Raw genomic sequence first — 121,341 nt, 5'->3', positions numbered from 1 at the left:
GAATCCATTGGATTTAGGGGCCAGTAAGTTGTTGCTTTGAGCTTGAGCCAAGTTCATGGAATGGTGGAAGCAGAAGCCATATTGTCAAGTGGGTTGGGTCAGTGATGAGCAAGTAAAGATGTGTTTGTAGGCGACTCTCTGAGAAGTCAGACTACGAGGGAGAAAGGGAACATGAGTAGATGAGTGGGGTATAGGGAAAGTCATGTTGGACTGGGAGGCTGAAGCCTGTGTGAGCACTCCTGGGAGGACACAGCTTAGCCCAGACCAACAGGCTGAAGACCATGGAGAGAGTTCTTGGGAAGGGGGAACTGATAGAAGTGGAACGCGGAAGGTTGGCCTGAGAGAGGAAGGCTGCGTTTCTTGGGACAGGAGTGAGGAAAGAGAAGGCAGATGACAGGTGGATTGGGGTGGAGGGAAGTTGTGGGAACTTAATTCGATGACACTGGCAGGGAGTTTATCTGCTAAAAATGGGGAGGGGAGGGTCTGAGGCAGAAGAAACCCAGTCATGTGGGAGAGAGAAGGAGGCAAGCTTGCAAATTAGATGTCAGATAAGAAGCAAACAGTTCTTGCCCTTGACCAGCAATTGTGGGATATAAAATGTTACGAACCTGAACCTTGTTTTCCTGTCCTTAGGACTCAGGTCATGTGAACATAGGATATAGCGGAAGGGTTTACAGCATGCCTTTGCCATAATAAATCCAGTGAATTAATCACCCATTATAATTATACCAGTATTTGTCTTGGAGATAAAAATGCAAGAATGTAAATAAATAAAAACTTAAGGCAAATATTTGACCCCTTAATTGGTTTTCTGCCTTGATTCTTCCTGTGCATTGGTCTTTCAGGCCATTAGGGGTTGAGAAATGAATGATTTGCTCTATCTTGATACCATAACTGTGATCATTTTCATCTGTGACTGTTTTCACAAGAGTCCTCTTCTGTTCAGCTCCAGCATCCTTTGACCCTCAGAAATTAAATCTCGATTGAAAATACTATGAACTTAATGTAAGAGTTTGGTGGGGTTGTTTCCTCGTTATCTTTGGCCTGTTAGAAATATAAGCAACATGACTTTTTTCTAAAACGTGGCATTTGGGGATGCCTGGCCACCTCAGTCTGGGGAACGTTTGATTCTTGATCTCGGGGTCATGCGTTTGAGCTCCACTCTGGGTGGAGAGATGACTTTAAAAATAAAATGCTTAAAAAATAATGCGGAAGGGTCTTGTGAGACACTTTCCTCTAGCAACGGGGATTCAGCCTCAAGCCCTTATTGACCCCGGGCAAATGCAAACACTTACCAAAGGACAGTCTATCCCAGACAGTGAAGGGAAACATGCTTTCCTTTCAAGAAAAGACTTGGAAGCCAAAGTCATAAATATTTGCTTCAGGTTTCCTGCGCAGCTCCTTCCATCGGGGTGTGTCTAAGGAACCCATGCTGTCAGATGTGAGTTAACACATTAATCCCTTTAAAAAAGGGGATTTGCAGGCACTCTCCGTGAATAAAGAGGGTGATGGAGATGGAGTTACAAGTTCTAGACTAATGAGGTAATTTTTTATTTTTGGAAAACTTACTTGGAATGTGTAGTCTTTTGAAATTTTTGGAATCCCCTCAAAGTCCTCTCCCTCAAGCATTTACCACCCCACGTGTAGCTGTATTACTAGAGGCAGCCGAGATGCATGTGTTCAACCCGGGCCCCTCTCCCTAGGCTTGCCCTTGCCAACTTTAGCTTCTGTGCTGAAAAATATTGATGATGGTAAAAATCAATTATCCACAGAACTGCTACTTGAGAAATGAACATTTCTGTTTTTAGAAGTCTTTTCACTTCTATTCCCCCGCTCACCACCTCCCCCCTGCCCCAGGACATTAGTTTTCCTTGGTGAAAAATAATTTTCTGCTGTCATCATTTAATGTGTGTGTGTGTGTGTGTGTGTGTGTGTGTGTATGTGTGTGTGTGAAATATTTCAAACACATAAGAAGAGACAATAAAGATATTTAGAAACATCTGGTATAGCAGTGGGACAAGGTCAGCCCATTCCCTGCAAAGAAAAAAAAAAGTAGAAAACCAAAATGGTCAAAAACAACCATTTGAGGTCCTGGTAATTGACCAGAGGCAGGCAAGAAACTGAAAATTGTTGATTTTTGAAAAACATCTAGAGCTTCAGATAAGAACCACTGGAGTCTGTAGGCCTTCTTGCCTAGGGCTCCCCAAACCTCCCAGTTTTCCTAGCACCAAGCTCATCAGGAAAGCTGTGAAAGCTAATCATGCAAACCAGGAGCTTTGTTGCCCAAGGGGCGGCCTGCTGGTAGTGGGGGTGGACTCTGCACAGACTTTGACTTTGTCCGTTGAAAGTGCTGAGCTTGGAAGCAAACGTGGAGAAAAGTCAGCTCTGCTTGTCCTGAGATCGTAGTTCCGGATAGGGCGAGGGGCCGCCCCGTGGGAAGGTAGCAGGGAGACTAGAACCGAGAAAGCCATGGAAGGACTGGCCTCAGAGCATTTCCCAGTCTGCACCCAGGCCGCGTAAGTCATGCAGGAGCAACCTCTGGGAAGCCAGAGCACAAGATTAAAAAAAAAAAAAAAAAAAAAATGAAAACAGCAGAGACACCAGCAGCTGCATTCTCCCATGGGGGAGACCAGTTTCCTCAGTTTTAATCAAATCAGGTTTAAAAAAAAAAACAAAAAAAAACAACATCGGAATACCGTAGTTGCTCCAGTATAATCCAGGTTGTCCAGATTTCAAGAAGAAAATCGTGAGACAAAGAAGAAAGTGTGACCCAGTTTCAGGAAAAAAGGCATCGGAAGAAACTGTGTGAGCCCAATTGTTGGATTAGTCCACAAAAGCTTCCAAGTCAGGATGGCAAGGACGGAACTTAAAGTATGTTCAAAGTGTACAAGATTTTATTTGTTTGTTTGTTTATTTGACAGAGAGCACAAGCAGGGGGAGCAGCAGGTGGAAGGAGAGGGAGAAGCAGGCTCCCCGCTCAGCAGGAAGCCAATGTGGGGCTCGATCCTAGGACCCCAGGATCATGACCTGAGCCAGAGGCAGAGGCTTAACCCACCGAGCCACCCAGGTGCCCCTTCTTCCTTGTTCTTTATTTTGAAAGCTTTTTCACATTGTACATCTTGAAACTGTAACAAGTAAGGAGTCAATTTTGTTGCTTTTTGGAGGATAACAGAGATGATAAAATAATGCATGATACTTCCCTTCTTAAATTCTCCAAGGTGCATTGTTAAAATTTGCCATTCCAGGGGTGCCTGGATGGCTCAGTCAGTCAAGCGTCTGTCTGCCTTCAGTTTAGGTCATGACCTCAAGGTCCTGGGATCCAGTCCTGCATCGGGCTCCCTGATCACTCGGGAACCCACTTCTTCCTCTCCTGCTCCCCTTGCTCACACTGTCTCCTTCTCCCTCTCTCTCAAATAAGCTTAAGAAAAATTTGCCATCCCATCTGGATGTATAGAAAGACTTGCAAATTCTGTCCTATGTTTGCTGTTAAAGTCCTTTCTTTTGTGCAATATGACATATATAATAGTGTAAATTTTTAATTTTACTTTGGCAAAATTCGAAGTTGACAGATGATATCATTCCCTCTAATTTTTGAGGGTGTTGATTTTATTGGTCTAATTGAGGAATTTGGGAACTGCTAATCTTACGTGGATTTTGAATAGGAAATGAGATAATTGGAACATCATGCCATCATAAAGTCATATTAAGTTTGCCCTAACCTCAATCCATATAAAGTGTCTAAAACAGACACAAAAATGAAATAGAGATGGCAAATAGACAAGTGCCATTAGCTATTTTTTTGAGTGCAGCTCTGGGGCCCCATGACAAAGGGTGTGGCTTGCCTGAAGTCTTTTATAGCAGACATCCCATATTTTACATGTGGTTATATGTTAAAACCACAGCCAGTTAAAATAATCCATAAGAAAAGCCCAGGTGTTTTCACAATTTGCTGAATTTCCTGAGAATTCCAAGCATGTGCAGAAAATTCTAACGTCTTTGAACAAGTACAGTTAGAGACCCATGGTCATCAGGGAAGAAACCCTGAAAATCTGGGTTTCAATTTTTGTTATGCCCCTAATCCTCTGATCCTGGGTAAATGAGTTGCTCTGGGCTTTTGTTTTCACATTTGTAAAATTAAGGGGTTACAGTAAATGATTTAAGAGTTTCAGGACTCGGTCCCCTCCTCCAGGCATGTCCTTTTTAATATCCTCAAGACTGGTGGGGGAACTCTTTGTGCCCTCCCATGGTCAATGCAAACTTACTGGCCCTATTGAGAGAAAGAGTCGGGGGAGAAGTTCCAAACCTTTATTGAAGGTCTACTGTGTGTTGGCACCTTCTAGGTACTTTATGAACAGAATTCTATCTTTATTGCAGCATCATGTGGTTATTTTTGCCCCCATTTTATAACTGAAAACCTGAAGCTCAACAAGGTTAAAGATGTACTTAGGGTCCTATATTTTTCAGGGTTCTCCAGAGAAACAGAACCAATATTTTCTTTTCTTTCTTTATTTTTTTAAAGAATTTATCTATTTGTCAGAGAGAGAGAGCGCGCGTGCAAGCACGGGGAGCAGCGGGCAGAGGGAGAAGCTGACTCTCCAGTGAGTGAGGAGTTGGATGCGGGACTCAATCTCAGGACCCTGGGACCATGACCTGAGCCGCAGGCAGACCCTTAACACACTGAGCAACCCAGGCATCCCAGAACCAATATTTCTAAAGTTCACTCTATGCTCAGCATAAGCATGACTCAGAGGACAGCAACCATGAAGGATGGGATTAAGACATCCAAATACATAAAAATGTAAAAGGTACATGTTTCAAAAATTTTGTGAGATGAAAAGGCAAAAGACAAACTGAGGAAACTCTGTAACATGAATGACAATGCAGAACTATCTTTACTATAGAAATAGAAACAAGGGAAGTAGAGACACAACTGAGGCTCCTTAGGGTTTCCGTCTGAGGCAGCTGCTTGTCCTCGGATGTCCATTCTCTGCGGTCACAGCAAGAGAACTCCAGAGTCTTAGGTAAGTCGGTTCATGATCTCTCAGGACACAGGCTATATCTCCCAGTGTCCCTTGCAGCTGGGTCTACTATCAGCTTCTATCCTACTTCCTGAAACGTGAGTTTGGTGGTGGTGGTGCGCCATTTTGGACCAAGTCGAAGGAAGTCAACACTCTAGAGATTGCCAAGCAGCAAGAGAAATGAAGCCTGAATCTTTGATACCTTAAAGGGATACAGCTGCCAGAGTAGCCCTAGACCACCATCCTACAGAGTGTGATGTGAGAACATGTTGAGGTATCTCTATTAAAAAAAAAATCAACACAAACCACCACCACCAACAGCCGCAAACTAAAAACTACCTCTAGGCTAGAGTCCTTTTGACTTATTTATTAGTTCACAGTGAACTCATTTCCTTGATGTGGTGCGTGATAAGTCAAGAGGGGAAATGGATTTGGGGGAAGGAGACCATAAGAAGTTGAACATGAGCAAGAGAGAAGCTAGGGATGGTGAGAGGACTTTATTCAAGAGTTATCAGCATAACTGACTGCTTATGAGACCTATATCCCATTAACAGCTCTGGAACCAGTGACTATGCTCAGGAGGGTAGTAGGAAAGACTATAGAGTCTGGATCTAACTTTGGGAGACCCTTTGATTAGTGGAGAGAGAGAGAAAATGCAGTCAGGGTCATAGTGGGAAAACCAGGATAACTTGAAACACAAGAGAGGAGAAGATGGGTCATTAATGGTCAAATTTTTCAAAGGGACAGAGGAACAGTTAGGAATGGAGGAAAAGTCATTGCATTTGGCCCTGAGATCACTGGAAAACTCAGGAAGTACCATTTTGAGTGAATGGTGGGGCACGGTCAGAGGTCTGATAGCCAAAGTGGGAGTAGGTGGTGAGGAGGTGGCTGACACATGGGCTCACTGATGAGCTAGAGAGAGAGGAGGAGGGGGAGAGCAGGAGCCACAGAATGTCTGGACAATAGAAGTTCCCCCCTTCCCCAGGTTGGGAAGACCTGCACCATGAGGCCACACAGCCCAGTGCCTTACTTGGGCACTGTCAGTTATTTAAGTTTTCTGACCTTTTGGGGCCAACTTTGGATAATATAAGAAGTGAAAGGCTTTGTTCATGTTACGAAAATAAGAAGAGAAGGTAATGATGGGAGGACCATGGAGTTCTGGAGTGTTTGCGGGGAGCTAGGAACAAACCAGCCATGTAACCAGCAAGTCAGAGAAAGCAAATCTTGATAACTGAAAAGCGTGAGGAAACTGAAGCCAAACAGACTTGGTTTGGGCTGGAATTTGTTTGTTTGGGTTTATTGTCTGCATGGCCCTAATCTCTTTGGGTCTTGTCTTCATCTGCAGAATGGAGGGTTTCCATAGATGCTTCCTATGGTTTCTATGGTGGTCAAAGAAGAGCATTTGGGTGGAGTCTAGCATGATCTAGACATTCAATAACATTGTCTTCCCTGTTTTGCCTTTGCATTCAGAAAGGCATTGTGATGTAATTATTTTTGGACAGTAAAACATTAAACAACTTAACAGTCAAAATGTATCATTAAATGTATAATTTTGTGAATTCCCGCCCCCCATTTGAATATCATCTTAAAAAAAAAAAAAAGAGAGAGAGAGAGAGAGAAAACAGCCCATCTGTGTTCCAACCCATGGCACAGTGAGGACTTGAGCTTTCCTGAGCCAGGAAGGTCCCATTCAGTAGATGATAAACTCTTAGAGGCTCACTACCATGTACATTTTGTGAAGTTGTGTCATAACTTCGATTGTATTTGATTCTGATGATGGCAGGAGGGGCAGATGTTGGGATTCTGATGTAGCAACTAAAAAAGGCAAACACTTAGGGAAGTGATGGTCCCTAAGTAGCCAGCAAGATTCCCCTTAGTAGTTCATGCTCAGCAAACTTCATTCCCTTCTTTTAAAAACAGAATTGCTAGATTGAGAAATGCTATAGATAACATGTGTTTTGATGTGTTTGATGACAAAGCCTCTTACCAAGTCTTCATGGATGGGGACATGTACACTGAGTGGGAAAAGCTGGTGGTGGCACCCCAAGTTAGACAATGAGCAGTTGCCTCAAAATGTTGAAGAAAGTTCTCTTTCTTCAGATCCGAGCCAACCTGGACAGAGTACATCACTCCAGCACGAGTCTTAGTGTTTTATTGATAACTCTGACAAAGTCAAAGAAGTCACGGTCAGCAGATGCCTAGTTATCGAAGCTGGGGGTGACACTTTATATTTTACATAGTAAAGTTCATGTTGGAAAAGATCCTGGACAACGGATGACAGTTTAAGATGGACACATGGAAGACCTCGCTCTCCATGAAGGAGGATCCGCAGTCCCAACACAGGACGAAGGAGAGAGTGTTAGCCTGTATCACGGGTTGTTTTTGTCCATGCCCAATCGGTATGGACCAAGAGGCTGACGCAGCCGCGGAGGAGGAGACTGGGCGGTGGCAGCAGAGTCACGTGACATGGGAGGAGCCCTCGAAAGAACGCGGGCTGCGGCTCCTGGGCAAGAGGACACCAGCACTGCCAGGAGGGGGAGCTGTTTTCCCGAAAAGGAAGCTGGAAGCCATGTAGAAGGGGGAGTAGCCCAGGGCTGCAGAGGGGAAAAGCACATAGGAAAAGAGATTTGGGCTCAACCCAAGACAGAACTTTCTAACAATGGTGACCCGGGCTGTTTAGTGAAGTGATGATTCCCTTTTGTCCGTGGAAGTGGATAATTCGCTGGTTATTAAAGATATTTTGGAGGAGATTGTATAGGGTAAGGATCTGGACGCAGTGACAGTCATGAGGATAACCAACTTTTATTCTATTCTCACAACTCTGAGGGGTAAATATTACCTCCCTTTTGAAGATGAGGAAACCGAGATGTGAAGAGGTTAAGTGATTCCCCCAAGGTCACCCAGCAGGTAGATGGTGAAACCAAGACAAAAACCAAGACTTTTAAGCAACCCTCTCTCCCATCTTCCAACCTTGGAGTTTTAAAATAGAAACAATCTCTGGTCCAAGATGGGTCCCTGGGCAGTTTTGGTTTCAAGATCCTCAGTTTGCTTAATTTGTATAAAACAGACATATTGACTTTCTCTCCCTCCTTTTCCTTCAAGAAAGTTGATACTCTGAGTGAGGTATCTGGACTAAATCATTTTAAAATCTGCTTTACTCCCCAAATAGTGCTATGTAAATAGAATATATGTTTATTTTTATTATTTCTCTTTAAAGAGAGACAGAGATTGGTGGGGGACCGGCAGAGGGAGAGGAAAGAGAGAATCTTAAGCAGACTCCATGCCCAGTGTGAGGCCCGATGTGGGGCTCAATCTCATGACCTTGAGATCATGAGTTGAGCCGAAATCAAGAGTTGGATGTCTAACAGACTGAGCCACTCAGGCGCCACTAATATATGTTTCAATTAAAGTAACCTAATATTTTGAATAGGTAGAATGTGCTAATGGTACAAAATCAAATTATACCAAAAGGTGAGCCTTGAAAAGAAAATTTTTCTTCCACTTCTCTTCCCCAGCTGCCTACCCAAATTCCTTCCCAGGAGACAAACTACACTAACAGTGTCCTATGTATCCTTCAGGAAGTGTCTTTTCTTTACATACACAAGCAAGAAGTTGTGTATATATTTTTTCTCCAATGGTGGCATGCACTAAACGCTTTTACAACTTGCTTTTACACTTATTAATATATCCTATGGAACTATTAAAAATTACCAATATTCTACCATTTTGACTTTGCCAGAAGTCCTTTAATACCAAGCACACAAGGAGATGGTTCAATCCTTTTTTTAAAAAAAAGTTAATAAAGTGTTAACATACATGAGGCTTCATGAATCCTAAGCGGATACTCGTCTGTGTAAGCAGGACCCAAACTACTAATTCGAATGTTATCAGCTTCCAGAAGTGCCCCTCAAAGTCACTACCTCATTCAGAATTCTAGATAAAAGGAGTTGTCTAGTGTGTACTCTAACTCGTCTAGCTTTTTTTGTTGGTTGCACAATAGTCCGGTTTGGAAGTCCCCTCCTTTATTTAACCCTATTGGTGCCCAACTGATGGATGTTAAGGCTGTTTATAAACTTCCTCGGTTGGGATAAGTGAACAACCTTGTAAATATAATGTATTTTAAAAAATGTTTTATCATGGGAGATTTTAGTCCATAGAGTAAATAGAATAGTATAGTAGACGCTCAGTTTTGGTAACTATTAGTATCCTGACGTTTTCGTTGAATGCATTCCTATTTTTATATTTTTAAAAGATTTTATTTTTATTTAATCTCTGCACCCAACACGGGGCTCAGACTCATGACCCTGAGTTTAAGAGTGGCATGCTCTTCTGACTGAGCCAGCCAGGTGCCCCAAATGCACTTTTAGGGTAGGATTTCATTTACTTACTAAAAAGGTGGTATTTGAGAAGGCTTAACTATGTAAGTTAATCAATGAATTGATTGTATCAACGAATAGGCTAACTATGTAGCCTTTGGAGTCTCAGTTGTATCAATGAATAGCTGTGTGACCGTGGGGGAATTAACTAACCTCTCTTAATCCCACTCCAGTGAGCTGGAGTCCTAATCCCCGCAGCACACAGTCCTGGTGAGGAGATAGGACCGCATCAGGGCCTTTCCAGCTGTAGGTAGTTCTTTCTGATGGGCCCAAGGGAAGATGCAGGTGGGGAAGAAGGGGCTTGGTCTACTGCCAATCCCACGTTGGTCTTTTTCTAGAAGGGTGTCTTTGGGAAGACTTCATCTCAGGAGAAGTTTCCAATGCTTAAAAAAACAAACAAACAACAACAACAAAAAAAAAAAAAAAAACAAAGAAAGGAAGAGAAAGAAATAATTTAAACTCCCCTCCTCCCCGCACCAATACAATGAATGTGAAACACTGAACCTTATGCTTTTAGGTTCTTATCCATCATTCTGCTTTCCCCGAGGGTCCTTTTTTTGTCTTTTCAAATCATTTCACTTGTTAAAATCCCCTTCGAGCCAAGGAACACCTTAAAATAAATTATAATTTTTTCAGCTTTATTGAGATATATAAGACGACATTGCATCCGTGTAAGGTGGACAGCGTGTATTGTGCCTGGACACTGTTTAATTAAAGGAGGAACGTGCCCCCGAGAATCAAGGGACAAGGGCGGGGCGGGCGCGTGGGCACGGGAAGGTTTGCATTGCACAAGCCCATGTCTTGCATTAGCCTCAGCCAGATTCCATCCTCCTCCTCTTCCCCACCCCCTCGTGCTCGCCACCCCTTCTTCTAGAAAACCGTGAGTGTCCCGTCGCTTCCCCCAGGCCTCTGCTTCATTGGGTCTGGCTCCCCAGTAAATCCTTAGATTCGGGTCCCTGTCCCGAGTTCGAGTTCTCCGTCTGCCGGAGGATGACCTTCGCGGGCATCCCCGGGCTCCCCAAGGTCTGGGGTGCTGGATCCTCCTCCCCCACCCCCGCCTCGGCCCGGCCTCCCCGCCAGCCCAGGCACCGCGGTCCTCGCTGGGTGGGAAGTAAAGAGTCAACGGGCCCTCCCAGCCCCCCGCCCCCCCCCGCACTTACCCGCCAATCGCCTCCGGTAGAGATGCGGGGAGCGTGAGTGCGGCTGCTCCGACGGGGCGGCGGGCCGGGGCTCTCCTCCCAGCCCAGCACTGGGTCCTGGCAGACGCCCCAAGATTGTTGTGAGGAGTCTAGCCAGTTGGTGAGCTCTGTAATCTGAACCAGCTGTGTCCAGACTGAGGCCCCATTTGCATTGTTTAACATACTTAGAAAATGAAGTGTTCATTTTTAAAATTCCTCCTCCAATTGGTTTAATGCTGAATTACTGAAAAGGGCTAAGCAAAACCAGGTGCTTTCTCTGTGGGCTCTCCAGTGGCTCGGAGGACCCAGGCTCTCCGCTTGTCCTCCCCACGACTGGCTTGTCCCCTTGGAATAAAATACGGGCGAGCCCCAAGGGCCCAGAGGGAGCCGAAGTTCAGGGCCGGCTCCGAGGTCCCGCGCTGCCAGCTCCTTTTCTTTTCCCCTTCGCTGCTGCTGCTCACACATCTTGGACATGCCAGGATTCAAAAGGTAGGTTCCCCCCGCTCAGGACTTTTTCCCTCCAGGGTCTGGAAACCTTACTAAAAACCTGATGGGTGGAAAATGGCTATGGCTGGGATTCAGGCTGTGTCAGGATATTGGAAAAGGCATTAGCTAGTGATGCAATGATATTGTTAATTACAAAAAGCTGCGCCTCTGTAATTTCCATCTTGAAGCCTTCTTTTGGGAGTGGGTATTTTATAATACAGCTTCAGAAGTCTGCATCTGAGAGAAGTCTGCAGAAACCTCAGAGCTTGATGCTCACTCTCTTTACTGAAAGGGCAGCAAATTTGCGTGGCATTTTAGGATATATATATCATATATATGTCATATATATATCTAAAGCTGGGAAACCAATTACTAGTTCACTAGCTATTATTTTGCTGTACTGGCTGACTGTTGGACAAGTGGACGGGCTAGCCGAACATCCCGAAATTGGATTTGCTCTATGTCTGTGTGGGATTCACAAAGGGCATGCGACCCAGAAGTTTCAAGCCAATGAAAAGTGGGGACTGCAGACAGAAATACATGTAAGCAAATGTTTTGCTGTTCTTTAAGGAAATTGCAGTTTCAGTCAAGGAATCCTTAAACCTTGAAGAACTTTATCTAGATTATATCGGCACGGTGTTTGGTGAACTCTTGAAAATGTCGCTGCTTTAGACAGATGAACTGTGGGTGTGTTGGGGGGCTGCGGGCTGATGCTGTACTGGGGACCAGCACTTCTCTGACAGATAGCGCTGAGACTCAGTTGGCCCCTCTGGCTTTGCTTACGCTTTGGGCTGGTGCACAAAATGGGTGGACCCACCTGTTTTTGAAAGTTCTGGGGACCAGTTATGAGCATCCAAGTCTCCCCTAGAATTTCTGTAGTTTCTCTAGTTCCTATATCTTTAGAGCTTTCTGGAGTTCTTCGTGACAAGGTGTAACAGTTCGTGAGACCGTGAGAATAGCAGGGCGTGGGTTCCTTCTTTTTCAGAAAAACCTCTCAGTCGATTGGCCTGAAATTCACTGGGCCCCCAGGACTCAGCTGTGGCTCGTCCAGGAGGCCGGGCTTGAGGCTGGACCTTTCCGAGGAGACCTGTCCCTCCGGCCAAAGGGAACTGGGAGTCGGAGAGTCGGGGGAGAAATGGGGTTAGCATGCCTTTTCCACTAGCTCCTGGAGCCCACTGAAGTCAGGCTGCTCTGTTTCCAACATAAACGAGACAGGGTTTTAAAACCAAGCGAAAGGAAACTTCATGTGAAGAAACAGGAAAACATTGAAATTCATAATATACAGCTTGGAAAATAAATTTGTTATTGTTCTTTCATTCCTTCCAGATATAAATCTGGCCGTCGCAAATATCAAAAAGCCCTGGGATTTGGCTCTGCACTATAAGGTCAGAGCTGTCTCCGGCGTTCTAGAACCTGGCTCACACAGGCACTTAGATGCAGTGAAAATGTGTGGCCTCTCAGGGTCTTTATTCTTTGGATTGGGCACCGGATGAAGGAAGTGGGCTTGTGTCTTCTAGTACAAAGTCAAGGTTCTGTTCTCCCTGGAGGTCAGCTCAAGTCCACGGCCCTCCAGCTACCTGGGGTTGCTAATTCAGATGAGCCTGGTGTTTTGGACTGAGTCAGCTTTGTCATCTACTAAACATTCTTTTTATGAAGGGAGGGATTATAAAGTGGAGGTATATGTTGATATAGCAGTTCTTCAAGTTCACCTCCTTCGGGAAGCCTTCTCTGATCTTCCTGTCCCTGCCTCCAGCCTGGCTATCATGGCGCTCACTGGGTACTTCTCTCAATGCCCTTACCAGTGTGTATTGATGTCGTCAATTCCCTTGGCTCTCCAGCCTGCTCCCCAGGGTGGCAATGGAGTCATGGTTTTGTTGCTCTTCTGTCTAGGGTCCGTGCTTGTAAATAGTAGTTGCTCAGATAAATCACTATTGAGCTGAACAATAATAACACTAAATAGCTCTTCATTTACATAGTCTTTTTTATACCATCATAATAATTTTTTTTAATTTATTTGAGAGAGAGAAGGAGGAGGGGCAGAGGGAGAGAGAGAATCTCAAGCAGACTCCCCACTGAGCATAGAGCCCAACTCCGGGCTTGATCCCACAACCCTGGGATCATGACCCGAGCTGAACCCCAGAGTCAGATGCTTAACCAACTGTGCCACCCAGTTCCCCCTAAACCACTGTAATCATTTAAAAGATTTTTTTTATTAAATCCTTTTTTTTTAAGATTTTATTTCTTTGAGAGAGAATGAGAGAAAAAGCATGAGCAGGTGGAGGGGGAGGAGATGGGCAGAAGGAGAGGGAGAAGCAGACTCCCCACTGAGTAGGGAACCGGATGTGGGACTCGATCCCAGGACCTGAAGATCATGACCTGAGCCTAAGGCAGACACTCAACCGACTGAGCCACACAGGCGCCCCTGAACCATTGTAGTCATTTTTAAGTGTACAGTTCAGTAGCGTTAAGTACATTTCATGGTCTTGTGTGGTCAGTGTCTAGAACTCTTCTCATCTCACAAAACTGAAACTCTGTCCTTGTGAAACACTAACTCCCCATTCCTTCTTCCCCTCCGCCCCCGGCACGCACCATCCTCTTCTTTGTCTCTAGGATTTTATTTTATTTTATTTATTTTTTATTTTATTATTATTTTGTTAAATATTTTATTTATTTATTTATTTGACAGAGAGATCACCAGCAGGCAGAGAGGCAGGCAGAGAGAGCAAGCGGGAAGCAGGCTCCCCGCTGAGCAGAGAGCCCGATGCGGGGCTTGATCCTAGGACCCTGAGATCATGACCTGAGCTGAAGGCAGAGGCTTAACCCACGGAGCCACCCAGGCACCCCAAGTCTCTGGACTTTAACTGTTCTGCATCCCTCATGTAGACGGACTCATACAGTATTTGTCCCTTTGTGACTGGCTTAATTCGCATCACGTCAACGAAGTTCATCCGTGTGGTAGCTTATGCCAGAATTTCCTTCCTTGCCAAGGCTGAATAATACTCCGATCCACATTTGGTTTATCCATTCATCTGCTGAGGGACCCTTGGGTTCTTTCAGCTTTGGGCTATTGTGGGTAAAACTGCTGCTGTAAACGCGGGTATACAAATATCTCTTTACGTCCCTATTTTCCCCTCTTCTGGGGGTTTCCCCAGGAGTGGCGTTGCTGGATTATACGGTAAATCCATTTTTAACGTGCTGGGGCTCTGGCACACGGCCGCCCCATTGCACCCACCCCCCACCAGCCCTGCACGAGGGCTCCGATTCCTCCACATCCTGGCTAACACTAGTTTTCTTGCTTTTTTTATTAAAGCTATCCCGAGAGATGTGAAGTGGTATCTGTACTGTATTTTCCTTTATTTATTCACTTTTAAAATTTTATACTGTATTTTTAAAGCCTTGTGGCAGCCATGATTTTATTAGCTAGAAGCTTGTGGGCGATGAAGGGTGGAAATCACAGGCTCAGGAGAGGTTTGGTGGCTTTTGAATGGAGAGCCAGCTTGACCTACAATTTCTAGACTCCTCCTCCTAAGCTTTCCCTCTGCGTCCATTCTTCCCCAGAGTGCCCAGGTCCCCCAACCCCTCTTTGCCATTGGGGCCTATGTGATGTGTGCTCTGAGGTTAGGAGACTTTCCCAAGACATCTCTCTTCCGTAGAACTCAAACACTGCACGTTGGTACTTTCCTTGCATCTTTTGAGGGTGCTATGGTCTTGTTCACTCTTACTGTTTCAGAATAAGGACACTGAAAACTGCGAGAAGTAAAGACAAAGCAGCTGGTCCGTGCATGGGTCATGCCACAGCAGTTTTGCAGTAGCAAAACCTTTTATTAAAAAAGAAAAAAAAGTCATCTAACACATGATCCCAACACATAAAACTAGTAAGAGAGGCATGGTTTATGTTGGATGGTTGGGGTATCTGGAGTCTGCTTTGACCTCTGGAGCAGGAGCACCCCAGCCCCCCAAATATATACACAAGTTGGAGTCCCCATTGTAAATGCACAGGCAGCCTGCGGTCCCTGTTGGTCCCCAGGTCTGGATTCTGGAAGTAACTAGGGCATTTATCTCTCAACCTGTTTCTCTCTGCAGGATACTTACTGTTACCATTCTGGCTCTCTGTCTTCCGAGTCCTGGGAATGCACAGGTAGGATTTTAATGTTGTGTCTGATCTAGAAGCGTGTTAAAAATCAGAGTGAGAGGGTCCAGCCACGCATTTTAGAACCCCAGAATTTACAGTTCACCAAAGCTGAGCTCCGCCCCTAGATGAAGGTGGGCTCAGAGAGGTGGACCCTCGCCCCAGAGGCGGGGCTGGGACTCCAGGATTATGATTCCCAATCCAAGACTTTGAATGGGGGAGCTGCTGTCATTTGCGTCCTCCCAGGCTCGATTTATGGTAAATGTTAAAAAGTCAGAGGCGCTCTAGGGCTTCTGGGCAGTAGTGCCCTGCCTGCTTGTGGCCCACGTGGGTCTGCGTGTCTCTGCAGACATGCAGCCCTGGTGGGAGGAGGCGGGTCCGCCCTGGACTGACCTCCTAGGCAGGGGTGTGGACAGGGGGTGGGGAAGTCAGGCTCCAGCGGGGGTCTGGGAGAGGCCCGCAGTGCCCAGACTTTATGAAGCCAGTTTGTGTCAGCCTTTGAGAATGTGGGCACGTCCCTCCTGCAAACTCAGAGCGGCCTCTCTCTTTCTGGCTCACAAATGAGAGAGGCCCCACCTCAGGGCAGGGCTGAGGGACCACAGGCTGATGGGGGAAGACTTTTTCTCTTCCTATTAAGAATTTCAAAATAGATTCAGGCTCTTAGGGATAGAAAGGAGCCTAGGAGGAGTAACAGAGACTTGGAGCTTGGGGGACCTTGGAGTCCTCTGACCCAGCCTCACGGCGACAGATGGTGACATCCAGGCACAGAGAGGACAGGGGTCCTGGTCCTGTGGTTACTATGTGTTAGGCACTCATATCCAGTCCTTGCAGCCACCCAGAAGTAAGCGTTGTCGCCCCTATTTTACAGGTGAGCATGTGGAGGCTGAGGAAGCTGTGAGCAGTGGCTACAGTTGAGGCATTGAAGTGAGGCTGGTGGGATGGAACCCTCGCTGGTACTTAGCTGGTGAGCCAGGCCTGGACTCCAGTCTCCTGGTTTCCCGAGCTTTATGGCACAGCCTCCTGGCTCATTTGTTCCCTTTCTTTTGCCCCAAGGCCCTAAGATTCCTGACTCCCACTCCCACAAATGCAGGCTGAATCCGTCGTCTCTCAAAACCAGCCCACAGTGCAGGAATCCAAACCTTGGAAGGCACAGGGAAGGCCAAGGATGAGGTTCCCATAGTTAGAAACATTCCTTCTCTGCTTGTTCCTATAAAATGTCCATCTCCAGGGTCTTCCCTAGAGGCCTGCGGACTTTTGGCCCCCATGACGTTTTTCTAAGGCCTAAAGTTGTAAACTCAAATTGCACATGAAGACCACAACCCTAGGGGACTACTGAGACCTGTCTATTTCTAGAAGCATCTTTATGTAATTGTCTTGGTGAGACTGCAAAAGGGGGATTTCCCCTATTCTACTTTTCTTACAAAATGGGCTGCATCGCTGTGTAGTTTCAGGTGAGATGGTTAGGTTACGGAATGTCACGGGGGGTCCCAAGGAGGGGAGGTCAAATAGCACCCAGGGCAAGAGAGTGATTGCCCTTAAAAGCAGTCCCATCCTCTCCCATAAAGAAATGAACTTGGGATGTGCCTCATTATCATGTGGGTCAGATGTGATTACTCCTGCGTCTCATAACTGGGGCAGGAAACAGCCCCCAAATCTGCTGGTATGGGGGTTTTAAAGTGTAACGCTAAGTGTTAAATGATTATAAGAAAATACTAAAAAGAAGGGGGGCAAATAGGCCTTATAATTCAGGTTTGGTGTTATGGATGCTTTTTTTGCTTTTCTTTACTGCATTTCTTGAACTTTCTGTGATGTCCTTGTAATACTTTTATAGTTAAAAAAAAAATGGTAAGGACCATGACCTTACCTCTTTCTCCTCTCTCCTTCCCGGCAGCAACAATGCACTAACGGCTTCGATCTGGACCGCTCGTCAGGACAGTGCTTAGGTACGAGGGACACCGAGGATCCCGCACTGGGTGGGGGCATTCGATGACAGACCGATGGTGGGCCCGTGTCTTTCCCTGCTGCTCCTTGATATTATCAAACCTGTACTGGCCTGGATTATGGAAGAAAACAGTGCCTGTCAATAACATCAATATCGCCCGTTTATCAATCACCTGTTTTGTGGCCCACCCCAGGAGGGGACAAAAATGAGCGTGGATTGACCTGTGTCCCCAAGGGGCTCTCTATCTGTATTGGTTTCTGATGGCTGCTGTAACAGACTGCCACAGACTTAGCGGTTTAAACAACAAAAATCTATCTTACAGCTCAGTTCAGAAGTTATCCATAGATTTATCTGTAATTATTTATAGGTCTGAAATTTTAGAAGGATTTCCCACCCCGACTTCAAGGGGTCAGCAAAGCTTTTGTTTCTTTCTAGAAGCTCTAGCAGAGAATCCATGTCCTGGCTCATAGGTATTGTTGACAGAATTCACTTTCTTTCTTTTTTAGAAAAATTGGGATATGATTGACACATCATGTCATGTGAGTTTCAGGGGTACGACTTGTTGATTTGATAACACATATATATTCCAGGATGATCCCCACCGGAACCTTTGCTAACACTGCCATCACATCACATAGTCACATTTCTTTCCTTATGGCAAGAACTTTTAAGACCGTCTCTCTTAACAATGTTCGAGTACCCAATACAATATGGTGAACTGTCCTTGCTGGGAGGGCTGTGAACTCCCCAGCACTTAATTCAACTTATAAATGCAAGTTCGTGCCCTTCACCAGCCTCTCCCAGTCCTCAGCCACCATGTCACTCATGATTTTTATGAGTTTGGCTTTTTTGATTCTACATATAAGGGAGATCATACGTGACTTTCCTGTGACTTATCTCGTGCAGCATGACATCCATCCATGGATCGCTAGAGAACGGGGCATCAATCTCAGCATACTTCCCTTTCCCGAGGTGGGAGTTGGTGCGCGTCTCGGTTGAGCTCCCTGGGGTGGGCATGTCTCCCCCACGATCCTGGACACGGACCTGTTTGCTGGCACAGGGCGAGCTGACTTGCCAGTAGGCTTCCACTTTCTTTGCAAGGAACTAGCTCTCAGCCAAACCTTGTCTTCCTTGATGCAAGGGATTCCCTCCCCCGCCCAGCTGTTTTTTGGAGTAGAAGAGGAAATCATCATGAGGCCCATCCCAGGGTTTCCTGGGGGTCATATGGGTACATGGGAGCACCTAGGATGTTTTTAGATGGCACGCTCACAGATAAATGCTCCATTTTAGTATTTATACATTCATTTTTACTGTTACCTTCAACTTACGTTGATTGGTAGTGTCTACTTGGGTTTCACATGTGGGTGAGATGATACAGGTTTTGTGGCTTTGGTGCAGATTGTGATGTGGTCTCTGATGGCTGATGTCTGGGTGATGCTGGTCAGTGTGATTCAGTTACACCAACGTTTGAGGGTCCCCGCAGTGATGAGCCAGGGCAGCCCTCCGTGTCTGGGAGCAGATGCTGCTAAAGAGTGGCTTTGGGATCCTTGGCTGCACTATGTGCCACGCACTGCCTGGCCGGGGAGCCCCTGACCCTCATCCTTTCCTTGGCATTTCCAGATATTGACGAATGCCGGACCATCCCCGAGGCCTGCCGAGGAGACATGATGTGTGTTAACCAAAACGGCGGGTACTTGTGCATCCCCCGAACAAACCCAGTGTACCGGGGACCCTACTCCAACCCCTACTCAAACCCCTACTCGGGTCCATACCCAGCAGCAGCCCCACCGCTCTCAGCTCCAAACTACCCCACGATTTCGAGGCCTCTCATCTGCCGCTTTGGATACCAGATGGATGAAAGCAACCAGTGTGTGGGTGAGTAGCCCAGGGTCTCAGGCTCCTGTGCTCTGGGAAGGTCCTAATCCAGCAACAGTGAAGTCCTAACCAATGAAGCAATGACTTACTTTCTACAGAGTTCCTTCCTGCTGAGTGTCCTGTGTCTCCAGGAACCCCCCACCCAGGAGTAGCTTAGATTGTTGTCACATTCCAGTTCTCATCCAGAAAGCCGATTTGTTTTTTCTTTATTTTCATCTGTCTATCTATCATCTATCTACCTAAAGACTAAGCCTATATTCTCTCTGTTTGATCATAAATGCATCTGGTTTAACTTAGTGAATCCCAGAGAGAAGATCTAGAAAGGACCAGCACTTTCTCTTCAACACTCCTCACCCTTGAATGGAATATATACTTTTGAAATAAAAGAAGTCTTGAAGGCCATGGTCAACTGTTCTGGAAAAAGAGTGGGTTCCTTTGGTGGGTGCCAATGTTCTTTTGGCTAAAATGAGCCTTGCTGATGGGAACTCACAGCGAGAATAGACCTCTGGGAGGAAGGCGACACCACATGGCATGAGTCCCCAAGGGGGTTGGCAAGTGGTTTGACCAGTGCCCTGGTGAGCTTTGGTGTCTGTTGACCAGTGTGGCCTTGGTGGAGGGCTAGTGGGGTTCCTTCCTTGGTTGCTTTGATGGTTGGACCAAAAGCTCTGTGACTGTTTCCAGCTTCGGCAGATGGTCTAGAGTGATGATGGCTCCAGACTTTTTTGACCACACACCTCATATCCAAGATCTTTTTGAGCTTGGAGCCCCATGAGATGCATATTTATAAATTACATACGTATCCTGTTATACTAATATGGTTTGAGGAGTGTAATGCATACATTTAAGACTAGAACATTTTAGAAGATGTGATAAAAATAAATGTGAGTGAAGTTCTGATACATCCCTTCCCCAAAGTCCTGGAGACCACTGGTGTGCTTAGTGAGATTTTTGTTGGTCCGTTTTCAGGGCTCTGAAGTATTAAGCTGTTAGGCTGGGTTGGCTATCTCGTAATATCTTCTGGATGTTCATGCAAATGAGTGTGCATTTCCATCTGGATACATGGAAATAGTATGCAAACCAGTGTCCTTCAAAGCCTCAAGGGGAAACTGGGTGCACCTGGGCCCAAACTTCTCCTTTCTTACTGGTTGCGAAGGACATGGGATGTATGTGTGTGAGAGAGGGGTGGAAGGGGGAAAGATAAATAGAGGCAGAGAGGAGGAGGGGTGGGGAAGGAGGGGAGAGTGGGTTGATGGTCACTCCAAATAGAGATGAGTGGGCAGAGGGAAAGAGTGTGGGGTCCAGCCAAGCCACAGACACAGTTTGGTGGAGAAGGAGGTAGTGCCCTTCCCTATAACGAGCTGCCAGAGCGCTGTAACTGGAAGGGACTTTACCAACTGAACTTCTGCTTCCTCGTCCTCTAGGAAAGGGAGCACGGACTCCAGCAGGTTAGTCATGACAGAGGTAAGATGGTGGGCTACAGGACTGACTACCAGTGTCTACCTTCCTAACTTGGCCACGTGACCTCTCTTGTCGGGTAGTAAAGAAATGATCCCGGAAAGAAATGCAGAGAAGGAGAGGTTGGGGGATGTCTGGGTGGCTCAGTTGGTTCAGGGTCTGCCTTTGGCTCAGGTCATGATCTCAGGGTCCTGGGATAGAGCCCGGTGTTGGGCTCCCTGCTCAGTGGGAAGCCTGCTTTTCTCTCTGCCTCTGCCGCTCCTCCCCACTTGTGCTCTCAATCTCTCTCTCTCTCTCTCACAAATAAATAAATAAATAAATAATCTTTAAAAAAAAAAAAAAAAAAGAGATTGGAGTAGAGCTCCTCTTCCAGGATGTCCTGTAGGGCTGGATGCATCGAGCGCAGGATTGAAAGTGAGGAAAGGGGTGTGATAATCCATCAAGGTGCTCCAGCACCTCAGGGTGCTCTGCCTGATGTCTGGGGCCATCCCACAGACCTCTTTGGGGAACAGCTGGGAACTGCTGCACCGCTCCCCAAAGCAGTCCCCTCCCTCCCACAGACTTCTTTCCAGGAACTCAGGGCCCTTAAGAAGGACGGGGCTGGGAAACCTATTCATCTCCTTGTCCCCGTGACGTCATGCAGTTTCACGGTTCCTAACCTGTCACGCGGGAGACGTGGAGCCTTCATAATGGCCCTTTTGTAAGAAGAATAGAGTCAAGGAACCCTAGCGAGGACTGGCACCGGGCCCAACTATTTCCAAAAAGTTCAGCATTATGCATTCATAAATCCTGAGTTCTTTCTAACTTCCGTTCCCTGCACCCCACTGTTTCCTGACGTACACAGGTCCTTCTGGGCATTGTAAGAGGTGGCGTCACAGGGGAGGGACAAGAGAGGGGACGAGGAAGGGAGTCTGCTTCCACCCACTGTTCCCTCCAGGATACGGGAGGTGGGCTTGAGAACAGACAAAAGGGAAGCCAGGCGCAGAGATGGCCGAAGTGGGGGAAGGCGCCAGGAGAGGGCATTGTTGATAGAGGAGGAGGTGGTGTGCACGGGGTTCTCACCACCTGGAGGAGGAGGATGTAGGTCTGAGCTTGTGGAGGAAGCATGGAACCAGCGCTGTGTGATCCGGAAGAACTGGGAAACATTTCTGAAATTTGGATGTCCTAGGAGGGAGGACAACCTCTTCAAAGGAGTCTTCTTCTCGCCATCAGGATGAAGCTGATAAGCCAAAGTGATGAGAGCAGTGGTCAGGAGAGCAAACGCTTCCCCAGGGCTGGGTGCGGGAGTAGTTACATGCGAATTAAGAGCCCGAGCCATTTGGAGAGGTTAGGAAATCCAGCCAAAGCGAATGGGGATGAACCAGGGTTTGAACCCATTCAGCTCCTGTTGAGGCTCAGATTGGTTAAGGTTTGTTCAAAGCCTCTGAGAGAGTCTGTGTTGGAGCTCTGATTAAACATGAGGACCTTCTCTTGCTTTTTTTTTTTTTTTTGTAATTAAAATTTTTGTCCTGTAAGGAACCTAGACAAAAGCAGAGAACGTAATGAACACTACCTACTTATCACTGAGTTGCTGTAATTATCAGCACAGACCGAGCCTTGCTTGTCCTTTACCCTCCTCCAGTGGACTAATTAAAGCAAATCTCAGGCATCATATAACTTTATCCTTAAATACTCAAGAATGTATCTCTCACAGATACAGATACATTCTCTATCTAGAGATAGAGATTCTTAAAAAAAAATAGCCCCAACACTGTTTGTTATCAAACCTACAAAAATCAACAATAATTCCTATTTATCATTAAATGTCCAGGTGGTGTTCAAATTTCCCTGATCATGTCATAAATGTCTCCCCCCCACCGTTGGTTTGTTAGAATCGGATCCAAATGAGGTCTACAAATTGCATTTTGTTGACAAGTCTTTTAAATTTCTCTTAATGTTTTTTGTTTCTCTTGCCACGTACTTGTGGCAAGAGAACTACGAGGCAGAGCTCTTTGTCCTGTAGAATTCCTTACATTTGGGATTTTGCTGATCACGATTTTGGGTGATTTTTAGCATATTCCTTCATGTCTTCTGTTTTTCTGTACACTGGTAATAGATCTAGAGACCTGATCCAATTCAAATTAAATATTTTGGGCAGACTGCTTCATAGGTAACACCATTATTCTTTTGTCCTCTTTCTGCCCTGCTTTCTTATCATGAACTCTGAGACAATCTGCTTAAAGAAGCAAATGTACCTTTTCACCATGACTTCCTTTTTCTGAGTTTTGGACCCAGTCTCAAAGAAGCAGTTTCCTCCCTTGTGTCCGGATTAGAATGTGGCCTGTCTGCAGGCCAGGCAGGGCCAGGCTCTGTGCACATGTTCCCGGTGCCCCAGAGTTTCCTTCTTGACTTCTCTGTTTTGGGTTCTGCCTTGGAGGTGAGTAGACGCTCCTCCTTCTGGAACAAAATTCCACCTCAGGTTTTACATCTACCGTAGATGTAAATCGGGGTCACCTGGGACACTTACAGAGTGAACGGTGACCTGAGAGTTACAGCTCATGAACCAAGCAAGTTTTGTGTCATCTAGAATACTGGCCTCTTGGCTTGTGGGTGCTCAGCCCTATGGCCACCTTCATAAGGATGGTGACTCATGGCTGGTTAGGATGTGTCCTCCAGATCCTGGACCCCTGGGAGATCGGAGGCCAGCTTCTCTGGCGATGGAGAGCCAGCTGGACATGGTTAGTCGTCAAGGAGGTAAGGGCAGATCCAGGGAAGTCTTACCTACCTAGATGCACCCAAGACACAGACAAAAGATAAAATCAAAGGCATACCAAGGAGTCTGAGCTGGCCAAAAGACCTCGCAGAAGCAGGATGCGGTGGGGTTAATGGTGTGGGTGCTGAAGGCTCAGGAAGAGAGGAGCTGAGCTGAGGGCTGGAGATCCCATGGTTTGAACCCCGACTCAGGAACCTTCCTATCATAGTACGCTGCCTCTGAGAACATCACCTTCGGCCAAGGTCCCTGCATGTGGATGTCCCTTGTTTATGTGTGCTTGTCCCCTTTGGGGCTCAACTTGTCACCTCTCTGGGTGGACAGTCTTAGTTCTGGCTTTGCCAGTCAGCTTGGCTTAGCAGCAAACTTAGGGACTGTACTGGTGACAGATGTTCATGGAATGTTCTGCAGTTGACCAAGCAGTCTTTTACTAGAGCCCAGGGACTGAAGGGGATCTTCTGGTCATTTGTGAAATTATTCTCCTTCCTGGCCCAGGGATTTATATTGATCAAAGCGTTTGAGTAGCGAGGTGGGCATTCATAGGGATCCTTCTAGAAGACGGATGTGCTAGCCTGAGGCTTTGTGTTGAGTTAGTCTTCCTGAAAGCCAGCCAGTTTTTATTCAACTGACAATAAATGTGACCAATGATAACAGAGCACCTGTTGGGGCCAGGCTCTGCTCTGGGCACTGAGGGGGCAGGGTGTCTGGGCATGGCTGTGGGCTCTCTCCAGAAGTTACCGTCAGGAAGGGAGATTGGACACAAAAGAAGCGGCTAAAATACTAGGTGGCCTGTGATAGGTCCCTGAGATGGTGAAGAGAAGGCAGAGATGGGAAGACTGTGCATTCTGGAACGGAGAGGGCTAGAACTTGGACGTCAGACTGGCCTTGATTCCCATCCTGGTTTGGTCACTTCCTGGCTGTGAGCCTTGGATCTCAGTTTCCTCATCTGTAAAATGGTCATGACAAGGTCTGGATCACAGAGAACATGAGGAAATACCTTGTCCAGTGTCTGTCTGTAGAATCACAAGGAAACCGTTCATCAAGAAAGACTCAAGGGTCTGGCGATGACAACCTGTAGAAAGATTCATAGAATCTGAAAATGCACTGCAAGCCTCATTCTTTAGAACCTTTAAAATGACCAAAAACTGAGCTTGGTACACACCCGTCCCACAGATTTTGCAGGATATGGCCCAGTTCCTTCCCTCATGAAATTTCAGTCAGGTTCTGCTTCGAGACTCCAGCAAAGCCTGGGTTTGTTTAAACTGTGAAATGGAACAGTGAGAAGTCTTTCCAACCTGACATTTGTTCCCAGCAGATAAGGCAAGGACAGGAGAACTGGAAACTTCACTGAGTCCTCCACGTGGCGGCTCTTGCGGGCTTTTCTCCCATTTTTTTTTTATAAAGGCTTGGGCTATAACTTGAAACCATGTCCTCAGGGATGAGACTGGAAGGAAAATGCAGGGAACGCAGGCCACTGGGTTCCTTCGGCTGCTGAGGGCATGGGGACCAGGCAGGCCTGGCAAGAAATGGGACCAGGCTTGAGTCAGGGGCTCCGCAGTTGGGTTTGCTTGTCACCCCATCTTGCTTCAAGTCTTTCCTGGTCACTGGTGGGGATAGGGAGTGAGCAGCTTAGGGGTTTACAATAAATAAATAAAAACTTTAGAAAAATGAACATTAAAACTTAATTTTTAAAATGTAATTCTCATATTGTTTGAATCTGTTAGAAGGATGTATTATTTTTGTTTAAAAACAAAACCACCGACCCCCGCCACCACCCCCGCCCCCCGCCAATTTTTTTTAAAGCTTAAAGTGAGGCAGATGGCGTGGGAAAGGGACCAGAGAGGACACTGAGAAGAACGGGACAGATTTGCTATTTATTAGCTGTGGGGCATAAGAAAGTCACTGGGCCTTTCTGTAAAAAGGAGGGACAGGAGGATAGTAAAGATCTTAACGTGGGGTGTGCGGCTAGAATTCAGGGATCTGTTGTCATGTTTTTTCACATTAACGTCTAGTGAAATTTGTCATTGTTGTCCATTATGGAGACAGTAGGCTGTAACGCCATAGTGGTCCCTGTGACAGTATTAACATGAGAAGCACAGCTAGTCATACACCACGTTATAGCTGTAACAGTGACTCTGAAGTGTCTCGAAGTATTTGGCGTATCTTGAAATGCCATTTTCACTACTTGCTACTTCAGAATTGTATAAGATAGTAGGCTGCTGTCCCGTCTTGTTATGTAACGCTCTGATAAAGAAGCATATATGTTTCTACAATGCACATTTATTTTAAAACTATTTTGTTAACTGCCTTTCAATATAATTGGTCTCCCTGTAGATTTAATTCCATGCAATTCAAAGCATTCTTCTGAGAAAGGGTCCATGGGCTTCATCCGCCTGTCGAACAGGTTTGTGGCACACACACCAAAGGCTTAAATTCCCTGGAGGAGATAATCTCTTGGTCTCCTCCAACTCAAGAATGTTCCGCTTTTCTAAGTCTTCCCAGTCCTTAGGAAGACAGTCTGGATTTTCCGTTCGTGTGTTCTCATCCAGATTGCTCTGTGACGTGGTCCTTCTCGACTTCTGGGTTTCAACCAGCACACATGCTCAGTGACATCTGCCAGGACTGAGTCTGTCCTCTGTGTGTGAGGAGGTCCCTCCCTACCCACGGCTGCCGCTGCCTTCCAGAACCAGCCCTGGTCTGTAGAGGTGAGGAGGTGGAGCGAGCTGACCGCCCCCCACACCCAGTGGGCACCCACGAGGAGACCCGCCCAGCCCTCAGTGCCTTTGGAGAGTAGGCACATCCCCAGTGCCTAGTATACCAATTTTCTCAATGACCTACAAATTTTTCTTGGCTCTCACCTTATGTTCCTTGGTCTGGTCCTGTTTCTTTCAATTATGTTCCATTCAGGAATTAGCCAGTTGTGTGTGACAAGCAAGTGGTGTTGCAAGAGGATGGAGGAAGTGTGAACTTTTAGCAGCGGGGCAATTCTGCCCTTGACGGTCGTGGCTAAGGTGGGTGTATGACTGGCTTTCTGAAGAGTGTCTGCAGGAAGGTAGGAGGGCACTGTTACCTGTCAGGCCCAGGGCTGATCAGACCGTGTAGCCGTGTGTGCTTTAAATGAGTGGGAGGAGTGTCCTTTGGTGCTTCCATAAAGGTGTGATGCTTCCAAGTGCGTTGAGATGGAAGAAGGTGATGGTATCTTCTCTTTTGTCATCAAACCTAGTGATAGATTTCTTTGCAAATGTACTTTTGATGGAAGTAGACCGAGTGCACCACTGGCTGCATTGAGAATGGACCCACTCGCGCAGGTTCTGTATCTATGTTGGCAGTTTCCACAGATATTCTCCCAGGCTCTTATCTGCTTGTGCGCCTGGTGTCGGAAGGGCATCTCTCGCTCCTGCCCGCGCCCCAGCATGATGCAAGAGACAGAGTGATTTGGGAGCTCTTTGTGCTCTCAGAGATGGATTAAATGAGATAAAGAAGTAAAAATAGCATAGGAGTGCAAAGTATTAGTTTTATAGAGTGTGTGTGCATGAGTATGAGAAAATGATTAAAGCAGTACAGTAGTAATCACATTAATTTGGTTGACAACAGCCTCATGTAGATATCGTCTGAAAGGCTCAAGTGGTGACATCTGCTGTTTGGGAAAGAAAGGAGATCTTTATTTTCTTGAAGGACCTGGAGGGAGAAGTCATCAGGCCGAAGAGCAGTGGGAGTTAGTAAGCTGGGGGCAGGGAAGAGCAGGGGCTGTAGATTCAGACATTTGGGGTTCACATCCCATCCTTGCGCAGTTGCCGGGCTCAGAGTATTAAAACTTTTGAGGGTCCCGTCTACAAGATGAGACAATAACACGTTTCTTGTGGGGTTGTTTGGAAGCTTAGCGAAGGAATGTGGAGTGTCCCCTAGTCAGGAGTGCAGTCCCCGAACAGTAGTCACTGCTGTCACTCCCTCACCGTCTCCTCTCCCCACAGGAACAGGGCTCTGTTGGCTTCACATCTTACCAGTCCTTACTGGGTCACAACGGGATACACAGACACAGGGCTGCTTATCCTCCCAAGTTTGGGGAGGGAGAGTGGAAGGGGAGGAGACGGAGAGGGACTGCCTTTCAGATTGTGACTGCTGATACTGTCTCCCCCTCTCCACTCTGACCCCACTCAGCCAGACAGGCTGCATTTGATCCTTTCTCTGGGGCCTTTCTCAGCTCTGGGAGCGCCGAGGAAGAGTGACATGGGTACATGTGTTCTCTCTCTTTGGCTGCCAGCTTCTCTGGACACACAGACACAGAGACAGAAAGGCCGACTTCAAACCGCACTGGCTGGCAGGCTGGGACTGGGGCAGGGTTGGTGGGCTCATCAGACCACCTTCCCCAGGAGGCCAGCTGCCCTCCTTCTTGGTGGCAGAAAGCTCACAGCTTCCGGGCAGCCCCCAGTTGTGTGGCAGAGGGCAGACAGGTGTCCATATGCACTCCTGGGGATGGGGTTATCAGGGCTTGGGGCTGTGGGTGCAGTGCCTGGTGAGGGCTGGGAGGTTTCTTGGCTGCAGGCATGGCCCCAGCATGCACTGTTTATCCACAGCATCTGGCAGAGTGGGCTCTTAGCAAATGACTGTCGAATGAATGAATGAATGAATGAACGAGTGGAGGGAAAGGGAGTGTGAGCACTGTTAAACCCGAGCAGTGAGAGAGGAGCCCTCACTCATTTCCTAACTCAACCTCTCATCACTCACTCCAGCACACCCCCCTGAGCCCAAGGCTCCTGTTTGTCTTGGAAGCAGAGGAGCGTGTTTGGGGAAGGGTCTTGAGGCCATCTCCTTGGGGGCTGGCAGGGAGAGGACATTCATAGGATTCCTTCCCTCCAGAGGGCCTCAGACATCAGACTGGATGTCAAGGACTGACCTCCCATTCCCCTCTGGCTCGTCGGAGCTGGGCCAGAGGGGAGATGGGGACAGCCAGTGCTGGGCCCTGCCCCAGGCAGCCAGCATCCATGGACTCCAGGGGACGGTGGGCGGGTCAGGGCTGGGGAAGCAGCGAGCCTCGGGGGACTCGTCAGTGCTGTCTGACTTTCCCTCAAACTAAGACATTTGAAGAACGCCAGCCAGAGTTGATTTATGAGTTTTCACATATTTCACAGGTCTCAACACATCCCCCAGGAATCAATGAGGTCAGACAGAATAGACTTTGCATCCGGAATCAGTATGAAATTGGCATCTTCAACTGTTCCCATGGGAAGGAGGGGATAATAATTTGAGGGGAGATTATATTAAGCGATGCAAAGACACAAAAAAATCTGACTCGGCTTCATTCCCACCGGGGAGAAAGACAAGTCTTCTGTTTTCTGCATTTGAGCTGGGTGAGGGGTGGCCATCTCCGCTGGGGCCCCTGTGACCACAACGCAGCAGGACGGGACAGGGCCACTGGGGTGAGTGATGAACTCAGAGCAAACAGCAGTGACCGCAGCATCCCACCCCGTGCCCTCTGGCTCATGCCCCGTAACTACAATACATAGACTTTGGGGATTATTTTTTAGCAGCTCTCTATCCAGCAGGAACTCGTATTTGTAGCACCTGATAAATATTTGTTGAACAAGCCAAAAAGCTTATGTGGTAAATTGTGTGTATAGGATTGAAATGAGCCAGGGAAATCGGTTGTCCAATAGATTAGTTTTATCATTAATGGACTATCATTAGTGGAGTGCCTGCAAAGAATAGGAATTTTGCTCTGGGAATGGGTGCGATGTCCTTTAAGAGAATCTTTGGAGGACTGAGTAGGGTTTTCATGTGGGAGATGGGAAAGGACTTTCTGGTTTGAGGAAACAGCCCAGGTACAGGCATAGAGGCAGGAATACCGGTGAGGCTGGCCTTGGTCATGAGCCCAGGGGTCACCTGCCCATTCTTGATACCCAGTGTGTGGCTGCAGCATGGCTGTGGGTGGGAGGTAGGGCAGGCATGGAAGGAGAGATAAGACCAAGAAAATTGGCAAGAACTAGACGGTGGGGGCTTTGAATGCCAAGCCAAGGGCTTGGGCTTTATTCAGTGAACACGGGTTTTTGAGTGGAGGAGGGGTGTGACTTTTATTTGAAGAAGATTCCTGGTTGAGGGGCCTGGTGGTCTGGGATCTACGTCTGATCTCAGTCCTGCCACAAGTTCAGCGGGTGATGGTAGCTCCATCGCTCCTCCTTCTGGGCTCCATTTCCCCATCTGTGCAGGAAGGCCCGACCCACAGTCTCTCAGGGCCTGTCCAGCCCTGACCACTCAGGAGGACGAAGGGCTTACTTACCACAACCAGGTGAAGTGTAGCTTCTGGAAGCAGGTAGATTCTGGAGAGAGCATCTTTCCCCTTGAGGCAGTGATTTTGCATTTGACCTAAGCTCTGGGGGCAGGGAGGGACTCATTACTGGGCCATCTCTTCATGCTATCACTTCCTTTTCTCAGAGTCCTGGTTGGAGCCTTCCTGTAAGTGGGAAGAGTGAGCCCTTCTCCGAGTCCCTCCAGAAAAGGGGCCTCCAGGGATGGCGATGAAATCAGCTCTGACCGTGATGATAGCCTGTGGCACTGTACCGTGGGAAATCTGGCAGTGTCTTTGTAACACCTGGGGGCAGTTTGCAAGCAGCTGGAGTAAAACCCAAGTTCCTCATGAAGCCAGGCGTCCTCTTAGACTGACCAGCGGGGTGGAGAGAAGAATTTCACAATCAGGCCGTTCTGGGAAATCCCCCCACCTCAGCCCTCCAACACAGACCCTTGTTCCAGAACCATCTCCATCTTACTTAGCTCCGGAGGGCAGGTGTTGGCCAGGCACCCGGTTGGCTCCTTGCTGAGGGAGGCTGGATCCTGAGGTTATACCCTTAATCGACTCCCTTAAATGTGGTAAGTCCCACTTGAACACTGCCTCCCCCTTTCCCAAATGCTTTCCCTTCCACTCACTCACTGATTTCTCCAACAGTCCAGTAGGCAGGCTCAGGGTTGTTTTCCCCGTTTCACAGAATACTTGGAAAGGCTCTGTGACTGTCCCCAGTATCCCTCCCTTCGTCCGTGGGAGAGGCCGACCAGAGCACAGGCTTGCTGACTTTCAGACCCTGCTCCTCCCTAAGACGCCCCGGATGCTCCTGGTTTTGTTCGTTTGTTTTAAATTTAAATTCCAGTTACTTAACATCCAGTGTAAAATTCGTTCCAGGTGTACAGATAGGAACTCAGCACTTCCATCCATCACTCGGGGCTCCTCGCAGCCAAGTGCATGCCTTAGTCCCCATCACCTATCTCCCCTGTCCCCCCAACCCCCTCCACTCTGGGGACCACCAGTTTGTTCTCTAGAGTTAAGAAGCTATTTCTTGGTTTGCCTCCTCCTCTCTTCCTCCATCCCTTTTATCTCCCCGCTTTGTTTTGTTTCTTAAATTCTACATAGGAGTAGAATCATACGGTATTTGCCTTTGACTGGCTTATTTTGTTTAGCATTGTACTCTCTAGACCTATCCATGCTGTTGCAAATTGCAAGGTTTCATTCCTTTTTATGGCTGAGTTATATTCCATGGTGTGTATAGACCACATCGGTTTTATCCATTCATCAGTCGATGGACACTTGGGCTGTTTCCATAACTCGGCTATTGTAGATCATGCTGCCGTGAACATCTGGGTACATGCATCCCTTTGAATCTGTATTTTTGTATTCTTGGAGTAAATACCTAGTAGCGTGATTACTGGATCATAGGATAATTCTATTTTCAACTTTTTGAGGAACCTTGAAAACAGAAAAAATTCTGTCTTCCAGAATGGCTGCGCCAGTTTGCATTCCCACCAACAGTGCAAGAGGGTTCCCCTTTCTCCACATCCTCACCAACATCTGTTGTTTCCTGTGTTGTGGATTTTAGCCATTCTGATTGGTGTGAGGTGGTATCTCATTACAATGGTGATTTGGATTTTCCGGATGTTGAGTGATGTTGAGCATCTCTGCATATGTCTGTTGGCGATCTGGACGTCCTCTTTGGACAGGTTGCTCTTGGTTATTTACAGGCCTTGCTGGCCTCCTTTTTCTTCCTCAAACATATCAGGCTCTTCCCTACCTCAGGGCCTTTGCACTTGCTGTTTCCTGTGTTGGAACTTTCTTCTGGCTCTTCACATTGCTACTCATTCTCCTCTTTACAGGTTTCAGCTTAGTTTATAGGTCACCTTCTTAAAGAGCCTTTCTTTGCTGTGTCCAAAGCAACCCTGTGCTTACCCTTCATCACAGACCTCGTCATTGTTATCTGTCCTAGACCTGACTGTGTGCAAAAACATCTGGAGGACTTCAGATTGCTGGGTCCCAACCCTACTGATTTAGTAGGTTTGAGTGAGGGCCTGGGCTTTCAAGTAATGCTAATCCTCCTGGTCTGGGGACCACACTTTCAGGACCACTGATTGATAAATATATTTTAATTAATTAATCAACAAATTAATTTATTTTTATTGAGGTGTAATTGACATGATATGAATTTTAGACAAGCAGCATAACAGTTCCACATTTGTGTGTATTGTATCTCCCATGTGTAGTTAATATCCATCGCAACACAGTCACAAAACTATTTTTCTGGTCATAGGAATTTTTTTTTTTTTTTTTTTTTTTTTTTTTTTTTGGGCTTCAATCATTTTTATTGGCATTAAAAGTTTTATTCTGAATTTAATCCACAATCTATACAAGTTATTTACAAGCCATGAAAATGGAAAACAGCACAAAATACAATTGAGGTATAAGCTGAGAGCACAGTATGTCATGTTTCAATAAATATAATTCAAAATTTGTAAACTAAGTGACCAGATAGATGAGTCTTGTTTTATAGTAAAACCATATAAAATATTTATTCCACGTGAGGTAGAGGACAGTTTTGTGTGTCATGTGATGCAACCAACCACAGCAATTTAAACCATAAAACTGTACATCATTGGCAAAATTTTAAATTGAATTGTGGTCAATGTAGACAACAACTTGTTTCAACAATTGGAGAACAATTTTACTTACTGCCTTCACAGGTTAGAAATTCAGAAATAATTTAAGACTACTGTGTTGGTAGTCATAGGAATTTTTAAGATCTACTCTCTCAGCAACTTTCATATAATACAGTGTTATCTGTAGTCACCGCGCTGCCATGACCTCCCCAATACTTACTTATTATATACCTGGAACTTTGCACCTTTTGACCTCTTTACCCATTTTGCCCATCCCCTGCCGCGGGCAATCACCTGTCGGTTCTCTGTAACTATGGGCTTAAGTCTGTTTGGTTTGTTTATTTGTTTGTTGGTTTTCGATTCCACCTATAAGTGAGATCACGTGGTATGTGTCTTTCTCCAACTAATCTCGCTTGGCATGATGCCTTCACGGTCCATCCATGTTGTTGTAAATGGCAAGATTTCTTTCTTTTTTATGGCTGAGGATATTCCCATATATATAAATATATACATATAGATATACATTCATACACACATATATATCCCATCTTCTTTGTCCATTCATCTGCTGATGGACATGTAGGTTGTTTCTGTGTTTTGGGTGTATTTATTGTTCCATTATCTGTCTGACCTCTTATTTTGTTTCCATTTTGTTTCCATTATCTGTCTGACCTCTTATTTTGTTTCCACTGTGCCCCCAGTGCCTGGCCTGTCACTGCTGCTTGATGAGTATCTGTTAAATGAGTGTTGACTGAAGACCTGGTTGGGCCTCCTTGCTTTATAATCATCCCACACCTAAGAAGGAAGAATGTTAAACATTGACAGAAACCCTGGGAGTGACTCAGTCTGATCGCTTCTTCTCTGTTATCTTTTTCTTTAACCTTTTTTTCATGCTTGATGTTTTTCTAAAGGTCAATATGAATTTTGGTATAAATTGCACAGACAGTTAAATCCCTCGTGAATGAGTTGGGCTCACTGGGCTCAAGGAGGGTTGTTAGAAGCCCAGCCAAAAGCCACAGGACATCCAGCTAGTTGTGGGTGTTTGAGTCTCCCCCTCTTGGGTCTGTGCTTAAACCTTGACCCTCAGCTCACCTGTCTTCAGGTGGGGAAGAACCCACATATCCTCCCTCTTCTGTCTTGAGGCAAATCATGGGAGAGCAAGCCGTGGTGAGGCAGAGTGAGGGAGTGCAGGCTCTGACTGTGGTTCAGGCCTTTCTTCCTCTGTGACGAACACACTGGCACATATGGAAGAAACCTTGATCTTGGGCTTGTCAGTGCCATGTTCTTACAAACCATGGGCCCCAGCCAAGGCGCCACATCTGTGAGCCCCTTGGGAACTTTTTGAGTAAGTGAATTAAAATTTTATGACTGATTTGCACAGAACACTTCTCCTAATTCCCAAATTGGTACTTCCAGAACCCGCAAGGGTCTGAGGCCGCCTCCTATCCTTTAGTTTCAAAAGAACAAAGTTGAGAGGTTGCCAGATTGGAATTAAGTTTTGACTGTAAAATTTGATCTCCCCTGGCAAGGGAGCTGGGGATGAGATCTGAGATGGTTATGGATTCCCTGCAAGTATTGCTGGGCCCCGGGGAGTAGGGAGGGAGGGCTTGGACCCAACTGGCTGACACTTCATCCTCCGGTTGGGGGCAGGGATCTTTCAAGGGCCCACAGGAAGTGGAGTGTGTACGTCGGGGTGGGTGGTTATGTTTGGGGAGCAGGTTGCCAACTCTTGTGGAGATCACCCACAGCCCTCTGGACTGTGTGTATCATAGGTGTAACTGATTCTGCCCAAGGGAGTCAAGGATGTCTACACAGAGAAGGGACATTTACAGTTCAGTTGGGAAACCGGGAGACCAGATATCATTTGCAGAGCTGGGAAAAAACCCATGCTCTCTGGGTTCCTCATCCCAGGCAACAGTGCTTAGCTGCAGGAAGACACTGGATTTGGAAGCTGGGTGACCTTGGGCAGGTCACTTCTCTGTGGGTTTCATCTCCTTTAAGAGCTGGGTGATCTCTGAGGCTTGTTTAGGTGGCCATGTGTGCTGAGGTACTGGGGTAACGAATGAACAAGGCAGGCTCTCTGATTCGGTAGCCTGTGTTCACTTTGATATTCTAAGCCATTTGATCTGGCTAGTGCTTGTCAAGATAAGGTGAGTGAGGGCACAACATGAACTATCTTTTAAAAATGAGCTCATGGCAGAGGCCTCGGCAACCTCAGCCAGAGTCTGGTTTCACAAGAATTTGCCCCCAACCCAGCTACACGGATGCACCATGCTTAACCATCTTTGTAAGTCATAGATCTCTGTTCTTTCCACATTCAAGATCCATAAAGAGTCGTAAGTAGAACAGACTCATCTGCTAGCATTATCTCTTTCTGAAGATGGGGGGTGGGGGATAAAAAGGCAGGAAACCCTGGTACTTTGGCAGGCAGATAAGCCACAATGGGGTTAATATAATAGAAATTATTAAGACAACAGTAGATAGTACAACTTGGCTTTTAGCTCTCATAAGGAGGGGAGGCTTGCCAGGACCGCATTCCAGTGCGGCCTACTGACCATGAAGAGTGTGTGGGCTTCTAGGATCAAGCACAGTGAGCCACATGCACACTAATAGGGTCTTATCAACAAGATCCCTGAGAACACTGAGAGGAGGGAGGAGGGTGAGGTGGTCCATTTCCCTTTGGGAGGCTGGGGAGCAGTCTCCAGGGTGGGAGATGTTCAGGAACCTGGGGAAGCACACAAAATGTAGTAGTGTTCTTGGGAGGCCATAGTGGGTACCACAGACAGGGTGGGGGGTGGGGTGGGGGAGTTTAAACAACAGACATTTCTTGTCTCCCAGTTCTGAAAGTTAGACACAGATCAAGTCTGATTGATGCGTCAGTAGGGTGGGATCCTCCTGAGGTCTGTGAGGGAGGGATCTGTGCCAGGCTTCTCTCCTGGGCTTAGAGAAGGCTGTCTCCCCGTCATCTTCCCTCTGTGTGTATCTCTGGATCTGAATTCCCCTTTCATATGAGGATACCAGTCACAGCGGATTAAGACCTCATTTTTACTTAGTTACCTTTTAAAAGACTCTATCTCCACACCCAGTCACATGCTGAGGCACTAAGTGTTATGACTTTGGTATATGAATCTTGAGGGACACAATATGGCAGAGTCCTGTTCCTTCAGCAAGACCCTCTGGGGGCAGAGACCACTGGAATGCCATTCTTTTTTCTTTTCCTTTCCTTTCCTTTCCTTTCCCTCCCATCTTTTCTCTCTCTTTCTCTCTTTTTGTTTCTCTCTAAAATATTTTATTTATTTATTTGAAAGCTCCCTGCTGAGCAGGGAGCCTGAAGTGGGTCTTAATCCCAGGACCCCGAGTTCATAACGTAGGCTGAAGGTAGGCACCCAACCAACTGAGCCATCCAAGCACCCCAGCCATTCTTTTTTCTTGTCCTTGTTGGCCAGCCCATACATGACTTCTTCTACCACTCCATCCATCCCAGACCCAATTTGCTCCCCAGCCTGTCGTGAGTTCCCTGCTTGTATGCACCTCTGTTGGGGCCTGTGTCGTCATCTACTGTAGACTTAATTAGAAATGTGTCTGTGCCCCACACACATTCAAGTCCCATGTCTGAGGTGTCTCTGACTCTCTCTCTCATACTCCTCACTTCCTGTCTTGCATATGGAGCGTGTTCAGTAATGTTTGTTGATCTTGTCGATGGGTCGGCTGTCCCAGACAGTTGGATCATCAGTGCTGGATAAACAGAAAGATGTTGTTGTCAATACGGCGGCAGCAGCACCGTGCCTCTCCTTGGATTCTGTGCACTCAGGGACAAAATCAAGCTCCTGGATTTATAAAGAAGAGAAGTTCTTTCTACCCTTCTATCTTCGTCTGGCCATGACGGGTCAACGGAGGAATCTGCAGACTGGGCGCTCAGCATTCTTAAACCCCCAGAGTTCAAAGAGAATGACTTGTTTGGCCAGTCTTGAAGAAACTCTTCAATCATTTCTTGAATAATGGCATTCTTTTGGCCCAGCTCTATGGATACTCCTCCTTCCACCCCCAATCCGGTGACCTTCTGTCCCCTTGTTTCTTGGCTGCAAGTCTGGGTCTGTTGTAAAGAGCAAAGCAGTTTCAGCAAAGCGAGGGGTCCTTCCCACGAATCCACAGCCGCACGCCCCAGAAAGCCTGACTGTGCAGAAACAGCTGGGTTTTGGCAGGCGGATTTTGAAAAACAACGCTAATAATTTAAAAGCATTTTGTTCCAGAATAGTATATGGAGGAAGAAGAATGTACTGTCAGATAAGGCAGGTCACTCGTTTTGATAAAAGCAGACTCACTTGAGGATTCGTTCTAAACCATGTTCCTGCACTTTCCACTTTTACTCTCCTCTAGGAAGTCTTCCCACCTGGTTCCTGGGAGATAGGTGTGCCTGGGGATTGGTCCCTTCAGCTTTTGGGATGGTTGGCAGGGACTTGGGATGCCTGAATCCTTGGACCAATCACCTTCGCTCTCCCCATTGTACCTTACACACTTCCAGAATTTTCTGTGTGCCTTGACATGGAAAATGTTGGGAAGAGCTACTTTAGACTGATGTGTTCTGCAGAGATTTCTAGGAAACCCATTCACTTTATATTACTCTCGATGCTCTGGCTTTTGACAGCGAATGCCAATATCAGGACTCTGCTGTAGGGCAATTTGATTACACTAAATGTTCCATTGTGGTTGCAAGTAGCAGAGGCCCAGCTCAAAGTGGTCTAAGCAAAATAATAAAAGAGCAAAACACGTACACATGCACATACAACCCCCGCACATGCCCATATCATTTATTTTTTTCAAAATTGAAAAGTCCACGAGTAAAATTAGTCAGAGACATGGTGGGATCCAAGGATTCGAGTGATTATCATATGAACTTGGATTTTTCCTCTATTTCTTGTCTTCAAATACAAAGGTTTCTTCATTTTCAGGGCAGGGTTTTTCAAGAAATAGTCCCAGGCAGCTGTAGGCTTTTGTTTTATCCATTTAGGAACCCAGAGAGAATGTCTCGACCCCTAGAATTCCAGCGAAAGGATGTGGTGAGGCTCTGGTGGTCAGCTTGGCTCACGTGCCCGTCCCTGAGCTCATCACTGTGGCAGGTGACACGGGAGGCTTCGATTTACCAAGCCCACGTCACAAGGAAGTCCCACCCTGGAGCCAGCAGTGGATCGAAATCTACCTGGAATGCATGCACCGAAAGGGGGTTCCTCAAAGGGAAATTGAGGGGCTGTTACCACATGAAGGGGGTTTGGGTATTGAGTGGGCAAGAACTATACCTGGGATCCTGACTTCCAAATGGAAACAGAAGAAACAGAAGTCCCGTTGGTCACTTACAAAATGAAGCATAGCTTTCAAGAGGTTTCTTTGAAACTGGAATGATGGCCCAGGGAGGCACCGCTGCCTTATGATGGAGAAAGAAAATCTTAAGAGCAATTGAATTACACTTTTCTGAAAATGGACCGGTATCGTGTTAGGAGTACAGTACTGAGGTATCAGAAATAGACTAGAATCTTCCCTATGAGTGTTTAAGGGAGAAGCATCCACAGAAGCAGCTCAGGGCCAGGGCCAGGATATTTGGGTCTGACCCTAGCTCTGCCTGTCACTAGCTGTGTGACCTTAGACAAATATCTTAAACTCTCTGATTCTCAGTTTGCTCTTCTATAGAATGGGAATAACATCTCCAGCCCTGCTTATCTCACAATATTATTAGTGATGCCGTGGAGCCCTTAGTTCTTCTAAAATCTATAGGACTAGAGAGGTGAACCAAGAAACAGACTTTTTTTCTTTAAGATTTGATTTTTAAGTAATCTCTGTATGTGGGGCTTGCGCTCACAATCCTGAGATCAAGAGTTGCATGTTCACTGACTGAGCCAACCAGGTGCCCCCAAGACTCTTCACTGATGGTTCCCAGAAAGGAGGTGGTGGGGAGGGTACAATAAGTGATGGGGATAACCGGGCAGCGGGGCGGGGGGGCACTTGTGATGAACATTGGGTGATGTTTGGAGTTGTTGAATCACTATATCGTAAACCTGCAACTAATATCATCCTGTAAGGGCAGTAACTGGAATTTGCATAAAAACTGAACAAAAACTCTCCAGGACTAATTGTTTCCAGAGCATTTAAAAAAATTGGTCCATTATTTATCAGAATGTATCGTCGCTGTTGTCAGTCTGCCTTAGCAAACCACAAGCAGAATTGTGGAAAGGATTTATGCACTCTTTGCTGTATACACAAAATTATATAACATATGTAAGCCAGAAGCTTATTAACGATGCACTTGGGAGAAACCAGCACCCACCCAAGAACCTGTGCGCTTCTCCACCATCACCCCTGCATTTCCTTCCTAGGTCTTCAGAGGCTTGTTTGTTTCATTTGGCCCTTAGGTTTCTAAGATTCTTCTCCACTGTGTGTAGCTGCAGTTTATTTTTTGCTTTGTTTTGCTGCTTTGCTGTGAGGCCATGCCGTAGCACAATGTATCGATTCCCTCTTTTGTCAAAAGACATTTGGGTTGTTTTTAGTTTTTTTGCTATTGCACAGAATAATGCTATGAATATGCTTCTGGGTTCCACACAGCTGTGCGCTAAGGTATAGAAATTGCAACTTTACAAGATAATGCTTTATTGTTTCTCGAAATAGTTACACCAGTTTATGCACAGATGAGCAGTGATGAGAGTTTCTTCTGATCTACAGTCTCACCAACACTTGGCATTGAAAGACTTATTGATTTTTTCCCCAGCTAGTAGTTGTAAAATGTTTTTTTTTTTTAATTTTTTTTTAATTTTTTAAAGATTTTATTTATTTATTTGACAGAGAGAGATCACAAGTAGACAGAGAGGCAGGCAGAGAGAGAGAGAGAGAGGGAAGCAGGCTCCCTGCTGAGCAGAGAGCCCGATGCGGGACTCGATCCCAGGAACCTGAGATCATGACCTGAGCCGAAGGCAGCGGCTTAACCCACTGAGCCACCCAGGCGCCCAGTTGTAAAATGTTTTATTCGTCATGCTCTTAATTGCTTTTCTAGGCTACTAATGAGAGGTTAATCATCTTTTATTTTTATTATTTATTTTTATTTATTTAAATTCAATTAGTTTACATATAGGGTATTATTAGTTGCAGAGGTAGAGGTCAGGGATTCATCAATTGCTTTTAACACCCAGTGCTCATTCCATCACATCCCTCCTTCATGCCCATCACCCAGTTACCCCATCTCCTTCCCACTCCCCTCCAGCAACCCTCAGTTTATTTCCTAGAGTTAAGAGTCTTTTATCATTTGTCTCCCTGTTAATCATCTTTTAACATAAGTATTGGCCATTTGTGTTTCCTCTTTTGTGAAATTGTCTGATCCTATATTTGCTCATTTTTTATAGAATTCTCTTTCTTTTTGTACTGGTGATTTGTGTGAATTCTTTATATACCAGGATACCGATCCTTTTCCGGTTGTATAGGCTGCAAATACCTTCTCCCAATTTGTGGCTTATCTTTTCATTATCTTTATGGTGTTTTTTGAGCAACAGACATTCCCAATTCTACTGTAGTTGAATTTATTAATCTTTTCTTTTGTAGTTAGTGTTTTTGTGAGGGCTTGTTTGGGATATCCTTCACCACCCTATGATTATAAATATGTTTCCTTATATTGTCTTTTGAAACTTTTAAGGTTTCGCCTTTCACATAGAAATCTTGGATCCATTTGGATTTTATTTGTGTAAATGGTGAGAAGTACAGATCTGGTTTCGTGTCTCTCTAAATGGACACTGAGTTAACTTAACACCTTTTTTTGGATAGTCCCTTCTCTCCCCATTACCTTGTGATGCCCCCTGTTTTACCAATCAAGTCTGCACCTGTGCTATATTTTTTTAGGGAGGGAAGGGCAAAGGGAGAGGGAGAGAGGGAATCTTAAGCAGGCTACACCCAGGGTGGGTGGGTGAAGGGCCTTAGAACAAAAACAAAACCAAAAACACTCTGTTGAGATTTTGGTTGTAATTTATTGGGTCTTTAGCTAAATTTGAAAAGAAGTGATACCTATATTTTTCTGAGTCTTTATATCTTTGAACATCAAATCTCTTCCCCTTGTAAGGTATTTAATATCTTTCAATAAGGTTTTATAATTTTCTCCAAACAAGTCTTGCACATATTTGTCAAGATTCATTCCTAGGCATGTTATATTATTTGTTGCTATATTAATGTTATCTTTTAAAAAATTAAGTGTTCCCTTTTGTTGCTCATATATAGAAATGCAATTTATTTTTGAATATTGAACTTCTATCCAGATGGATTGTGAAATTCTATTATTGTTTACAAATCTTTGCAGAATCTTTTGGGTTATTTTGACAAACACACTATCTATCTTTATTTCTCCTCTAATTTTTGTGCCTTTAATATATTTTTCATGTGTTACTGCACTGCTGGTATCTTTAGAATAATGCTAAATATAGGTGTGGCAGTGGGCATACTTGTCTTTTTCCTGATGGTATAAGAACTGTGAGTAATGACCCTTCATTAGGAATGAGCTTTGTTGAGTTTTCTGTTTTCTTTAAAAAAAAAAAATCATTAGTAGGTGTTAAATTTTATGATTTTTTCCCTACAACTGTTAAGATAATTCTATGCTTTAAAACCTGCATATGTTGGGAATTACACTGATTTTATTAAGCCACCTTTCATTCATGCCTAGAATAACCAATTTAATCGTGTTATAGTATAATTTGCTTAAAACATACTGCTGAGCTTGTTTGGCTAATATTTTGCTTAGGAAATTTTCCTCAGTGTCTATATGTTAAAATGGCCTATCACATTCCTTTTTTAAAAAAAGATTATTATTAGCTTGGTAGAGTGAGATATTCTTCTCTTTCTGTTCTCTAGAAGGCTGGAATGATCTATGAATGGAAAGTTTGTTGGAGTTTGCCTAAAGATCATCCAGGTCTCTTGGTTTTGTTTTTTTGGCTTGGTTGTGTTTTTTTATGGGAAGATTTTTAGTTATTAGTATTATTTCCTCAACAGTTATGGGGCTATTAGAACTTTTTATTCCTTCTTAAGTCAGTTTTGCAAAATTATGTTTTTCTAAGAATTTGCCCTTCGAAGTTTTCAGATTAATTTGCATCTTTTGGAGCATTTTTTGGTATTATCCTTCAAATCTCTGGTGAATCTGGTAGTTCTGTTGCTATTTTCTTTTTTTTTTTTATTTATTTTTTTTATTTTTTTTTAAAGATTTTATTTATTTACTAGAGAGAGAGAGAGAGAGAGAGAGAGCACAAGTAGGCAGAGAGGTGGGCAGAGGCAGAGGGAGAAGCAGGCTCCCCACTGAGCAAGGAGCCCGATGCGGGACTTGATCCCAGGACACCGGGATCATGACCTGAGCCGAAGGCAGCTGCTTAACCAACTGAGCCACCCAGGCGTCCCTCTGTTGCTATTTTCATTCCAAATATTGTGTTCTTTTTTAAAAAATGTTCAAGTCATATTCGCTTTATTAGCCATTTTCAGAAAATCAACTTTTGGTTCTGTTGATCTCCCCTATTTCTTTTATCACTTTTTGCTTTTTATTTCATCATTAATTTCTGCCCTCTTGTTTGTTACCTTCTTCTTTCTAATTTTTTGGATTTCTTTATTCCTTTCCAAACTTCTTAAGCTGGATGCTTAGCCCACTAATTTTAAACCTTTCTTCTTTCCTAACATTAGCATTTAAGACTATCTATTTCTCTCTGTGTCCTACAAGTTTGAATATGTAACATTTTCATTGCCATTAAGTTCTAAGAATTTTCTGGTCTATTGTGATTACTTCTTGTGGTCCATAATTTGTTTAGTGATGAGTTTTCAATTTTACACATTTACGGGAGTTGGTTTATTTATTTTTTTTGTTATTTTTTTGTTATTGACTTACACTTACTATTGTCAAGAGGGAATATGATTTGTGTGACACTGATTCTGCAAAATTATTTGGAATATGATTTATGGTATCCATAGTATCTAGCACAATGCCAAGAATGTAGAAATTGCTGGGTGTTTGCTGATCTGATGAATGACAAATGAATAAATGTCTAGTGACCATTCAAGGGATTACCCCTTTCTGCTCAACTTGTCCATTCCATATTCCAAAGTAGCCTTGCAAATAAGCACCAAAAATTTAATGGCCCTCCAAAATTGTCTTCCATCTTACTCACTCCCTTCCTTCTTTGGCCTGGGAAGAGGACCCTGAGTGGGTGGGTGAAAGGATGCTTGTAAAATCAGTAGCATGAGCCCATCAGAGAGAGTCTTAAATGTAAACTAGGTAATTGCTTTCCCATTTGTTTCTCCCGTGACCTGGAGGAAAGTATTTCCTCTTTGATGGTAAGTCTCTAAAAATGCATGTAAAGTGACATCACCTCCAGCGGAAATCCTTATCTCATTGAATCCCTGTAACTAAATAAGCATGATATTCCCTGTTTAAGAAATGGCAAAACAGATGTAAATGTAGTTAGTAGTGAGGATGTTTGAGTTCCTGATGTGTACTTTTCTATATGCTAACCATCTCCTCTTCATTTTTATCCCTTAAAATAACAGGTGGGTAGTACTTTGGACTCGTCTAAGAGAATATAGGTAGATAAAAACATTTCACTGAATTCTGTTTCTAAAAGGGTATTTGAAGACAAAGAATGAAAAATGCATCTCCATTCTGCACTGGTCAACAAATATTGGTTAAATTAAGGAAGGAATGAACTTTCCTTATTTTGATGAGTACCTTTTCTCCCTTTTGAATCATCAATACCACTCGGGCATATGATGGAGAAAACAGCGAATCGTTAACTTCTTTGTCTTCCTAAGCTTTTGAGAAGCCTTTCAAAGATGCTTATTAAACAGGTCTTGAAAGGGAGATAGAGGGAAATATTCAAACATTGTTATTTCAGAGTAAATCTCAGGAAAGATGGCAGTGTTCATATGTCATCACAAGATTTATATATTGCAACAATATTCATGTATTACAACAATGTTCATGGGCTGTAACAGTGGCCATCCTTTGTAATAATGTTGATATATTGTAATAGACACTTGACCTGGGCTGATCAGAAAGCTGGTAACTCAGTTGTGCTCCCTTTACTTTTTAAAGTAAAAAGGGCATTAGGTCAGAAGCCTTCCTCATCCAGGCACCCTCTTACCTGGAGTTTTCTCCCTACTTTGCAATAGTCTGGTCTGCAAAGTCCTGTCCTCATTTTTATGCAGAGCCAAGTGTGGGCATCTCCTAGCCATGTTTATATCTTTTCCTCTTGTGTCCTCCAGAGGGCCTCCTTAGCTCTGCATAGGTAAGAGGTGTAGACAGTGATAAGGATAGGAATGTCATCTGGAGCCTAGAGGATTCAGATTCATCAGCCTTTCCAAATAGAAGAGACCTCAGACTCCGGTTTTCAGAGGAGTAAACAGGCTGAGGAAGACTTACTTGAAGGCTACCGTTGAGCTGGTGGAACGTTCTAGACTAGAACCTGGCTTTCGATCCTTCTTTTCCCTTTCTCTTAGGAGGTAACCTCTTTCCCTCCCTTCCCTTTCTTCCTCCTCCTATTTCTTACATGAAGCTGTAAAAATTAACCTCGACTGAGGGCCATTTCCATGCCAGGCACTGATGTAAAGGCTTTAGTTGCACAGGCATCCTCCGCAAACCCCAGGAGTTAATGTTCCATGGGGAAAGCCAGAAAACCAAGGCTTTTAGAGGCAAAAAACAAACAGAAAAACAAGAAAAACAGTTGTTTAAAATAACACACCAAAATAATAATAATAATAATAATAACAATGGGACAGCAGGATTTAAAAGGGTTCTAACACCCAAAGCCTATCTTCCCACCAAACTGTGCCTTCCTTCGAACTGAGTTACTGAGCTACGAGACACACCATGTCAGAGTCTAGACAGCTTTGTTTCTGCTTCCCTGCCTCCCTCCTTATCTCTTCTACACTTCCATCTTTCTTCCACTCCAGCCCCTTCCTCAGGATTGTCTGCTCCCATGTAGGGAGACTCAAGAGTCCAGTCCATTGTGGAGAAGAGGGCTACAGAGCAGATGTGGGCTGTTGGGGCTGGGGGTTAAGCTCTTCAGGAACCTTCCATGCGCTTCTTCACAGGGACTTGATTTCAGATCCTAGGTTGATTATGTCTTTAGGTAGAAAGAGTTCATACAATTTAGGATGAAATTAAATGAGGAAACAGACTTTGATTTATAGGTATTAACTTTTCTATTGTGGCAAAAACCTGAAATTTACCATCTGAAACAGTTTTAAGTTCACGTTCAACACAGTTCAAGTGTTAAGTATATTCACAGTCCTGTGAAACAGATCCCCAGAACTTTTAAATCTTGCAAAACAGAGACTCTGTACCCATTAAACACTGACTGCCCATTCCCCTCTCATCTCAGCCTCTGGCAACCACCATTCTACTTTCTGTTTCTGTGAATTTGACTACTCTAGATATCATATCAGCGAAATCACACAAAATTTGTCTTTTTGTAACTAGCTCTTTTCACTTCATGTAATATCCTCAAGGTTCATCCAGGTTCTAGCGTGTGTCAGAATTTGTTTCCTTGTTAGTGCTGAATGATAGTCCATTGTATGTATATGCCACATTTTGTTTATCCATTCAACAATGAACATTTGGGTTGTTTTCACCTCTTGGCTACTGTGAATAATGCTGCTGTGAACATGGGTGTACAGACTTCTCTTCAAGACCCTGCTTTCAGTTCTTTTTATTTTATTTTATTTTATTTTATTTTATTTTATTTTATTTTATTTTTTTAAGTAGACACTGTGACCGGCATGGAGCCCAACACAAGGCTTGAGCCCATGACCCTGAGATCAGGACCTGAGTTGAAATCGAGGGTCAGGTGCTTAACTGACTGGGCCATCCAGGCTCCCCTCAATTCTTTTGTGTATATATATATCCAACCGTGTAATTATTGGATCATAGGGTAATTCTATGTTTAATTTTTTTTGAGGAGCTACCAGACTGCTTTCCACAGTGTCTGCACCATTTTACCTTCCCACTAATAGTGCACAGGGGGGCCCAGATTTCTTCATTCTCGCCAATACTTTCTTTTCCTCCTTCCCTCCTTTCTTTTTTCCTTCCTTCCTTTTTTAGAGCAGCCATCCTAATGCGTGTGAGGTGAGCAATTAGTTTTTGAATGAATATTCTGTGCCAGGTACTATGCTTAGAGTACAGGGCTACAAAGATAAAGACGTTGTAGACCCTGCTCTCCAGTTGCTTGGTCTTGTGGTTGGACTAACCCAGTATTTCTGCAAAGACACACACCTGCTCCTGCATTGGCTGGGATGCCTCTTACAACTACTGATTCCTGGGACTCTCTCTAGACCTCTTGAATCAAGAGCTGTATTAATTGCAAGCCTCAAAGCTGATTCTAATGCATACCATTGGGCGATATCAGTAGTTAATCTCGCTGACATTAAAATCTCTCTTGAGTGGTGCCTGGGTGGCTCAGTGGGTTAAGCCTCTGCCTTCAGCTCAGGTCATGATCTCAGAGTCCTGGGATCGAGCCCTGCGTCGGGCTCTCTGCACAATGGGGAGCCTGCTTCCCCCTCGCTCTCTGCCTGCTTCTCTGCCTACTTGTGTTCTCTGTCAAATAAATAAATAAAATCTTTTAAAAAAATCTGTCTTGAACCTCTCCAGCGGTTGTGATTTATCTGGTCTGGGGCGGGCTTCTAGAATATATTTTAGAGCTTCCCAGGTGATACAAATGTATAGTCAAGGTAGAGCAACATGGGACTGGATGATTTCTAAATTCCTTCTAGCTGTAATATTCTGCCATTGGCAGCATTGTTTAGTTCAGCAAATACTTATTGACTTGTTTTGTCTGTGCAAGGCTGCGGGTCAGCTAAGGTGTGACGGTGGGCACCAGATGGGGCTCTAAAGGAAGGCTTGCATTGTGTTCTGCCCCATCCGTACTGACCACCAGGATAACCTTAGGAAAGTTCCCAAACCAGGAGAAGGTAGGATCATGGAATTCTAAAGAAGAAAATCTTAAAGAAGAAGGGGCAGGTTGACCGTGTCAAAGAATACAGAGAAGTAGGAAGGATAAAGACTAAACCATTGGATTTGACATTGTGGAAGTCAGTGGTGACCTTGGAGAGAGGCTCTCGTAGGAGTAAACAGCTGAAAGTCTGATGGGAGTGAGTTAGAGAGAGAGTGGGAGGTGCAGAGGTGGAAGTGATTGCAAACCGCAACTTTAAGCAAGTCTGGGGCAGAGGGGCTCAGAGACTTGTGGCGGAACCTGGGAGTTACCTGGGGCCATTGTTTTTATTGTTCTTTATGAGAATTTCCTTCTCGACTGCTACTAACTCTCATTTTTTTAAAAAAAGCATTAATTATGAACCCAGCTCGGCAGACTCCTACAAACAGACTCTTGACTCAATCATTTAGAATCAAGGACCACATTTTTTCGGGCTCAGCCTATTGTGGTTTTTAAAAAATATACGGAAGTCAAATGGTTCTGATTGAAGCAAACTCAGAGAGCTCATCAAAACATAAAACTTAATGCTGGGTTCTACAGACTTGCAAAGGGCTGGGGCTTTTGGGGGAGTCCACTGAGAACCAATATAAGCACCCACACGTGGAAGAGGATGACTGTGTTTTTTTTTCCTCCTCATTGTCTTTTCATTTTTTTTTTCTTTTCTTTTCCCGTTTCCAGTTCTTTCTGCTCCCATTTCTTCCTCCTCCAGCATCCTTAGGCTGGCATGTGACCCTTTTACAAATGGACTCCTCTCCCCTTCCCCACTGCACTCACTGTGCTCACCCGTGTCTGTCCGCTCACGGTAACGGCTCATGGCTTTCTGAATGTGCTGTACCTCACATGCCTCTGTGCCTTTGTACATGCTGTTCCTCTCTGACTTTTGTTTCAGGTGTACAACATAATGATTCAATATCTGGGGACACTGTGAAATGATCACAATTAATCTAGTTACACTCTGTCACCATGTAAGGTTACATAGTGTATAATGCAGTATTATTGACTACAGTCACATTGCCTACATCCCTGACTTCTTATTATTTTAAAATTTTTATTTACTTATTTGACAGAGATCACAAGTAGGCAGAGAGGCAGGCAGAGAGAGAGGGGGAAGCAGCCTTCCCTTGAGAAGAGATCCCAATGCGGGGCTTGATCCCAGGACCCTGAGATCATGACCTGAGCCAAAGGCAGACATTTAATGACTGAGCCACCCAGGCACCCCTCATATTTGCCTTGCTCTGTCTGACTTTATTCACTTAGCGTAATATCCTCAGAGTCCAACCATATTGTCACAAATGGCAAGATTGTATCTTTCCTCATGATTGAATAGTATTCCAGTTTGTGTGCACATATACCATAACTTCTTTTTTTTTTTTTAAGAGACGTATTTACTCATTTGAGAGAGAGAGAGAGAGAGAGAGACAGCATGTGTGTGAGCAGGAGGAAGGGCAGATGGAAAGAATCCCAAGCAGACTCCCTGCTGAGTGGGGAGCCCGAGGCAGGGTTCAATCTCAGGACACTGAGATCATGACCCAAGCTGAAACCAGGAGTCAGACACTGAACAGAACCCCTACTGTAACTTCTTTATCCATTCATTCGTTGATGGATACTGGGTTGTTTCCCTATCTCGGCTATTGTAAATAATGATGCCATGGACAGGGTGTTGCAAACATCCTTTCAAATTAGTGTTTCCACTTTCTTTGGCCAAATACCCAGAAGGAGACATGGATCATATGTCAGTTCTATTTTTAATTTTTTTTTGAGGAACCTCCATAATGTTTTCCACAGTGACTGCACCAATTTACATTCCCCCCAAGCAGGGCATCAGGGTCCCTATTCTCCACATCCTCACCAACACTTGTTATTTCTTGTCTTTTTAATAATAACTCTTCTGACAGGTGTGAGATGATATCTTATTGTGGTTTTGATTTGAATTTCCCTAACAATGAGTGATACGGAACATCTTTTCACGTGCCTATTGGCCATCTGTCCGTCTTCTTTGGAGAAATGTCTTTCAGATCCTCTGCCCAGTTTAAAAACCAGATTATTTGCTTATTTATTTTTGTTATTGAGTTGTATGAGCTCTTTGTGTATTTTAGATATTAACTCCTTGTTGGAGATATGATTTGCAAATATCTGCTCCTATCCAGTAGACTGGGTTTTTTTTTGTTAATTTTTAAAAAATTTTGTTGATGGTTTCCCTTGCGGTGTGCAGTAACTTTTTTGTTTAATATAACTTGTTTATGCTTGCTCTTGTTGTCATTGTCTTTAGAATCAGATCCCCAAAAAATAATACCCAGAGCAATGTCAAGAAGCTTACCATCTATATTTTCTTGCAGACGTTTTGTAGTTTCTCATCTTATATTCAAGTTTTCAATTTTTAACTCATTTTGAGTTAATTTTTGTGTATGGCATAACATCGTGGTCCAGTTTCTTTCTTTCCTTCTTTCTTTCTTTCTTTCTTTTTTTTTTTTTGCATGTGGCTGTCTAGTTTTTCCAGTACTATTTATTGAAGAGACTGTCATTTCCCCATTCTATACTTTGCCTCCTTTGTCATAAATTAATTGATCATATATGCATGGGTTTATTTCTGGAGTGTATGTTCTGTTCTGCTGATCTATATGTTTCTTTTTATCCCAACACCACATCATTTTGATTACTCTAACTTTGTAATATAGTTTTAAACCAGGGATGTGATGCCTCTAGCTTTGTTCTTCTTTCTCAAAATTGCTTTGGTTATTCAGAATCCTTTGGGGTTCCACACAAATTTTAGGATTGTTTGTTCTATTTCTGTGAAAAGTGCAGTCAGGGTTTTGATTGGGATTATAATGAACCTATAGATTGCTTTGGGTGATATGGAAATTTGAACTATATTAATTCTTCCAATCAATGAAATAGAATATCTTTCCAGTTATTTGTACCTTCTTCAGTCTCTTTCATTAGTGTCTTGTAGTTTTCAGGGTACAGGTCTTTTACCTCCTTGGTTAAATTTATTCCCCATTATTTTATTCTTTTTGATGAAATTGAAAGTGGGATTGTTTTCTTAATTTCCTGTTCAGCTAGTTTATTGTTAGTGTATAAAAATGCAACAGATTTTTGTATATTGATAATGCATTCTGCAAATTTACTGAATTTGTTTATTCTTTTTTTAAGAAAAATTTTATGTATGTTTGTATGTATTTATGGAGAACATGAGGTGGGGGAGAGGGAGCGGGAGAGGAAGAGAGAGAATCTCAAGCAGACTCCATGCTGGGTGTGGAATCCATTGTGGGGCTTGATCCCATACTCCCCAGATCATGACCTGAGGTGGAATCAAGAGTTGGATGTCCAACTGACTGAGCCACTCAGGCATCCCTGTTTATTAGTTCTAACCATTTTTTGGTGAAGTCTTTGAGGTTTTCTTTTTCTTTTCTTTTTTTTCTTTTAAAGATTTTATTTATTTATTTGACAGACAGAGATCACAAGTAGGCAGAGAGGCAGGCAGAGAGAGAGGTGGAGGCAGGCTCCCTGTGGAGCAGAGAGCCCAATGCGGGGCTCGATCCCAGGACCCTGGGATCATGACCTGAGCTGAAGGCAGAGGCTTAACCCACTGAGCCACCCAGGCGCCCCTTTGAGGTTTTCTATATATAAAACCATGTCTCCAAGTAGTGACAATTTTACTTTATCTTTTGCCATTTGGGTGCATTTTATTTCTTTTTCTTGCCTAATTGCTTTGGCTAGGACTTCCAATACTCTGTTGAATAAAAGTGGTGAGAGTGCATCCTTTTCTTATTCCTGATCTCAGAGGAAAAACATTCAGATTTTTACCATTGGATGTGATGTGTTTTATGTGGGTTTATCATATATGGCTTTTACTTACTATGTTTATTATGTTACATTCCTTCTATACCTGCTTTGTTGAGAGTTTTTATCATAATGAATGTTGAATTTTATGGCCATATGACTTTTGTTCTTCATTTTGTTAACGTGGTATGTCACATTAATAATGTTGATTGATTAATCTGCAAATGTTGGAACACCTTTGCACCCCTGGAATAAATCCCATGTGATCATGGGCTATGATCTTCTAATGTATTGTTGAATTCAATTTGTTAATATTTTGTTGGGATTTTTGCATGTATGTTCATCAGGGATATTGGCCTGTAATCTTTTTGTGCGGTGTTCTTGTCTGGGTTTGGTATCAGGTTAATGCTGACCTCATAAAATGACTTTGGAAGTGTTCCCTCCTCTTCAGTTTTTTGGAAGAGTTAGAGAAGGGTTGGTATTAAATCTTCTTTGAATGTTTGGTAGAATTTACCAGTGAAGTCATCTGGTCTTGGACTTTTGTTTGTCAGGAGGTTTTAGATTACTGACTCAATCTCCTTGTTAATTTCAGTCTATCCAGATTTTCTATTTCTTCATGATTCAGTCCTGGAAGATTTCATATTGCTAGGAATTTATCCATTTCTTCTAGGTTGTCCAACTTGTTGATGTATACTTTTTCATAGTAGTCTCTTATGACCTTTTGTATTTCTTTGGTATCAGTTATAACTTCCCCCTCTTTCTTTTCTGATTTTATTTATTTGAGTCCCCTCTCTTTTCTTAGTGAGTCTAGCTAAAGGTTTGTCACTTTTGTTTATCTTTTCCAAGAATCAAGCTTTAGTTTATTGATATTTTCAATTTTTTTTTTTTAGCCTCCATTTCTTTCTGCTCTGATCTTCATTATTTCTTTCCTCCTACTAACTTTGGACTTTGTTTGTTTCCCCTTTAATAGTTCCTTTGGGTTTATCTAGGAAGGCTTGCAGAGGAACTCTGGGCCAGTGTGGATCCACGCTTCAAGTTTAGGAGGGCAAGGCCACAGGGAGCCCACCTTCTTCTGACTAACTCCTCTTCATTTGTATTAGGGTACAAGCTAAGCTGCTATAGCAATAAGACCTTCCACACACTAGTTTAGATAAGAGAGAATTTAAATCTTCCCTTATAGTACAGTCCAGAGGCAGGTAGTTCAGGGCTGGTAGAGTGGCTTGGCCAAACTCAGCATGTGGCTCCGTCTTATTTCTGGATCCAAGATGGCTGGTCTGGCTCTTACCATCACACCTACATTCCAGCCAGAGGGAGGAGAGAAGTGACAAGGGGACCACACACTCATTATTTAAAGTATGACTCAGATGTTGGGATACATTATTTTTATTGATGTTTTGTTGGCCAAACTTTAGTCACATAGTCCCACTTCCCGATAAGGGAAGCTGAAAAATATACAGTCTTTACTTGGAAGAATGGATATTGGAGGACAGTATCCAATTGTGGCAGTCTCTGCCACATCATCTGTCTAGATCCACCCAAGTATCTTCAGCCCCAGGGAGCCTGTTCCTCTTAGAGGTGACCCCATTCTTTGTTCTAGCATGACACTTACCATACGTAATTAGAATTATCTGGTCCCTTATCTGGATCCTACCACACTATAAACAGACATGACCCAGGTGTCATTTATCTTTGAATCCCTAGTACCTACAGCAGGATGGGTTCATGGTGAATAGATGTGGCATGCATGAATCCTGTTTAGCTTTTTATTGCCACTGTGACTTGGGCACTTTGCTCTTTACTGGGGGGGGGTGCCAGAGTAGTCTGGCAGGTCAGTCTGTTGGTTGGCCCCACGTGTAGCTCCTTCTTCTCCCTGCCTTCCACACTAGAGAAATCCGGGGATTTGCTAGGGACTGCAGAAGGGTGGATATAAGAGGACAGCCTCTATTCTGTGGACTGGGTAAACACGCAATTTGGAAAAGTGTTGAATTCGTTCAAATATTTGTTTTAGGCTCAAGTGATAGAATCCAACTCTTACCAAGGCCAAAGGGCAGTGGAGAGCAGGTGTGGCAATTTCAGCCCTGGGCTGTTTGGGGTGGGGCCTTCACTTCTAGGCTCTCAGGACATGTGGCCCCCCTTCCGCCAAGAGACAACATCCCTAGTGTCCTGTCCCCAACTCCTTTGGTCTCTACATTCTTCTCTCCTCTTCCTCCTATGTCTTGAGGTTTCACTTCTTCTTGGGTTATAGCCTTGACAGTTGTCCTCTGGTGTGCTGGGGTTGTCTGCTAGAGATGGGAACAGGTTGGGGGTAGGAGAGGAGACATAGTAGGTTGCTCTCAGGATGAAATATCTAGGTTCTTAATCAACTGCTGGTGAATCGCTTATAGCTTGTTATGTTGAAAAAGCCATCTGTCACTTTTCTCCCTTGTTCTAGGGTTCCAGACTAGGTGTATGTGAAGGAATAATTCCTCTACATCATTGTTCAATGTCAAGACCTGCCCTGCCCTCCCAGATTTGGGACATTCCCAGTCCTTTGTTCTCATAGCTCTCTGCAACGCCCTTCACACATTTGTTTCTCTTCCATGGCAGTCTTCCCCACTGGCTGGCAAGCACTAGGTGCACAGGTGTAGTGGCCCAGTTTCACAGATAAGAAAGCAAATGCAGAAGGTCAGTGACACGCACAGTGGCACCCTGGTTAGTTAGTGATGGAGTCAGAAGTGGTGGCAGGGTTTTTGAGCTCAGGTGTGGGGAACAAAACACATGCAGATTTTGTTATCAGGTTCTGGGAGTGACCTGGCTGGGAGTGTGTTGCTGACGAAAGGCTGATTCCCTGGGGTGAGTTTGCACACCTGGGCATTCTCTCAGGCAGCACCAGGCTGAGGGTTTTGTCCTGAGCCTGAAAAATGGATTGGATTTCCTAGTTGTACCCTCAGAGGTCCCATTGGAGCCCATTTTCAGGCCAGAACGAAGGTGTAGCTTTTCCCTCCTCTGGTGTTCCTCCTTCTAGTGACTATTGAAAATACACTTTGTCCTTGACTGGACATTCAGCAATCTAGGACAAGAGAGGAAATACACCTTATTCCATCAGGCCAAGCACATCTTGCATCAAAGCCTTTGGAGGTTGAAGACACTCTTGAATCAACCCTGGGCAAAGGCTGGGATGGGAATAAAGCCCCAGGCATGACAGGCTGAGGCTTGAGACGCTACTGGAGTTGGAGCTGTCTGCCAGATAGCCTTGAACCCATGGGAAAGAGATACAGGCCTCAAAAGGAATGGATGATTGAACTGGTTTCCTCCGATGCCCTGTGGCCTGACACACGTACCCTATTGCTTTCAGAAAATTCCAAGAATGAAGGAGCTTCATTCAAATATAAGTTATTTCCATACTCTCTCCATCATGCCAGGCACTGTGTTAGGAGCTTAAGATACAGATGTGAATAAGACTCATTTCTGGCTTGCAAGAAACTCTCAGTTTGGGGGAGGGAGATGGGCCATCCGCAGCCAATGATGTCATTCCAGTATGAAGGGCTATAAAACTAGATGTGCTTAGCACATGTTTGAGTAGGAAGGTAGGTTTGATGTGCTAGGTTGCTGAGGTGCCAAAAGAAAGCTATGACATTTCTAAGGAGGGGGCTGTAATATTTGGCAAAGGAGAGCCACATGATCATTTTTATGTCTTGGATGGTTCTGGAAGTTGTGTTTGGTTTGCTGTCAGGGGGAGAGACTGGCGGCTGGCAGACTAGTAACAAGGTTATTTCAATCATTTGGAGAAAAGACTGTGAAGCCTTGGAGTCTCTGGGGGAGATACAATAAAGAGGGGGAATTTGCAAGATTTCCAGAACTGTGTGAGAATAAGGAATTGGGGAAAGGACTGAAGAATGCACAAGATTTCTAGCCCGGGCTACTAGGAAACAGTGAAGCCCTTAACCATGGCATTGGAAGACGATCAGGGACAAGGAGATCACAGAACTGTGGCACTGAGGGTGACAAGGAAGTCAGAATGTGGGACAGGAATAAGCTCAGAGGGGACAAGGGAGAGGAGACTATGGGGCAGATGCAGGGAAGATTTTAAGATTCAAGGGCTGTAGGATTACTAGGCCATGCTTGGGGAAAAGGGATCATCTGCATCAGAGGAAAGACACTGTCCTTTCTTCTAACTGGAATCTTCTGCACTTTTGGTCATCCCTTTGGAGCAGTATTTCTAAGAGCTTCGTTAATGTCTGGGGAACTGAGTTTACTCGTAGAAATCAACTAAAGTGGGGGAGAGCTTCTGAAGGCACACAATGCTCTCACCCGAGGCTGTTGCTATACACCACGAGAGCCTTCCGTCTGGTGCAGACTAAGCTGCAAACTTGTTTAAGAAGACTCTAAAAATCCTAATAGTACACAGTAACCTGTGGGTTGGATCATAGAGGAATATCCAGTTAGGAATCTTTGGCTTGATATTTGAATTTCAGTTCTCTCCTGGTCTCCCTTGAACGGCCTCTGAAACTCTGAGCAGGTTGCATGGATACAGAACCAAATACCACGATAATCTAGCCCCTTGCCACGCAGAGTGTGGCCCCTGGGTCACAGGAGCTTGTCAGCAGTGCAGAATCTACCAAACTGGACCCTGGACCTCCGCGAGTTCCCCACTGATGCATATGCACATTTAAGTGTGAGAAATATTGGTCTGGCCCAGCGAGTTCCAGATACGGTTTTACGCTGGAATCATGCAGCTAACTTTAAACAGCTTTCCAAGCCTCAACCCCAGACATTCTGATTGAGTCAGGCAATTCTCTTGGGTAGCTAGGTTTGGGAACCACTGGCTTGTATAGGTTCAAAAATCCTTCTCTGTTGGTGGACAAATGGCACAAATCTCAGTAAATGGAAATCTAGTTTGAGCTCCACATTTGCTTGGTTTACAATCATGGTAATAACGAATGCTTTGTGCCCTTCAAAAAAACAAAATACCATATCTAGACTGGCCATGAGCAGCTTTGGCTCCTTGCTATTGGAACAGTTTGATGCCTGACACTCAAGAAGGAAGATATGTGCCATCCCTTCCTTGCCCCCACCCCCGACAACTGCAGTGACCGTTCATACATTGGCAGAAGTTGAATGGGCTTGGCCAATTCTCTGCCCATTTTGAAAGCAGCTAAAGTCAGCTGATGTTTACCAAGCACTCTGATGAAAATAATTACCCAAGACCAAACAATGTGATCTCCATTAGTTGCATAGTTTGTTTCTGTAGGAGGTCATAGCTAGAAGGGGCCTTCTAGAACTCTCCTCCAAACTCTCACTTTACGGATAGAAAAATAGAACCCACAGAGAGGTGGAAACCTGCATTCCAGCTGGTTTCATCCAAGAGGAAAGGATTTTTCTTGTTGTTGTTGTTTGGAAAAATGGACCACATGTTTGTTGCCTAATTAGAGATGCAGTATGAACAAACTTTGTATTCTAAGCTTAATATCAAGCATTGAGAAAAGCGTTGTAAACACAGAAAGATCTGGCTTCTATTGCCCAGGACCCACCAGACACATGGAGTGCAGATGTCCTGGGATTTCAACAAGCGAGTTCTCAAACGCTGAGGTCTTTAATTAAGCAGGTGTTTGGGAAGTAGGTCCTGTGTAACTTCCAGCCTTGGCTGGGCTTGTCTCACTGAAAAATGGCACTGACTCAGCCCAGCAGCAGGCCTGAAACTGGCTTCAGTTGGAGGCATAGGAATGTGCCATTGTTACTTTCTTCTTTCTTATCAAGCCCCATTAGCTTGAGCAAGGAAGGAACAAAAATGGGCTGGGAAAACATGTTGTTTCACTGGGTAAAAATTTACTACCAAAGAAATGATTTTGCCATTTCCAAAAAAGGCCTTTGAAAAGGTGTCGCCTTCCAAATACTTTTGAACGTTTTCCCCCAGTGTCACCCAGTGAGAATGTTTCCCTTTGGCTGATGGCCATTCTCGCACAAGAACAGAGACATTCCTCTGAGCTTGTGCACATGGGTACACGAGGATGACCCCTTGTTTGCTCACAGTGCTGGAGAGCAGAAGACACAGAAAGAGGGAAGAGTCATAGGTGGGGTCAAGGTTGATTGTATTTGGCTCTGGAATTCGGTCAGACACACCTACTCCTAGGTCGCCAGACGTCTGCAGTTATAGAATCGTAGATGGACCCATGAACGCCAAAGTGAAGAGGCGGAAACTGAGACTTGTTGCCATCTCTTGCCACGTGTCTACCACTCCCAGGGGAGAAGTTCCCGGCTCTGGCTCCGTAAGAGCTAACCGTGCTTACAGCCCCCTGAGCCCCGGTGGTGTCTTCTGGGTGTCTTTGGTGAATCCCAGAACAAAGCCAGCAGGGGCAGAGGCCATGGTTCCCCTACTTCTCACAGCTGTTAAAAATAGCACCTCACTTGGGGTAGGGAACTAAAATTTCCGGGACACCTATGGTGTGCCAGGTGGCTGCTAGAGGACCTGTGTACACATTAACTTAGGAACTCTATTTAGTAGCTCTCTTTAGCTGAACACCCGGAGAGGGTCCAGGAGCCTTAATGAACTTGCTCAGTAATACTTAGTTACCAAATACAGGAGCCTGGATTCACACCCAGCTCTTCTTGCCCCCAAAGTTATTTATTTATTTATTTATTCATTCATTCATTCATTCATTCATTCATTCATTCATTCATTTTACCCACTAACCCTTTCTGGGGAGGTCTTAACCCTTTGGTCTTTTTTCCTCTTAGGCTTTGGTGCAGGCAGAAGGGCTTAGGCAATGTTCTTCCCATGGGCATGGACAGATCATTGGTTTTTGTTTTTCTTTGTTTTACAGCTTTTAAAGAGCCTTTAATTTCAGCTGGAACATGTGCTATGAAAACCATTTAAGTATTTTCCCTTTAACTTTCAGAAATAAATGTGGATGTGTAAATCCATCTTTGGGTGTGATATGTAAATTCAGATATGATAAAGAGCTGGCATACATATGCATATTATTTATATTCAAACTGATTTATGCCTATTTATGGCAGTACTTTTGGTCTGTTATGTTTTCCAATAGAGATCTTTTAAAAGATTTTATTTATTTATTTGACAGAGAGATAGAGAGCACAAGTAGGCAGAACAGCAGGCAGAAGGAGAGGGAGAAGCAGGCTTCCTGCTGAGCAGGGAGCCCAGTGCAGGACTCGATCCCAGGACCCTGGGATCATGACCTGAGCTGAAGGTAGCCACTTAACCGACTGAGCCACCCAGGTGCCCGCTGATAGAGATCTTTATAGGAGAACCTGTGAGCCAGCACAAAGATTGTGGTCCCTCCCCAAGGTGTCTCTCGAGTCAGCCTGAAAGGGTCCGTTTGTTGTGTTGTTGTTGTGTTTGTTGGGTTGTTGGGAAGTTGCCTTCTCATGTCGTGAGCCCACCTCCTCTATCTGCTGCCCCTGAGAGATCCCAGCTGAACTTGATGGACATCCTTCATTCACACCGTCTGAGTGCTCCTGCCCACATGAAGCTTGGGTCTGGCTGGGCATGTGAGAAAGAGCCATTGGTATGAAATCCTAATCGAGTATCCCTAATACGTGGGCTGCTGTCCTGCGGCCTGGGAAGCCCAGTCTGGCCAGTGGCCTCCTGAGAGGATGGCAGGGACATGATTGATCTTGATGACTTCCTGGAGCGAGCAGTTGTTTCAGATTGAGAATGTTTCCATCGAGGACCACTTTGGGGACGTCTAACAGAAGAGGTGACGGCTCAGACCAAGCCGCAAAGGTCAGCAGGGCTGTGCCACTCAGCGCAGAGGACAGTCTCTGCCTGGACAGGTGCAGGCCTGGGCTTCCATCTGCCAGCAGTTTCTAGAGATGGGAGCGAGCTTTCTTCTCCAGTTGCCAGGGGCACTGGCCACGTGGAGTGGACGAATGTTGCCCCACCTGGTGAGAGACGAGCCACGGATGCCCTAGTGGAATCGTCTGGGTGCCAGGGCAGCTGGCCAGGGCACCTGACCAAGGCAACAGCTCCCAGGAGCGAGACAGGGAGGGGATAGAGGACTCTAAGGAGATCCTCAGTCTGGGAGTGACAGGACTGGAGGGCTCTGCTGGAGGCCAGCTCTCCCAAGTGGCCTGGAAGTTTGGGAGGATACACACACACACACACACACACACACACACACACGGCCACAGTAGAACCTAAAGGATGAATGAAGCCATAAATAAATGACTGAATGAACCGAGCATTCTTTCTTGGGAGACTCTTCCTAAGTATCAGTGGGAAAGGAAATAGCAGAGGCGGTTTACACACGAGGATAATGACACTTACTCAGGTTGCTGTAACTTGTACTTTTCCACTGATGCAGAAAAGGACCCTTTGCCAAAGAATGTCCTTGGAGTGGTTCAATGTATTTTTCTTTCTGTTATTTAAGTCAAATGTAGTTAATGTAAGCAGTTCAGCTGGGAGCTGGGAGGTGTGATGAGTCTTCCAGCCCTGGTGGAACCCCAGGGTGAGAAGAACATTCTAGCTTCTGCTCCACCAGGTTTGTAAGCTCATGGTGGTTTTCAGGGGGGTTGGTCATGGGTTGCTTTTAAAGTCCACACACCAAAACGGTTTTGCCAGCACGTGGGCTCGGGAAACCTGTCTGGGGGCCTTGAAAGCATTCATGTCTGATGGTCATGGGTTCCTTCATTCATTCAATAAAAAACTGTTGAACATTTGCTATGGACACAGAGTCCCACCAGGGATGTTTTCAGGATATAAAGGTGAGACACAACCTCGGCAAAACTCCAGGGACTCACAGGGTTCTCAAAAAAATATGTGTATCATGACAATCCATTTGTCGACAGAAATGCCGTTGGATCAAGTTAATTCTTTAATTCAGTAAAGGTGGTGGAGTCCTTTAAAAACTGCACTTTCCAGATGTAGTTTCTAGGCTTGGCTGTTTTGCACATGCCCATGTGTGTGCACGCACGCCTGTGCCCTCTCGGGCCCCGCACACCCCTGGGAGCCCCGTCTGGTCCACTGGCTCGGGTTGGTTTCTCCCCGCAGGAGTCCTCCAGCCCATTGTGTATGTCAAAAGTTATACAAACACAAGAGTCTTGGGAACTTGCTATCACGAAGTCTAATGGCTCTTCTCCCCTGGGGTCTCTCTCACCCTTTAATCCCCTCAAGGCAGGAAAAAGTGTGCACATTCCAAAGGCGCTGTTGTTCCCAGGGTATAGTTGCCATCCATCACTCCCGGCCGGAAAAATGTAACCATGCCCTGGCCGATAGTGGCAGTATTTATTATCCTAGTCTTCGATAGGGATTGGAGCATGAGTGGCTGGTGGCCAAGCATTATTCACTGGTTCCCCTGGGAGGCTTTGCTGGGTGGGCAGCACTGAGGGTGGAAGGGAGGCCAAGGGCAGGGGCAGGAGCTCTTGCAGCCAAGAACAGGCTGGATTTCTGCCACAAAGACTGCACATCGTCAGCGTGTCAGGGTAGATCGAAGGCTGCACCACCTGGGAGCCAGGTTCTTGGAAGCTGCATGTTAGAGGCCTGAAGGCTGGTTTCCCGAGATGCCCAGACATCTGATCATTTGGGGTGGGCTGTGGATGGATGGGTATCGTCGGTATAGACATGTTCATGGGGTTGGTGACCATGGTGGTATCACCTGAACCTGCCTTGGTGATGTGACCTCTGCCATTCCTGCACAGAGGGGCATGGCGTCAGGTGGGCAGGGAGGTCTGGGCTCAGCTCTTGGCTCGGTACTATTCACGCTATCAGCACAGTTCTCCCATCTGTAAGATGGAGGTTATGAGTCCCCTTCACAGGGTTTGTGAGAATAAATATGGTGACATCTGTGCCGTGTCCTAAATACACACGACCTGTGCACACAATACGTGCAGACCACATACACACATGACACGCAGACTACATTTGCAGGTACGTAAGCCCGCGGCTTATACACGTGACCTGTGTGTACCGCGCATGCACGCTCCACGTGCTGGGTGAGGAGCTTTCAGTGTTATTTCCAGTTGCGTGTGGTCCTTTGGAGGAGGCAGGAGGAAGATGTAGCTAAGGGAGCCCCCAGTGCAGGAGTGAGAGGAGCAAAAGGCAGGTGCTCTTCTAAGGTACGGACAGGAAGGGGAGGCTGACGAGGAGAGGCACTGGCATGGGATCCGGGATGTTTGATGGATTCCATGCGGCGAATTAATAGATGAATGTTTAGGGAAAGTCCCCTCCTCCAGGTGGAAGTGAGGGTGTGGTATTGGGAGGTTGTTATAGGATGCAGCATGGGGAGAAAGGGCAGAAGAATTTGCTTCCGTTGGAACAGTTCTGAGTGCTGAGGGTGCATACCAGACGTCTTGGCGAATGTGGCCACGCGTATAGCTTGGTCTCTATGCTCCGAAGATCTTGATTAGGGGGAGGGGGTTGACTTGGACACAGGAAGCTGCACACTGCCAGACAGCCAGCCATGCGCAGGCAGCCATGCCGAGAGCCCCAGTGCTGAGCAGAGGGCAGGAAGAGATCAGTCCCAGGAGCTCTAGGGTGGAGTAGGGAGAATGCTGCAGGGCTCCGTGGAGCTTCGGGAAGGTGCAGGCACCCCAGACTGAAGGGTTCTCATGGATGGCTACAATCAAGCGGCTTCACTCCTAGCTCCCTTTGGCAGGAGATGTTTATTTTTCTTGTGTTATGTTCTCAGAGGTGTTTCTTTGACAGGTACGCAATAGACCCCAGTTTAACACGTGCATGAATACGCCAAAGACAAAACGTGTTTCTAAATCAAGTCCTGGTTATTATCAAGGTGACCTGCTTTTAGAAAGTGGTGGGATGGGATGTCAGTAGACTCCCCCAGGATGTGTGTTCTCTTCTTTTGTGGATTTTCTTTTGTGGATTTCTGGGGGAGCAGACCAGGTCTCCAAAAAGGTCAGTGTCTCCTAGGGGTATCCATCAGGGAGATGCGTCCGTCTCCTTTGATGTAGCCTGGAGACATTATCACCTCCTTCCCAGGACAAGCAAGAAGCTGGCACCCTTGGTGGCTCCAGGGCTCTGGATTAATACAGGTGACAGTCTCTGGACTATGTCTGTGTTACAGATGTGGACGAGTGTGGAACGGATTCTCACCAGTGCAACCCGACCCAGATTTGCATCAACACAGAAGGAGGGTATACCTGCTCCTGCACCGATGGCTACTGGCTTCTGGAAGGCCAGTGCTTAGGTAACAGCTTGCTGGGCTCGCAGAGACACTTGGAAGTTCATGGTTGCCAGGGGTATTGTGAAATTGGGGCATAATGGGGTGGCTTTAGGGCATTGGGCTTTTCTTTGTCGGGGGAGAGATGTGGAAGGCAATGGAGCCTGCACTGTTCCTTTAAATCAATCTAGACCATCACCGTCCATGTCCTGGTTAGAGTGTTTGAATATAAGTTTTAAGGGTTTGTATTTGATTTCACCTAGACCTACTTCCTGCCTCCAGGAAGTTTATATCCAAGGCGGAAAGTGATAGAGGTGAGGATTATTCCGTCTTGGTGAGAAATCATGTTAAGAAAAGGGACCACTTTCTTAGTCACAGAAATGTCCCAAGTCTCATCTGTGGGTCAGTAGATTCTAACGCCTCCTCCCATTACCCACCCCACTAGCTGTGGTCTTTTTATTCCAAAGGAGTCAGTCATCACCAATTGAGAATTTCACCCTTGCAATTGGCATTCGCTATATGATCTCTCTGTTTATTTTTACTGGAGGGTTATTTGCCTTTCTTCCCCTCTGGTTTTGGTTTCGCCAAGTAAATGAATTCATAGCAATCTCTAGCTGTCACTTGAATTCTATTTCTAGGGTGTGATTTCTATGCTGTGTTTTCTTGGAAAAGCCTTACCAGTTCAAGTTCTCTAAGACCCTGTTCTCGTGCCCGAAAATCAGTCCTGGAGGAGCGGAGAAACAAATCCAAACAACATCATGGAAACAAAAAAAAAAAAGGAAAGAAAGAAAAAGAAAAAGGAAAAAACGTTCTTTTTTCTAAGACTCCCTTGATTAAGACTTGAGTGCCAGTCCGCTCTAGAGCCCTGTCTGAAGCATCTTTAGGGCCTGATAAGCCAGACTAGACTTGGCTTGGTTCTCCTTTCCAGGCGTGCACCGGGGAGCTGGCTGCACATGGGGACATTTGTGAATACGATGGTCGCTGTGCATTTTAATGAACCTCAGCTATTGTGGAAAATTTGATGCCACTGATTTGAACATAAGCAGATCAGTGTGAGTGAGTTATTTGTACGGCAACTTAATATGTCGGCTCTCAGAGCTGGAAGGGATGTTAGATATTATGTCATCCAACTTTTATAGAGTTGGAAACTGAGACTCAAAGAGGGGAACATTTTGAACAAAGAGTGAGTGGGGTCTAAAATCTGGCTCCTCTCGGTCAGTCCAGGTTTTTCCCACCACCAGGGGGCGCTAGAGAGGATCAGGTGAGAGGGACACAGGCTCCATTGTAGAGACTTTGGGGCTGGGCAATACTTCCCGTGATCTGAGGGGGGCCAGCAACGGGGACATTTCTGTCCTTGGGAGTGCTGGTCTCTACCACAGGGCTTGACGCTTTGGGAGGGATCCTCCTGGAGGCCTGACCTGGTGCCACACGCTCAGCCCGCTCCCACTTCACACCCAAAGTGGAGACCTTTCCTAATTATGGCTGAACTCAAACTCTTCTTTCCCTTTCAAAGCACAAATCCCATCACCATCTCCCACCCCTTTGGTACACCTTGGGAGGCATTGCTTTTGCAGAAAAATGAGGGGCGGGGGGCTGCCTTTTCCTCAAGCACCCCCCTAGGTGGAGGAGGCCCTCCCACCCCCACTCCCAGCGCTGCCTCCCTGGCCTCAGTGACGGGCCCAGCGGCACCCTGGGAAAGGTCAGGATCAGCAACCGCACAAGCCACTGTGCTTTCCCAGAGGGAACTGCAGAACGCTCAGTGGGCAGTGGGATGGGCCGGGTTAGAAGGAGCTGCTGCTCAGAGAGAAGACAGACTCATAGGGGCAGGGCACAGACTCTGAGGGGGCTGAACACCAGCTAAGGTGGAGGTGGGGTCCTTTCTGACAGTGGGTGGTAGAAACCAGGCACAGAGACAGACTCGGAACCGGTCTCCAGAGCCCAGGCTGGGTGCTGGTTCCAAGGAACTGGGGTACCGGGGAGGGAACATCTGGCGGAGGTTGGGGATAAGATAAGGACCAGTTACAGGTACAGTGAGATCAACTGGTCACAACAGGCAGTCATATAGGGGAAGTCTGGGGTCTCCATCTCTAGGCTTCATTCAAGGCACCCTGTCCCAGAGGAGTGAATTCTCTTGCCCATCAGCCCATTAACTTGGGGGTATTGGGAAGTGCTTTCCCAATGACCTCAGGCTCCCCATTGACGGGTACATGTTAGCGGGGAGGGCATACTGCCCAGCTCTGCTGAAGGGCTTCTTCATTCAGCCACAGAGACACTTGCTCGGGAAAGGCCCGCCGTGGCTTGGGGGGGGCATTTGAGCCAGAGTTTTATGTCTGCTCTGGTGCAAGCAGGAGATCCAAGGCGATCTCTGGCATCCTTGTGTTACTGGATCATAGGTCTCCAGACTGCCGTGTTGCCCTGCTTGTCCTGACCTACACTTGCCCTTGTTCCTGAGCGCTAGACAGATCATTGTTAATGGAGCTGGCAAGGGGCCTGTTGGAGCGAGGCTGTGGATTCCTCCTACACTTTAAGCCAACTTGTCCCTTCCCAGGGCTGTGTGACATTTCTACAGAATCTTAGAATGGATTTTTGATGTTGGATAAATCTTAGCATGGAGTATTGAAGTTGGATAAAATCTTGGAGACTATCTGCGCCACGTCCCAGTTGAAGCAGACACTTCTGCTAGAACTTTCCAGGCAGGTGCAGGTGTTCACGGGACTGACGTGGGTCAGGAAGGGTTGTAGGTGGATTGAACCTTAGACTCTGGGGGGTATCCCCATGCCGGATGCTCAGTCGGTACTGTCTTCTCTTTAGTTCCCCTTCCTTTCCTGGTCCTGCTCCGAAAGTGATGGGCAGTCTAGATGCCAGGCACGGCCCTGGTGATTGGGAAGAAATATCTCACCTTGCTGGCGTTTCTCTTTCCAGACATTGATGAATGTCGCTATGGCTACTGCCAGCAACTTTGCGCGAATGTTCCTGGATCCTACTCTTGCACCTGCAACCCTGGTTTTACCCTCAACGAGGATGGAAGGTCTTGCCAAGGTATGCGATGCCAACGATCCCTTGAACCTGTTGAGAAGCACTAGATGCTGTCTTCTCTGGAGTCTGATGGTTGACGTGGTTATAGCGTCCTGCTCCCTGTCACCATGGGCCCATCCCCGCTGCTTACAGAAACCTGAAGTCCAAACCGAAGGTTATGGGAAACATCTCAGAAAGTGCTCTGAGTACCACTGAGAGGAGAACCATAGTCACGCATCAGCTAGGACTTATGGTTTCATGGATTTGCTTCTCTCTGTGTGTCTACTTTCCATAAATAACCTTGCCAGCTTTCTGGGCTAATCGGAAATTTTCACGCATTTCCTGTAGCCTGAGTTCAGTGTCTGATGCTTGAGGGGGGTGGTCAGCATTCCCCACAAAAGCAGAGTGAAATAAAGACACCCCCCCCTTTTTTGAGAGAGGGAGTGAGCAGAGGGAAGAGGGGCAGACGGAGAGGAGAGAGAGAATCTCAAGCAGGCTCCACACCCAACGTAGAGCCTGACTCAGAGCCTGACGTGGGGCTTGATCTCACCACCCTGAGATCATGCTCTGAGCTAAAACCAAGAGTTGGATGCTCAACTAACTGACTGAGCCCCAGCCCCCCGGTGCCCCGAAACAAAGGCATTTTCTGAGTTTTACATGATCACTTCAAATAATTATACGTGAGTAAAGCAAGCTATATCCCTTCTGCAGTCTCCACCAGAGGGTTTCTTCTGCTCGGGAAGTGCATGGGGGCTCAAGGCTCAAGGAATTCATGCAAGGCCTGCCCAGCCCCGGGCCCGCCCCCGGCCCCCACCCAGGCCTCCAGCCCTGGCAGCTGCTCCGTCCTGGGTGGAGGTAACGCGCCCGAGACTCAGAATGAGGTCTTTGTTTGGAGCCAGCCACCAGGTTCTGCAAGGCCCATTTCCTTGTCACACCATTTGAGGTCTGGCGGGCGGGCTGCGAGCCAGCTGGTTGGAGGATATTATGTTTCCATTAGCTTAATCGGATCTAAATCATTGGGTAAACAGGAAGGCATCAGTGAAAGGGTCTGATCCTGGATTCTTTGTAAGTCTTTCCTCCAAAACTGGTTCTGCTAATTGTTCCAAGAAGTCTCGACTGCGTTCCTCTTGCCAGGAGAGGTAATTTTCTTTGGAGAGCGAAGGCCGGGCCTGGGGGTTGAGGGAGTCACGAGAACAGGGGCCCTTCCGTCCCCATGGAGCAGGCAGCCGGACCCTGGCTCCCTTACTGCTTGCTGGGAGAAGTGACGTAGCCTGCCTCCAGGCTTCTCTGGGTGTAGGCCAGGGGTTGGAAATGCCAGCCCAGGCTTCCACCCAGAGACTGGCAGGACGCCTCCAGCACCTCTCGGGAAATAGTTGTGCACAGCAGGGCCCAAAGGCCCCGGTGTCCTTCAGGCCTCTTGGGGACAGACCTGTGACGGGGAGCAAGTGAGCCACGGGGCAGTGCCAAGTCCAGCAGCACGCTAAGGCCCAGACACGGGCACCCGGACACGGGCACCCAGCCACGAAGAGACTGCCTTAGCCGGGTCCGTGGGTGCAGCAGGGGCTACATTCTCCACTGAGCTTTGGTAATCCTCACGCCTCACGCAAGGAAGGGTGTTTTGTGCTCTTGGAAGCACTGCCCCATCTGTTAACCTCACTGAACCCCGAGCGATAGCCGGAGGAGATAGGGCTGTCACCTGGCTCTGCAGAGGAGGAAATCAAAGCTCAGAGGTGTTAAGCAACATGGCCAGAGTCACACAGCCAGGGGGTGGCAGAGCTGAGAGAGCCAAGGCTCCAGCCTTCCTGGTGGGCAGGTTGGAGCAGGGCTTGGCCTGCAACCACTAGATTCAGAAGGGCACCTGGGCTATATGGATTCCAGGGGGCAGAGGCCCCAGGGAGAAGTTGTTGCTCTGCAGTGATAGCTGAGAGCTGCAAGACAGCAGTACCGGAGCTCCCTCATCCCCGTGTGGTCAACATGTGACCGGAAGTCAAGGGCACCAGCCCTAATCCCCAGTGGTGCCGTCCTGTCCTGCCTGCACTTGACTCAGAGGCCCCCTGCCATGGCGTTTCCTGGCTTCTGGGGTATAGAGCCTCCAAGCTCTGTTGGGGGGATTTGTGCCTCGCTGCACCTTCCCTGCAGAGTCCTGTTCCCCCCTGGCCCCCCTCCCCCACAGTTCTAAGGCAGCAGGAGGTGTGTGGGCATGGGGTTAGCCCTCCCTGTTAAGAAAAGCTTCTCAAGCTGTTCCTTGGGAAGGCTTTTCACTTGGAAAACACTCAAATCTCTATTCAGAGCCTTAAGAGGTTTACCTGGACTTTGAAGGGGAATTCTCTCAGCTGAAACTTTGGTCATTGGCACATGGGGCTCAGGAGAGGGTGTGCTTACAATTCGTCAGCCAATGTCAGTGGAGAAAGGGGCTCCTTCCTTCCCCTTCCCTCATCCTGATGAACTGTGCAGAGTAAATAATTCACAGGTATTATGGAAAGACCCCTGACTCATGTTTCAGTTCCAACTGTGCTCTTGTTAGCTTGGGGACTTGGGCACATCTCCCAACGTTCAAACAGCCTTAAAATTATCAATGTATCATTGATGTACAATATTATTTATTGATTTGACAGACAGAGATCCCAAGTAGGCAGAGAGGCAGGCAGAGAGAGAGGAGGAAGCAGGCTCCCTGCTGAGCAGAGAGCCCGATGCGATGCGGGGCTCAATCCCAGGACCCTGAGATCATGACCTGAGCTGAAGGCAGAGGCTTTAACCCACTGAGCCACCCAGGCACCCCAATAAACTGCACTATTAAAGGCACATTATTTCATAAACTTTGCCACCTGGATACCCCCGTGTAGCCATCACCACACTCAAGATGATGAAATATTCCACTATCTAAAAGTTTCCCTGTGCCCCTTTGTGGTCCTCTCCTTAACCCACTGAACTTATAACACAGGGCAGTGGTTCTTGTAAGGATTCAGTAACTATGAGATCCTTCTGGAATAATGGGTGGTGATATTTATGAGTAATTGTCTTAGTTCAGGTGGCTGTGATAAAATACCACATTAAGGGCCTTAAACCACAGAAACGTATTTTCTCCTAGTTCTTGAGGCAAGAAATCCGAGATCAAGATGCTGGCAAGGTGGGGTGCTTGTGAGGGCTCCCTTCCTGGCCTGCAGATGGCCACCTTCTCAGCGTGTGCTTGTAAGACAGAGGGAGCAACCTCTCTGCTGTCCATTCTTATAAGGGCACTAATCCCATCATGAGGGCCCCACCTGTATGACCTCATTTAACCTTAATTACCTCCCAAAGGCCCTATCTCCAAATCCAGTCACGTTGGCGGTTAGGGCTTCAACATAGGAATTTTGGGGGAAGGACACAATTCAGTCCATAGCAATAATGAAGAGAGTTATTATTATAATGGTCGTGGTTATTTAGTTGTTTACCTGAAACTTCAAAGCCAGCAGCGGCGAGGGAAGAGGTAATCAGTGCGTGAGATGGTGGGAATGAGCAGATGTTGCCTGGAAGTTTCTGTGGGGTGAGCCTTGGGGACCAGTACTAGGAGGGTATTGTGTGTACCTGTGTCCACATGGATATGATGTGTGTTGTTTCTACCTTGCCCAACTTGTGAGCAAGGAAGGACATGTGAATGGAGGACTCTGGGGTCTGAGCTCTAGATCTGGGAAGTCCTGGGTGGAGGTCGTTGGCGCCCGTGAATCTGGTCTGGTACCTGTAGATTTTGTTGCCAGTGCATTTTCTGCCTCATCAGTGGGGATGTTCTGTTGTGAGAATGGTCAATGATGCGCTTTTGCTTTCCCTAGACGTGAATGAGTGTGCCACTGAGAACCCCTGCGTGCAAACCTGTGTCAACACCTACGGCTCCTTCATCTGCCGCTGTGACCCAGGATATGAACTTGAGGATGACGGTGTTCGTTGCAGTGGTAATGGGCTTTGGCATTTGGAGACTTCCATCAGTCCTAGAGGGTGGAAGGGTTGGGGGGATGGTGTGGAGGACAAGGGCTTCCTTCACAGGTGTTTCCTCTGCTTTCCCAGACATCCCCAGTTTGGGACATTTCCCCGCATGGTGGGGTCACAGCCACACAAAGCAGAGATGAGTCACTTCCCGAAAGGTGGAGTAGAGTCCCCTCCCTTGTCATTTGACGCCTAATGCAAAAACCAACAGAGCTGCCTTTAGGGTCTGACAGGGGCTTGAAGAGGGAAAGGAGTTGCCCAATTCTGTGTGTTGGTTTGAATTATCTGTCCCTGACCAGCACTGACAGTACTTATAGAGGGAAGTAACTTTGGTATAATAGCGTATCTCACAGGGCAGTGTTGGCGGGGGTACTGAATGAGTGAGATCATATGGGTAAGTGAAAATACTTTGTGAACTTCTAAAATCTCTACAAATAATCAGTTCCTGGCTCCAGGACTGGCACGTAGCGTGCACACCATCAACAGTTCTCAAAGCAGTGAGTGAATGATTGAACGTTGAATTAATTCTTAATAATTTGTGAGAACGTAACATGGTGGCTTTGTTGGCCTTTTATAAATTCCTTCCAAGACTGAGAAGCTATGATTCTCTGCCAGTAATTTCTTGAGAACTCTATTATAATTTTCTTATTAAACCCTGTAACAGGGAACTTGTAAACACAAACTCTTGAGAACAGGGATGGCATTTTACTCCTATAAATCCCTATAGAATCCCTCACAGAGCCATGTACAGCTCATTCTTTCTTCCATTCTTCCTTCTTTCCCTTCTTTCCTTATTTTTTTTGTAAATACTGGATTAAAGGAAACTCCATTCCATCCACTTTTGGCATCCTGAGCGGTTGTGAGTTAGCACGGTCCAAATTAATGATGCTTCACTGTGTTTTTCAAAATAAGCGAACCATACCCTAGAGTGTGAAAATCTTTTTATCCTGCTGAATGGAAAATTTCTTAATCCTGGGTTTCACTGTGACAGGAACTGACCCAGGTCATGAATGAGACTTGTCTGGTAGCTTCATTGAGAACGGGGGTGTTCTGGGGACAGAGTTCTCTGAACAATTGAGCACCTCTTCCTGGGGCCCAGAGAGCCGGAGGCCCAAGTAGGCCGTTGTAGAGAGTTTAGATGGATTAAATGTCAGTCCCAGAAGCTAATAAAATACCTTCAGGCATGAAAAGCTACTTTCTTCCTAGATTTCAGGTCCTCCCTTGGCACTCCTTGGGAAATCTGGGCCAAGGGACTAAGAGGGGGAACGTTGAGCATTATGAGATGGGATCGTTTGTTTCTGCAGAGGTCTGTGCACATCCACGGGTGTTTACTGACCATTTGCAGAGGTAGGATAGGAGGGTGACTAGAACCAGATAGAGCCAGGTTCAGATACTAGCTCTTTCCTTGGCCAAGTCAATAGGGTGGTCATAAAGAAGAAAAAAGCTGGTGTACCTAGGTGCCGTTCCATGTTAGTTCACTTTCTCTAGGTGTGAGTGCAAAAGACTTCTGGCTTTTCAGAGATTTTACATCTTTGGTGGTTTGGCAACGCTTTCCAGTTGACTCACTTTACCCGAAATCGCCATCTTCTCCACGTTCGCCATGGTGCCCACTTTTCTAAGACATAGAGTGACCCCTGGCCTATTAGGGCCCCTCCCTAATAGGAGGGGGAGGTGGGTGGAGGGTGGAGATGGGTGCTGCCATCTCCCCGGGGCCAGTCCTGCTCAGGGGATGCCCCCCAAACTCAGAGCCCCTTAAGTCCTGAGCATAATTGCTGCGGGAGACATTACAGCATCAGGTTGATGGGTCATAGGATCTGGAGGCTGGCTGGCTGGCTGGCTGGCTTCAAATCCCAGCTTTCCTGCTTACTCGTTATCTGTGAACTTAGTTGGGTTACCTAACCTCTGTAAGCCTCAATTTTTCCTCTGTAAAGCATAGCTAGTAATAGTGCTTCCTTCAGAGGGCTGAGGCAAGGATTAAGTTAGATGAGGCCTGGGGCGCCCGGCTGGCTCAGTCGGTGGAGCGTGCGACTCTCGATCTTGGGGTTATGAGTTTGAGCCCTATATTGGGTGTAGAGAGGCATATGAAACATTTAACCCAGCCCTTGATACATTACAAACGCTCGGGAGCTACAGGTTTTTATTATTGCTTATACCAGAGGCATGGGCCAGAATCTACAAACCTAACAGCGATCCAGGGGGACACTCTCTGTTGATGGGTTGGGGCCAGAGCCCTGGGACCCTACAAGGTCCTGGGGGAGGGGGAGGGGAGCTGCCAGAAGCAGATCTTGCCTCACTGAGTATGCTTTGACTTTTCACATCAGCATCCCGGTTCTGCTGGCTCCGAACCCCTTGCCTGGAGACCCGTGGGAGAGATGGGAAGGAGTTTCTCCTTCCCTGATAGGAGAGGCGTTGGGAGTGTCACACCCAGGATGAGCCAGTGGTGGGGAATCCGCCTTATTTGTGCTAACACTCTCCCTGGGTGCTCCCAGCCCCCCATGGTCTGTGAGGGAGAGAACAACCCGAGGACATGTCACATGGGGAAACTAGTGAAAGCAAGTTTTCGGGAAACAATAAATGAAAGAAAAACATGTTTTCTTTGGCGCGCCTCTCAAATGAGGCTCAAACAGGGGCTCGGTTGCCAAACTCTGTGTGTGACGAAGAGTTGGCTCTTTGGAACCGGCCTCTGCATCAGCTGTCACAGCCAACATGGTCAGTGGCTCTGCCTTCACATCCCCTCCTCTGCAGTCGGAGGGTGGCCCAGCTCCAGTTTCCCAGGTCCCAGTGGTCTCCTGAGGCTGGTGGGCCACCCAGAGATATTATGCTCGCTCACCCGGGGCCGCTCCAGAATTTTCTCTTTCAGGGAGATTTTTGGACACAAAGACATTTTAATCTAATGGACGTCCCCTGGCCTCCTGGATATGTCCCTTTCAGTTGTGACTTTAGAAATAACGTTGTTTCTCAACTTTGGGGTGATTAGAGGGGCACTGGCACTGGTAGAGTTGCCCTTTCAGAAGACTGGGGCCAGGGAATGTTTTTTTGGGTTTTGGAGAAGCGCTCTGCACCCAGAAAACTCCAGTGGGCAAATGAATCCTGCCCCTGGAAGTGGAAGGTACATTCACCTGCTGGGCAAAATGAGTCTGTAATGAGTGGATGATGTAGCTGAGCCGGAGGTAGTCATGTGGGAAGTTTGTTGGAGACAGATTTCAGCTCCAACAATGAGAGCTGTCCAAAGGTCAGTAGGTGTCCTCAGTAGGTAGTGAGCTCCCTGTCACCCGAGTGTGCAAGAAGTAAGATGGCAACTTTGTAGCCACAAATGTACCATCATATGTGTCAGGAGGGTGTGGGAGTTGGAGGAGAAAAACACTAAGCCCTCAGGTGGTCTGATTATAAGCAGCAGGTGTGACTTGTCTCCCCCAGACATGGATGAGTGCAGCTTCTCTGAGTTCCTCTGCCAACATGAGTGTGTGAATCAGCCCGGCACGTACTTCTGCTCCTGTCCCCCTGGCTACATTCTGCTGGACGACAACCGAAGCTGCCAGGGTAAGGCTGTCCAGGGGGGCCTGGCTGGGGAACGTGTGAGGTGTGGGCTTGCTCAGGGGGTCACCTGGACGTCTTCACCTGGGGAAAGTGGCAGGGATGAAGGCAGAAGTGGGTTCCAGCGGCTCCCAGAGGGCCAGGCTCTGGCCATGATGTTCGACCTTCCTGTCTTGTGACCCATACTTTGGCCTCAGCAAGGACATGGCTACTCTCTCTTCTGTCCTGAGTTCCCCAGGTAGAGGTGATCTGTCCAGCTTCCCTGACCCCTCAGAGGAATGCTCCAGACCCAACCAAGGCTTCCTGTGGCCTGGCCCCACTCATGAACCTTGCGCCAGGCTTTCTCAGGGCTCCAGGAAGGTAGCCTAGTTAGTGTTTGTCTACTGACTCCCCAGAGAGCAGATGCCAGAGAGACTCACACGTCTGACTGCTGTGTGCCTCAGAGAATCAGGACCCCAGGCTGTGAAGGGGGTACGTCTCCTCCAGATCGGCAGCTTGGGCTGATTCCCACTCCCATGGTCCACCCACTGGTGCCAGTGGAGAGGCTGGGAACTGAGCTACTGACCTATTCCAGCTCCTTGAACCTACCTTACCTGAACACCAAGCAAGAATTCTCTGTGGCAGTGCTGGACAATAGAAATATAAAGTTAGCTGCTAAATAGGAACCCTATAGAAGTAAAAAAGAGGTGAAATTAATTTTCAGAATTTTTTTCATGTAATACTTCTGCAATATTATCATTCCAACTTGTACTCCATGTAAAAACTGTTGATAAGATGCGGCATTCTTGTTTTGTACCACATGGGCAAGGTCTGTGTGTCTTTTCCATGCACAGCACATCTCACCTTGCACTGGCCACATTTCCCATGCTCAGTAGCCATCCGTGGCCGGTAGCTGTCACGGTGGAAGTGTAGTTGTGTAGTAAAGACCCAGCTGCACCCCCCTCCCCATGCCTCCCCACCACACACACATACCTGGCCCAGGGCCAGCACCTGGGAAGCACCGTCCTATTTCAGCCTCTTACCTACCCTGCATTTCAGATATCAATGAGTGTGAGCATGGAAACCACACGTGTAATCTGCAGCAGACTTGCTACAATTTGCAAGGGGGCTTCAAGTGCATTGACCCCATCCGCTGCGAGGAGCCTTATCTTCGGATCAGCGATAAGTAAGTCATTTGAGAAATGGGCACATGAAGGAGGGGTCTGGTTCAGGAGGCTGCCGGGGTGGCGGAGAGGACAGTGCCCAGCCTGGACTGTTGGCTACCCCTCGCCCCCACACACAGAGGTACATCTGCCCTCCCTTCTTGCAGTGCCACCTTTACCTCTCTGAGCAACACCCATTCCTTGCCCTGGAGATAAAGGGATGAATCAGACCCATCCGTCTTGTCCTCTAGGAAGGAATGCAGCATCTAAGAGCCGTTTGTGGCTTACCAGGGTGCTTCCTGCTCTGAACAAAATCTGGTAAGAGAGGATGAAGCTGAGGCAGGCGGAGGGTCCATCATTGCAGACAGCTTCCCTCGGTGCTATGAGCTGTGCTTCAAGCAACCCTTCGGCTTCTGGTTCCAGGGCCCTTTGGGGCAGAGCGCAGAGTCAGCCGCTCTCCCTGCTCCCATTGCCGGTTCTCCCTGGGAGCCTCAGGACCGCCCTTGTCTGTGGCCAGGGACTGACCCGGTTCAAGGCACAGCACTGAGCTAGTGTGGCTGGCGACATCGGTGGCATACTGCTGAAAGCTGCCTGCCTCCAAGACCCATTCCTCCTGACTTCAGCCACCCCTTTCCAGCCTGTGCCCTTATCCATGTGTCCTGTGCTCTTGCCAGCCCAAACAGGACTTACCCTCACCTTTACCCATGCCCTGGAGCATCCAGCCTCCCGACTTTCGCGCACCCGCTTCCGCCATATGGAAGGCATCCCTCCCACCGCGGTGTAGACAGATCGGCTCGTCTTTCAGATCTTAGCTGCGGTGCCCCCGCCCCTAGCTGTTTGTGAGTCTCTTCAGCTGCCCACCATCATCAGGCCCGCCTCCAGGCTTCTTAATTTAGGAAGCAAGTCTTGTCTGTGGGACACGTGACATTCCAAGGGGCCATTTGGGCACCAGGGACATTTTGGCTTGGCTATTTTGATCAGCCCTGAAAAAACAAAACTTTCAAAATTATTTTTATGGGTTCCTTGATCCAGTGTTCGTCCAGCTCCTGGTATGTGGCAGACGCCTGTGCCGGGCACCATGTTTTTTTGTTTTGTTTTGTTTTTTTCCCCTCGTGATAGAGGAGGAGAAAGAGGTTAAGCAAATTGGCCTGTGAATCAAAAGATAATCATAGATTGGCATAGGGGCTATGAGCCAGAGGAATGGGAATTTATAGAAGGAAAATGTAGCTTGGACTTGGTATAGACTGGGGAGTCCAGAAGGTCCTCTGAGGAAATGGCATTTGGGCTGAGACGGGAAAATGAGTCAACGGTGGCAGAGTGGGAGAGGAGAGGAAAAAGCGTGGGCCAAGGTTACAAGGTGGTGGAAGGCTGGGTATCTTTAGGGAATGGAGGGAGTCCGCTTGCTGCCGCCTAGTGAGTGAAGAGGGCAGTGATTGGAGGGAAACTGACAGAAGACAGGTCCCCTGGGTCTTATGGGCTGAAGTGGTGTTTAGTTTTTACTCACATTGCAAGGGTTGGCCATTGAAGAATCTTAAAGCAGGACAGAGGGAGAGTCTGCTTTTTTGACGACGGGCGCTCTGGCTGCCATGTAATGGCTTGAACGGGGAGGGACCTATTGGAAGGCCATCCTAGAGGTCCAGGAGAGACCTGACGGTGGCTTGAACAACAACGTTGTGATAAAGGGGATGGTGAAGGGTGGTTGGACCTGGACTGTATTCTGGAGATAGAACCAACCAATGTTTTGAAGAGAGAGCAGAAGTTTAGGGAAAGCCCCAGAAACAAGACAAGGCCAACGCCCAGTTCTGCCCATCAAGGCAACGCACCTACAGTTGTCCTCATCCTGTTGTGAACTCTGATCCCTAGGGGGAGTCTCAGGGATGAGGTGAGAGATTGGGGTGGTTAGGGAGACATCAAGTGGCCTCTACAACAGGGCTTTCTTGGAAAAGGGAGTCAATGGTTTCATGTTATGAAATGCTATTACTAGTAAAGATATTTGTGTCCATGATTTATCTCTCCCATGAGAACAGGAACTATTTGAGGTCAGGATCTTATTGATCCTTGCAATTCCGAGGGTCTAACATTGTGTCTTATAGTGAGTTTAGTGAGTTCTAAGCTCTCATTCATCAAATGAAAAGATGAAGGGATGCTCTCCACAGACCGTGCGAAGTGCTACAGAGAATGTCCATGGGCCACCGAGTTCCTGTCCATCTCATGGATTTCTCACTTTTAGAATTTCTTCATGAGTATGTACATCTGGGGAAGTAAAGGGTGACATGACCAGCAATGCCTTTTGCCAAATAAATACATGAAAATATAAAGGGCATCAGAGAAGGTGCCGGCATTCTTCAGACCAGACATCTAAGGCTTACCCTCTAGTAGCAGGAATATCTGAGTGGTCAGAATAGGCCGTTCTCTAGGAAACAGAGAGCTCACCTGCCTCCTGGTGAGTTTGTAGACGAGACCCAGGGACAGAGAGGACCTACAGTTATAACATTCAGATGTTAGAAGGGGGGTGGCCTCCTTTTCAGTGTTTTAAGGGAGGAGGTAGGTACAAAGAACATCTGGAAAAGACTTATCGCATTCTCGCATGATTTCCCTTCCCAACAGCCGCTGCATGTGTCCCGCTGAGAATCCTGGCTGCAGAGACCAACCCTTTACCATCCTGTACCGGGATATGGATGTGGTGTCAGGACGCTCCGTTCCTGCTGACATCTTCCAAATGCAAGCCACGACCCGCTACCCTGGGGCTTATTACATTTTCCAGATCAAGTCTGGGAACGAGGGCAGAGAATTCTATATGCGGGTAAGAGGGGCTGGTCACCGTCTTTAACAAGGCTCATGTTGTTAACCCCCCACTGGGCTTCTGGAAACAGGTCTGAGAGCAGCTGGGAGGGGTGAGTGTGAAGGGAGAAGAGGGAAGCGGGTGGGAGTCAGGACTTCGAGGTTCTGATTCCTGTGACTTTCTGGACAGCCTTGTGAAAACTGCTTCTCTTTTATGAGCCTCTGGATCCTCATTGTCTGCATCATGAGAAGTTAGGCTGAGGTACAATCCTCTGTCCTGCCTGGAGGAGGCACTCCCGTATCCTGTTATCCATCCGCTCATTTGACAAATATTTATTGCCTACTGCATGCTTCCAGAAACCGAGACTATGGTTAGTGAACAAAACACTGCCCTTGTGCCACTTCCATCGCAGCAAATGTAAAGGCTTGCCTCACAGAAGCTGTCCAACAAAGTCGGACATGGTGGCTCTTTTAAAATTTAAATGAATTAAAATGAAATGAAATGAAAAATTAGGTTCCTCTGTGGCACTAGCCACATTTCAAGGACTAGGTAGTTGCCTGTGGCTGCTGTATTAGCTCAGATAAAGAACATTTCTGTTATCGTAGAAGTTTGACTGGATCGCACTGCCTTATCTGTATCAGGAACACACATTAGAACACATGTCCTCAAATACATTCGCCTCTTTGTAAATTCCACACACGGACCCTGTGCCCCTACCAGGAGCTTCCCTCCTGCCACCCGAGGGGGGACGCACCTCTTCCGAGCGAGGTTTTTCACGTTTCAGTGTGAATCGGGGCACTTCTCCAAAGACCAGATTCCAGAGCCTCCTCTCTGGAGAGGCTCTTACAGAAGACGGTGGTTGAGGCCTAGTGTATCGGTTTCCTGTGGTTGCTGTGACAAGTTACCACAACTTCGTGGCTTAAGACAACAGAAACTTATTTTCGCACGGTTCTGGGAGCCAAGAGCCTGGACTCACATTTACTGAGCTGAAACCGAGACGTCTCAGAGCCCTGTTCCCGCCAGAGCTCTAGGGGAGAGGCCATTCCTCGCTTCCTTCTGTTCTTGGCGGCGGCCTGGCCTGCATTTCTTGACTAGGGGCCGTGTCCCTTTAGTGTCTGTCCCAGGGGTTCCACTGCCTCCGGTTCTGTGTGTGTCAAGCCTCCCAGTCTCTCCCTGTCTCCTGTGTGACTGGATTGAGGGCCTGCCCAGAGAACCCAGAGTAATCTCCCCGAGCCAAGATCCTTCGCTTAATCCCAGGCTGAGATCCCTTTTTCTTATAAAGTAATATTTAGGGGTTCTGGGGATCTATTTACAGGGCCTGAGATCTCTGGGGGCCACGTTTCAGCCCCCTCTACCCGGGAATCTGCATTTCTAACAAATACAGCATGCGGTCCTCCAGGGGCGCTGTGGGAATCTATAGACCCATGGAAGCTTCTCCACTTTGAAGCGGGCGTGTCTCAGGTCTCCACCTCCCTCTCCCTGCCTGCTGGCAAAATCTTCCAGTCCTTCCTTCTGGGCCTGGGATGGTCTAAAAGTAGCGAAGTCTCAGAAGCAGCCGTTAGGACAGATTAGAAAAGGTCCCAGGGGCTGGCATCCTGCCTGTATGCGCACTATGGCAAGACCCTAACAGGACCTGGTCCCATGTAATAACCTGGTCCATGGGACCCAACTTCTGCAGACCAGTACAGTAGGGCCAAAGGCTTTGGGGGAAGATGGAGGGATTTAAAGGTAGAGGAGCTTCTGTAATAGGAGAAGGATAGAGCTGTATTTATGTCTGTCTTTTCTCCTCCGTCCAGCAGGAACCCATATCCCGTGAGCCAAGGCAGCCTTGCTGCCCTTGGGAGTATAAGCCTAGCCCTCTGGCATTCTCCAGTTTGGCCTCTCCCGTTTCTACAGACACAGCAGATCCCAACCATAGGGCACAAAGATGCCCATTTTGGGGATTTAAAATACCATCAGTGAGACCTCTTGCCTCTTACCTCTTTTCCCCAAGCAGAAAAAAAGATCCTTAGAAGGTGACCTTGCCAGGACAAGAATTTATTCACTAGAATAGCACCTGCTAAAACCCTAGCATGTGGCTGACTTGTAAGAGGTACTCAGTGATGCGGGGGATGCAGATTGTCCTACAGGTGGAGGGGGCAGGAGGGAGGACCCTTCCTGGAGGCTTCCTCTCAGACTCACATTGTCCCAGCCCCTGGGGGACCCTTGAAACTCACAAAGCTGAGCTGTATGCTTGTGCCCTCTCAGGACATTGGGAAGGGCCCTCATTCTTTAGTATTTATTCAGAAGAGGCTGTCAGGACTCCAAGGCTGAAGGAACTTGGGGACAGGGAGGTGGCTCCTGGTTTCTCTTTCTGGCTATGCTGGGGAAGAGAAAACAGGCTCTGCGGGGGCGGGGGGGGGGCTGTGCAGCCATGGCTGTGGGGGCAGGAAGACAGGGAGAAATATGCTGGACAAGGCAGGCCTTCCACGCTCCCGTCTGTCCAAGCTGCAGTTCCATCATCAGGGGGCGCCCATAGTTGTTTTCTGTGGGTGCCAAAACCAGGCTGACCCGCTTCACTAGCCTTTCACAACTCACCAGCTCTGTGACCTCAGGCACATTATCTAACCTATCTGGGCCTCAATTTCCACATCTGTAAAGAGGGGATAGTACTTACTTCAGGATTAGATGGGATCATCCACTCAGCCCAGTACCTGGAATACAGGGCGGCTGTTTCTATTAGGCCTGTAGGATTTGGCAGAAGTGAAACATTCAGGAAATCTTTTTCTCACTTGCTGGCTCCAAACCTGTGCACACCTGGGCGCCGTCTAGATTAATCCAGTGAGACTGGCAGGTGTTTTGAGTTACTGCTGAATCGTCTCCTTCTCCCATATCAAGTCCGAGCTAGTTTCAGTGGAAACCTGTCTCTCACTCAGTGTAAAGTCACCCCCCTTCCCCTGCTCAGGAGTGGGGCAGGGGTGGAGGGGTGGTAGGCCTCTGTGCCGGCTTCCTCTTCCCCTCCCCCCACTGACAGTGCTGCCTCTGGCTCCTTCTCCAGGGCCGGGGGTGCAGGGGGTGTTGCAGATGATGGGAGGGGAGCATTAGGGGGACGGGGTCTTGCTGGCTCGTTGCCATTGTAAGCAGACCTTAGTGCAGTCCCTGGAACAGAGACCCGTGAGCGTGTGTCCTAAAGGGCTGTGCTAGGGAGAGATAAAACACACAGCAGCCTCTTCTGATAAATGTGGCGCTTTCCAGGGATACTTTGTGGATTCTCTGGAGAGTTCCCTGAACACTTTGCACTTTGCCTTCTCTGGTGTTGGCAGTCGGGGTCCTCGATGGCCACTTGCCACCCCACACCTTCCCACCCTCTCTCTCGTGCCATGCCTCCCCCAGACTTTCTATGGGACGGTAATGCCTTAGCAGGCAGGTACACCAACAGGCAGCCCCCAGCAGCCCCTCACCCCACCATGGTTCCAGGTATCTGGGCTGTCACATGTCGACCTCTCCAGGAGAGAGTCAAGCTCTGCTCTCTGCACTCTTAAACACCAGAAGACCCACATCCCAGAACGGTTCTCTTGAAACCCCCTCCGGCTTGAGGTGCAGGCCAGTAGGTTAAGGCAGCATGGTGGTGAGAAAGGGAGAAACAGATTGGGCTGGGTGGCTGCTTTGTCAGCCATGGATAACGGCTACAGGAATTTTCCAAACAGCAGCAGCAGCAAATCCTATCTAGAGCTCAACACACGCCCTGCATGGCACCAACTGCTTCCCATATATCACACCTTTCATCCTTCCAACATCCTAGGACATAGGGCCTGTGCAACCGTCCCAATTTACAGATGTGAGCACCAACGCTCAGAGAGGTTGAGGAACTTGCCCACAGTCTCATAGCTAGGGAGCACCAGAGCGGGATTCGCAACCAGGCAGGCGGGTATCAAAATCCACACATGCTCTTACATTTCCCTTTAGGATGTGGGGGTATTTCCCCCTCCTCTTCTAGCTTTGGGATTCATCAGAAGTTGAGATAACCAGAAAAGTCTACTTTAACATCTAGTAATAGTAGAAAGTGTTCAATAAGTGTTAGTTTGTATTGATAATGTTTCTTTTTATTAAGATTGTATTTATTGACTTATTTATTTAGAGAGCGTGTGCGAGCGCAAGTGGGGGAGGGGCAGAGGGAGAGAGAATCTCAAGCAGACTCCCCATTGAGCACGGAGCCCAACGTGGGGCTCGAGCTCATGACTCTGAGGTTATGACCCAAGCTGAAACCAAGAGTCAGACGCTGAACCCACAGCCATCCAGGTGTCCCCCGCTCCCCCCACCCCTATAGTGTTGTATTGGGTGTGGCAGATGCTGCTTCTGTTGTCAGGAGGCCGTGAGTTCCTGGGCCGTGGAGCTGTTGGCAGCACTGCCCACGGGACTGGAGCATCATGGGGCGGGGGGGCTTGAGGGCCATTCAGGCTTTCCCCCGCCCCAAGATTCGCTGAGTGTGTTACAAGCACATGGCAGGCAAACCACACATGCCCACGGGCACATACAGGCACGTGTACACGCGTGCACACCCACCTGCCCCTTTCTCGAACACTGTTGGCAGCCGGTCTCACTCGGAGCCCTCGACAGAGGACTGGTGACTGGCCTTGGCCAGGTGCCTGGGGGACACAGTTAGGGCCAGAAGAAGGAGCATGGCCATGAAGTTCAGACTGGGCCAGAGCACGTTTCCTCCGTGACACGTGCGAATGGGGTGGCAGGTCCATGGGAGGCTGACTTGCTTGCTTGAGTCAGACACGGCCGTCCTGCAGGTTGATTCAGAACAGACTGGAGCGTGCGTGAGAGTAAGGCCGAGAAGACGCACAGCTGGTGGACATTTGCCGCCTGCTGTCGCTGCGGTCGGCCACGCTCGTCCCTTCTTCCGGCACGAACATAAATTCAGCAGCATGTCCTATGTGACTTTGAGTCACGCACTGAGAATCCAGGAACAAACAGGATGTGGCCTCTGCCCCTGAGGAGCCACTCTGGTGGGGACGCACAACCAGGCAAACATTTACAGTGTGAAGTGGGGATTCCTCTGTAAAGCCAGTGCGGTGGAAAGGTCAGGAGATGGGGAGGTCCTGAGATCTTATCACAGAGGGTAGTAGTTACGCCACCACTGGGGATGGGGGGTGGGGCGCGGTCAGACACTGCAGTGTCATAGGCTACTTTGGTGACCTTCTGTAGTGTACTTAACCTACTTATATTGTAGGGTCATGAGGATTAAATAAGAGATGTAGGAAAGGTCATAGCCAAATGCCGGGGATCAGAACTGCCCCTGCCTTCATCAGCATCACTTTGCACTAATGACTGTGAAGCCTGCCAAAGACCCAGGGTTTCAGGAGGCTTCTTTCGTCAATGCCCTGACTAAGCCCTCGAAGCCTAATGAGTAGTGGAGATAGCTGTCCTCAGCTTCCCTGACAGCTGCTTGAGTCCTCCCGTGGGCTTGTGGGCAGGCCTTTCTCAGGCTGCTGCAGAACTGGCCCTGGTGGACCTCAGACCCGGTGACCCCAGGGTTCCTTCCAAGTGGGAGAGGCAGTGACCCTCCGACCCCTCTACCAGGAAAGCCCAAGTGAACGACTTGGAAGTTCCCAGTCGTTCCAGTGCCCAGTCCCCTCCTAGACCTTGGGTTCTGCAGTTCTCCCTCCCGAGGGCTGCCCACAGCTCTAGGTCCTCAACCCGTGGCCTTTGTTCACGCAAACAGTGAACGCTGGGGAGGTATTTGTATATGTAAATGCCGTGGGCATTTCCCTGTGTGGCTGTCCTTTCTGAAAGGCTGGCCTGGTACTCTGAGGTTTTGCAAGAGTCGACAAGGAAGTCCGAGTGAGCCTGTGTAAGGAGGTGCCAATTGCGCCGATGCTGACGGGAGCAGAGGGTGCGGATGCCAAGAGGAAATTGCATGGGTGTCAGATCACTGATAGCCCAGGGAACGGGGGAGGTCCCAGTGCCTGGCCAGCACCTACCTGTCTGCCCCGCCCTTGTCGTATTTGTGGAGGCTCTTGGGGATGTTGGATCTTTATGGGGAGTCCTCCCTTTATGGAGACAGATAAAACACTTGCTGTGGCTTTCAGCAAGCCAGGCTTCTTGATTTTGCAAGCCTGGTGCTTTCAGTTTCTGGGCCCTGTGCTGGGCTCTGCAGCTTCTAGAAAGTGATAGTCATGCAACATCTCCTTATGCTCTCACACTATCTCCTCTCCAGGAGCCCACTCTCTGGCCACGGCACAGACCCGTGAGCATCTCTCCTGAAAGACAGTGCTAGGGAGAAGAAGTAAAACACACAGCAGTCTCTTCTGATAATTGCTGTGCAGTGGGAAAGGCCTGGGATTGGGGGGTCAGACAGCAGCTCTGCCCCTACTAGGCAGGTGTCCCTAGGTAGAGGCTTAACCTCACTGTGCCCTGGTTTGCTTATTCAGAAAACGGGGAAATAATGAGACATACCTTTAGTACGACAGCCAGCATCCACAGATTGGGTCTTGTGCTTCTAGATCAACACCTCTCATTTTTTTTTTTTTAAGGTTTTATGTGTTTATTTGTCAGAGAGAGAGTGCACATACAAGCAGGGGGATTGGCAGGCAGAGGGAGAAGCAGGCTCCCTGCTGAGCTTCTCAAAAGTCTTAGAACAAGATTCAGTGGAGGAGAAGTGCTCACATGAAATCATTAGGGTCCTAGCACTAGGGTCACAGGGTGGTGAGGCTGGAGGGTCCCAGAGGGTGTCTAATGGGAGCTCCCGCAGAGGCTGCTTGTCAGAACCATCCGGAGGCCTGTAAACAATTTATTCTCTCCCCCAGCATCATCTAAACGTCCGCTTGAGCAGAAAATCTTGGAATGGGTCCCTGGAATTGTTAGTTTAGGAAAAAATGTCCTAGGTGCTTTGGAGGCTATTTGCTTGAGAATTCCTGATCTGGTAACAAACCCTCACTGGAGAGCTGAGCCCCAGAGCAAGGGAGTGACAGCCCTATGGCACCACACAGTTAGTTCTGTCAGTTCCTGATTATTTCATTCAAGAGAATATTTAATGAGCCTCTACTGTGTGCTGGGCACCAGGAGGGGTCCTGGGGGAGGACAGGGTTGAAACATCTGATCCTAGTCCTAGCTCTTAACACAGCTCACGGTCCGGTAGGGACTTAGACCTGCGACATAGACCAGTTAGTGTAAACGGTGATGCACGGTGCTGAGTACTTTCCACCCTAGGGCGGACTGGGCACAGTGGCAGAGGGTCCCAGGATGACCTGAATTAGGCTGGGGGACGTGGAGAAGGGTCCTCTGAGGGAGTGACAGCTTGGATGGGTCCTGGAGGGTTAGCAGGAAAAAGCCAGGTGGGACGTGGGCAAAGCCAAGGGAAGAGGGCAGCACCAAGGGGCTCCAGTTTGACCCAGTGCTGTACAGGGAGAGCCCCGGGTGGGCCTACAGAGGTGGGCTGCTGCCGGACCACCTGGCCCTCTGCTTTGGTGATTGCACGAGAGCCCCCCAGCCCCACTGCCAAACCGACAGCTTTCCCCAACCTTCTCCCATGTTGCTTGACCGCTTCTGGGGTCCCGCTCACCTGCCCCCCTTACGTCAGCCAGGCCTTATCTAACTATTACCCTGGTTCTGTCCTCCACAGCAAACGGGTCCCATCAGTGCCACCCTGGTGATGACACGCCCCATCAAAGGGCCCAGGGACATACAACTGGACTTGGAAATGATCACTGTCAACACCGTCATCAACTTCAGGGGCAGCTCTGTGATCCGACTGCGGATATACGTGTCCCAGTACCCGTTCTGAGCCCCGGGCTGTGGGGCCACTGACACTGCCTCTCAGTAGCACCAAGGGACAGGAGAAGAGAAGAAACGAGAGGGAGAGTCAAGTGGGACAGATGTTACGCTTTTCTTGCTGACCGTCTCCGAGGAGTCGGCCCCGATGTCCTGACGCCGCCCGTATCACGGTAGACCCATCACTCTGAAGGACATGCTTCCCCCAGTTCTTACGACGCAGTTATCGGAAAGTATTATTGGCACGCTGACCTGAGATCGACGGTGATTTTCCAAGGCCTTCAGTTTCTTTCCACATTTTTTGAAGGAAATAGATTAGGCTCGCTGGGGTCTGAGTCCATGTTCAAAGACTGTGAACAGCTTCCTGTCACCTCTTCCAAGCCTTCTTTCTGTCCCTCGCTGATCGCTTCTTTGCCGAGGCCCCCAGAGCTCACCGGGCCCCTGGCTGTAGCTAGTTTGCTTCTTGTATCCACAGAGAAGGCTACGGAAAGAAACCCCAGCAGGATCTAAGGGTTTTTAAAGAGTCTATTTCAAAATCATGTGTGGCATTTTCAGCCATCAAAGAAGTTTTTGTTGTCCTTAAATTTGTATAACTGTTTAATCCCTTCCTGTGCATTTTGAGTACTTAAAAAAAAAAAAAAGTGGTAGGATTCCTTAAAAAGGCCTTAAGACACATGTAATGTTCTGACTTCCCAAACCCAGTCTCCTTTCCATTTTACCCTGGTGTTTTCTTCGAGGACCCCTTGATCTAGTCTTGATCTTGATCTTGTCTCTAGAATTTTTACCCAACTGGGTTGGAAAGCAAAGGTCTCTAAACTGATTAAATATTTGAAGAGATCTTGTGTTTGGTTCACTTTGACTATGGTGGATGATTCAGCATTTGGGGTTGGTTCTAGTTCTCTTGAAACCTGTTTATTGTGCACTGGCTCCAACACTCCCTGGAGGTGTTGATCTTCCCTTAAGACAGGCCCGTGAAGGCGAGTTGGGGGCGGGGCAGGGGAATGGCGGTGGGGGAGGGTAGGAGCTAGCATCAACCTGAATCCTCTTTCATTCCATTAGAAAACAACTAACGATCCCTCCGGGCGTGTAGATTATTTCCAGGTACCCTTCCAGAACACAAGTGTATTCAAGTTACTTTGAATCAGTGGTCCTCAACCCTGACCGCGTAGAAGGATAACTCATGGAGCTTCTAAGGAAAAAAAAAAAAAACGATTTCTTGGGCTTTGCCCCCGGAGATTCTAAATTAGTTGGTTTTTGGTTGGGCCCAGGCCTTGGGACTTTTACAAATTCTGGTAAATAGCTAGAGTTCAGAGTACATGGTTATAAACCCTGTAACGCAAGGTTGGGGGGGGCGCGGGGACAAATGTGGCCCCGACGTGGTCACCTTGCCCTAAGCATCTTTTCAGTTATATGCGGGGTTTGTCATCCTTTTTCTGATCAGGGACTCTGGATTTCCTTCAAGACTCAGAACCCCAGGCAGGAGCAACAAGAGTCAACAGTGCAAGTTGACTTCACCTGGACCCGCCACGGCAGGGTCTTCAAGGGCATCTTGGCTCCCTTGCGCCCAGACGGCATTTCTTGCACCCGTACCACACACCTGACTTTGTTGTCAGCTGTGATTCTTTTTTCTCTAACTACAGCGGAAAAACATCAAAGCCACTTCCCATCGGGCGGTCAAGTTTCAAGGGATGTTATTAACAACATCAACAGCAAATGGCTCAGAATGCCTCGGCTTCGTAGCTTGGAAGGGTAAGGACAATTTCCTACAGGCTTGGCAGCACCGGGGGCCCCAGCCCAGCTCTCCGCAGAGCAGAGAGCAGGAAGTGGCTGGGAGCCTGGGGCTCCCTTCGCGTGGAAGGCTTGGGCGTCAGGGATCGGTGTGCAGTTCTGGAATGCTGATGGTTTATGTGAGTTTGGCACCGGGCAGCTCTGAATTTCTGACTTCAGTTCAACCCCGCACGAGGGTAAGGTTTCCTTTAATGTCAGGAACGGAAGGAAGGGAGGCTGTGTCTCGGTGATTTGAGGACCCATCGGTTTCAGAGGTGCCACATTTGGAAGCAGACCTGAGTCTCTCGGGCTCGCTTTTTATTTGCCCGTGTCAAAATGTGGCTTCCTGCTTCTAAGGGAAAAAACGCACGGAGAGACTCATAAACGCAGGCTCAAAGGGTTTCTTGGACCTCAGATCGCTCTTTCCAAACATGGTCTGATGAGTTCAGTGTAAATGAATCAGAAGCATGTGGGATCAATTTACCTTAAAATACGCTGGGGCCTAAAAAAATTAAGGGAAAAACGCCCTGGGACAAAGCGTAAATCGTAAGGCCAAACCCAGAACATTTGGGAAACAGGTATAGAGGCTCCCAGGACTCCTTGGGAAATCGTATTTTCACAAGACTGGGGCTAAGCTTGCTCTCTGAGTCCCAGCCTCGAGCCTCCCCGGAGTCTGATGGGGCTGGCGGTTCCTTTGGGCTCAGATACCTGGGCTCTTGGAGCCGGGGCTTGGCAGCTTTGCCTCCTCCCCGAGCTGGGCTGAGAGCCCGTCATATAAACCCGACTGCTCCATCAGGTCCTGAAGAATGAAGGGTTCTCTGGTAGAAGGGGCACTGGATTAAGAGCTGGGACACCTCCAAAGTCCTTGTGTTACCTCCTAATCTTCTGGGTTCGCCATGGATGAAAACTTTCATTCAGCTGCCTCTCAGGCTAAAGCTTTGTGATTCCTTGAAATGTACTTGGGGGATGGCAGCCAGCATTCTCATTACACTGCAATTTTAGAGTTTCACAGGGGTGTGCCAATCATAACATTTTCTAATTGTCATGGAATCTGCCTACCTGTTGCCTTTCAGTCCCGGGTTATGGACTTAGAAATTTTTTTAGGTAACTGTCTTGGCCCTTAGGGTGTTATTTTTACAGATGGTGAGAACATTTAAGTAGGTCTGATTACTTCATTTTCAGTGGTATAAACATTGTTTTGTGGCCTGATTGTTTACTGTAATGTGCATACATTCTTCAGCGGGGCGAGCCATGAGCCCAGAGAGAGACAGCACGACAAAGGAGCAGGTATCCATCCTCTACCCCGCTCTCAATGCATGAAGCCCTGTTTGCAGAAGGGCTGTGTCTTTCGAGGGGGACGTGCTCTGGCTGAGCAACCACCACCCAACTTTGGTTCAGCCAGTTTCTGGCCTCATAGAGATGAACAAGAGAGATACAGTCTATGGATAAGACCGTTTCCCAAAGGGTTTACGTAGCCCGTGAGACCAAACTGAAATACCATGCGATCAGTGCCTTTTAGCATTGTGAACAAAGTGATTTTGGTCAGATTGTCATCATTATTAAGACCTATCTATTTCATACAACAGAAACTCTTATGAACATCTAGAGATACCTATTTGAAATTTAGTATAAGATGCTTCTGCTTACAATTATGAAATGCATTGAAAGAAAACAAAATCAATGTTAGGTGAACATTTTCTTTCTTTTTGGTACACTTCATACTTCGAGAACTTTTTTTAAAAAGATTTTATTTATTTATTTACTTGCTGACTTAGAGCATGGGGTGGGGGGAGAGGAAGAAAGAGAATCTTAGGCAGACTCAGGGGCTGAGCCTGCAGCGTGACCCAAGTCTTGCTCTCAAGACCCTGAGATCACAACCTGAGCCGAAATCAAGTGTCAGACAAATGACTAAGCCACCCAGGCGCCTCAAGACACTTTGTACTTTGTTTTTGTTTTTTGAGATTTTATTTACTTATTAGAGAGAGAGAGTGAGCACGAGCAAGGTGAGTGGCAGAGGGAGAAGCAGACTCCGTGCTGAGCAGGGAGCCCAATGCAGAGGTTCAGTCCTGGGACCCCAGGCCTGGACTCCTGGGATCAGGACCTTAGCCGAAGGTAGATGCTTACACTACTGAGCCATCCAGGTGCCCCAGCACACTTCGTACTTTGAAATGCAACGTTTTCTTTTCTAGACAAGGAAAAAAAGCGCAAACATTTGTTAAAGCTCATCATTATTTTGCAGCGGGCTGAAACTCATCAACCACAAACAAATAGAGTTTTCCTTCTTATTGATATTTTTGTTTTCAGATTTCTTAGTGCCTTTATTTAACATGACCAATGTCTTCATTAGAATCTGTGTGCAACGGAAAGATTGAAGGAAAAACAAAAACCCTAGAGGCCTCAGGGCAAAGGCACAGAGGCAAGATTTATCACAGAATCTTTGATTTGCTAATGCTTCCTCATCGTGAATCTTTGCCTACAGCTATCAGTGTAATAAACCATAGGGGTGAGATAACAGGTTTCAACCTGGGAATGATCTACTAAGTTGCCATTATTGGTGTCTTCTCATAGAGGGGAATTATATGTTCAAAGGCATTGACTAACAGAACTTTTTTTTTTTTTTTCAGGAATTTGGGATATTCTTTTTGTATGTGTGTGTGGAAGATTTTATGTATTTATTAGAGAGAGGGGGAGAAAACAGGAAGTGGGGAGGGACAGAGAAAGAGAGAGAGAGGATCCCAACCTAGGACTCTGGGATCATGACCTGAGCTGAAGGCAGACGCCCAACCTACTGAACCACCCAGGAGCCCCAGAATTTGGGATATTCTTGAGCAATAATGTACAATGAAGGTTGGGGTAAATTGTACATAGATGCAAACATCAAGGTCATCATGATGCCAATTTATTCAGAATAATTAATTAATTATGCCTGATTTAGGGCTACAGAGTCATCGGATAGCTTGATATCATGTAAAAGTAGTTTTTATTGGGACGCCTGGATGGCTCAGGGTGTTAAAGCCTCTGCCTTCGGCTCAGGTCATGATCTCAGGGTCCTGGGATCGAGCCCCAAATCGGGCTTTCTGCTTGGCGGGGAGACTGCTTCCCCCCCTCTCTGCCTGCCACTCTGCCTACTTATGATCTCTCTCTGTTGAATAAATAAATAAAATCTTTTTTAAAAAGTAGTTTTTGTTTGGAGAGGATTGTTTTTGTTTCAACCTAGCCTTTTTTCTAATTCTTGCTGTCCACCCTTCTACAGAATGCATCTGATATTGCAGAACTGCCTTGTGCCACAAAGTAGTAACTCTGCTTTAAAAACTCTAAAACAAGTGCCTTGAGTTCTTCTCTGTCTCCGTGTACAAACTGATGGAGGAAAGACGTTAGGGTTCCACACTGATGGCCAAGAAAGAATCCTTGAGATGTCTTTGATGCAAAAAGGTGATTTTATTAAAGTCTTGGGACAGAACCCCTGGGCAGAAAGAGCTGCCCTGGGGTCATGAGGAGTGGCCCATTATATACTTTCAAGCTGGGAGGGGGTTAGGGAGGACTTAAGTCTCTAAGGAATTTTGGAAGCAAGGTTTCATTTATTACCATCTAATAAAATCTTGGTCATGAGATCCTTCAGATGTTTATCGGTGAGCCATATGCTTGGGGGGGTTAGAGAGAAAGGAAATTTCCAAAGGAATTTTTATAGGTGAAAGTTGACTTACAGGATTGGGGGCTGGGGTCGGGCTAGGATTGCCTTTTGCCCTTAGCAAAGTATTAACCAACATCAAGGCGGTTGAGTCCCACGAGGAAGGTCACTTTGCCTGTTTCAAGGGCTTATCAATGGGCTGTAGGTAGTAAGGAAATTTAATAATTTTTCTTCTGCCTGTGTTTCCCACATCATGAACCATTTGTAACTTATCTGTAAAGAAGAGCATGGCTTGCCATCATGCTTGTGAAATAGAACATCCTCTGCTCTTAAAAATGTTACCCAAAAAGCTATCATGGTTGTGATGCTAGGCAGGGGCATTGGCAAATAACTCAGCTCTTTACTGTAACCTGTAGTCTTACATTTGGGTTTGTTTTATTTTTTTTCTGGCTCCACACTGAAAAATACCCCACGGAGATTTCCACCCCAAGCCTGGCATTGCCACACAGCATCTTGCTAGTCTTCCTGAAAAGCAGACACACGCCCGCTCCAATAACACTGCTGAATTTCAGTGTGCAGAGACACTCTTAAAATCATTATCTGCTTCTTCCAGGAAAAGCGTGGTTCATCCTGAGGATCTTTCCAGCTGAGAATTTATGCATATTTGAGGAGAGCTAGACCCCCTTGCTTCCTGCTTTTTTCCCTGTTGGGGCTTTGGAATGGATTATCTTCTTAGGGTCCCTCCATATGGGTTTTAAAAAATTCCATGGCATCATTTCTCTTCATACAAGCCAGGACTTCTCACAAGTGGGTGGTGAAGAGCTCCCAGGGATACTGTAAGGATTCGGGGGCAATAAGGTACACAAAAAGGAGTGGGTTGCCTCATTTGGAGCACCATCTCTATTGGGGCAGGCCACGGAGAAGAGGCGGTCGCTCCTTCCAGCTAATTCTAAGCCAATGCTCAGCTGATACTCACCTAATAAATACTGTATTCTTCAAGGCATTCCCTGCATCTTGGGAAACTGCTTCAAGGCTGCTCTCCTTCGTAATTTTCACTGGGTTTCACTCAGCTCTTTAGCAACCTGCTGAAGGCTGAGGTGGGAGGGAAGGGGTGGAGTGTGGACATGGAGCTGGTGGCTTCCTTCTTCCTCCGGAGGTTCAACCCCACTTCCTTGCTGTTCTTCTGAGCGATGTCATGGGCTCGGGGGCAGGAGTTCTTTACCCTTCAGCTCTCTCTTCCCACTTGTTCCCCTTCCTCTCTTCTTTATCCTTTTCCCTTCTCTGACTCGTCCCTCCACCCCCATTCTCGGATCTCCATCTCAAAGTCCGAAAGAGGGGGTCAAGGTTAGGTCCCATCCAGTGATAGCCCAGCGGGGTCTGAGGGGCAAAGTACAGCTCTCCCAGCTCCTCTTGTCTTCTCTTCCCAGCACCCAGAGCTTCTCCCCAGGCTCCAGAACACCCCTTCCTGAATAGAGCTAGGACTTGGTGTCTTCTTCTTCTTCTTCTCCTTCTTCTTCTCCTTCTCCTTCTCCCGCCTCTTCCTCTTCCTCTCCTTCTTTCTTCTTCCTTCTTCCTTCTTCTTCCTTCTTCTTCTTCCTTCTTCTCCTCCTTCTTCTCCTGCTGTCACTGCACAAAAAAGAAAGTATCTTCATCTGGTGATCCAACCTGGTCTTCCTGTGGTTGTTCTTCATGACAATACCTTCTCAGGGTTCCTTCTGATCTCCAGGCTGTCCCTTCTAGGATCAGTTTCCTTCATTCCAACATCCCCTGTCCAGGAGCTAGGCTATCTCCCACTCACTCCCACAAATACATTAAAAAAAAAAAAATCTTTCTAGCCCTCTCTTTGTCTCTTTGGCATCTAGTGGCTGGACATGGTGCCTAGATTCTTCATGTAATCTTGAACAGAGAGCCTGGGAAAAACCAAACTCCCTTTAAATACAGGATAGAGCACAGTTTCCAGGCAACAGCCCTCCCCTTTCTTTGTAAAATGTAGTCTAGCACTCCCCACAGATTCATAGATTATGGAATGTAATCTATCCCAAAATGGCACATAGCATGGCTTTTTTGTTTGTTTCTATATTTTTATTTTATTATTTTTTAAAATTTTCAGAGGTAGACTTTAATGATTCACCCAGTTGCACATAATACCCAGTGTTCATGACATCACGTGCCCTCCTTAGGTCCATCATCCAGTTACCCCCATCCCTCCACCTCCTCCCCTCCAGCAATCCTGTTTGTCCCCTAGAGTTAAAAGTCTCTTAGGGGCGCCTGGGTGGCTCAGTCGGTTAAGCGTCTGCCTTCGGTTCAGGTAATGATCCCAGGGTCCTGGGATGGAGCCCCTGGTCAGGCTCCCTGCTCAGTGGGGAGTCTGCTTCTCTTTGTCCCTCTGCCTCTCCCCTTGGCTCATGCTCTCCCCCTCTCTCTTTCTCAAATAAAATAAATTAAAAAAAATTTTTTTTAAAGAGTCTCTTACGGTTTGCTTCCCTCTCTGTTTTCATCTTATTTTTCCTTCCCTTCCCCTATGCTCATCTATTTTGCCTCTTCACTCACATGTGGAATTTAAGAAACATAGTGTGGTTTTATGGGCAGCGGCCTTTAGTTTTTTTTTTTAATTAATTATTTTATTAACATATAATGTATTATTTGCCCCAGGTCCTTCAGTCTTTTGAGTCTTTTGTATGTCCTGGCAACTGTCACCCATACACCAGTTTTTCACAGTGGAGTTGATATTTGGCTATGCCTTAAGGAATGACCAAGAATTCCTCAAGCATAGGAAGGGAAGGACTCTGAGCAGACCTGTGTGGTCAGAGCAGAGGATGAAGGGACGTGTGTATGGCAGGGGGTGATGGAAGTTGAAGCCAGATTATTTATGTCCCTTGTCATCTAATTGAGTCTGCACTTTGATGTAAAGGCCAGCACCTCAGGGAACACTAGTCTGGGGAGGTGCTGAGCAGGGCTCTCAGATGGAAGAGTTCACTTGTTTCATAAACTGGGGAATCTGAATCTCCTCTTTAAAGATTCATAATTGACATTAGAAAATTAGAAACTCTGAGAAGTCCTGCAATAAAAAGGAAGCATGTTTAATTTTGTATCAAAGTTCATCAAACTTATTTGCAAGGGCTATGTTTCCCCTGCTAGAACAACTGTCACCATCTCCTGGAACAATTTTCTTTAGAGTTTGGGCATTGCTGTGGTTTGCAGTGGGGAGCTGTGGTAGGGCTTTGTTTCCCTTGGTTTTGCTCTTTAATTAGGGAAGGGACCTGGTCTTGTTTGTCGGAAGATCATTTTGGAAATGGTGTGTGGAGATGGGAGAGACAGAAGCCAAGAAAATTGTGGCAGTTGTTCACATGGGAGATCATTAACTCTACCCTGATCTTCCTAAAGAGTGAAGCTGACTAATTTCTTGTTTGAAACTCTTTACTGACTTCCACTCTGCCCATGGGTTAAGGTTGAACATGCGACTATGGTTGACGTAGCCTTCCATGGTCTGGTCCCTGCCTGCTTCTCCAGCTCCATCTCCCACTGCTTGCTCCTCTTCTATAACCAGTTCAGAAACAAACTCTCGCCCACCCCCAACCTGAAAGGCTTATATATTCTCTCCAGATGTCCTTGCTAGAGCTGTCCGCTTTGATATTTCTTCTCTTTACCTACGGGGCAGATGCCTGTTCATCTATCAACATTCCCCTCAGTGGTCAGTTCCTCTAGGAGATTCCCAAACCTATGCCTGACACTCCAGCTGCCCCGCCATCCTGTCCCCTTCTCCTGTGGACCCTGAATCACCCCTTCTGCATGACCTGCCTCTCCAAGGTTGTGATTACCACACTGAGATCTAAACTGCAAACTGTTCATTATTATAGACTGAAGGGCTGGCATGGTGCCTGGCACAAAGTGGGTGGTCAGTGTCATGTGAGTGAACGTGAGCCTAGAAACTGGCAAGAGAAAATGGAGGAAAAGGGGGAAAGGGGGGAAAATTCAAGAGAATTGAAGTAGATGGAATCCATAGGTCTTGGTGATGTACTGGACGTGGAGGCTAAGGGAACCCTGGAATCAGGTTAAAGAATACTTCAGGAGGAGTAGTGTTGGTAGTGGGGGAGAATGAATTCCATTTTAAGCCTGCTTCTTTATTTTCTTTCTTTCTTTCTTTCTTTCTTTCTTTCTTTCTTTCTTTCTTTCTTTTTTTTTTTGTTGAAGTATAATTTACATACAATAGAATAAATGCACAGGTCTCAATGACCTTGGACAGAACTTGAGATGACGGTAAGACTTCTAGCTGGAGGTATTCCGAAGATGGTCAGAAGTGTGTGTGTGGAAAGAGAGAAGTTGGTGCCGGGGGACTGAGCTCTGGGGGTCCTTCTGAGAAGGAGCCCTGGGAACATGGAGTGGGTGGTCCCTTGGGGACAAGAAACCCGAGGATCCAGTCTTTGACCTCGATGATCAAATAGGTTCAGTCATCCACTCACAGAGAGCCCGTCACTTCCTTGAGAGAGTGATGGGGTGCCTATCCTCAGTGACTGTGGTCTGCACATAGCACATATGAGGAAAGAATGTGAAGATAAACAAGTGACTCATAACCCAATATGAAAACTGAAAATTACACTAACCATGCCACCTAGTAGCTTCCTGAAGCCGCAGAGTCATTTTCTAGTTAACCCATTAGGCAAATAAATGTTCTTGGCTGGAGGTTAGCTTTCATTTTCCCCTAAAATATACTGCATTAAATTAGATGTATAGGAAAAATTCCCTTTGGCCTAAGGAGTTCTGGTAATGTGGTGGGAAGAGCTCTCGTCTGGAAGTCTAGACATCCTTGTTTTTTTCCAAGCTCTTTCTGAAAAAAAGAGAGAACTCTTCTAGGTTCTCTTGACTTAGGGCAAGTTACATGGCTTCTGGGAGACTGAAATCCTTCTTTTGTGACCTATGGGAAATTTTAACCCTGAATCCTGTATTTACTCAACTCCTTTTTTAAAAAGGATTTTAATTATTTGAGAGAGAGAGAGAGAGAGAGAATGCAAACATGAACAGGGTGAGGGGCAGAGGAACAAGTAGACACACTGCTGAATGGAGAGCCTGGTGCTGGGCTTGATCCCAGGACCCTGAGATCATGACCTGAGCCGAAGGCAGATGCTTAACTGACTGAGCCACCGAGGTGCTCCTACTCAACTTCTCAACAAATTTTTATCCAGATTCTACTCTGTTCCTGGCTTTGACCTGGTTAAGAATCCCTGCTCCAGTGCCTGGGTGGCTCAGTTGGTTGAGTCGATGCCTTCAGCTCAGGTCATGATCCCAGAGTCCTGGAATTGAGTCCTATATCAGGCTCCCTGTTCAGCAGGGAGTCTGCTTCTCCCCCTAACTTTCCCCCTCTCCTGCTTTCTCACTCTCTCTCTCTCTCAAATAAATAAAATCTTAACAACAACAACAAAACCTGGCCCCTGGCCAGGTAACCATCTCTCTCAATTCAAAGCATGTCTGCATTCTTTATGACAGAGGACAGGACAGTGAGCTGGACATGACTCAGGTCCTTTATAAGAATTTTGCTCTTTAAAATTCAGACACCTGGGGGTAATTGTGTCAGTCTGGTGAGGCAGAAGATCCACTGGGACTGGAGCAGAACAGAGCTGGATCTGGGTTCCGATTCTGCCACTTACCAGCCTGTGACCTGGAGTAAGTTGCCGAGGTTTAGGAACTTCACTTTCCTCATCTGTTAAATGGAAATAATGCTGCCTCCTCTTTGTTTTGAGAAATAAGATGACGCATGTGGATATGCTTGGTGCTTCTCTTCTCTATCATCCAACAAGCAGCAATTGCTCATGCCTTTCTTCACCTCAAATATTCTAAGTATCTAAGCCATTTGCCTGAGCCGCGACTCAGTTTATAAACAGTTCCTGGAATTTGGAGGACTGGACTGGCCCCATTTGTTTCAGCACACCCTTAGCAATTTCCATTTCATTTCAGACTTGAAATCATCTTCACTTTTTTTTAAAGATTTATTTATGTATTTGAGAGAGAGCATGCACACACGAGAGGGTGGTGGAGGGTGGGGTTGACAGGAGAGAAAGGAGAGAGAGAATTTCAAGCAGACCCCCTCATTGAGGGAGGAGCCTGACACCGGGCTGGATCCCAGGACCTGAGATCATGACCTGAGCCAAAATCAAGAGTCAGACACTTAATCCACTGAGCCACCCTGGAACCCCCAAATCATCTTCACTTTCTACAAACTAGGAATATGATTTCTAGCAACATTTCCACTCTTCCAAAACCCGCTGGATGTACCAGGGAGGTAGTTTTATTGAATTTTATTGATAATGCCCCATAGAGACTATATAGGTCTGAAATAATTTAGAAATTATGTCACTAGGTCCAATTACTGTCTTTACAATGAAGGATCTGAGGTGGGGCTGGGGGATGGACTAGCCCCTTTGACGTGGTGGTAGATGGGCATGTCGGTTCCTTGATTCCTGCTCTAGCTCTTTTCTCCTTCCTAAAACCATCTTCACTGCTAGTATCTCAAGTAATCTGAAAGCTGTTTGTTTAATCCACAAGGCTCTCCTTGTCTTTTTGTGTTGAAGGACATTCACTAATTGAGGATACTTTCACGTCCTTTCGTGAGAGTCATTATGGTAAATTCTGACACTGGGAGGGACTGCAGAGACCACATGGAGGCCAGAAATGTGCAGCTCTGACTAGAGCTGAGATCAAATATGCATCACCAGGATAGGAAAGAGTTCAGAAGCCTTGGGTGAAATATGGAAGTAGAGAAGAAGAAGAAAGAGATAGAAAGTCTTCCTACGTGGCGCTCTGGTCTTCAGAGTTAATGTAGGATCATGACTAGGCAGTTACTGTATGGACAGCTCTGGGTGATGGCAGAGGCAATGTTTGGTGATGGTGCATGAAGCCTGCCATGAGTCCCCTCCCCTACTTCTCCCTCTTTCTCTGCATCCATCCCACACTCCTCCCTCATTCTCTCTCCTTCCCTCCTTCTACCCGCTCTCCTTTTCTTTCTTCCTCAAACATATCTTGAGCATTTTTTATATACCAGGTCTTGTGCTGGATCCTTAACCCTGACTCTAAGGAGCTTATGCTTCTTTCTCCTTGGCTGTCCTTCAAAGACCCATCTGTTTTTCTTACTCGTCTCCCTACCTTTTTTTGCTTTTGTTCTTCCTTCTTTTCTACCTCTCTGTTTTCTCCTTTCACAGGTGTGTTTGTTTTATTGGTAACCCAAAAGACAGCTGTGGTCTCCTTGGTCTACAAGGTGTAGATAATAATTGCCTTGAACTCCTCATTCCATGCCCTGTGGAATTCCACATCCATTCCTGATTTCTGAAATTCCCATGGGAGGCTGAGGGGCTTTTATTTTCATGATCAATTCTGACTCTAAACACTGAACTTCTCTTGAATTCTCTTGGTTCACAGGCCCTTTCACTACCAACCCAGTCCCTTGCCAGGTTGACCCTGACATAAAACTCTGCCTCTTGCTTGATTTCCACAAAAACAAGATGAAACAACATTTTGGTGGATTGAACAGTGTATCCCTTCTCCCACCATTCATGCCCACCTGGAACATCAAAATGTAAACTTAATTTTCAGATAAGGTCTTTGGATATGTAATTAATCAAGTTAAGATGAGGTCATAATGGAATAAGGTGAGCCCTAGAGCCAATGACTGATGTTCTTACAGGAAAAAAAGTTATAAAGATACAGAGAGAGAAGGAAGGGCATGCAAAGGTGAAGCAGAGCTTGAATGATGTGGCCACCAGGCCAAAAAGCACTGAGGATTTCTAGGAGCCAGAAACTGGAAGGGGCAAGAAAGTGTTTTTCTCTAGAGCCGTTGGAGGGAGCTTGGCTCTGCTGACACATTGATTTTGGACTTCGAGCCTCCAGAAATGTGAGAGAATAAATTTCTGTTGTTTTCAGCCAAGTTTGTGGTCCTTTGCTACAGCACCCATGGGAAGCTAACACAACACCATTTTCATTTGGGTGTGTAGTCAGCTTTACTGAAGATTTGAGAAGGAAGATGAGACAGAGAGGAATACATATTTTAGATCTCCGTTCCTGCTGTTTCACTGCCTCCCTCTTCCATGCTCAACCTGTCTCTGCATCCTTTCTGCCCCTGAAGTCCTCAAACTCCAAATCCATCTCACCCTATGATGCAAAACTCCAACTCCAAACTCAGCCCCTAGCCCACCACTCAGGCCAAAAGCCTTCTGATGCCCAGCTGCATGAAAATACTTTGTAAGGCCTGGCAGCCCTTCTCAGAAGGGAGATGTAGATTGCAAGAGTCACCCCTACTCCCCTGTTGGGAGACCTACTTCTTTTCTACTTCCTCTTCTTCAGCCTGCCAGGCACTGTGAGGGTAGGCTTCTTTACCTGCACTCATCCTTAGAATGCTCAGTATGGGCAGTAGAAATCAGAGGGACTTGTCCATCTGTCAGTGAGGAGATGTTGCCTTGGGCACTTTGAGGAGACAGTCAGAGAATATGAGAGGTTATCTCATCCTTGAGGAACATTCCAGAAGGCTGCCCTTAGCTTTTCTTCTTTCAGAGTTTTGTTCAGCTCGTTTGATCTCTCTCATATTCTAATAACAATTTCTTAATTCTACTTCTTCATCCTCCCTCTATATATGTCCTCTTCTATGTGTCTATTTTTAGAGAGCTTTAAAAGTTGTGTCACCCTAAGTATTCTGTTTTTTTCATGCCTACAAATTTCCAAGACCTGTGGGGCAGTATTGTTTTTACCAATTTTTTAAAAAATAGGAAATAAGGAGAACCGAAGCCAGGGGTGAAGTAAATTGCCCAAGATCAACTGTGTTTAAGTGACAGACTTGCCATGCCTTTCTGAGAGTGGTTGTGAGGCTCAGCCATTAGCCTGGAAAAATCCACTTAATTTAGACAAGCCATTTTCTTGTTAGCGTGAGAGTACAGGATTGTAAGCTTGATTCCAGTTAGACACTCTGTTTTAAGAACTGATTTCTAGCCTGATTTTAAATTAAGTTTATTCAATGGTTTGAAGAGCTCTGTGTTTTGACTTTGGTTGCAGAGAAATATTCTTACTAGGTTACACGAATATTTTGAAACTCAGTCCTTACTTTTTTTTTATTCAATAAAAGTTTGCACAAACAATGCATCCCACAGGAGAAACTTACGCCAGATCCCAGATGTTTAACACGTTTGCTTCAGATATTGGAGTTCATGGCCTCTTGTGCTTGTTAAACCAAAAAATGTAAGAGTGTAGAAGTGATTTTTAATATCTATCAGTGCTGCTAAGCCAGGCTGGATTCTGGGCAACTGTAACATTTCAACAACCTTTTTGATCACAGGGTTTTCACATGTGTGTGCATGTATGTATGTACCTGTGTGTGTGTGTATGTGTGTGTGTCATTCTTCACATGATCCAAGCAGACAGTTCAAGGAGGAGAAGCATAAACTCTTTAGTTTTGACTCAATTTCAGTTCATTTTGGCTGATCTATGTAGGAATGTTCAAGAAGTTCCTTTTCTAATCCTGACCTAAACTCTGCCTTACAATCACACAGCTAAGTCTGCCATTTGATCAGCCAACCATTTATTGATGAGTCTTGGGGTTCAGAATGCCATCATACTGATAATATCCCTCATCCACTGGGGACTGACTGTGCCCATCACTACGCTGTGTCTTTGCTCGTGTTGTATCCTGCAACCCTCACAACTATCACCTTCATAACCACCCTCCTCCCTTGCCTCCATTATAGCCAGGTGGCTAGCCAGTCTCTCTGCCTCCAGCTTTGCCCTTGCTCCCTGCCATCCCCTTTCAACCCAATAGCTGGAGTGACCTAAATAAAAGTTAAAACTGTTCATGCCATTCCTCTACTCCAAACCTTCCAATGACTTCTCAGCCTATTCAGAATAAAGGCAAAAGTCTTTACGATGGCCCATGCTATCTCTTGTACCCTGAACCCTACCTTATGCTTCTCTGTCCCTGGTTCCCCCTTCTCCCTCTCTTTCTCTTACTCCAGTTGCACTGGACCTCTCACTGCTCCTTAAATATGCCAAGCAAGTTTCTTCTGTACTTCTCATTAGTACAACAGAGGTTAAAGGACACTTGTAACATTATGTCTATTAATGTAAGAAAGTGGGCGATAACTTATTTCGAATGATTAACATTAAGTTAGTGATTTATTGGTGGGGATTTAAAAAAAATATCTAAAACCCACAAGAATGTATTTTTTTTTTTTAACAATCTTTGCTGGAGGAAATTTGGCCAAAGATAAATTTTCCCTTATAAATGGAAGAAGTCAAAGTTAGTGGGACAAAACATTTTTTTTTAAAGATTGTAATTATTTATTTCACAGAGAGAGAGAGATCACAAGTAAGCAGAGAGGCAGGCAGAGAAAGGGGGGAGGGAAGTAGGCTCCCTGCTGAGCAGAGAGCCCAATGTGGGGCTTGATCCCAGGACCCTGAGATCATGATCTGAGCCGAAGGCAGAGGCTTAACCCATTGAGCCACCCTGGTGTCCCAGGACAAAACATTTTTATCCCAACAGGATACACTTACTATTGTATCCAGAGGTTGTTCACCTACTGTACAATGTTAAGGGTTGGGAGCTTTAAGTTACAGGCACCTAGTACCTGCAACTAACTTATTGAACCATTGAGTGTTCAATGAGACCTGAAAACTAAGATCTCTTTGCCCTACATTGAATGGCCCCAGGCAATGGTGCTGCTTCTTCTTCTTTTTTTTTTTTTTTTAAGATTTTATTTATTTATTTGAAAGAGAGAGATCACAAGTAGGCAGAGAGGCAGGCAGAGAGAGAGGGAGAAGCAGGCTCCCTCCTGAGCAGAGATCCCGATGCAGGGCTCAATCCCCGGACCCTGAGATCATGACCCAAGCTGAAGGCAGAGGCTTAACCCACTGAGCCACCCAGGCACCCCAGCAATGGTGCTTCTTACATCCTCAGGTCTTCCTTATGTAATTTTACAGTAGGCATTTAGGAAGGGAAAAAAGAGACACAAATGGGCAATTTCCATCCTGAGAGTTTTGTAGAAGCCTTAGCTGTGTTGATGCTTCAAAGGAAGAGTTCAGTTCATGTGGTAATCATAAATGAAAGGGCCTTAATAATCACTTTCTTCGCCATCATCGGCATCTTGATGTTTCTGCAACAGCATCTAGCAGCTCCCAAGCACTGGCCGCTTTTAGAACTTGGGGCCATAGACTCTTTGACACATACTGTCTGGACCAAATAGAGGGAGAATAACCAAAGAGAATAGAGGGATACTGGGCACAAATTCCGTTCACTTTACATCTGGTTTATAGAAAGCTTATAGGAAGTTACAAATTTGTCATTCAGCCCAAAGATCAACTTAACCTGCCAACATAAATCTTTATACATACACTCCGCTATTGTGAAATGGTCTTAATCATTTTAATTCACACCTAAATAGTGCTTTAATGTACAGAATGCTTTAATGTTTTTTCTTTCACTCATTGAAGATTTGTTCAGTATCTATGCCCCTGTTCCATGCTTTATGGAAGACATTAGGAATGCAAAGATGAATATGGCCGGTCCCTTCCCATTTTCTTATTTTGATCATAATAATGACCCTGAGAGATTGCTAAGGCAAAGACTATTTTTTTTAAAGTGTGTTTTTTTTTTTTTTCAAAAAGATTTTATTTATTTATTTGACAGACAGAGATCACAAGTAGGCAGAGAGGCAGGCAGAGGGAGAGGAGGAAGCAGGCTTCCTGTTGAGGGGTTCGCTCCCAGGACCCTGGGATCATGACCTAAGCCAAAGGCAGACGCTTTAACCCACTGAGCCACCCAGGCGCCCCTGGCAAAGACTATTTTTATTTCCATTTTGCAGGAAAGAGATTGAGGCTCAGGGAGGTCCTTGCACTGCCACAAAAAAGTATGAAAGCCATAATTTAAAGTCAGGTCTTCTGTCTCTAAATCCCATGCTTTTTTCCAGTACCCTATGCCTTAAACCAATACTGAGGGGGAGCATGCAAAGCAAATGAAAATGTATGCAAATCATAATCAAATGAAAAAGCCAATGACCCAGCTCTAAAGAATCTTGTAAAGACCTAGTTTTTTTGAGAATTCACATTGTCTTGTGTTTGAGTGACAGAAACTAAACATGTGTTAACTTAGACAAAATATATAATTTGTGGGTTTATAACCAGTGTGGCTTATGCACCAGAACAGTGGAAAAAACAGGATGCATCTTCCCTCAGGACTGAATGGAGCAAAAAAAAAAAAAAAAAAAATCTAGTGCCTTTGGAACCTCTTACACCATCTTTATTTCTCTTGGAATATCTACTTTATTGTCTTTTACTGTATGTTGACTTCTCCCTTGGAGATATGTCCACCAAAAGTTCTTCCATCACTAAAAAGAGAGCTGACTGTTCTTTCCTGGTTATAGTTTGGAAAAAACAGTTCTAGAGAAAGATTTTGATGGACCTTCCTTGGGTCAGGTGCCTTCTCATGAGCCAGTGAACCCTGATTGGAGGGTGACATCCTGGGAAAATCTAGCAGCCACTTCTAGAAGTACACATTTGAAGTAGAGGACAGTGTGGTTCTTATGATCAGACTATAAATAGATGTCTATTTTGAGCACCTGAAATTTAACCCACACATGTATTTTTTCCCCAAGAAATATCCTGTTTAATTTTGGGAAATTAATCATTTTCTGGACACCATCCCAACATTGTACTCTGTTTAAAGGAGTCAGCACAGCACCAACAGGAATGAGCAGGAAATACTCTATGTAGAATAGTTAAGGAATCTTCATTACATTTTATCAGTCCTGGATGTGAAGAAGGAAGGCAGAATTTGGAGATGGCCCAGAGCGGTGAAAGCAAACTAAAGACAGTGTGATGGTGACTCTAAAGAAGAACATAGAGCACAACTGCCACAAAATAACATTTGATTTTCAGGCATGACGATGGCCATCTTGGAGAAGATAGGAGGCAGAACGCAGAAACTTTTTTTTTTTTTTTTAGTTTTTGATTATTATTATTTTAAATTAATATATAATGTATTGTTTGTTTCAGGGGTACAGGTCTGTGAATCATCAGTCTTACACACTTCACAGCACTCACCATAGCACATACCCTCCCCAATGTCCATCGCCCAGCCACCCCATCCCTTCCCCCACACCCTCCAGCAACTCTCGGTCTGTTTCCTGAGATTAAGAGTCTCTTATGGTTTGTCTCCCTCCCCAATCCCATCTTGTTTCATTTTTTCCCTCCCTACCCCCCATGACCCCCCGCCCTGCCTCTCAAATTCCTCATATCAGAGAGATCATATGATAATTTTCTTTCTCTAATTGACTTATTTTGCTTAGCGTAGTTTGTCTAGTTCCATCCACGTTGTTGCAAATGGCAGGATTTCTTTTTTTCCGATGGCCACATAGTATTCCATTGTATATATATACCACATCTTCTTTATTCATTGATCTGTTGATGGACATCTGGGTTCTTTCCATAGTTTGGCTATTGTGGACATTGCTGCTATAAACATTCGGGTGCACGTGCCCCTTCAGATCACTACATTTATATCTTTAGGTTAAATACCCAGTAGTGTGATTGCTGGGTCATAGGGTATCTCTATTTTCAACTTTTAGAGGAATCTCCATGCTGTTTTCCAGAGTGGCTGCACCAGTTTGCATTCCCACCAACAGTGTAGGAGGGTTCCCCTTTCTCCACATCCTTGCCAGCATCTGTCATTTCCTGACTTGTTAATTTTAGCCATTCTGACTGGTGTGAGGTGGTATCTCACTGTGGTTTTGATTTGTATTTCCCTGAAGCCAAGTGACGTGGAGCACTTTGTCATGTGTCTGTTGGCCATCTGGATGTCTTCTTTGCAGAAATGTCTGTTCATGTCTTCTACCCACTTCTTGATTGGATTATTTGTTCTTTGGGTGTTGAGTTGGATATGTTCTTTGTATTTTGGATACTAGCCCTTTATCTGATATGTCATTTGCAAATATTTCTCCCATTCTGTTGGTTGTCTTTTGGTTTTGTTGACTGTTTCCTTTGCTGTGCAAAAGCCTTTGATCTTGATGAAGTCCCACTAGTTCATTTTTGCCCTTGCTTCCCTTGCCTTTGGAGATGTTTCTAGGAAGAAGTTGCTGTGACCAAGGTGGAAGAGGTTGCTGCCTGTGTTCTCCTTAAGGATTTTTGATGGATTTCTGTCTCACATTGAGGTCTTTCATCCATTTTGAGTCTAATTTTGTGTATGGTGTAAGGAAATGGTCCAGTTTCATTCTTTTGAGAATGCAGAAAATCTTGGAACTAGAAAGGTTATCAATCTTCTGACTACTCTTTTCACTTTTCACTTGAATAGATAGATGCAGGGAGAAATAATCTGCTTAAGCCACAAAGCCCTAATTATTTTATCAGGAAAAATAGGAAAAACGGTGAAACCAACCCCTGCCTATTTGGGGGGGGGGGCTATTCTTCTAAGGGAAATTGGAATAAAGTTACCAGAAATTGAATAGTGCATTTTTTTTTTCTGCTGAGCCATTCTTTGCCAGAGAGTAGGTATAAATATGCAGATGGCTGATAAAGGGGAGATAGGTGATAAAAAATGGGAGATGCCAGGAAAGGGGACAAAGGAAAGGTTCTGAGTCAATGGATTTAGAAAGTAGACTTCAAGTCCTTCATGATCTATACAAAGCTAGGTCTTGTGTAGCTTACTCAGGATAGTCCCAATCCTGTCAATCTTTTCTTAGTTATCATATCTGGGGTTGGCCATAACCAAGGGTGTTCCCATGCACCACACCCTCTTTTCAGAAGTCTTAGATCAGCAAAGTGGTTTTCTCAACATCCATTCTATCCCATAAGTGGCAGCAGTATGGTTTGGGGAGTGGATCTCAACTTAAGGGGTCAGCCTGTTTAGTCAAAATGTTATCTCATCCTCTATGCCAGTCACTGGTTCAAGAATGAGAATGTGACCCAGTTCTGGCCAAAGAGATAGGAAGAGGCATTTGCCAGCATCTGGAAAAGTTGATCTCTCAAGAGAAGTTTGGGGGAATTCATTCCATCCCCCTCACCTCACCTCAATTGAAGAAAGAAGGTCTGATTGTCCCTGGAAGCCCTTCTACAAACAGGAGAACTGGATTTAGAATAAAGCTTATGCAATCTAGAACAGAGCAAAAGGAAGGGAAACATTCAACAATACACAATGGGGTTGCTAAAGTGATGACTCTGGAGACCCACCTTCCTTTGCACTTTCCTTTCAGACCCACCTTCCTTTCATCTTCCTTCCAAGATGTAGAGGCTTAAATCAATAGCATTTGATTATTATTTAGCTTCTGAATGCTATGGGGGCAGTGGTCAGTGGGGAAGGCTTGTCTTTGCTCCACAATGTGTTAGCTAGGACTGCTTGACTAGGGGCTGAAGGACCCAATTCCAAGATGGCTTCTTCAGATCTGAGGGTCTTGGCCCTTGGTTCTTTTTGTGTGGGCCTCTCACTGTGGGTCTCCCCACAAACTGCGGCAGCTTCCTCAGAGCATGGTGGCTGGATTCCAAGAGCAAGCGCCCAAAGACAGCCATGTAGAAATTGTATGGCTTGTTAGGTCCTATTTCCTTATTTCCACATTCTATAATATCCATAGTGCTCTCTTGGTCAACCAGTCACTATGGTTGGCCTACAAAAAAGAGAGAGGACGTAGAGCCCAACCTTTGATGAGAGGAATGGCAAGGAATTATGAACGTGATTTAAGCTACCACACAAGTTAATACATTTCTTTATTTTTATGACCCTTTCAGTTGGGTTTTTTGGTTACTTGTGGCCGACAATATCCTCATTGATACAGTTAGTGTCATCTCAGTGGCTGGCAGCAGAATGTCCCACATTAACAGCTTTCAATTACAATGCCAATTGTAGCATGGCTTCCAATAATTTGTTACTAGTAATTGAATACCAAGGTTTTGAAAGTATTTACTTTTTTTTCTTTCTCTTTTTGCAAATCGGCGCAGAATCAAACTTACCACTCTAATAGCAGAAGAGTCATTTATTTTAATTGTAGTAGATTTCTCTGAATGGGTGATAAAGGGATGGAATCAGAGCAAGGATATAGTACATGGAAGCATTATTCTAGGTTGAGAGCTATTGGCCTGGATGCTGCTTTAAGTGAGTGTTAGAAGGACTTCTAGATAGTCTGTGTGCTCAGGGTCAAATTCTTCTTCTTCTCTGCTAGCCTGAAGCTAAGACAGTGAGGTTAAAGACTTGTGATCATGTTGTATATTCTCTTTCTAGTTCTGTTGGTCTTTCTGTGGGCAAGGAAAAGAATAAAGACATTCCTCTTGGTCATCTGTCCTACCCCATGATGAACTCTAACACAGCAAACAATGTTTAAGTGTCCACTGTGTTCTTAGTACTCCCCTAGGTATTGCAACATAAAGGTAAGGTGTGGTTCTCTAGGAGCTTAGAAGATAAAGGCATTTGGGGAGCAAGAGGAGGCAAGTTAAAGTTGAGTATTAAAGCAGGTGCATAAACCAGCCATAAAGAAACGGGGAGTGCACTTCCTGGATTTCAGGGTGCTTCCCACCCTAGACAGTGCAGCAGCAAATCATATGATCCTCCCTTCCCCGCCTGCCTCTGACTGGGCCAAGATCAACATCTGACCCAGGGGTGCCCAACCACAAGCTGAGGAAGATGGGCCAGCAACCTGGGCCTTGTGGGTGGAAAATCTGAGCTGAGGCTACAGATGGCTGGAATCTGGAAAGGGACATGCAGTTACTTCCTTTGGGTTGTGGGCCCTGAGCTCAAAGGTCTAGCAGAGTTGGCCTCAAGGCAGCCATTGTGGAACTGGATGCAGACTCTTGCTCTGAGAGATTAGAGACTCCAAGAGGAGGTTTGGGATGTACAGGTGTGCAGAAAGAAGCAGTTTCCAGAAGATTAGGGACCGAGGGGTGTCTGGTCTACCTTGGGTCCTGTTCTTCCTGGGGCTCGTTGGTTGAGATTCCTGACAAACTGTGCTCCTTTTGTCTCCTTGACCAAAATACCATGCTCTGTCTTTTACTTGAATTTATTTGATTGGGTTTCTATTTCTTGTAATCATTGGAGCTCCATCTAGAACAAGTCAAGAATTCGTAGAGGACAGCAATTTCAATGAACCTTAAGTAATGAATTGAATTTTATGTAAATGCAACTCCTATGTCTGGACTTCCCAGTTTGCTGATCAAGACTGTGATTTAATAAAAGACCTCTAGAGTCACACATAGCCTTGGGGTCAAATCCTGATTTCTTCATCATTTCCTTGTGATCTTGGAAAAGTCACTTATTTATAAGGTTTAGACAATAATCCCCACTCTGCAGGGTTGTTGCAAGAATTAGAAATAAATATGTATATATACCACTATACAGTGCTTGGTGTATGATAGGTCCGCAGAGAATGGCTGCTGTTATCATTCCAAATGTATTTGGATGGGAGGAGGGAAGTAATTTTTAACCCTGTTCTCAGTAATGCCAAGTGTTTTTTTATTTTTTAAATTTTATTTATTTATTTGACAAAGAAAGAGAGATCACAAGTAGGCAGAGAGGCAGGCAGAGGGAGAGGGGGAAGCAGGCTCCCCGCCGAGCAGAGAGCCTGATGGGGGCCTCAATCCCAGGATCCTGAGATCATGACCTGAGCTGAAGGCAGAGGCTTTACCCACTGAGCCACCCAGGCGCCCCAATGCCATGTGGTTTTGATCAAGACATTTTATATTTCTCAACATTTTTAAGTGGCTTTATATGTTAAGTATATGTGTATGTTAAGTGTATGCATAAGCATGTACGCATGCATGAATTGTGTATCTGTTTGGCAGGGGTGTTATTTTCTCCCCTTTCCCCCTTTTCCTATTGAAGTTGTATTCACTGTGTTCTCAGACTATTTACTGTTATTAATCAGGCATGCAGTATGAGATGAACAGGGGTGATGAGTTGGTCAGACTGCCAAGCAAGTTCATGTTTTGCAGGAAACGCCAAATTGTTTCCTGAGGGGATGTTTTTTAGGAATGGAAGAGTATGCTTCACTGGCCCTCACAGACCCCGTCCTGTCCCTGGAGTGTTGTCACCTCACAGAGTGATACAATAGCTCTTTAAAAGCCAGTCCATGGAGCTGCTGTCCAGTTTTGCTGGAAGTGTGTTTGCCTTGTTGTTTTTCTTTTTCCTTCTGGTAAATGAAGCTCACATCGAGTAGGAAATGGATTGCAGACCTCCCATATTTCCTCAAAAAATATCCCAACTTCATCCATCCCCTCATAAACTAAAGGAGCGGGGGAAGCTAGCGAAAAGCAGGGAATCATGGGGAAAGAAAGAATGTCTTAAAAAAAAACTACTCCAAAATATTTTGAAGACATCTCCCCTTCCACCCAATGCCTCTAATTTATATAAAGATCAATGCATACGTCAAACTAACAAATTAAGATGCAATTGTCATTAAGAATACATCTTTGGCTATGTGGTTCATCTGCCAACCACATTTATTCATGAATTTTCCTTATGGACTTGGAGCAATTTTAAAGAGAAGGAAAGAAAGTCTTGGCATCCTAAACTGCCTGGGGATTTTGCTGGGCGTATGACTTTTCCTAAAACTCTTGACGAAAACAAAAATCACAAATGATAGCCTTCAAATTTTATTTCAGATAGTGAGTTTGAGTTGCATTTGTAAACAACCACTCATATTCAGACATATTCTTCTGAAGAGTTTTTAAATCTTTCTTTTTTTCTGCTGTGAAAAATATTCAGATTTTATGTCTGACCAAAAGGATAGAAAATGTCAAACAGAATTTTACTGAGGGTGTGAGGCTAAATCCTCTTACTTACCATTGGCCCAATTAGTGCCCCCAAGTGACTTGAGAGGGGGTCCTGGGCATGCTGGTCTGGAACTCAGGGGCCACAATGGGGTAGGAGCTCTTTGTCCACCTCACCACAGAAAATCACGGTTGGAGGGTATGTCAGGAAACTATTACTGGGTAACAGTCCCCATATGCCATGACATAAAATGATGATAATCTATTATTTCTCATGTGTCTGCTGGTCAGCTGGGGATTACCTCATCCAGTCTGGCTTATCTGGAATGACTGCTCCATGTCTCTCATCCTCTTTGGACCAGCTGGCTGGCGCAGACAAAAATCTTGTCATGGCATTGGCAGAAGCACAAAAGGACAGGCAGAATCATGTGAGGCCTCTTCAGCTAAGCTCAGAACTTTCACACTCTTAGTTCTGTATCACCTTATTGGCTGAAGCAAGTCAAATGACTGAACCCATAATCAAAGGGTAAGGAAATACATTCCACTCCTTGAGTGGAAGGAAATTCAAAGTCATGGCAAAGAGGATGGGTACAGTAAGGGGTAAAGAACTGGGGCCCAAGACTCTAATCTACCACAGAGAGATCTAGGAGTAGGACTGTACCCTTGGTGAGTGAAACCACACAGCTTATCTACAACTGTGACACGCCAGTCTCTTCTGTAGTATTGATGATGACTATCATAACTTGGTGCTATGAATCACTCACTATTTCTCCTAACTCTTTTAATTTTGGTTCCACTTTCCACCCTAGACAACCTTCTGATGATCACTCAGCATCCCATGTGGTTATTTCTGCAGGGTGTAGTGTTTGGACTATAAGATAGAAATGTCACAACCTACAACAATTTTATTCCCCATGTTATATGCAGAGACAGGCCCTATAAATATTAATAGACCCTATTGTCTAGCTCAATCCCTAGTGAGCTTTACTGAGACTTCTTCTTCAACAGAGTTTAACTTAGAACGCTAAAGGCGAAAAGAGCAAGTTTCTGAGCTTGAGAAGTGAAGAGGCAGTTTCCATACTATGGTAGAGTCATCCTATGAAGCCAGGGGGCAACTAAATAACTACCCTTTCTTGGGGAGACATCTACTGGTATGTAATTTTACCCAAATATTTATAGTTTTATATATATATATATATATATATATATATATATATATATATATATATACACACACACACACACACACACACATACCACCAGCACTTTGTCTTTCATAGGGGAAGGGAAGAAAGGTACAATCCATGTAATCTTCCTATTGGGCAGCCAACCACATGCATGGCGAACCAGAAGACTTCAATCAGGGAAGCAGAGCCATTAGAGTATTACGAATATAAGAGTAAGATCTTAGAGAACTGTGGGAGAAATGGGGGACATAAAGGTCTGGAAGTGAGATTGAAGGATCAAAGTCTAACCTGCCCCCAAGAAGCCCTAGTGTAGGTGAACTAAGAGGGTCAGAACTCGCAATGCATCTAGAAAGCTGGGCACACCTGGCCACTTAAGTAGAATCCACAGAAGAGCTGTGGAAAAGCCTTCAGACAGCTGTCAGCTCTGTAGGTCCTCAGCCAAGCTTTGGACGTGGGCCTGGGACTAGGTAGTGAGCAGGGCGAGTGGTTAGGAAGAAGAGAGAGACATGGGCAGCAAGGACAATCTAGAACCTGACAGCATCTCTATTTTTTTGCCATTTAATCATGCGAATCTTTCCTTTTTTTTTTTTGAAGTGCCAATTGTTATTCTTTTTAATAAGCATAACTGCCTCTAACTTTCTTTAAATATCAGATTTCCTGAATGATACTCATATAGTAGATGTAAATTTTGATAAATACTATGGATTTTTATTTTTTAATTTTTATCTTTTAAATTTAATTTTATTTTTTCAGTGTTCTAAGATTCATTGATTATGCACCACACCCAGTGCTCCATGCAATACGTGCCCTCCTTAATACCCACTGCCAGGCTCACCCATCCCCCTACCCCCCTCCAAAACCCTCAGTTTGTTTCTCAGAGTCCACAGTCTCTCGTGGTTCATCTCCCCCTCTGATTTCCCCCAATTCACTTTTCCTTTCCTTCTCCTAATGTCTTCCATGTTATTCCTTATGTTCCACAATTAGGTAAAGCCACATGATAACTGACTCTGCTTGATTCATTTCACTCAGCATAATCTCCTCCAGTCCCATCCATGTTCATACAAAAGTTGGTTTCATCCTTTCTGATGGAGGCATAATACTCCATTGTATGTATGGACCGTATCTTCTTTATCCGTGGGTCTGTTGAAGGTCATCTTGGCTCTTTCCACAGTTTGGCGACTGTGGCCATTACTGCCATGAACATTGGGGTACATACAGCCCTTCCTTTTACTACATCTGTATCTTTGGGGTAAATATCCAATAGTGCAATTGCAGGGTCATAGGGTAGCTCTATTTTTAATTTCTTAAGGAATCTCCACACTCTTTTCCAAAGTGGCTGCACCAACTTGCATTCCCACCAACAGTAAATAAAGTCTCTCTTTCATTTGAACCTTCCAAATCTTGTCCAAATTCCTCTTTTGGTCAGTCTAACATAGAACCACAGAGAGAAAGAGATTTTGGAAAATGTAGTTCCAGCTTAAGCAAACTGACACAGTTTAAGCCATTGTACGTGGAGTCCAGAAGAATGCACAGCCATTTATTTCAGGTGTGAATCATTGCTTCCAACCCATGCAGGGTTCACAGGAAGGGATTTAAATGTCTCTCTGCTTTATTCAGTGAGTCTGGGGACATTTGCTCTGAAATCCTGAGGCAAGTCCACACGATGTGCCCAACCTGTCTTTCATCCTTTTTGGCCCAGCTTCCCATTGAGGTGAGTTGATGCTGTAGTTGATAGAAAATCCTCTTTTATTCTAAATCCTCTCTTTTTTCCTTTCCTCTTTTATAACCTTTATAACCTTCCTTTGTCCTAGGGGCTGAATATTTTTCATTTAGGCTTCCATGAAACTTGTCAGCCTTTTAGTGCTAAGAAGTTTCATTGATTAATGGGGTCTGGGGGAGGAGGATGGCAATGTGTTGGGGAAGGGCTCTCGGGCAAGGACACTGAGAAAAGAGGCCTCCATCATGCTGGGTATCTTGGTGGAGCTTCTATGACCAGCCTTTTCCTGCTGACACCTTAGCTTTAGTGGGTCCTGGTTACCCAGGAGAAAAGATGACAGGAGGAGGAAAAGAAAAAGGAAGAAATTCACCCCACCGCTAAGAGTCCCGTTTATTCAGTATGTGTCCAGGAGATTAGTATACGACCTCCCTAATGAGATATTCAAGAGCCTTCAGAGCTTATCTTCTCACTCCTATCTTATATTTCTCAACAAACAGTTGACCCTTGAACAAGGCAAGGTTAGGGATGCTGACCCCTTGAGCATAGAGCTGGGTATAACTTTTGACGCCCCCAGAACTTAACTACTAATAGCCTACTGTTGACTGGAAGCCTTACTAATAACGTAAATAGTCAATTAACACATATTTTGTATGTTACATGTATTATATGCTCTATTCTTATAATAAAGCAAGCTGGTGAAAAAAAGGTTACTAAAAATCACAAAGGAGAGAGAACACATTTACAACACTGCACTATAAAAAATTCATGTATAAGTGGATCCGTGCAATTCAAACCCATGTTGTCCAAGAGTCAACTCTGTACTCCACTTTGAGGGATGCTGGACCTCCTACAGCTCACTTAGGGAAATTCTTCAAAGTGCATGTAAGAGATTCACAAGGGCTGATAAGATGATGAAGATGATATCATGAATCTGATTCTATACTAGCTTTCAGGTCAAGATGTCAGCATTCTTTCTTTTTTTAAAAGATTTTATTTATTTATTTGAGATAGTGTGCACATGAACAGAGGGAGGGTCAGAGGGAGAAGCAGAAGCAGACTCCCTGCTGAGCAAGGAGCCTAATGCAGGTTTCAATCCCAGGACCCTGAGATCATGACCTGAGCTGAAGGCAGATGCTTAACCAACTGAACCACCCAGGAGCCCCCAGATGTCAACATTCTGATCTGGTGGCCACCTGAGAGAGAGCACATAGAGCTGTGTAGCCATAGAGATATTTATTTGTCCACTTGGGACAAACTTAATGTCTCTATGACCTTAACACTTATGATAAATTTTCATGTTCCAAGTCTCCCATGCAATGCCTAGAGCAAAAGACAACAATTTTCTAGTGTCTTAATCTATATGCCACCATTTATGACAGTGTTAATCAGGGTATGTAAAGCTACCCGCTGTGTGTGGGGGGGAATTCCCCAAATGTTAGTAGTTCATACCAAAAATTTTATTTTTCATTTACATTACAATCCAGTCAAGAGTAGTGGGTGGTGGGGTGAGCCTTGCTCTTTGAAGTCAGTCAGGGACCTGGTCTTCCATCTGGTTGCTTTTATAGCTTTAGCAATGGTCTCGGGTAGCCAAGGGATGGGAAGGAGAGAGTGGAGAAGAAGCTTATCAGTTCTTAATTGCCTAGACCCAGAGGTGAAATTTTACCTCTGCTCAAATTCCATCAGTGAGAACTGGCCACATGTATAAGGGGGATGGACAAAGTAATTTAGCTTTATGTTCTGGAAAAGGAATGAATGGTGATCCTTCATGGCTCTGCTGAAATGTCACTTCTCCCCTGAGGCAAGTGCTCAGGGCTGTTCCTGGTACACCATGGGAACTCAAGAATGTGAGTTGCACACGCACATGAATGAATGAATGAATGAATACCTACATATAGGCTTCTGTTTTGTTTTTTTTTTTTAAGATTTTATTTATCTGAGACAGAGAGAGCATGAGAGAAGAGAGGTCAGTGGGAGAACAGACTCCCTGCTGAGCAGGGAGTCCAATGCGGGACTTGATCCTAGGACTCCAGGATCATGACCTGAGCCGAAGGCAGTTGCTTAACCAAGTGAGCCACCCATGCGCCCCATAGTCTTCTGTTTTTTAAGGCAGAAAATGAGAAGGAAGAGATTTTGGGGGAAGCAGAAATCTGTCTGTTACCCCTTTCGATCCATATGACTATTTATATTGTGAAATTTTTTTTATGAGTGGTCTAAGAGTTCATATTCTTTAAAAAAATTTTTTTCTCATTCATTCCACAGATATTTGAGGGCCTTCTATGTGGCAGGCTCTATGCTAGGTGCTCAGGTTGTCATAATTCCTGTCATTGGTAACTCACATAGGATGAGGTTAGTAGGAAAAGGGAAAAGAAGCTGACAATTGAAATGAGTGTGTAGGAGTCATGACAGAGATATGGATGGGGGGTGGCGGGAGAGCTGAGGTAGGGTACTTAATTCACTCTGGGATGGGTGTTATGAAGGCTCACCTTCCAGAAGAGGTGATACTTCAGCTGAATGAACATGCATTTGTCAACTGATGACCCATAAAATAGAGGTAAGGGGAACAGTAGTGCAAATACGGCAATTTAGGGAATAACAATTAATCCTGAAGGTCAACAATATGTGGTGGGGGTAGTAGGAGGTGAGGCGTTAGGGATTCACATGATTTCAGGGATTAAGTCATTTCTCTCTATCAAATGAAAGAATAGGGATATCTAAGTAGCAGCGATATTTGCACCAACCCATTATATTTTTCTCCTCAGATCGGCTCCAGTGAATAGAAGACATTAAACATTAAAAACATTAATATTTAACATTAACAATCAACACACAAAAGCCACTCAGAGTATTGCAACAGCCATCACTTTACAGGAAGAGTTTAAACACAAGGACACAGAGAAAGGTATACAGTGTCCTCCATCCCTGACAATGTAGCCTTGCCTCTGAAAGTGGAACAGGAAGAAGGCCTATTTCAAGGAAAATAAGGGAAATGGTTTCATTGTTTTCAAAGAACTGTATCTGTCTGCAGATTCTTCTAAGTAAGCCTTTTTGATGGAAGGTGGATGGAAACTAAGAACAAATCAGGGAGTGTTTTCTCTTGGGACTCCTCCATAAGTAAGGAGGTGTTAAGATTGTTCAGTTAGGGAACCAAGTTTTGCCTAGTTTAATATTACTGAGCATTCATACATTCACTCATTCTTCGTTCATTTAGCACGTTCGAGTGATACTTTTGTGTACTGCACTATGATGGCAGGTGCCACAGGAGAGTAAAAGATAGGTAAAGGTCCTTGATCTTGAGAACTAACGCATGCATCTGGAAGTTACTAGCCAAGAATGGGTTCTATTTAAGAGTGTAAGATGATAAAAGATAAATGTTGGCCACTGCCCCTGGTTCCTAGCTGAGAGTCCTAAGACTCATGTAAATTTCCAAGTGACAAGAGCACTAGGAGCATCTTTTGTTCTAATGAGGTGATTCTGTGTGGGCTCCTGGATGAGTCACCAGAAAGACCAAGCCATGATTAGAAACTTGGAATTTCCCGCCTACCCCCTGTCCTCCAAAGAAGGGAAAGTGGCTGGAAATAGTAAGTGATTATACCTATGTGAGGAAGCCCCCATAAAATCCCAATAGTGCAGGGGTTGGAGAGCTTCTAGGTTGGCAAACATATCCACACTGGAAGGGTGATACACCCCAACTCCATAGGGACAGAAGCTCCTGTGTTTAAGACCCTTCCAGACTTTGCCCTAGATATCTCTTCATCTGGCTATTCATCTGTATCCTTTATCATATCCTTTAATAAACTGATAAAACTAAGTAAGCATTTCCCTGAGTTCTGGGAGATGCTCTCACAAATTAATTGAACCCAAGGAAGGTGTGTGTGTGTGTGGGGGGGTGGTCATTGAAACCTCTGATCTATAGCTTGTTGGTCAGAAGCCCAAGAGATAACCTGGACTTTTGGCTGGCTTGTGATGTTGGTGGTGGGGGCGGTGGTGTTGCAGGGAGGCAGTCTTATAGGACTGAGCCTGTGAGATCTGATGCTCTCTCTCCGGGTAAGTAATGTCAGAACCGAGCTGAATTGTAGGGCATCTAGCTGGTGTTGCAGAGAATTGTGTGGTGAGGGGGAAAAAATCTCCACACATTTGGTAACCAGAAATGTCAGAATGAAAGCGTTTTGTATGAGGAGTCAAGAAGATACAGGCACAAGAGAAACACAGGAGGAAAGAACTGGGTTTTCCCCTACAAGAGGTGGAAAACTGAGTTTTTCTAATACAGAGCATCAGAGAAAAAAAAAATATATATATATATTTGTCGTTTGACCTTTAAGTACAGCATATCATATACCTATGTACATATATGCACACACATATTTTATATAATATATATTTGAGAGCCTTGGAGTCTGAAGTCCAGAGTCAATCTTGACTCTATACTTGGGCGACCACTGTTTGACTCTCAGTATTTTCAACTGTAAAACAAGGATCATAACAGTGACATCATAATTGTGAGGGTTAAATGAGATGACTCATGTGCGAGCTTTGTGTAAACAGTACAGGACTTTGCAAACATTTGTCACAGAGAAATTATCAAAGGTGAATGTACGAGGACTTTCAAGCAGTGTTTATCAAACTGTGTGCATCAAATCATTAATGGCCCAGGATGGTGACAGGCATTTCTCAAGAAGACAGTTGTGTGGTGTGTAGGGGAGGCAAAACTTTACCGCTGCCCTTTTAGGATGAAACCTTTTAGGGTTTCTGGCTGGGGCTGAGAGTTAAATTGACATAGATTAAGAAGAGCGAAGCATATGGCGTTTTATAGGTACACAGCAGTCCTGTAGGAAAACATGGATCAAAAGCACTTAGAGCTGAACACTTACATACTAAGTTGGACAAAGGGTGGTAAATAGTGAAAAAGGGGCTTGAGCTGAGGCAGTTAATGGTGAAGTGACTAGGAAGGTTTGTGTGTATTGATTTCCTTTGTCCTCCACTCCCTGCCTCTGGTGATAAGAATGTTCCTTGCCTCCTGGTACGGGGACATCTTTCATTTGCGAGTTTCATCTTCTGCTTTCAGGAAGAAAAAGGAAGGTCAGAGAGATCTTGTATCTGCTGTTTCTCAAGTGCTTTTAACTTAAGAAAGAAAGAAACAAACAAACAAACAAATAACAACAACACTTATGCCAAAGGGGCATATTTTGGCCTGCCACCTTTCAGGTCAAATACATTTGGGAACTACAGGATGATACCAAGTAAAACAGTATTAGGCCTGTAAGTGTGTGGAGGCTCTCAAAGAGAGTAATTTCAATTTACACCTCATCAGCCTTTCAAAAGCTGAGCCATTCAGCAACACATCATCTAGGAAGTCACTCAGCAACTTTCTAAGAACAGTGTGGAGATTCCCATCACAAGCATCAAAGGGCCAGCCCACTCTCCGCCAGGGTGCTAGAGCGGATTCCGGCATCATAAGGGGGGCAGAGCGCTGTAGCAGATACTTTTACGATTCCTTCCAACATACCTATTGCTGGCAAGGTGGTAATAGGTGGAAAGTCACAAAAGGGACGAGAAGGGGGCTGATTCTTAAAGGAACAAGACAAGGCAGCGAAGAAAAGTTTCTTGGGTTTCCAAGAAAATGTGCTGCCGCACCTCTGGCAAGAAAGACCGCTCCTTCTTCCCTATGCAAAGAGGTTCATCAGGCCAATAACTTTTATGCTATACCTCTTTTAGTTTTTATTCTTCCTTCCGACCCCTCAGCGCCCTCCAAACTTTCCAGCGGGAGAGGAGGGGCTGGGAATGGCGAAGCGGGAGGGGCCGAGGGCGCAGGCTCGGCGCGCTCAGGTATTAGGCCGGGCGGCCCCGCCCTACCCTGCCTCGCCCCGCCCCTCGGCGCACACCTCCGGGGGGGCGGGGCGGACCTGGGGAGGGGGCGGGGCGGACCTGGGGAGGGGGCGGGGCGGACTTGGGGGGGCCGGAGGCGGGGTCTCTGGGCGCGGCCGCGCGAGGTGGCAGGGGGCCCCCGGCTCCCGCGGGAGGCCACGGCGGAGTGCCCGCTGCCTGCAGGAGGTAACTGGCCTCGCCGCGCGGCGTGGGGAGGGGGCGCCCGGGGAGCCGCGCGTGGAGAACCCGCGCCGGGAGGCAGGTTTCCGGCGGGGAGGGGACTGCGGGATCAGGTGCGCGGTGGGGCCGCTCTCGGGCGCGCAGCGTGGCACGGGCCTGGCGCCGCCGCTGCTGTCCCGGGCCGCCCGGTCGGGCTCCGGGAGTGCGCGGGGGTGGTGCGAGAGCGGCCCCAGCCCCAGCGGGGGAGTCCCTTGTCCCCCGCCCCTGCCCTCAGGGGGCGTATTGTTCTGTTTGGGTTTTCATCTCCGTTAACTCTTTAGACTTGTCTCTTGGGGTGGGGGGGCCCCGGAGACCGTTCCCGGGTCTCCTCAGCGACGCCTGCTCTCAGGAGCCGTGGGGGAGGTTTGGGGCCCCTCCACGCCGGCGTTCACCGTGGGCGGGGCGAGGGGGGGGCAGTGACTCGGGGAGGGGGCCTCCCCGCCTTACCGGGGTCTGTTCTGCGGGAGCCCCCGGACCGCAGGGAAGGGAGACCCTAGCTAGCTCCTGCGGGGTCGGCCGTGCGCCCCTCTCTCTGCCCGGCCCGGGTGTGATCTGGGCAAAGAGGGAACCAGGGAAGCGAACTTCTTTGCCTGGAGAGTCGGATAAGAACAGAGTTCGCTGAGTATCTTTTATCTGTGATGTTTCCGAAACTTTTAGAAGCAGAGAAGGGGTGTTCAAATGTCACTTCCCTATGGTTTTTGCAAAACACGAATTACACGCTCGTCTTGATTTTAGATTTGGCTTCTCTTTCAGTTTTTGTTTTTGTTTTCCTTCTTCTTTGCTGTCGCTTCCTTTAAATAAAAGGGAAACGGTAGGCTGATTTGTGGGGTATATTGCACCCAGATAGATGCCAAGCCAAAAACGTTGATTCCTTTGGAATATTTAAAATATAGCATCTGAAAGGATTGCTTTGGTTTTTAGGATACTGTTCTGATTCTCACTCCAGGTAGGCATATAGTAGATTTTTTTTTTTTTCCCCCTCTGATTAATACTGTAAAAAGTAGCCTGGAAGATATTGAGAGTTAACAACACCCCCCTATTTACCCATTTAATATATTTTTTAAAAGATTTTATTTATTTATTTATTTGACAGAGAGAGATCACAAGTAGATGGAGAGGCAGGCAGAGAGAGAGAGAGAGAGAGGGAAGCAGGCTCCCTGCTGAGCAGAGAGCCTGATGCGGGACTCGATCCCAGGACCCTGAGATCACGACCTGAGCCGAAGGCAGCGGCCCAACCCACTGAGCCACCCAGGCGCCAGCCCATTTAATATTTTGATATGTAACTTTATTGTGGCTAAAAGCTGCTTTTTTCTGGAAGGAAATGTTAATATTTCTTGCCCATGAGAGCTGGGATTGGAGGAGATTTACCTTTTTATATCTTATGTTTTGTAGTTTTTGTCAATGACTTTTGTCAACTGGAGGAAAAAGTCTTCATAAGAATTTGTGTTTCTTTAAACACTTCAGGAAAAATATTTCAAAAGTAGCTCTTGTATTTTATTGGCTCCACTGGAATTATCGTTGTATTCATGAATAAAGGTAACAAATTGAGAGATTAATTCAGGTTGAGAGAAAAGGAGTAAGGTTCTTGTAGAACGTCCAGCAGACCTGTTTGGTTGGCAGATGTGTTAGTATTGGGATTTTCTGACGTGAAAATTTGTAAATGTTAGAAGCATGGTGGATTTGGGGTTGTTAGTGCTGTGGGAGTGGAAGAAATCATTCAAGTAAGTAGAGTGAGAAGAGAAGACCAAGGATGGGAAACACCAATATTTAAGAGATGTATAGAGATAGTCGTGGAAAGGGAGGAGAAGTCAGGAAAGGAGGAGGAAAGTCTACCAGACATAGTTCATAGGAACCACTTTCCTGGAGAAGAAAGAGGTTTAATCAGGAAACACTCTACTGGAGAGGAAAGAGGTTTAATCAGGAGAGAGATCTATCTCAGTCAAATGAGTCAGAAGGATCTGGAAAATAGGAGCTGATTAAGTAAGTGTGTCTTGGCTTTGGTAGTTAGGATGATAGGAGGTCATTGATCTCAGCAAACACAATTTGAGCAAAATGATAAGGATGGAAGTCAAATATGAATGAATTTGAAGAGTAAATAGAGAATGGAGAAGCAAAGATAAGGAGAGTAGAGTCCTTATTTTGAGAAACAAAGATTAGAAGGAGAAGTGACAGGGTGGTAGAAGGGAGTTTATAGTCCGTTTGGAAAGAATATAAGGACAACAGACTAATACTTTTTCTTTTTTTAAAGATTTTATTTATTTATTTGACAGAGATCACAAGTAGGCAGAGAGGCAGGCAGAGAGAGAGAGAGAGGGAAGCAGGCTCCCCTCCAAGCAGAGGGCCCGATGTGGGGCTGGATCCCAGGATCCTGAGACCATCACCTGAGCTGAAGGCAGAGGCTTTAACCCACTGAGCCACCCAGGTGCCCCCAGACTAATACTGTTAGGTTAAAGTGCATCTCGCGGCATTGTTCATGTCTCAGGTTTAAGTAGGAAAAGCTGAGCGCAAGTAGCTGAGCGTATTGATTAGAACTATTATAAGAAAGATTTTCATCTTCCCCCATTGAAATTATGATCACTGTCGTAGTGGTGTTTTGGTGGTAAAAGTGGTAAAAGAACACTTTCACAAACTGTGTTCAATGGCATTTCATCTGAGTTCCCGTACTGTGATACTTTTAAGACATGTGATTCTTACTTGTATATCTCCGTGATTCTTCCCAATATTTTATGTAGAAATCAGATATTTTGGTTAAATCAGAATTCATGAGGCATAGGTCAGGGGCTTTGCTTCAATTATTATTACACATTCAAGGGATAAGGCTCTTAGGTGAAAATTTCTTTATAATGAGCTTTACTTCAATCATCAGTGAAAGTTTAATTTTTTTATTGCTGTTCAGACACAGTGTTTTATGTGTATTTATGTTTGGAATATGAAAACAGTAGCTAAAACGGAAGAAGCCAAAAATCCAGTGTTGCCAAGGGTATAGAGCACCTGGAACTCTTGTACTCTGCTGGTAGAAGTGTAAATTGGTAAATCATTTTGGAAAAATGTATCAACTACGGCAGATCATGTGCATAAACTATGTTCAAGCTATACCTGACAAAATTCTAGAACATGCAGACTAGTTGAAAGCAACAGAAAACCGTTTAATGGTTACTTGAGGATGAGGCAAGGGAAAGTAAGGAGGGATGTACTGGAAAGAGGTGTGAGAAAACTTTTGGGGTTGGTGGGTTATTCATTTTCTTGATTGTGAAGATGCTTTTACAAATGTATACATATATTTGACTCATAAAATTATACATTTTATTTATTTATTTATTAAAAAAATTTTATTTATTTATTTGACAGAGATCACAAGTAGGCAGAGAGGCAGGCACCCTGAAATTGTACATTTTAAATATGTGCAGTTTACTGCAAGTTAGTACTTAACTAAGGCTGTAAAAAAAGTAAATAAAATAGTGGAAGAAAACGCACTATCATTTTTTCTTTTCCTTTCTTTTAAAGACATTTATTTATTTATTGGACAGAGAGAGACACAGCGAGAGACGGAACACAAGCAGGGGGAGTGGGAGAGGGAGAAGCAGGCTCCCCGCTGAGCAGGGAGCAAGATATGATACTGGCTCAATTCCAGGACTCTGGGATCATGGCCTGAGCTGAAGGTAGATGCTTAATGGCTGAGCCACCCAGGAGCCCTCTTTCTTTTTTTAAAGATTTTATTTATTTATTTGAGAGAGAGCACGAGCAGGGGGCTGGAGGATGGGCAGGGAGAGGGACAGGGAGAAGCAGAAGCAGACTCCCCACTTGAGTAGTAACCCTGACATGGGGGTTCGATCCCAGGACCCTGAAATCATGACCTGAGCCTAAGGCAGATGTTTAGCTGACTGAGCCACCCCCGTGCCCCTATTTTTTTCTTTCAAATATTATCGTTATCTTAAGGTGATTGGATTATTGATAATTTTTATTTTTTCATATAGTTTTAAGTATTTTTCATATTTGCTGCCATGGCTATTATGCATTTCTTTAATTTTTAAGTGAGAAATTATTTCATATGTACAAAATAGTACTTTTGACACATCCATAGATTTAGAGTACAAATAAAAGCCATTGTACTGGGGTGCCTGGGTGGCTCAGTGGGTGGAGCCTCTGCCTTCGGCTGGGGTCATGATCGTGGGGTCCTGGGCTCTGGGTTCCTGGGATTGAGCCTCACATCGGGCTCTCTGCTCAGCGGGGAGCCTGCTTCCCTTTCTCTCTCTGCCTGCCTCTCTGCCCACTTGTGATCTCTGTCAAATAAATAAAAATCTTAAAAAAAAAAAAGCCACTGTACTTATATCATGCTTTAGAGCTAATACGTTGTCAGTATTATCAAAGCCCTGATTGTATCTTTTTCTCTGCATCTTTTTTTTCCCACACTCCTTGATTTTCTATATAGTTTTGCTACATAGGTGTGTATTCATAAATAATATAAAGTTTAGTTTTGTCTATTCCGTGACTTTTTTTGCACATTATATTTATGAGACTCGTTGGTATTGATGTTATAGTTCATTTACTTTTTATTGTTCTATATCATTCCATTGTATGCCTTTACCATCGTTTATCCATCTCCCTGTTAATGGATATCTAGAGGTGTTTTCAGTTTTCTTTTTTTTTTTTTTAATTTAATTTTTACTTTTTGCCATTAAAAACTTCTGTTATGGCTGTTTTTTTTTTGTTTTTTTTTTGTTTTTTTTTTTAAGATTTTATCCGTTTACTTGAGAGAGAGTGTGTGAGTAGGGGGAGGGGCAGAGGGAGAAGGAGAAGCAGACTTCCCACTGAGCACAGAACCCAGCACCGGGGCTCGATCCCGGGACCCTGAGATTAAGACCCAAGCTGAAGGCAAATGCCCAGCTGACTGAGCCACCCAGACGCACCTGTTAGGGCCATTCTAATCCATGTCTCTGCCTAGGAGTAGAGTTGTGGGTCTTCTGTTCTGCTAGATAATGCTGAATTGTCTTATAAAGTGGTTGTACCAATTTATACTTTCACAGGTAGTGTGTTAAGTGTTCATTTAAAAAAAAATTTTTTTTTAATTTGACAG

General features: G+C 45.9%; 2 protein-coding genes across 4 annotated transcripts in view; both read left to right on the top strand.

The window, feature by feature from the left end:
* The first annotated feature begins 10,258 nt into the window (after positions 1–10,258).
* Positions 10,259–84,012, top strand: FBLN5 (fibulin 5). Of its 3 annotated transcripts, XM_032878653.1 has the most exons (12): positions 10,259–10,274; positions 10,865–11,061; positions 15,142–15,196; positions 17,079–17,130; positions 18,750–19,004; positions 60,899–61,021; positions 63,917–64,033; positions 67,816–67,935; positions 71,384–71,506; positions 72,539–72,665; positions 75,250–75,445; positions 83,031–84,012. In XM_032878653.1, the coding sequence occupies exons 2-12, from the start codon at positions 11,045–11,047 to the stop codon at positions 83,190–83,192; spliced, it is 1,347 nt and encodes a 448-aa protein (XP_032734544.1). In that variant the 5' UTR covers positions 10,259–10,274; positions 10,865–11,044; the 3' UTR covers positions 83,193–84,012. The 3 variants fall into 3 exon arrangements, with proteins under 3 accessions (XP_032734544.1, XP_032734543.1, XP_032734542.1); XM_032878652.1 differs by lacking the exon at positions 10,259–10,274 and having other exon boundaries at positions 10,608–11,061; XM_032878651.1 differs by lacking the exons at positions 10,259–10,274; positions 10,865–11,061 and adding an exon at positions 11,437–11,600.
* A 32,129-nt stretch (positions 84,013–116,141) lies between these two features.
* TC2N (tandem C2 domains, nuclear) overlaps positions 116,142–121,341 on the top strand; it is a 38,429-nt gene continuing 33,229 nt past the window's right edge. The window contains exon 1 of the mRNA XM_032878649.1: positions 116,142–116,234. The gene's annotated coding sequence lies outside the window, so the exon portion shown is untranslated. The remainder of the gene's footprint in view (positions 116,235–121,341) is intronic.

This window comes from Lontra canadensis, unplaced genomic scaffold (genome assembly GCF_010015895.1).
Source record: "Lontra canadensis isolate GAN:19392208 unplaced genomic scaffold, GSC_riverotter_1.0 scaffold64, whole genome shotgun sequence".
Lineage (NCBI taxonomy): Eukaryota > Metazoa > Chordata > Mammalia > Carnivora > Mustelidae > Lontra > Lontra canadensis.
Note: the sequence above shows the minus strand (reverse complement) of the source record. Positions and strands in the feature narration are given on the sequence as shown.

Coding starts and splice junctions, on each gene's coding strand:
- FBLN5 (XM_032878651.1), top strand. CDS start 11,545: ATGCGACCCAGAAGTTTCAAGCCAATGAAAAGTGGGGACTGCAGACAG. Junction 61,022..63,916: donor TCTGGAAGGCCAGTGCTTAG/GTAACAGCTTGC, acceptor TTCTCTTTCCAG/ACATTGATGAATGTCGCTAT. Junction 64,034..67,815: donor GGATGGAAGGTCTTGCCAAG/GTATGCGATGCC, acceptor TGCTTTCCCTAG/ACGTGAATGAGTGTGCCACT.